The sequence below is a fragment of the Mytilus californianus genome, unplaced genomic scaffold (genome assembly GCF_021869535.1).
Source record: "Mytilus californianus isolate M0D057914Y unplaced genomic scaffold, xbMytCali1.0.p SCAF_8, whole genome shotgun sequence".
Lineage (NCBI taxonomy): Eukaryota > Metazoa > Mollusca > Bivalvia > Mytilida > Mytilidae > Mytilus > Mytilus californianus.
Genome location: NW_026262734.1, coordinates 5,322,305 through 5,444,200, shown reverse-complemented (window position 1 = coordinate 5,444,200; position 121,896 = coordinate 5,322,305). Strand labels below are relative to the sequence as shown.

Genomic DNA, 121,896 nt, shown 5'->3' with positions numbered 1-121,896 from the left:
TGGACACAGGATTTGTATTTTAATCAGATTAAAAGGTATTATTATATAATAATACAATGTATTATTTACATGTGTAGATACTCACCCATTCACATTATTGCATTAATAAAAATCTTGCTATCGTTTCTGAATGTACAGTACCTAAAATTTCCATCATGATAGACCTGGACAAAGATTAGTGTGAACTAAAAGTTGTGGGTCGAACATTAATATCAATGCAATAAAACAGGATCACCGAAATCAGAGTGAGACATTCATATGCCATCTTCAAAGTAGACATTAGAATTTTTAATGCTCTTGTAGCTTTAACGTGTATTAAGACTTGTATGTACTAGGCATTGATGCATTGAGCATTCAATAGAGTAAATAATGAATGCTATGTTTGAAAAATACCATTATAAATGTTACTTTCTTCAGCAGCAGCATATCTGGGTTGAACTATTTTTTTCAACTTTAGTTTTCCTTGGGAAAAGTTGTTTTAAAAGAAATCCATATTGACAATTGAAACAGGATAATTATAGGTTACTGTTTTAGCTTTCAACAATTAGCAAACTAATATTCCAAGTATAAAGGACCTGGTAAAGCAGCATGTGATAAAAATTTTAAATCCAGAACTATAAATGGTAAAATAATTACGGAAGAAAAACAAATTTGATGAATGGCCACAAAACTGGATAAGATACAGTTTCTTCCACTTTTTCAAAAAAAATCTTTAAGAACATGTACACTCTTTGAAAACTCAATGACAGATATTTGTTCCCACATTCTTGATTAAAGCAATTCTTTTTCAAGAGTTTAACATGCCCCAGGGCCCAGCCACACAAAAAAATGAATGGATTAATAGTGTACAACAGGCAGGCACATTCACATGATTGAGTGTTTGCTTCCTACTAGCTTAGTACAGTGTTGTTTATACAACAAGAAAAAAGACTAAAAATCAAGTGAAAATAATTGACTCATCAGATTTCAGGTCACAGTTGTTGATTGATACTTTTAATATTTTTTAAAATTGACAAGTTGACACATTTCAGGTAAATATTTACAGAAACAAAGAATGACTGTGATCATGTGGCTAAACAATGGTTTTAAACAGAGATAAGCTGAGTGTTTACACTTTGCATTTGTACAAAACTTTCATTCAGACATTATTTTATTGCCCAACTGAAGTTTTTTGAAAGTGGGAAAAAAGGGGGACACTTTTAGACAACTGAAGTCATTTATATGAACAAATTCATTCATAGACTAAACAAGTTTCAATGTACTACATAAATCTGTTACACACTGCAGTATACTTAAATAACTGCAGAAAATTATTGATACGAGGAGTCTGAGCAACATGGAAAAGATCAACAAATGACGGAGTAAAGCCGATCTGTCAACATTTTTATATGAAATATATTTAAAATTCAGAAAACATCGCCACACTTCATTGTCTGATTCAATTTCGTGGTTGAAAACTGGAAAATTTGACATCATATGCTCCATTTTGCAATGATATAACTCCAAAAACGAAAAACAAAATGTTGAATTTTGACCTCCGGTTGAAGTGTTTATTATGTAAACAAGACAAGGAGTGACGGGAAATTTTTCACATAGTCATGTGCCCATATGTTTCTGGGTCACATTTATTTATATCTCAACCAATGAAAAGCTTTAGGATGATATGCAATTGTGTCTGTCATTTTCAGACGGGGTATTACCCGCGGTTTTTGTGAAGTCAACGGAGTCTTTTGATCTATCATATTTCAAAAACTAAGCAATTATTTTAATATATTTTTGGCAGTCGTGTGACAAAATCTATTCGAATAAAAATTAAACTCAAATACTGTTGAATAATAAAATGTTTTGATAGATTTATAGTCTGAAGCACAAGCTACGTTTTTGTTTACACGCTGATTGCAGCGCCACTACGAAATTTTTCGATTAAGTCCCCTTTCCCGCGTGACCGATAAAAGGAACTTTTAAATGTCACTGGTTTTCCCACTGATACAGCAACAAACGACAACCACTGAAATACAGACTTCTGACTTGGGACAGGCACATATAGAATGATGTGGGGTTAAACTAGTTTGAAGGCGCCAACCCTCTCTAACCTGGGACAGTGGTGAAACAGTACAACATAAGAACAAACTATAAAAATCAGTTGAAAAGGGCTTAACTAATCAGATCGATACAGAGCATTGAACTTGAATAATGAAAGGTTTGATAAACAGTTAATTACGAATGTGATAAATACAACACGGTTTTACAAAACCATTGTGACACAGTAATGACCGTAGATAGCGTATATTAGGGTTGCTATTGCATCAGAAAGAAATACAAGTGTAGCTGTAAAAAAGTAAGTACGTAATGACTTTATTTTAGAGGGTATCACAGTTAGCTAACAGCTAATCTAACCTGATGTCGACTGACAAAATGAAGCAAAATACAATATATGCAAATGTGATAATGAAATATAAATTACAGTTTATTTATAATACGCAGAGTTCGGGTAGATTGTATCGTCAAGTGGTTATCCAAATAAAGAAATGCTTTTCTATACTGTTTGATTTTGTCGAGGCATAATCATATTTTTATATTAATTATTACTTAAAAGTAGAAAATAAACTGACAACGCCTTGGCTAAAAAAAGAAAAGGACTAACCGACAAACAACAGTACACAAAACACAACACAGAAAACTAAAAACTAAAAACTGAGCAACACGAACCCCATCAAAAACTGGGGGGTGATCTCAGTTGTTCCAGAAGAGTAAGCGGATTCTGCTTAAAATGTGACACCCGTTGTGTTGCTCAAGTTAGTACAAACCCGGTAATAAGTCTTATTAAGTAGGTCACATTCGTGGAAAGAGGGACCGGATTGTAGTTACTCTTGGTTTAATAGCTTCCTTGTAAGCAGCAACTCTCTATCAAGGAAATCAGGATAGGGAATACAAGCCCTGGAATATCGTATCAACTGGACGATATATACTCCGTATATAGGCGCTGCTGGAATGTTGCTACATAGAAATTTAAAGTTCACAATTGGGAAGCTGAAACCAATCCTTCAGTCGTAAAGTTTTGTTTTATATCACTTATCACATGAAACATTGTTCAAATGTTAAAACCATATTTTCACCTCAGTCTATGATATTTACTTTTTTTCATAGAAAGCCAACAAAATTATTTAAACATCTCAACAGATTAAGCGTTTTATTTTGCATTAAAAACAATGTTAGTAGCTCATTTTTCCGACGGATTTTCCCTCAATATTAAAATATATTATTTTATAAAAATATACAAAATATACCCATTATAATATCTCATATTGCAAATAATATCTTAATCGACACACTTAACCAGTTCTGGAGGGAACCATTGGGGCCTTGCTTTTATTTGAAATGACCATTTCATTAAAGTAAATGTAAAAAAAAGCAACGGATATGTTCTTCTGTACTTATATTATCGAATTGCAACACCCGGATCATGATCAGGATAAAGGCTCTACATTGTATGTTGACATGAAAGTGTCGTTTGGTTTCTCATTTCGTTAGATTGCTTCCTCACTGACGTTAACCCCTACGTTTTTTTTTTATTGTATATTCGCAACATATTGTCGACATAAAGCAATACATTTTTAATATCTCACTATGAAGTATGCAATATACAAATATTTATAGTGAATAGTTTACTACGTTTTAATTTCTTTACGGTTTTTGTATATTGATTCACCTCAGTTGTTTCAAAATTTGTAATGATGTCAAACTCAATGATTATATATCAAAATGTTCCTTGTTATAAGTCAAATGCTGGATTGATTAATTGGTGTTTGTATTAGATTATAAAGAATTGAAATTTTCCGTTGTGGCTTCCTCTTCTGGACATGGCTACAAGTAAAATAAAGAGACATATTAATTTTGTAACTGAAAACTGCAACATTAAAATCATTTAGATAAAACTTGCAGGAAAATTAGATGTTTAATTCAAATTATCTCCACCAGCTGAGCAATAAAGAACTATCTTTCTTCTCATCTGTTTTACGACCTTATCGAGATTATTGAATTCCAAAACAAATCACTTACAGAGCTTCGTATTTTTGCGACTGTTGCAAGTAAGAAATATTTCGTCTGGTATTACCTTGTTTTATTCTATTCCTTTTCGAAATTTATAGGTCATCCTGTTATATTTCTAACAGTGTTAGACTTTTCACGGCAAGTTAGAGCTTATCATGTGTTGTATTCTATTAATGAATGGTATATTGATCTATAACTACGTGTGTGCTAGATGCTGTCACATGGAAGTTTCCCTTGAAACAATTTTATCCATTTCTACTTTAAAAATATTCACTAGGGTATTATATGTTATTCGAGATCTTCTCAGGGGATATGGGATCATATTCTCTGTCAGTGTTTTAGAAGCCCATATCTTCTGTGAAGACCGAATAACAATTATATTATACTGGAGTCTCCTGATTTTAACATTATTTACCATTCTTATCTTCGGTTTTGTTCATAAGGGATATGAGCTCATATTCAATGAAATAGCATGATTAGCCGGGAAACGGTACTTCAGTATAATATTACATATCATAATTGATTTTATTCAAATCCTTAAAATGAAAAAAGAAAATTAATCGATGTATAAAGTATATCAAAATCATTTTTTTCTTTATTTTGAAAATATATTCTTTTACAGTCAACAGAGCTGTGATCCACTATTCATGATATTAAGGAAAAATCGTGTGTCTGTTTTTGAGCATCCCATCTGTGCATGTTGAAAAATACGTTTTTGGTTTAAAATTACAGCAGAGTATATTAAACTTGAAATTTTAAGATTAAACTATCAAAAAATCTAATTGTTGTTCAGTGTTCTTAAAATTTTCAGACATAATTCTTTGAAAAACAAGGGCAGATAATTATATTAATTTTGATAGGACAATTCGTGTTTTTTTTTTTTTTTTTTTTTTTTTTAGAAAATACGGCCCGTGATCCCCTATTTTTATTTGATATTTTAGAAGTATTTATGAAAAACAATTGTCTCATTGAATTTTAACCAATTCTTTCGTCTTATAGTTGATGTTTTTTCATCGGTGTTACCCGGATTTGTTTTTACTTAATCGAATTACGACTATTGGTGGTATACTACTATTGCCTTTATTTAATGTTTCATCAACAAGGAAAAAATAAGTTTACCCTATAAAACCCATATACAATAACTATGATTTCGTTAATTTCAAGATATTGTAACGAAATAACAAGGTCCGCAACCCCCAGGTTTTAAATTGAAACTTAAAAGTACTTTGACCCAGCAATCTTTTACAGAAGTTTACGAAAAATCTATCGTCGGACATTAAGACACCCTAAGCTACTTTAATACATTTTGGTGCAACTACTAACCATTCCGCAGCACCTTAAATTACCGTTTACCAGGGTAATTAAGTCGATTCTTGATTAGTGTAATGAAAAATGTTTCAACGTCTGATTGCCCCTCGATATTCTGTTATCTTTTTCAAACGAACTATTATACCTGACATTAAGTTTCACAACTTTTAACAACAGATCATTTGAATTATGCAATAAAAATAAGGTGTATTATACATACATCAGAATGTGTGTCTAGGCTTGGAATGGACATAACCCTCTTTTCTCTGAATGCTTTTATCTTCTGCGATGGCGTTAATGCGATATCAGAACTGTCTTGATTTTCTGCATAGTAGACTGCTGTTTTTCGCTTTAACTTTTGAGAGTGTTGGGGTAAAGCTTCAGAGATTGTTTTCCTAAGAGGTTCATGCTCATGATGCCTAACTTGTTCTCCACTCTGGAATACATCCATAAGCCATTTATCAATATGTATTCCAATAAAACATTTGATATAAGGTAGACATGATTCTATCGATTAAAATCTAATCAGAGAACTAAAGGAGCCTGAATTTTGTTTTTTATCATGGGGTCATATGGCGGTTGACAAATTTTCGATAGTCCATATTGAATATACTGATTACTTTTTAAGACTCAGGGCGATTAAGTGCTTGGTATGTTGCATAGACAACTTTCCATTGTTGGATTTATTTTGACCTACTGGTCATACTGTATTGGTTATATATGTTGTTTTATTGTTTGTTTTATTAATGCATACTCAGATCTCATTTTACTCATATAATAAATCAACTGCAACGTCTAATTAAAATTCTGGGTAAAAAGAAAATGACAAGCATCTTATAATTTAGAAATACCTTTGAAATTGCAACAAAACAATCAATTATAAAAATTCAAAATATGGAAAAAAACAAACAAATGAGTGTAGAGTCATTTGAACCTTAACTGTGTTAATGTAACTTGTATTCTGACTAGTAATTTTCTTGTAAAAAGCAACAGACGAATCATTGATAAACGTTGTATTCATCTTTATCGTGTTGGTTTAGTTTGTTGTTAGTTTGATGCTGATAATGGATCTTTTAAATGAAATGGAACAGTCCTTTATTCATCAACTTTATGAACTTCTAAAGAGTGTTTGACACTATCAATCGGGAAACTTTAAGAATGATCATTGCAAATTATAGAATTCAAGGTAAAACTATCAGGATAGTGCAGTTTAACATAAGGGTAAACATGCGGAATGGTTCCACATTAAATTTTGAGTCAGGCAAGGTATGTTATGTCAGGTTTCGTTTTTTCTTACTTGTAATAGACTGGACAATTAAAGAAACAACACAGAAAAGGCGTGGCATTTACTAGGGAAGATTAAGGGTTGGAAGACCTTTATTTTGCAGATGAAATAGCTCTCTTGTCAACAACAAAGACACAATTACAAACCAAAACAAATAGTATACAAAGTTTAGCTGCAACAACTTGATTAAAAATAAACAAGAAGAAAAGTAAAATATTGCGTGAAAAGGTCAACAACATTCAGCCTATTTCATTGGACAGCGAAGAAAAAGAGTTGGTGGACAGTTTCACATACCTATATGTTATAGATATCAGAGACAAAATACAACAGTCTATATAACAAATAGAGTAAAATAAAAAAGCAAGAGCAGCGTACTGCACGCTAAGAAACATATGGGAATCAAACCAGCAGGAACACCAAAAATGAAAATTTATAACAGCAATGTAATATCAGGGTAGTTATATGTGGCAGAATGTAAGAAGATAAGCAAAAGAGATGGAGGAAAACTTATCACCTTCAACACCAAAAACTTGTGTTGAATCTTCAGGATATTTTGGCCAGCTACGATTTCAAGTACAGAATTACTACAAAAAGCCATCATTTGCAGCATCAAAAACACCAATAAGACCAGGAGAAAGGACTTGGATAGGTCACATACTGATGGACCCATGGAACGATTGTCGAATCGCCTTGACGAGGACATCACCAGGACAGACAAATGTAGGATTACCAAAGGAAAGTTGGAGACAAATGGTCGACAAAGAAAGAACAGACATTGGATGGAGGACATGGGAAGAAATTCAACAACAAGCAGCAGACAGACTCAGATTGAAGACTTCCGTTCGCGCCATTTGCGACACATGGTGCTAATGGGAGTTTTAAGTTGTAAATAATGGATCTTTTGAAGTCTATTAAGGTCTGAATTGTGTTTACAAAATAAAAATAATGGGTCAAAATATAAAGAATAAAGAAAATTAAGGGCAAACAACTAAGAATACAGAATAAGGGGGTGCTTTAATATATTAAATAAAGAATAATGGGCAACATAAATGAAGAATTGAGAAAAATAGAATTACAAATTTAAAAAAAAAAATGAAAAGCCCCCCCACCCACCCAATTTAGACAACGTCTATGGTTCACTTATCCATCCTTGACACAAAATCAGTATATGCACAGCATAAAACACAAAAGGCAAATGAACATCGCTTTTATTGATGTTCTTTCATCTCAAAGTCACAGTGAAACCTTCAACACATAGCAAAACACACATTGGTGGACACATTGATATAGACATGTAAGACTTGTCTAGGTTTTGAGCTTAGTAGAGAATGACCTATTGGTATACGAATGTAAGACCTGCTTAGAACCTGGGTTTTGTAGAGGTCAACACGTTGGTATAGATATGTGATACCTTTCTAGATTCCGGATTACGAATTTTGTGATACATTTTTTTAGACCTTGTCCACTTTATGCATATTTTGTATTTATTTTTCTGGCTTCTTTTCTCTCTAACTTTTTCAATGTTTCATTTTATTTTCATTGAAATATAATTATAGAATAGATAAATGCCCATATACATCCATATTGTCTCCAGGAATAGTGTCGTAATCATATAATAAAATTATAAAAGATTTTATTAAGTAAAACTGGTTCTACAGTGAATGTGATTATTGAATTACCCAAATATAGGACAAATTTATATTACGCATCGCTTGACCCTAATTTATATTGTATTGTTTTGTTACAAAGTCATTCAAAATAAATAATATAGTGTAGGTTTTTCCCTAAATATTCCTTCATTTACATGATTTATGCTTCTCGAATGATTTTACAAGAAAATGAATTTAAGTCCTAAACTATGGTTATGATATTAACATCATCTGAAAAGTCTGAAACTTGTTTTTAATCCACATGAGATAACCATCTACCAGAGACAAAAGGGTGTGTATGAGGCAGCAATAGATCACCTTGTGGCCTTCAACAATACTATGCTTTACTTGAATATATTTTTTGAATGTCATTCTCCGTACCTTTGATTTTATTGGTTTTTAGAGAATAAAGCATTGTTATTTACATTAACAATAAGTAAAACTAATATCCTAGTATAGTAAGCTTTAAGACTTTTAGACAGCTGCACCATGACAAAATGTGAAATAAGAAAAAAATGAACACAAGCGGCCGAATTCATACTAAAACAATATACGAAAAATAAATATGACAGCCAGTAGCAAACGACTTTAAATGAATGACAGGTACCTAACTTTGGTTAGGTACATTAAGCCTGCAATGGGGTTAAAAATCTTTGTCAGTTCTATACCCTCCCCTTACCCAGAAAAGTGTTGCACTTGACTCGTCAGATCGCAACGAAACACTCGTCAATTATTGAGAACCGTAAGCATGTCAATATAGATGTTATTATTGAGAACGGAGTGAGTCAATGGGGTTGATATTATTGCGAATCGTAAGTGTGTCATTGTGGTTGTTATTATTGACGTATATCAATATGTATTCCAATAAAACATTTGATATAAGGTAGACATGATTCTATCGATTAAAATCTAATCAGAGAACTAAAGGAGCCTGAATTTTGTTTTTTATCATGGGGTCATATGGCGGTTGACAAATTTTCGATAGTCCATATTGAATATACTGATTACTTTTTAAGACTCAGGGCGATTAAGTGCTTGGTATGTTGCATAGACAACTTTCCATTGTTGGATTTATTTTGACCTACTGGTCATACTGTATTGGTTATATATGTTGTTTTATTGTTTGTTTTATTAATGCATACTCAGATCTCATTTTACTCATATAATAAATCAACTGCAACGTCTAATTAAAATTCTGGGTAAAAAGAAAATGACAAGCATCTTATAATTTAGAAATACCTTTGAAATTGCAACAAAACAATCAATTATAAAAATTCAAAATATGGAAAAAACAAACAAATGAGTGTAGAGTCATTTGAACCTTAACTGTGTTAATGTAACTTGTATTCTGACTAGTAATTTTCTTGTAAAAAGCAACAGACGAATCATTGATAAACGTTGTATTCATCTTTATCGTGTTGGTTTAGTTTGTTGTTAGTTTGATGCTGATAATGGATCTTTTAAATGAAATGGAACAGTCCTTTATTCATCAACTTTATGAACTTCTAAAGAGTGTTTGACACTATCAATCGGGAAACTTTAAGAATGATCATTGCAAATTATAGAATTCAAGGTAAAACTATCAGGATAGTGCAGTTTAACATAAGGGTAAACATGCGGAATGGTTCCACATTAAATTTTGAGTCAGGCAAGGTATGTTATGTCAGGTTTCGTTTTTTCTTACTTGTAATAGACTGGACAATTAAAGAAACAACACAGAAAAGGCGTGGCATTTACTAGGGAAGATTAAGGGTTGGAAGACCTTTATTTTGCAGATGAAATAGCTCTCTTGTCAACAACAAAGACACAATTACAAACCAAAACAAATAGTATACAAAGTTTAGCTGCAACAACTTGATTAAAAATAAACAAGAAGAAAAGTAAAATATTGCGTGAAAAGGTCAACAACATTCAGCCTATTTCATTGGACAGCGAAGAAAAAGAGTTGGTGGACAGTTTCACATACCTATATGTTATAGATATCAGAGACAAAATACAACAGTCTATATAACAAATAGAGTAAAATAAAAAAGCAAGAGCAGCGTACTGCACGCTAAGAAACATATGGGAATCAAACCAGCAGGAACACCAAAAATGAAAATTTATAACAGCAATGTAATATCAGGGTAGTTATATGTGGCAGAATGTAAGAAGATAAGCAAAAGAGATGGAGGAAAACTTATCACCTTCAACACCAAAAACTTGTGTTGAATCTTCAGGATATTTTGGCCAGCTACGATTTCAAGTACAGAATTACTACAAAAAGCCATCATTTGCAGCATCAAAAACACCAATAAGACCAGGAGAAAGGACTTGGATAGGTCACATACTGATGGACCCATGGAACGATTGTCGAATCGCCTTGACGAGGACATCACCAGGACAGACAAATGTAGGATTACCAAAGGAAAGTTGGAGACAAATGGTCGACAAAGAAAGAACAGACATTGGATGGAGGACATGGGAAGAAATTCAACAACAAGCAGCAGACAGACTCAGATTGAAGACTTCCGTTCGAGCCATTTGCGACACATGGTGCTAATGGGAGTTTTAAGTTGTAAATAATGGATCTTTTGAAGTCTATTAAGGTCTGAATTGTGTTTACAAAATAAAAATAATGGGTCAAAATATAAAGAATAAAGAAAATTAAGGGCAAACAACTAAGAATACAGAATAAGGGGGTGCTTTAATATATATTAAATAAATTAATGGGCAACATAAATGAAGAATTGAGAAAAATAGAATTACAAATTTAAAAAAAAAAATGAAAAGCCCCCCCACCCACCCAATTTAGACAACGTCTATGGTTCACTTATCCATCCTTGACACAAAATCAGTATATGCACAGCATAAAACACAAAAGGCAAATGAACATCGCTTTATTGATGTTCTTTCATCTCAAAGTCACAGTGAAACCTTCAACACATAGCAAAACACACATTGGTGGACACATTGATATAGACATGTAAGACTTGTCTAGGTTTTGAGCTTAGTAGAGAATGACCTATTGGTATACGAATGTAAGACCTGCTTAGAACCTGGGTTTTGTAGAGGTCAACACGTTGGTATAGATATGTGATACCTTTCTAGATTCCGGACTACGAATTTTGTGATACATTTTTTTAGACCTTGTCCACTTTATGCATATTTTGTATTTATTTTTCTGGCTTCTTTTCTCTCTAACTTTTTCAATGTTTCATTTTATTTTCATTGAAATATAATTATAGAATAGATAAATGCCCATATACATCCATATTGTCTCCAGGAATAGTGTCGTAATCATATAATAAAATTATAAAAGATTTTATTAAGTAAAACTGGTTCTACAATGAATGTGATTATTGAATTACCCAAATATAGGACAAATTTATATTACGCATCGCTTGACCCTAATTGATATTGTATTGTTTTGTTACAAAGTCATTCAAAATAAATAATATAGTGTAGGTTTTTCCCTAAATGTTCCTTCATTTACATGATTTATGCTTCTCGAATGATTTTACAAGAAAATGAATTTAAGTCCTAAACTATGGTTATGATATTAACATCATCTGAAAAGTCTGAAACTTGTTTTTAATCCACATGAGATAACCATCTACCAGAGACAAAAGGGTGTGTATGAGGCAGCAATAGATCACCTTGTGGCCTTCAACAATACTATGCTTTACTTGAATATATTTTTTGAATGTCATTCTCCGTACCTTTGATTTTATTGGTTTTTAGAGAATAAAGCATTGTTATTTATATTAACAATAAGTAAAACTAATATCCTAGTATAGTAAGCTTTAAGACTTTTAGACAGCTGCACCATGACAAAATGTGAAATAAGAAAAAAATGAACACAAGCGGCCGAATTCATACTAAAACAATATACGAAAAAAAAATATAAAAGCCAGTAGCAAACGACTTTAAATGAATTACAGGTACCTAACTTTGGTTAGGTACATTAAACCTGCAATGGGGTTAAAAATCTTTGTCAGTTCTATACCCTCCCCTTACCCAGAAAAGTGTTGCACTTGACTCGTCAGATCGCAACGAAACACTCGTCAATTATTGAGAACCGTAAGCATGTCAATATAGATGTTATTATTGAGAACTGAAAGTGAGTCAATGGGGTTGATATTATTGCGAATCGTACAGTGTGCCATTGTGGTTGTTATTATTGACGTATATCTCTCATATTCTATTCATATCGTTGATTTGGCATCATAATACTACTGATAGTTTAAACAATGTCGGTTGGTTCGTATTCAATCTTTATGATGATTTTCAAATATAAACATTTCCCTCTAACATGAATTGTCCGATTAAAACAATGTCTCTTTATTTCCGGAATATATTTATCCTCTCAAAATACTTACAGATTCTGGGATTTTGGAATCGGCTCCACCCAATAGCTCAAAAGCACCTGCATGATGCTTTTGAACTGCTGTAGACGACAAGGCATGCCTAGTACTTAGTTTTCGAACAGGCGATAAAACATTTCCCGGAGTAGTTATCACAGCATACTCCGACTTCACAAAGAACGATGGTCCTGGATTATCAGTAATCTCCCACCAATCACCCACTTGTTTTATCAAGGAGTAAATCTGATCTTTCTTCATCATGGCAACTTGTTGTTTATCAACAGTATGAGTATAATTGGTTATGGCTTTTATTTTGACAAAAGGAAATTCCGCATATAAAATTTCCGTTTCGTCTACTTTTTCATAAAAAGTTCGCTGAAATTATTAAAATCTAATTACAACTGATTTATATCAACATAGTTTTCAATCCAGCTTATGATAATGATAACTATAACAATACTTGAAATACTAATATTAATAATAATAATAGAGTGTTATTAAATGGGTGTTTTCATATTAATCCTGTGTTATGTATTATTGGGACAATGTTAGCCGAGGGTCAATACAGCTAACCGAGACCCAATACGACTGTACGAGGACATAATACAGGATTAATATGAAAAACTGCATTTTATGACACATTTATTAACCAATGACATTAAATAACCACCAAAAGCTGACTGATGATACACATAGCTGTAGGAAGACTCATACTGGATTAATATGAACTATATGTATTTCTATTTGGATTCATCTGATGATTTCAGCCTTTTTCAAGTGATTTTTATAATTTGTTCTTATGTTTTACTGTTACATCACTGTCCCAGGTTAGGAGTAGGGTTGGCGCCATCAAATTTGTTTAACCCCGCCACATTCTGTATGTGCCTGTCCTAAGTCAGATCCCTGTAATTCAATGGTTGTCGTTTGTTGCTGTGTAACATATTTGTTTTCGTTCATTATTTTGTACATGAATTAGGCCGATAGTTTTCTCGTTTGAATTGTTTTACATATGTCATTTCGGGGCCTTTTATAGCTGACTATGCGGTATTGGCTTTGCTCAATGTTTAAAGGCCGTATGGTGGCATATAGTTGTTAATTTCTATGTCATTTGGTCTCCTGTGGAGAGTTGTCTCATTGGCAATAATACCACATCTTCTTATTTCTATATTATGGTTAATTATCATTTTAAGGAATGTCGAATAATCCTGAAAATTAATAATGTGCGATGAATTACCCTTTTATTCACCGGTAGAAAACCATTTGATCCTCTCGATTTTTCACTAGTTTTCTTCCATCAAAATGAGGCACTGAAGTTAATAAAATGGCAACGTCCAGGTTAGAAGTCCCTTGAATGAAGTGACGAAGAAACAAGTATTTAAAATCCATCTGGTGCCAAGAATAGCTTTCACAAACGGCCCTTTTCTGGGCCACAAATATTTTACAGAAAGAATCTTCATTTGTTGTACATATGAGGCATTTTAAGTCACTAAAATAGTTCTCTGACGCAAGTGTTTTGACATGGATTTCTATGGTTCGAAGGGCCCTTTGGTACGATTAAACAAATATGGCCCATTCGGAATGGTGCATGCCCAAGATAGTCTACCCTACAAATTTCCCTCACTTTTGACTGCCCCTTCAGAAACAATCATTTACGGTTGACAATTCTTGATATTGACCTTTTGTACGGTCCATAATTGTATACACTCAAAGAAAAACAAGGTATGACATATAGAAAATAACAACAACTCTAACATCAAATTAGTTCGCGTAATTCATTCATTTTTGACACCTTTTTGAACCTACAAACGGGAGGTAAAATCATGTATTAAGACCAGTTAGATTTCTATATTAACCAGTTTTTCCGTATAAGACCTGTGTTAACGACCGGTTTGGACACACGAAATTGTATTAATTGGACAATTTATACTGTATTTTAAGATATTGGTTAATAATAACAAATATTATTATTATTATAATTGTTATTATAATCATTTTAATAATAACATAATAGCCACAATGATAATAATGATAATTATAATTATTATTATTATTGAAATGATGGTACAATAATACAAGTGAACGCAATTTTGAAACTTAGTTTAATTTAATTTCTTGTCTTAATATTTGTGTTTGCAAAATGTATTATAGTACTATCATTTCGATAATGATAATGATTAAATCAAATGTATAAATTGTCCAATTAATACAATTCCGTGTGTCCGAGAACCGGTAGTTAACACGTGTCTTATAATATAACACAGGTCTTATAACAAAAATATCAAGATTTTCAGGAAGGAAAAAATCAATTATTCAAAATTGGTAATGTTTCCAAAAAGAATAACTATTAAAGGTGCAATTCGTATTCAAAATACAAAAGTTCAGATACGAAATGAAAGTTACTCTTATAGACTTAGAGCGTCTGAAGCGCTTTTCTGGATTGACATCATCGAGAACGCCCAAACCTAAATATTTGAAAGCCTAGGATATATAGATACGTAGAAACGCTAGGAGCTCTATAACCAAAAATGAACCTCAAAATAATAGCCAACCTTATCAAAGATAAACGTTGACTGAGGTAGTTGAAACATTAGTTTCTTAATAATTTATTAATTCATCAATTGGGATTTTTAGAAAAGTATGTTATAAATCATTTCAGTATCGAAGCATTAAATACTGAGCTTATATCACACATTGGAGTTGATTAATGTCAATTAAAAGACCAAGTGCATTGGCATGGATGACAACACTTATACGTCATCCCGAAATACTTAACAGGCGTCATATCACTTAAAACTGAAACTTATGTTTTTCTGTTCTGTTTTTGACTTTTTGGTTTTAAATTCACAACCCTAGGATGTATGCGAAATGTCAACATAATAGTATTCATATATTTAAATCTTATCTACGAACATCAATTAAACTAAAGTGAACATGTATATATACATATAAACATATAAATTCAATTAATACCAAGACGAAAAATATGAATGTATGTATGATTTTGATTTCAAAGATGATATTTTTAATTACACAATATTGACAGATTTTCAGTACTTCAGAACCCTGTAATAAAACCTAAACACTTATTTATGCAGTTGTTCTGTAATTGAAGTTTGAAAACACGAACAAATTTACTATGATGTAACCTGTGGTTATATTAACGTAAGTATTTTGTTGTGTTGCTCGTTAAGACCGTTGGACAACGTTTTTTGTTACAGTATTTGTTCTTTTTTATGCCTCTCGATGCAGATATGTAGTAGCTGTGCATCCATTAAGTCTTGGTTTTTTTTCTAGCATAACATTTCGTTCGAACCGATGCCACGTGATGTCTTGAACTTTTATTGAGCTGTGAGCTTTATTTCCACGTTAAAGGTTCCTGTGATAAAACACAGCAATAACATCACTGTACTTTTATTATTTCCTTATTAGTGTGGTGTGTAGTGATTTTTAGCCATTATAAACGTTATACACCATAACATATGTTTTTATACGACACCTTGAATGACAAAGGAGATGTTAGCTAAAAATAGTTATTTTTAGGGAAATCAATATTTAGAGATAATATTCATCACCAGATCAATATGAACAAGACCCTTTTATGACGTTGCTGTATTAATGTACTCAAGGGTTCATCAGGCTGTATTTCAATGTAAGAGGCATGCGTTCATTTCATCAAGTTAAGAACTTTTAGGTTGCTTTCAAATACAGTTATCATTCAGTAATATGGTTTTAATAATTTTTAGTTTGATTGAACTAGTACTTTTCCTTTGTATAAGACCAGTTTCAGATAATTTATCAAGTTAATAAACTCGTCATAACTACCATGATTAAAATTTTGTTCGCAAGGCGCGCGTTTCGTCTTCAAAAGACTCATCAGTGCCGCTTGAATAACAAAAAAATAAAAAGCCAAAATAAGGTACGAAGTTGAAGAGCATTAGGGACTCAAAGTTCCGAAAGGTTTTTCCAAATACAGCTAAGGTTATCTATTCTAGAGGTAGAAAATCCTTAGTATTTCGAAAAATTCAATCTCAACTGAATTTTATTTTACATTCTGCTGTAAACTTTTGTTCGAGAAATAAATTCAAAAGGGAAACGATTAACATGATTAAGTGGCTGTCCCCATTCTTCAACGGTTGATTTTGTCATTTCGTAATGATTATTGTTTCCTCTTTTTCTTGACTAACTGGAAATTAGTTGTTGAGTTCAATAATACATGTTAAATTCTCGAGAAGCAGCGATTAAATGCTCTTCCTATTCGTATTAACATTTGTTTGATGTTGAAGACCGTAGTTGATGTTTGTTTGTACATGTATTGCTTTGTTTTATATTTCGTTTTTTCGTTGAGTTGCTGTTATTATTTTTAAGTTAATATTCAGTAAAATTACATTTTGTATCCAAAGTTATGATCAATTTTAAGTTAATGAAACATATCTTAGTTTAATAAACATATTATATACAACAAAAAATCAAACTCTTACGTTTCCAAATGAATCAACTTTTAAAGACATCATGGATTCCTTTACAGCCGATGGATTTGAAAACATCTTCACATACGCTGTAAAGAAATTATTGTATTGGAAAGACAAATGCTCAGGAAAACAAAACAAATCAAAGCAAAAGAAGATATTGATAATTTTATCTGTGTGTTTTCTACTCTTTGATAACTTGGTTACAAGTATATCATACGGTTTGAAATAGAGTTTACAAAACTGAACATAAACTTTTCAAATTTCAACAAAAGAATGATAGTACATATTAGACGAATTTCGATATAAATATTTGTAAATCTGATATAAACTGTCCTGATAAGTATAGTGTGCTTTTAGATTTGCTGAGGGAATTCTATAAAATTGAGAATGGAAATGGGGAATGTTTCAAAGAGACAACAACCCGACCATAGAACAGACAACAGGAGAAGGTCACCAACAGGTCTTCAATGCAGCGAGAAATTTCAGCACCCGGAGGCGTCCTTCAGCTGGCCCCTAAACAAATATATTATATGTCATACTAAACTCCAAATTGTACACAAGAAACTAAAATTAAAAATAATACAAGACTAACAAAGGCTAGAGGCTATGTTTGTAATAGCATTGTTAAATTAAACGTACTTTATGACAAATGAATAAATCAGAATGAGACGTTTTGCAGTATTTTAAGAAATATTTTTGCTATGTATCTGTGTATTATTTGTCAAAAGATTGATGCTTTAATTAAACAATTTTGTCGAATGTTGCAGCCCAAACTTTCTGTTACTTCGAATACGAAAAGGAGAAATCAGAAAACAATACCAATATAGACATATACTAGGTCTTTTTTATTAGAGCAAAACCTTTGATTGATATTTTTTTGTCGTAATTACAAAGAGGTTTCATAAAAAGATCTGTGATTTGTTCCCTTGCAAAAAGTAAAATAACAAAAATACCGAATACCCAGGAAATTTCAAAACTGGAAGTTCTTTATCAAAATGGCAAAATCAAAAGCTTAAACACATCAAACGAATGTAAAACAACTGTCATATTCCTGACTTGGTACAGGAATTTCCTTATGTAGAAAATGGTGGATAAAACCTGGTTTTATAGCTAGCTAAACCTCTCACTTGTATGACAGGTGCATAAAATTCCATTCTATTGACAACAATGTGCGAGAAAAACTAAAAGACGTAATAGGCAAATTTACTGCTAACATGTGTTTTCATATTCAGTAGTCTTTGTTATTAAATTTTATTGGGTGAAGTAGAAACTTGGGTATTATATGTCTCTGGATTGAGTTATCATTGCATTACCCGTTGACCCGTTTACTCGTTGAAATTTTACATGGGTGTTTTATGTCAGAACGTTAATGTATCATGAATTATTTAGGGCAGATATCGCCATTCTGAAGTTAAAATGATTCCAGGTGGTATGGGAGTCTTCTACCATCTTGGATTGTAAAATGGCAGAAAACAAAGAAGTAAATTACAGGCTCCTGTATACTACATTATGGCACAGTATGAAAAATTGTAATATGTTTCATTTTTACTTTCATACTACCTACATAATTAATAAAATTATATTTGTTAGTCGATTAGAAAACATATATAATTCATGTCGTGACATTTTATAGCTCACTTTACGCATGTAGTTTACTCATTACGTTGTGCTACATTTACATCAACGTCATTTTGACCCTAGTGGACCCTTGTTTCATTGACGATCATACAAATTCTCCTTATTTTCATTTCGTTATTATATGCCTTTTCCGTCTTTCTTCTGTACTAAATGTACAGGTTTTAGAAATCATATCAATCTACAATAGAGTTAATCAAGTATGATAACAACAAAGTTCGTATACTTAATTTGTCCTAATTTAACTGTAGTTAAAGCTCCTAATCTGAAAAATTTAGCCTTTAAAAAGTACATAAAAAGTGTATTATCTAACAAAACTTGTACAAGAATTTATAAAACCTCAAGCTAGGCCACTAGAGGAGTGAATGTTATTTTTAACAATAGAACAAATGATAAGAAGAATTCGATTTGCCAGACCCTACTTTTCACAAAATATTTGTAATGGCTAGATTATTTACAATATTAGAATAGAGCATTCCTCAGAAATTTGTTCAACAAAAGTAGCATTTTTCAGATTTATGTTGTTATTATTCCAATTAAGCTCAAACGAAAGCAGTACTAGCAGAAAAATGATGTCAAAATATGACCGATCTTCCTTTTCTGAACATAAAAAGTCGATTTGATAGTTTAAAAGTCAGAATATGTCCATAGTACACGGATGCCGCACTCGCACTATCATTTTCTATGTTCAGTGGACCATGAAATTGGGGTCAAAACTCTAATTTGGCATTACAATTAGAAAGATCATATCATAGGAAACATGTGTACTAAGTTTCAAGTTGATTGCACTTCAACTTCATCAAAAAACTACCTTGACCAAAAACTTTAACCTGAAAAACTTTTACCTGAAAAACTTTAACCTGAAGCGGGACAGACGGACGAACGGACGCACAGAGCGAAAAACATAATTCCCCTAGGTGGGGCATAAAAAACCGAACTCAAAGGCAAATTCTAAAAGGGAAACAAGTGAAAAACAGCTGCTATATTCCTGACTTGACATTTTCCGAAGAAAATGATGGATTAAACCTAGTTTTATAGCTAGCTAAACCTCCCACTTGTATAACAAATGTTTAAAGTTCCCTTATATTGACAAAACTGTGTGAGCAACCAAAGCATCTACATATTAACAAAATCTTGTCAGACACTCCATATAAAAATAAAAGATGTGGTATGATCGCAAATGATACAACTCTTTGCCATAGAACAAATGACTTACAAGTTAACAACTATGGGTCATCGTCCGGTTTCAACAATAAGGAAACCTTTACCGCATAGTCAGCTATAAAAGGCCCCGAAATGACAAAACAATCCAAATGAGAAAACGTACGGCCTTATTTTTGTACAAAACAATGAGCGAAAAACAAATATGATATAGAGCAACAAACGACGACCACTGACTGGTTTCTATTTGAACTTATACTTACCACTCTCAGTTTTTACCAACTGGATTTCCGAATCATTTGTCTGTGTAGATATTTCGTGACTTTTCATGACTTTAGTAAATGGGGTCGGAATTTCATATCCTACTTTGTTAATCGATAATTTAGTACCTTCAATAATTTAATCTGCATAGTTAAGTTATACATAAATGTAAAAGTATATCAATAAGAAATGTAACTAAAAACTCTTCTATTTACATTTAAAAAACACATATGGTTTTGAAAAAAAGACAAATGTCTAAACAATATATGAAACTTAAAAATTGAATCAAGAATAGATAGATAGATGATATAAGCAATCAAAACTTTTTTAAAAAAATCAAAAAAATCATGCTATGACATAGGAAATCTAAAACAGTTATGAAATCTTCCAAATTTAACAAACAAATCTTGTTTAATCCCATCAGTCCAGAGGAGTAAGTTCAGTAAGGACCGTATTTTGCCCAGCAGATATGGTCCTTCGATTAGTATTTTGCTAAAAAGACACGTAAGAAGAAAGTGCTATGGAACTATGTTATAGCAGTTTTCCTTATAAAGCGTTAATATCTTCAATTCAAATTGGCCAAAAGTAGAGATTTTGACAAAATATTCTTGATTTTCAACAGAATGGTATGTGTCCTGCCTAGTCATTATTGTACGTATAATTCGTTGTTAGATTTTGCAATTAAGCCTTATTTGAAATTCAAGGTACGAGAAAAAGGCCATTGTATCCTACGCAAACCTACTGCTTTGTGTAAACAACAAACATACCTGGTAAGGAATATCTTAATTGATGTTGATTTTCTTAAGTTGTTAAAATGAGGTATTCATTCCTGGGGTATATTGGTTCATGTGAACTCCTTCAGTCCTTCAGTTTTATTCTTTTGGATTGTATATTTCTCAAAATTGTTAAGTAGTTTTTTTTTCTATGCATACATCATTCGTTCAAAGTAATCTTATCTCAATTTCCTAAATGTCTATGTTGGTTTTGTATTTTACAATGATTGTAAAAGGCATATTCTTACAGTCTCTATAACTTTATCAGTTATCTAAAAATGTAATATTCATAAAATAACTAATCCAATAATTTAGGTAAAAATATTCCATGAATCACAGAATAACACAACATTTCACAAATGGGCGAATCGCATGAGTTTATTACCAGTGTTGTTCGGTCACGAGTTTTATATGTTTCGACATCTGAATTCCTTAATTAGTTTTTCTTTACATTGACAATGGACTATTAAATGGAAATTGATTAAAATAAAAAAGAATATCCTTTTCTTATCATTTTCAATTTTTTTGTATGCAATGCACCGACAATGTTTTGATAACACCCATTGTTGTATGACGACAGAGGAGTGAAATTATCGGATTTATATCACATATAAAATCATCGGTTTACACAGTAATCATTAAATTTCTTTGCAATTCATCCCCAATGTAATATTATCCAATGTTTATGCAAGTCGTTACTATAGGACGAGTGAACTTTTTTATTTAAAAATGTGACCTATTCAAGGCACCTTATTTCTTCTTTCCCATTAAAACTAAAGACTCCAAATAGCTCGCCGGTCAAATATAACCGTAATTGCTCAGAAAAGATAAACTATACATTTGTTTACATCTTATTCCATGGGTTTTGTTTTCAAATATTTGGTAAACTACTTTCATAGGAGGAAAGTAGTTTGGAAAATTGGCAAATGAGAATCATAGACAGACGGTTGCTATTCTTCAATTCGATCGGAACAAGCTATAGTGCATTTGAATAAACACATTTCATAAATCATTCCTGCTTAGTTTTATTAAAATAGATTAGTGTTTTTACCGAAAAAGATGAAAAGGTAATGTTTCAAAGGTTTTCATTTAGAGGTATCTGCCACTAAGTCCGTTTTTTTGCAACCCGGTCATGCAATTTTAGAATCATTTGTCAAAGGTTTTTTAATCTTGAATCTTTTAAGTTTCTACACAGTTCGCCTTGTAGTGTCAGGGAGAGGATTCCATAAAGTTTCAAAATATTTGACACTGACGTTGTAATTTAAAACGGCCAATCAGAACAGAGATTGTCTCTTGCGATATTTTTTTTCGTTTGATCAAAACCAAACGAGGGTCACGTGTAGAAAATCGAACAATTAACAGTCCTCCAATATTTTATTTTTTACGGACGACAATAGACACAAAGTGATGACGAAAGCTCCACAGGCCTAAAAATAAATAAATCCAAAATTAATAAGCGAACCCATGAACATGTTTTGTTCATATAGAATGTTTACTACAGCTTACATTCTGACGATGGCTTCAAAGTAACATCAACTTCTACAACGTGTTCAAATTTAGTGTTAAAATTACACTTGTTGATTATCATCCGTATAAACCGTCGAACTGTTTGAATAAATATATCTGAGTTTTCTACAACATTGGCGGAAATCAACGTTCCAATTACGATTGAACCAACGCGAACAAATTTTATCTTAACATTTTCATCGATCACTCTTTCTTGCTCTATATATTTGGCTATTCTCTCCAGTTCCTCTTTGTCTGTGTCGTCGGATGTTTTTATTTTCCATTCAACGAAGTAATCTTTATGCTCTGAAAAAAATACTGTAATTTGACGAAAACAGCTGAATGAGTAAGTGAGCATACAGTTCAACTCGTTTTTCCCCATTGCTGTTATATATTTAGACTTATCTTTCTTTTTGCGAAAGTCTGTACAATTACTGTTACAGTATTGAATTTTGATTTTGATTTGATACCGCAATGTATTACGACATGTTAATAATAGAAACTTATATAATTTGGCATTATCAGACCTTTTTTCATGCGTTGATTTCGAGTATTGCAAAGTGAAATTGAAATACTATCCAGACATGTATATTAGAATTCAGCAATTAAGGACAATATTATTAAAAGTTCACGTAAACAAATTTGAAACATAAGTGCCATGTGTGTAGTAATACGACATAAATGTCGAAATGCCAAAACTACTCATGTAAAATAACACGGGCGTATGGCAGACGGAACACTATACGTCAGTAAAGCGTCCGTTTCACGGAAAAACTCTTTTACAGACGTTTGTAATACATCTGTTTTACGGACTTTTCTCAAACATTCGCATTTCGGCTGTAAAATTACAAGTTTTATTTTCATTACAAAAATATTTTATAATATTGGCCTGATAAAATTTCTTTCTTTATGACATTAACAAACTAATACGTCAAAGTGTGAAAAATGGTTTAAAAGATAATAAGATGATTTGCCTAATAATAAAAGTTTAAATTTTTGACACCCCTAGCTCATGAATTACGGGTTATACTGCCCTGCAAATTAAGCATGTACTTGTCTTTTGGGTTTTTGTGATACTGGATTGCTGTCTAGTAGTAAAAGTCCCATGCCTGATAAATCTAAGAAGATCAATACAAGTAAATGGCATATAAATACAAGTAAAAGAGGAAGATATAGAGGAAAGAGATGACATCTGTTACTGTCAATTTGTCCTTGCAGCCCCAAAATTTTCAGAAATTAATTCAGGATGCGTGTTGATAAATATAAGTTTTGTTTAAATCCAAGCACTATGTATTTTGGTAGCCATTGTTACATTTTCGTAAATGGTGGGTAACCTAAAATTGTTGACACGGAATCATTTCGGAGTAGCAAATCATACCTGAGTGTATAACAATTTTTATTGAAATACTAGCAAAAACAGAAAAAACATTTCTCAAATCTTATCATCTATAAACAAAAAATGAGTTTATACCACAATTCTGACAGTAAGGAACTATTTGTAATGCTGTTTTATCTAAATATCAATGTTTGTAGAAATACAAACGCAAAGAGATGTTGTTTTTTTTATCAAATGTAAGAAAAAAAAATTCGAGTATTTCAAATTTAAGATATTTTTCCCCGAAAACCAACCATTTACCCCATTATTGACATGCAATTTGTCATGAAATGTATTTAATGACTATTTTAAAATTTTTGTTGAAATCATAACATAAACACATGTTTCTTAGAATTTGTGATATTTTAACAACAAGGTACTTATAGAAATTTTTGGCACCTTCGATCCCTTTAAAATAACTTATTCAATATATCAATTTTAGTTGCAATCTAGCATAAGAAAACATTTCTCTAAATTTGTGATTTTTAACAAAAACTGAATTTTCTCAAAATGAAATTGTTTCCACTTCTTTTAATAAAAACAAAAACGAAACATTTTTGACACCTGGAAACAATCTTAAATATCATTTTATATATAAAAGAAATCCTAACACAAAAATATAAATTTCCAAAATATAAATGATTTTGTAACAGAAATTAATAACGCTTTAGCACTTATTTTAGTTCCAAACTATCACAGAAAAATATTTGTTTTCATTGTAAATTAATTTTGAATCGTAAGGCTTTCATTGAATTTTATTCTCTTCTTAAAAAAAAAAAAAGCATTGAAAATTGTTCATAGCATATCAATTATATATCATTTTTTAATTATTAAATTCTAGCAAGAGAAGATGTTTACCAATATTTGTGAATGTTTTTACCACAAATTTTGTGTAATTTCACAAAAAAATAAAGTAAATAAGGACTCTCCTTTAATAGATATTACCACTGTGCATATATATTTTTAAGATCGGTTGAGACAATCTTGATCCGCTTACTAGTAGATGGGCCCTTACAATCTTTGGTGTATTGAAAGATCTTAAGAATATATATGTTTTAGTTGTTTAAGAATTACACAAATTAAAATAGCATGAATATATCATATTTGTTTTTAATTCAGAATGGCTGTACTGAGCTATGTCACTTTTATTCAATACGGACGTTTTACGTCCGTAGCTATTTTACCTGTGTAGTTATCAATAAAAAGTAGTTGGTACCTTTTGTTTTACACGAACTTGATCTTGCCCCTTGGCCTGTATCCATACCATTATTGTGTCTATCAGTTAGAAATGTTTTATCTGAAGATGATATGCAATTAATGTGAAACTAGTTACAAACGTTAGTCTGTCTTGTACTTTTGTTTTAAGTACAACGCCTTGGTCTTCTGTAAACAATTTAATCGGCGAAACTAGCAGAGTCGTTTCTGTTTATCACCAAATAGTATTCATTGTCATTCAAGATTTTTTTTATTTACCCAGTTTTACTTTGATTACATTATTTTTACATTTGACATTATATAGATAACACGTCTTTTTGTATGCATAGTAATAAATTTTTTGTTGGTTTCAAATCAAAAGAAAGATTGAAAGTCTCTAAGTATTAGATATTGAAAATAATACTTTATCAATGTTGTACGTCCGAAGCTGTTTTTGTGATTTACCTCCATCAGGATAGCTCAATCCAAACATATTAAAACCAAGAAGAAAAATTGCATATTGAAGCTTAAGATGAGGATAATTGTTATGTATTAATGCTTGTATTTGTATTTGTTTTTGAAACACGTACCTTCTGTCTCTGTCACTTGTTTGAAATATGTAACCACACACATCTGTTCAATTTTCTCTAGCTGAACTCCTTGAATAAAAAAATGTAAAAAAACCATGTAATCATAAGAGTTCTTTATTTTAAGTATTCAAATGGTATGAAATTGAAAGACTGGATACATTTTATTAGCAATTGTCCCGTCAATAAATCGTACCTAAGTAGTGCAACTACCTAAAGCAAAGTTCAAATTAGAGGAGTTCGGTTGTGCTTAATTCCATGATCATGCAGCACAAGAACAAATTAACAATTAATACAAATGGTAAGTTTTGAAAGATAGGTCGACCGGGATGAAGAACGTGAAACTTCGACTGCATTTTGGAAATAGAGGTATACGGGGAAAGAAAAAAATTTTGGCATAGCCACAGACCACTTAAAAAGTACTCACAGACCACTTAAAAATTACTCAGAGAACTTTTCCTTAAGTTCTGAAATTTTCTCCCTCAGTAGTGCTCCGGATTTAAAGTGTTTCCATTCCTATAGGACGTTGATTCGTATTTATACATCGAGCGCGGCAAAACGGACGCCCCATTATAGCGAGTAATTTACTGCCGGACAAGAGAAGAAGACCAGGACTTCCTGGTCAACCCTAGGGATATATATTTAGAACTGGTCTGAGGTACAACCACATTTTTTTTGAAGGAATATAAACATAAACTGTAAGAATAGACAGAAGATACCGAGGGGGCACTCAAAAGTCATAACACCATGACCAAAAAATCGACAAAACAATAAACAACATTAAAAATGACTACACAGAAATCTAAAGAAAGACTTCGCCAAACACTCGGTCGAACGCAGATGCTCTGAAAGGGTAAGCACTAGTGCACCCGTCCTGTTAAAATATGTGACCCGTTGCATTTTGTAATTTAGTAATTACAGAGGAAAACAGGATCGGATTGTGATTACTATTCGTTCAACATACTCGTGATCATCTGTGACATAAATATCCAATTACTGTCACCAAAATCATGATAAAATCCGTATACAATAGCTTCCTTGAAAGCAGTAACTCACTATTAAGGAAATCATGATAGGAAACGCAAACCCTGTAAATCATATTCCCTAGGATATGTATACTCTATATGCAGGTGCTGCTTAAAGAAATGAAAAGTTTTCATTGGGAAAATTTAAATCATTTGTTTTGTCGTAGAGTTTAGTTCTCAATCGACACTCATTGTTAATTTCCAGCTGTAATTCAAGAGATGGGCATCTTAACTTTATCTGTGTTAGTCCTTATTTCAAGTAAGATAAATTCAGTCAACACAGTCACCATTAAAGTTTGACATTGCAGTAAAAGCTAACACAGTAATTTGTCCTGAAAAGTCTTGGTCAAGGTTTGTTACAGGGAATAATTGTCTACGTCACATGAGGACGGCTTGGTGATTGGCATACCGTATCAAAGGTTTTTTTAATTTGGCAAAAATTGTAGTTATTGTATACGATCATAATCTTATTTGTCTGTTCTCGGGAGAGGTACAATATCTGTACTTTTTTGCCATGACAGATATGCATCTTCTTTCGACATGACCTATCTTCTTGCGCTGATAAGTCGTAAAATAAATTCAAATAAAACATTGACAATTAGACAATGTCTACTTAAATTTTTATATGTTAAATACTTTGATGTTGAAAAGCAAAGCAGAGAGTACAAAACAGTTTTTCCTGAATATTGTCTAATATGAAATCCGATATAGATTTTTGTTGAAATGCATGCAGGACAACCAAAATTTAGGTTCAGCATAATAGGCTCGGACATATACTTTTATTAGCATAGAAAGCCCGGTTACTTGTTTGGCGATTGTTGCGTGATAATTCAAGGGTTCGAGGACCATTTACCGTCACAAAAATATTGAACATCTAGATGATACAGATGGGTGCAGTCCTAACCTGTACCTCAAGTTAACTTGATAACCAGTCATTTGGACTGGTCAAAGTTAACCTGTGACAGGATTTAGGACTGCTCTGACCAGTCCTAGGACCACAATCTAGTTAACTTGAAAAGCGGACTTGGTCCTAGGACTGTTTTTATGTCTGCCGCAAAAGTTAACTTGGAAACAGGTCCGCTATTGATATAAGTTAACTTCGAAACCAGTTCTGCCATAAGTTAACACAAGTTAACTTTGATTTTGACAACACAACTCCGATCGAACCAGACCTGATCTCAAGTTAACTTTTGGCCTGGTCTGCTCAACACTAAGTTAACTTGTAACCAGGACCGCTCGATCTACATCGGTTTTTTAAAATATTTTTTAATGTCTTTGTTTCTTGGTATAAACATAGAAAAAATAAAGTCAATTTAATACTTCCGTGATATAAACATGATTAAATACATGTAACTCCGTGTTGAAGACCGTACGTTGACCTATAATGGTTTACTTTTATAAATTTTGACTTGGATAGAGAGTTAATTTGTCTCATTGGCACTCATACCACATCTTCTTATATCTATTTGTAAATAAAGTACGCATAAAACTTTGCTTGCTTATATACAAATTTATCCGTGATCTGCCTTTCTATATATTAAAAAAAACGAGTTATCTGGTCATCAATTTTGTCCAAGGTTATGGTTGTCTTTCTGATTTTGTTTTACATCTAAACCCCTTGTTTTATTAATTTTGTATTTACATGTGTCATAGATCAAATTATTTCGTTCAGTGTATGTTCACTTGTTTTTATTAATATGTCTTTTAATTGAGTTAACCATTTCAATTGATATTTTAAAGTGTGTCTTTCTACGTTGTGATGTTACACTATTGTTTCAGGTAGGATGAAGGTTGGCGTCTAATAAAACGTTTAAACCCGCTGCATTTGTTTGCACACGTCCTAAGTCAGGAACCTGATGTTCAGTGGCTGTCGTTTGTTGATGTGGTTCATAAGTGTTTCTCGTTTCTCGTTTTTTTTATATATAGATTAGACCGTTGGTTTTCCTGTTTGAATGGTTTTACACTAGTCATTTTTAGGGCCCTTTATAGCTTGCTGTTCGGTGTGAGCCAAGGCTCCGTGTTGAAGGCCGTACTTTGACCTATAATTGTTTACCTTGAGCAATTGTGACTTGGATGGAGAGTTGTCTCATTGGCACTCATACCACATCTTCTTATATCTAATAAATGTCATATTCTGACTATTGGGTTGCAAGAAAATAATAAAAAGGTGTGTCAAATGAACCAAACAGATTGTCATTCCGGCCAATAATTCGGTAGTTGTTCTGGTTTTTTTTTCTAAATCTGAACTCCTCATGAAATTAATGAATAAAATAAGGTGATGGTAACTGGTAACTGACAGTGAACTGGTTTTCGACCTATATAACAATTTCCCATAAATATATATATATAAAGAAAAAAACGAAATATGCACAAAAACAAACATAAAATAAGATAAGAGGAAAGGGTGGGAGGGGGGGGGGGGGTAATTTCTCAATGGAAGTTTACACCATGTTTGTGGATGGAACACGGGTTCATTTTTTAGACTGTCAAGTTCACATGAATGAATCGGTAAATTAGTCTGCAGGATGACTCTTTTAAAATACAATAATAAAACGTTCTTTTTTTCTTACGAGAAGTCCGTTAGCATCATCAATAGCTATAGTTATTGATAATTGCGTTCTAACAAATTGACTTTGGCACCTAGACATCACATGCATAAAATTTGGATATTTGGGGTTGACGCCAACAGGACTGAAACCAAAGGACACTTAATATAAAAAGACATCAATAAAGGTCAACAAACGGTCCTCAATGTGTTTTATTTCATTTAAAACATTTTTTGGTGGTTTGCAGAGGTTAAACACATGTGAAATTATGACGGAAAACTCTCGACATAGACATATAAGGTATCAGATGCACAACTGTTTAGCAAGACGTTTACCAAAACCTTGTCTTTGTTTGGTGAATTTGGTTGACATGAACAATTAAAGCAGGATATAAAATATCATAAGCGATTAAACTCAGCAATGTTATTGTTATCAAAAAAACAGACGTACAATTAAGCAATAAATAACAGGAATTGAACTAGTCTTTAACCATGAAAACGTCGACAACTATGTCTTGCGTCTTTAGACGTTGATCTTGGAATTGACACACTTTCTTCCAGTCAAAGTTTTAGGCCTATTCTTCGAAATACCTTTTTGATCTAGTACGGTGACCCTATGTTTTCATATTTTCATTTTGTTTAACAAATAAAAGTTAATATTCTATTGACTTCTCATCGTAAAACATTGGTCAAACTGCTTTTTAAATACTGAATTATATATAGATATTTCACTGTAAAAAAGGCGGGTAAATGTGTAAAGCAATATATCGTTATCCTAGGTCCTTCAGAATATGATTATACCAATAAAATAATTTCTACAAGCAATACGGTTATCAAAACAAAAACGTGTATGTGACTTGGGATTTTAATTAAATATCACCCTGTTAAACACTACCAGTCTCGATTTTAAAATCATGTGATAAAGATGGCGTTATAAATCGAAAGCGGGATTCATGACTCCATTTTTAAAGCTTTTAATTGAAGTAAAGTGACCATAGCATTTTAAGAAGATACTAATGGAAGATCTGAATAGAGAGTCTAAGAGTTTAAGGTATTTAAATGATCAATAATGTATTACAAATAAACTCAGCAAAAAGAAGCTAACCCATATCTATAAAATCTACATAAGTTTAAAGGAAAAATTCCTCATAAGACAACAGCAATATGCAAGAACAAATGTAATGTTTTTAAGTGGTGCAAGTTACTAAATGAAATAAAACCATACATCCTCTCCTTTATTTTTACCATGTAACACCATTATCGTGGTCCCTGTCTGGTGTTTAGAAATTGCTGTACTTCACAAATAAACAAATTAAAGGGTGTAGCCATTATTTGATAGACTTACGCTGATGACCGTCCATCAATTCTTTAATTTCTTGTTTGACATCCGGATCCAAAATGCTGTTTATTACGTTATTATATCCGATAACTAAATGACCAGTTTGCACATTGACGACCGTTGCTTTCTGTTTATTATTATTTAAAGTCTCGTCCATTTCAGTATCATGTTTAATAACTGGCGCAGGCAAAGTACTGTAAAGGTGAGGTCTTAACTAAAAAAATAGAAAACACTACTATTTGAGTATACGAGCAAATATCTGCAAAACATCATTTACAAGACAAACAATTCACAGTTATTAAGAATATTGCTAAGGAAACAATTTTTCATTATTTTACAATTGTATATTCTACATATAATACTAAAATGTCGATCTTTAATTTTCGTACTAATTAGAAAGCTTTAGTGACAAGCGAAGGTAACACTAATCCAAGTGAAATTCTGATTTTTATATTTGATAAGGGACTTTCCATTTTGAATTTTCTTTGGAGTTCGGTAGTTTTATTATTCTATTTTTTCCTTTTTTGATGATTGAATCTTGTGTTGTGGTTAGAACCTCTGTCGTACGCTGCAAAAATTTCTAAACAGCATCCAACTTTAACTGTATGGCTGCACATCCCTGATGAAGTTTATTTGTTTAGCGAAATATTGCGAGAATGTATGAAATATAACAACTATAGGTATAACACTATAAAACAAATCGTTATGATTATAAAGCATCGTACACTAATACTACAGGTAACATCATGTTCCCCTGAAAACGCTGATAGTAGACATTCAATGTTTAACCTTTTTCTAATATAAAAGTAAGAATATTTGGTATAATTTCCATTAGACAACTTTCCACCAGAGTACAAATGGTGTTGATGTAGGCAACTATTAGTCTTTATAAGTTTTGTTCACTTCAATTGACATAAAAACGCACGTAGAACACATACGAATAAGAAATCTATTGACGGAATGTTAAGGTATTGGATGATATGCATGAATTGTTATTAAATGCAATAGATTGAAATATATTCTTACTTCTACATTGAACTCTTCTTGCATCATACACCAATATGCCGCATTTCCACAGAAATCTGGACCAGTCACTTTCAAAAGTGATAACTGCTTTACAACAGCTTTTTCATACTGTCGGTTTTTTAACAATCGTAGGATGTTTAGAATTATTTCTCTTGTTTCAATCCATATACTATTAAAATTGTCATCACTGATAGTGTCAAAATAAACAGAAACATCTTGCCTTTTTTCGTATAACTTCCGGATCCATTGATGTTGTTCAGGCTCTAAGTTGTCAGCTAATAACAAATACTGCACAGTCCATATATCTAGACTGTTTAATTTAACTTCCTTCAAAGAAGCGTTGTAAATGTCGGAAACTGAAAATGCTTCAGGAAATGTAAACAAACATTGAAATAATTTTTTGGTACTTTTTGCGCAGCTATTATGATTGTTAGATGCAGTTCAGGTGTGACAGCAGGAATATTTCAAATGATGATAAAGTTGATCTTTGTGATCCGTCACATATTTTGCTAATTTGTCATCTGATGGATCACCGTTTAAACAGTTGAATTTGAAGAATTCTTCCAAACTGTCTTTACACAAATCGTATAACAGGTACAGCAGCTGTAAAATCTTTCTATCTGCCATATTTCTAAACATTTGTTAAAATAAGTATATTCTCATTTTAATATTAATTTGATTCTAAATGCTTCTTGTTAACACTTGATCATAATATAACAAAGAGAAGTTGAAAGCATGTTAATAATAAGATAACATGATAAGTGGAACAATAATTATTGTATATAATATAAAACAGAAAAACCGAAATCTTAGTATTTTTTGCCCAAAATTTATTCCGAATATTTGATCACCAAACATATTTATATATTTATTGTACATGTATTGTACATATTTTTGAACCCTCATTCCACAAAATACCCGAAATACTGTAGTCTGATAGACACATATTTCTCAAACTATTGTTTTCTATCTATGACAAAATAACCTTTTACGTAAGTCTTGGAACCGATATTATGTTGAATACCTATTTTGACTATCACATGTTTGTTTTTCGTCGATGGATACGATTTTAAATTGAACTTCTTGGTGTTTACTCATCATTTTTTAAATATCACACATCAGCATATTTATGATGTTCTGATGACTAACCTTTTAAAAAGGTAACGGTATTGTTGTTATTCTTTCTGTTCTTGTTTGCAAGCTTTTTCGACGTTATTTTGTATTTGTTTTGCGAATATTTAAAAGTTACGTATTCTATTTTCAAAATACAGAACCAGCAAGTAACTATGTGAAATTGTGATTTGATATACTGTTGATTATAATAACATTATAACAAAAGTAAAAATATTGATAATTAATTGTAACGAAAAAATATGTTGATGAGGCAACATATCATCTTTCGTAATGCAGCAAAATACATTTTGTCAGCATGATACTGGGTAGTTTAAATCACATGCAATTTAAATGCGTGAAATCGTCTTGCAATTTCTTCCTACATTTTCAATTATTGCATCTGCCTATTTGATTACTTATAAATGGTTACTTTTTAAAGTAATAAAAATAATTTTGTTGGAATTATTCTTATTCTATTATAGTTCTTCTATCATCGAAATATCATTTAAACACACCATATGTTGACCGTATTGCAACTTATTATTTTTCTACTAGTCTTGTGATTTAACCTTGGAGTTCGGTTAATTTGTTAATAAAGTTTTGGCTAATTCTAGTATCTAGAACCAGTCAATGTAGTTTTTTTTTCGATTGTCCCCTTCATATTTTCTGTCTATTTTTGTATAATTTAAAAAAATTGTTAAAGCAAATAAAATTGACTCGTTAACATTCGTAAACTCTTTAATTAATGACCAGAGGCTTAAATGTTTTCACTTGAGTAGACTATTTTCCTTTTGACCCTGTTAATGTAATTACAAACCTGTTCGTGCATTTTTCATTGTTATTCAATGCAAAATAATTATCTAAGATACCTGGGACGATCTCATTTCTTAAAGAATCTCTTTTGTTTACTTATTGTACATCAAACTTATTAACCCGGTGTTAAAATATAGCAAAGTGCTCTCGACCAATGAAATTGTAGGATTTGATGTCTCTTAATTGTGAAGAATGAATGTAAATCATGTTCTTACGGAGTATATATCTCCCAATTGATACGATATTCCCGGGCTTGTGTTTCCTATCATGATTTCCTTGATAGATGATTGCTGCTCACAAGGAAGCTATTAAACCAAGAGTTCCAAATGGTGAAGTTGAAGTCATCCCTTCGTAAATTTTACGGACGCCATCACGAGTTGGTTGACCGTTATGGAATAACCGTTTCACAGATGATATCGGATATGTTCCTTATGTCGTAACTACAATACCCTCCATTTTCACGAATGTGACTTACCGAATTAGACTATTTACCGGATTTGTAATAACATAAGCAACACGACGGGTGCCACATGTGGAGCATGGTCTGCTTTCCCTTCCGGAGCACCTGAGATCACCCCCAGTTTTTGGTGGGGTTCGTGTTGCTTAGACTTTGGTTTTCTATGTTGTGTCATCTGTTCTCTTATTTGTCTATTTGTCTTTTTATTTTTGGCCATGGCGTTGTCAGTTTGTTTTCGATCTATGAGTTTGACTGTCCCTCTGGTATCTTTCGTCCCTCTTTTCTTAGTAAAGGATTATCCTATTATTTGGGTCTATCTACAGTTCAAAACAAAGAGTTTCCATAAATGAGCTACAACTGCCCCGAAGCAAATTTATCAGATTGAAAGGATTTATAACAGTGATTGAACTGACTAAAGGTTGAATTGTAAAACAAACAAAAAAATCAAAATAGGTTGAAGTTTACTGGTGCAGTAAAATTTATACCTTTAATGTTATTTTGAAAATATTAATAACTTTAAATTACTAAAAAATTAAACTAAGCAAAAAAAAAAGAAAAAAAAAGTTTTAAAATAGAAAATAACCTATATCTTTCGCTTTCCAAAACTCTGATTACTGGACCAGCGGTTGGGAAGAATAGTTATTTCCAATATTCCGATAAAATAGAAAAAATTGGGAATTTGATTTAAGTTTTGAAAATATTTAATACTTTTAAAGGCATTTTATTTGAACATTTCCCTGGCATAATGAAATAGTTTTTAATTTAAAAAGCCGGATCAAAATATTGGCTGTGAAATAAAATTAGTTGTAACTCAAATGTATGTATTAATTTAAACTGTATATAAAGAAGGGTTAATTCCTCACTAAAATATTACATGATTTACATTCATACTCACAATTAGGAAACATATGCAAGTCCTACCTTTTCTTTGTACTCTTGTGTCACCTAATGTCTATAACACATATTTTTTTAATGTTACAATTTCAGAAAATCCAAGTGCTTTTGGTTGATTTTCTCCGATCAATAATCAGACGGTACTTGAGTGGAAATACAAACCTGTCCGAAACCGGGAAGTGTTTATTTATTTATTTAATTTTTTCTATCGATTATTGTTCATTTTACTTTTTATTCAATCAATTATATCAATTACCTTAAGGTAAAAATAAATTATTAAATGCCAAAAAAAAGGCGTAAGCTAGGGCCGATCGTGCAAGAACCTCATGGGTAGTCAAGGTCGTTTAAAACCACCCTCATCATCATCTTATAGTGGCCGTTATTAATTGTAAATCATGTCGTTTTGTTTTTGACATTCCTCTAATGTGGAGAAAAAAAGAAGGGGGGGAGGAGAGTAAGAGCTTAATTTAAGATTTTGATCATGGTTAATTTTTATTCTAGTACGTTATACGTTTTACATCTAGCCAACGCTCTATCTTATTAAAGTGTTGCTCTAAAATTGTTATCATTTGCCTCAGGTCTATCCACTTTGCATCTCGTCGTGAATATGCATGACATATTTGCCACTTGAAATTAAGGGAGCAATCAATTAATCAGCTACATTTAGTGATGTATAATCATTATTCTTTAGTTGATAATTGTCTCAAATTGTTTTCCAATTTTTATATATTTGATATTTATTTATATTTGATTTTACGTGTGAATTTGATCATTTCTCTCCTCATTTTACTCTTTGCATTTGTTTATTTTTCTAACATTAAATAACATAATTGACAATTTCCATATCAGGGGTTTCATTGTATCCTATCCAGCCAAACTAGGAGGAAGGGAGTAGAACAGAAAAAAATCTTCATTGAGTGGCAATAACTCATATCTTGTAGCGTACAACGACGGCAGTCTCGTCTAGGTGTCAAAATTTGCTTTGTCGAGTTTTTTTTAATATCTTGTATAATTGTCATTAAAGCAAAAATGGATAAAAAAATGTTGGCAACAATTAATAGAAGGATTCAACTTATTTTGGCCGTTTTATTTGTTCTTAAGATATTGTCTTACTGGTCGGTTTTGTTATTTTTGATTATTTTGTTTTCATCTACAATTGTCCGTGCAAAAGGCGCAAACAATGTGTTAAGATCAGCCATGCGATTATTTGAAGATTTAGTTGACTTTTGTTGTTGTTTAGAGATTTCAATCATATAACTTGTACGTAGATCGTATTTCCCCCTCAAAGAGTTATTTAAATGGGTCTTTAACGTATAGATAGCGTGAAACTCACTACACCATGCATCGGATATACGACATTCCTATTTCGACCGGATAAATTTGCGTATTTATACATCCGAACAGTCAAACGGACGAATCCCTGTAGCAAGGGTGAATATTTCTATACCCAAGTCAATCCATTGGTTTTGAATAAAAGGAAATAAAGGTATTCATTAATACGACACGCACAAAAACCCAACGACACAGACAAATCAAAACATTAAGAGTCAATATACAGTCTTTTGTAATAGAAAGATGCCTATACAGATTAATAAGCTCAAAACCGCCCCATGACTAAAAATACGGAGTTAACTTAGTAATATTTGCCGTCAAAGATATCCCAACAGGCACAAGTATTTGGTTGAAAAATATCACCTACCCTTTTTTTAATTTCCATCGGTGGAAATTAAAGGAGTAATATAAACCAGTATAGAAGAAAACATTAAAAAATTAAATGCATATTCTGGGCGAAAACATTTAAATGTAATATGAATATTAATCCTGCTTTATACAAGACGACACGCTGAGCCGGTCTTCTTTTAACGTAAAAGTTCACAAGCTAACAGTTCACAGGAAGAAAAGTCACCCTTCCCGGACACATTTCTAACTCCGATCCGACCAGTCTGTGCTCTTACTCGTAAATGCCACGGGTTTAGCATTGAAAGAACAAATACCAATTTTAACGTCTTTGTTTGACCCTATGTGGATTCGAACCAACGACCTCCCGCTCTCGAAGCGATCACACTCCCACGAAACCAACGAGGCGAGCGGTAGTATAGAATATCAAACCAAAATTTCAAGAACAATATACAATACAGTTACTAAAGCATGTAAAGCGAGCTAAAAGTATCTAACCTAAATTAGATGCCACAAATGATATTGGAAACTACACGTAAATACCGCTGGCCGATGTCAGAGTAGATTTCATTGATCAGCGCTCTCTGCAAATTAAAAACTCTTGTACCAATTATTTGAGGGGTTCGGATGTGGCCTAAATTCTGTCCTTATTCAATTTATCCTCATTTTCCAGTGATATTCCAAGTTTCACGTCCAACCTCACTGTCGACCTCCTATTGCAAGACCTACTTATTGTATTTGAAATTTATGTGTTCTTGTCATGAACATGCATGGACTATTTGCCACTGGACTAAAGCACACAACAATCAATCAACTTCATAAATTATTCCATGTACATAGTACACGAAGACAAGAGCTTGTAAAATACTATAATGTAAAAATTCCATTTATAGGCGAGTGACAATTTTCAAAAAGACGCTTTATTAACGACTTTAATGCACCCACCTAACAAACGGCTATATTATATATCATTCGAAAGCTTATTACCTGTACTTTCATTTTTGCCCGGTCGTCAATAATTCGTACGGTGCAATTTTCGTTAAATCAAGGTCAAAGGTCTAAACTGAGCATTCCAAATGTTTGCTATAATTACACAAAATGTCATTTTCAGGTACTTGTATAGCATTTTATTCCCTAAAATTGATCAAAACCTTATAAAACAAATAACCATGATTTCAAATCAAGTGCAAACTTAAATGTTGATTGCGCTATATTAACAAAACAATGCATTTCTTGAAAAAACTTCCAAAAATGATAAAATTGCAATAAAATCTAAATGTTTTCTGAAATTTGAATATTTGTATGTCAAAAATTGAATAGATTTATTGATTTTATGGACCGAGGGATTTTTTTCATCATTTTAAACAGCAATTAATATGATGTACATGTAGGTCCAGATGCAGCCTTCTAATGAAGCTTTTGTAGTTGCCCAAACAAAACACCATCTGCAAATGGGGATCATTTAGCTTTTTTTTTCCTAGATAATATTGCTAATATCGGCAGATAATGATCAACCATATTTAAAAAAGGATTATGGAAGAACTTTAAGGAACAAAAGAAGTATATTTGGTAAAAATTAGTTTCCCGATGTGGAAAGACATGTTACGAAGATTATGCTCGTTCAATGTTCGAAAGAAAACTGTCTGTACCATGCGCTTTTCAATGTCAAATTCGGCGAATTCCTTTTAATGTTTACCCATTATAATATACTTTGTTAGTTGTTTTATTAAATATGACTGAAAATAAATAATTGAGATTAATTAAGATTGAATAACCTTCATGAACAACTGTAATCACGATACTGGTTTATGTATTGTTCACACAATTCGGTATAGTGTTATAAGAAGATTTGTTTGTCTGTCTTACTTTTTCGCCATGGTCATGCTGTCATCTGTTTTTCTTTGACCATGGTTTGAGACTGCCTTCATATTATTTTATCACTTCTTTCAATCATAGAAAAGAATACCATATATTTCAAAGCTGAGCAAAAAAAGACAACAGAACTTAAAACTCAGATATTGATGCAAAACATAAGTTAGTAAAACAACATAAATTACCTAACTCCAAGTGAAATTTCAAAACAGAAAGTCTCTTATCACATATCAAAACTAAAAGCTGAAACACATCAAACGATTGGAAAACAGTTGTGATAGACCTCGTAGTTCTCTCCCCATCTCTATCTATCTTTATATGATATAGCGGAAATGTAGGAATCATCTTGTCCTTACGTCTTTTTTTCTATTGTTCTTTCCTTCACATATCCATATGTGAGTCTCAAAATTGTAATGAGCAATATTCCTTCGACATTGCATAGCAGAATTATAGAAGTTCAAAGTGCACATATGGAGGTTATACGTGAAGGGATTTGTTTCATAATAGACATATTCAAATAGCGCTAAAACAGTAATCGCTTTAAATTTACCAGACATACCTGCCTTCAAGATATCTCATTAAGTTAACCCTAATTTTATTAAAATGTAGTTCTCTGATTTCGTTATTCTCATGCAATATATGAGCAGGCGAGTCGTGATTGATCTTAATTTTAGTCAGATTGTTTTAACCCATCATTTTGTACGGGTTTTTTTTCATGTCAACTTATATCACTTATTATTGTTGTGAGATCTTTGCACCATTAGAAACTTGAACCGAAAAATATGAAAATAAAGTGAGAAAATCGCAAAAAGTCGCTGTCAGATCAATAACAGAGGGCTCAGTGCACAATAAATATCCACGAACATACTTTAAGATCAGATGACATAAAACCAATTAAAAAACTGGATACGTTCAACCACAATTTTTTCATTTCTCACAATTGTATAGATATTTTAGAATAAAATAACCTCATTTTAACCATATGTATTCTTAAAATACATGTACTATCTTTAATATGCCAATGATCAACCAATGCTTAATAGATGATCTATTAAAATAGTAGATCGTGCTTTTTTTAAATGCCTAAAATGAAAATATTATGTGGCAAATCTACATTGAAATTTTAATGCAAAAAACCATGGCCAATTAAATTTGAAATAAAAGTGGTTCAAATGCATTTATATTTTTGTTTCTATTAAGAAACTTTACTTGTAACATTTAGCTGAAGTAAACATCAACATTACACTGCTGTGTTTGGTTAGAGGTTGCCTACTTTTACAAAAGGTGATCAATGCTGATTGGTATATTTGTGTTGTGACACCTACACAGTAACCTCGTCCTTGAATCTAATAGCTATAACTAATGTATTGTTGATGGGGATTGCCAGTTTTCCTTCCGAAGGTCGGTGGTTCCTTGGGCATTCCATGGACCTAACCCATTTAAAACTGATCGCCGCAAAATACTTTAGAAGCCAAAAGTGCTAAACCGAAAATTGCGTCAAACACCAACAATCAATCAATCATCTTTGTATTAAAATGTATTTATATGTAAACTATTCAGGGAGTAAATTTGATTAATGGAAATGTATGTATTGTTATTGCGAATTGCTAGATTTCCAAATTCAAAAATTAATGTAAGTAAATATAATTGCGAGAGTCTCAATTTATTTACAAGAAATTACGTAGTTGGATAGGATTAAATATATTGGCCAGGCATGAAGAACATTTCAGTGGCTAGCTTATAATAGCTGTTTTCACTTCCTCATTCAATGCAAGATGCAGTGTAAGCAACCAAGTTTGGTTATATATTGAAATATTGAATTATCAAAGTTTCGCTCCCAAAATTTTCCCTAAATGCACGAATTTTCTGTTTATTCTATCCTTTAACATTTTTTGTACTTTTAAAATTTGTGTTTTTCAACATAATATCGACTACAGACAAATTTTTTTAACAAAGAACAGCTAAAAAAGCTATTTTCTTGCAGATGGCGGTATTTTGGGCAACAACATGGTTTTTATAATTGGCTGTTTAATGAACAAGAAGCGTAATTGCAGTAATTTAATGATGTCAAAAACATCCTTAGCACTAAATAAAATATGTTATTTGGTTTTATGGTGAATAACAGTTCAGTCACAGACATAAAATTTGATTTTCATGCATTTTTGTCATTTTCAATGGAATTTCTGGAAAACAGCGCTATTTATTAAAAATCCGACATTAATATTTCAAAGGGCTTTTGATAAGTTACTATTAACATCTATTCTAACAGATTTCCATATAAAATATCATTATTCAGAAGACAGAATATGCAAAAAAAAATGCTGACTTCTTGTAAAATTAGAAGTTGTCCGTCCTTGACCTTTCGTTGTGATTCGACAGAAACTGCACTATACGAATTTTTGACGACCGGGCAAAAAAGGTAGTGTAGATGATGTGCTTTCGAATGGTATATGATTTAGCCGTATGTTAAGTGGGTGCATTAAAAATAAAATTTTATGATTAATGTCACTCGTCTATTAAATCACTCAATAATAGTGCAAAGTTTTTTATGTTTTTTTTTTTTGTTTTCCAATTTTTGCAATTTACTGCAATTTACTACATAACTGAACACTTATATATTTTTTTTTTCAATATTTCTTTACTATGGTTCTTATCTGTTTAATTACGATATATTTGGTCACGTGTTTCCCAATATATCTTTTGTATTTTTTCACTATTTTGATATATTGACTCGACGTTACTTTTTTTTAAATGATATTGATCACATGTTACTGAGAAATGTAACATCGACTCAATATGATTTCAAAAAAAATAACATCGAGTCAATATCATTTTCAAACTTACACTATTTATATATGTAATATATAAATTAAGAACTTTCACTCAGTCAATACGTTATATATGGACCAGTTAGATAATTTTGAATCTCAGACTTCATCCTCGGTCAATATACTCTGACCAAGTCCATATATAACGTATCGACCTCGTCAAAAGCCAATAATTGATAATTATAGTATATGATTATGTCAGGCGATTATTGAACTAAGCAAGGTAAAAGTTTTTTTTCGGGGTGTTTATGCTTCATTTAGACGTGAAAATGATGGACGAGTAAAAAAAAGTATTTGTTTTGATATAATACATTGTATTTCAAATTAAGAATGATGATCAACCTTGCGATAATATGTCTCATCTATACACGTTGTGATCGAACCTCTCAAGCCTACATAACTTGACGCTAAAGATGTTACATTCAGGCTATTTAATACGATTTTGTTTCATTGAAGTTTACAGATATAGTTTTGTTATAAAAAAAACCCAAACAAAACAAAATTTATTAATTAATTGGAATGAACAGACAAAATAAATTATTTTTCATTTGCATGTACCGTAGAGTAGGAAAATTACAGAATCAAAACCAAAATGGACATTTACCTGAATATTGTGAAGGACCTTATGCATCTAGGTCTGTTCGATTATGAGTTTTGAAACAAGCTATTAAGATAACTAATTGTTGGAAGAGTTTACTAACTGTTTTCATATGGTCTGGTTTTTACGAATCTATTTCATGATTACTGACAGATCAAAAACATCAAATATATATAACAAGATGTTTTTGTACAGAACATGCATTTGTCAGTTACAAATGAGGCCTGTATAGGTCTTCGATTTACTCATTTATAAAATAAAAATCGTTATTTTAAAAAGTTGGAATTCAAAAATATAAACTAACCCCTTAATTTTATAAAACTACCTATAGCAGTATTTTGTTGCTAAATTTGTTGTTTAACTATTATTTAAGTTGAATATACTAAACACGTCCAATTCAGGGTAGTTAGGCTTCTGTACGTGTTTTTATGTACTTTTCTTATGTTTTTGATGTTTTGTAAGTCAGTAAAAGTTCAATTATTAAGTTAATATTGACATTAAAAGACCTTCTTACAAAAAGGGCTGTTCAAATCCCTATTTGTTTGAAGGTCTTTTAATGTCAATATTAACTTATCATTGAACGTTTACTGTTATTTAAACACATTTTATAGTACACGCACATTTACTTGAAATAAGTGGAGGTATATCTAGAGAAGCCGTTTGGGCGCACAAAGTTAATACAGTCTATATTTCATTTACTTGTGTGAAATTGAAAAATTGAATCAAAATATTTGGTGATTAAAACATTTTGCGGCTAGTGTAAATTCTGTCCATGTTTGGCTAATATGTATTAGTTACTTAGTTATTTGTAAACGTGTTTTATTAAGTTTGCATGCGTAAAAAGAGTTCTTCAGCTTACATTTCATAATTATGAAATATTACAAAAAATATTCAACTCTTTCGAGGCATCTTCGTGCCTATTATATGCTAGTTCCTGTAATGATGTGTAAAACAATGGCTTATACAACTGGTATAAGATATCAAAATAGTTTACAATTGACTTATTTATTGAACCTGGACTTAAAATGTTTCAAGAAATGGCAACTAACGATTTGGCCCTATTATGGGATTCCTGAAAAAAAAAACAAATAGAAAACAAACTATTTATTTCCCTGACTTGGATACCAGAATAGTTATTTTACACATCGTGTCCTATATTTGATTCTGACAATTTTACTGAAAAAATAGAATAGCAAAAATACCTAGTGTGGATTGGCATCTCGTCAGATGCATTTATAGTTGGAAACACTTAACCTGTCGACGAACTTTCTCTCGCTCCTTTCTGATTTCATGCCATTCTCAAATTTTTGTTTGTTACCTAAAATTGTCTTTTTTATCGATGTATGATATATGAACACCGGCATACTGCAGTTATATTATTTTAGGACAGAAACATCACATTCAACGTGAGTTGGGATTTTGTTTTTAGATTTAAACATAGAGTCAGTATAGAGTCAGTATTATCTTTCATAGTATTTACAAAACATCGTATACGTCGAATGTCGCAGTTTCAAATATCATGACATTTTGAAATTTCCACACGAGGAAGTTAGTCAGACTCTATTTAATTTAAATATGAACATAAATTTTGTCATTCGGAATTTTGAAAAATAAAAAAACAAAATACAATAATTACTTTTTTAGCTTTCAGATTGTTCTAATCTGCGCATTCTACTTTATCGTGCATGTAAGTACATATATCCCAACGTCAATTTTATTATAAATAAAAATGACAAAATGAACAATTTCGAAATTCTTTACTTTCTAAAAAATATATTCACTTTCCTAATATTAAACAAAATTGTGTTGCCTTCGAAATGAGGAAATTTTTTTTCTTACCGTTTTGTCATTTTACTTCATAATAAAACACCGGACATACATGAAAGGGTATCATATAACAACTTAAACAAGATCCATTTCCTTACTTCCTTCCCTGTGAAACATAAACACAGTGCAAACCAGTTAAATGATTATGCTAAATGTATGCATGATTGCAGTTAAAAGCTTTAAATTTAAAGTTCAGTTATGTATTTTATTATATAATAAAAATTATAAAATACGTGATAGAATAAGGAGTAATAAGCTGAATTGTAGAAGCAATATCTGTTTGTCAATTTTAGTCCTGATATCGTCATAGAATGGTACTCTTTGCAAACAATGTGTATTGTTTTGCCAGGCTTTACGGCATGCTATATGATAGTTAATTTTTATTTTAAACTGTGTTTGTCAATTTTTGTTAAATCCAAAAACACTTATGTTTATAATAATCTTGAAGGATTTTGCAGTATTGATTCAAAATGTTTCTACAAATTCAGTAAAAAAAAATATGATGTGGGTTTAATGCTATTGGTGTAGCAAATTATTGACGCAATAACAAAAAGAAGAAATAATAATTTTTATCAGAAAAAAGTTATTAAAAACAATTTCCTAGTTTTAAACTATGAACCATTATTTGTATTGATCCTTATAATATAGAACGCACTGATTCAATAAAAACTCCATGTATTACCTTTAAATAATCTGTTAGAGTACACACAATCTTTCATCTTGCAATGGAATTAAAACATTTGACTTTTCTACACTTTACACGAGAATTCCCCATGCCAAACTTTAAGACAAATTACTTTGTGTCATAAAAAAAGAATGGCCAACATAGATACAAGTATCTTGTCCTAGGGATGGATACATGGTACTTTGTAAAAATTCACTCTGATTCTAACAAAAAAATCTCTGAAACTGACATTATCAAGATGCTTGATTTCTTCATTGACAACGTACTTGTTACTTTTGGAGGACGTGTTTTTCAACAAACAATCGGCTTCCCGTGGGAAACAATTGTGTACGACTTCTTGCCGACGTGTTCCTTTGTTCATACGAGGCCAACTTCAAACTGGAGCTTCTAAGGAAGAATGTAAAGAAGCTAGCATTATCCTTTAACTTCACTTTCCGCTATATACATGATATCATCTCAGTAAATATTTCAAAGTTTGTGACTATGTTGAACGTATGATGAACGCATTTATCCAATTAAACTTGAAATAAAAGATGCAACAGTTAGTTTGCCTAATATCTTGACTTAAATCTAGAAATTGACAATTAGGGTCGGTTGGGAACAAAACTTTACGAAAAAGATGATCGCAGCTTCCCAATTGTAAATTTTCCATTTCTATGTAGCAACATTCCAGCAGCGCCTGAATATGGAGTATATATCTTCTAGTTGAATCGATACTCTAGGGCTTGAGTTCCTATCATGAATTCCGTGATAGAGGGTTGCTGCTCATCATGAAACCATCAAATCAAAAGTTCCAAGTGATGAAGTTGAAACCATTCCTTAGAGTTTTTTACGGACGTCATCACGAGTTTTCTGAACTTTATGGAATATTTGATTCACAGATGACGACGAATTTGTTCCAATCATTGAAACTGAAATCCAGCTCCCATTTTCCCAAAATGTGACCTACCGAAGTATACTTATCTCCGGGGTTTACCCATCCGGAGCACCTGAGATCACACCAGGTTTTGGTGGGGTTTGTGTTGCTCAGTCTTTAGTTTACTATGTTGTGTTTTGTATACTGTATGTACGTCGTTTGGTCTTTTTCTTTTTTTGCCATGTCGTTGACAGTTTATTTTCGACTTACGAGTTTGAATTTCCCTTTGGTATCTTTCACCTATACATATAATTTTGCTTATTTTGATCCCAATTCATATCAATTAGATAAAATGCATTGTATATCATGTTCACAAAACAAATTCGTCATGCAAACATCCACCCGCCAAAATTATGAAAAATTAAGACAATACTAAGAATTAATATGAATTATTTGTGGAAGAAGGATCGATATCAGCATTACAAAAAGGAAAATAAAAAATAGCCTATTGTTAGAAAGTTAAATCAAACTTTAACAGCCATCATCTTAAGTCTAAATCTAAAAACATTAGCTGTATGTGAATTGTTTGAACAGAACTGATTATAATGCAGTTGATACGTACACAATTTACTGCAAGACTGACCATGGCTTGATAATAGTTTGGTCAATCTTTTCTGTTCAATCTGTTTTACTTCAATGAATCGGGGATGAACTTATCTGCTTTTGGAAGCGGCCAGTCAATGTCATTGTGCAACTTATCTTGTTTTCCGGAAAACTATGACTTGTGCTGTTACCATTAAACACTTTTTTTTTTTTTTTTTTTTAGTTTGGAGTAGTAATCTCTCACAGAAAATCCTGTCAAGAAACAAATGCGTTGAAAATCGTTTAATTTTTTTTTAAATTTTATAGTCAAGTCCCTCGATGTCGATTTGAAGATTATGATTACGAATGTATGTAGCAGACGTAGATGTGTTTATGGAATCCTTTATTTCGTAATCAAAGAGAGAGAACAGAGTCAACATTTTCACAAAATTTTGAAATATTCAGTGGAGATATTATAGTAATAGCGGAATAAAAAGTGAAAGAGTATTGCAAACATATTTTTCTAATTTGAGAAGTCCGTTTATGAATATAACGAAATTTGGATATGTTCACAAAACAAATTCGTCATGCAAACATCCACCCGCCAAAATTATGAAAAATTAAGACAATACTAAGAATTAATATGAATTATTTGTGGAAGAAGGATCGATATCAGCATTACAAAAAGGAAAATAAAAAATAGCCTATTGTTAGAAAGTTAAATCAAACTTTAACAGCCATCATCTTAAGTCTAAATCTAAAAACATTAGCTGTATGTGAATTGTTTGAACAGAACTGATTATAATGCAGTTGATACGTACACAATTTACTGCAAGACTGACCATGGCTTGATAATAGTTTGGTCAATCTTTTCTGTTCAATCTGTTTTACTTCAATGAATCGGGGATGAACTTATCTGCTTTTGGAAGCGGCCAGTCAATGTCATTGTGCAACTTATCTTGTTTTCCGGAAAACTATGACTTGTGCTGTTACCATTAAACACTTTTTTTTTTTTTTTTTTTTAGTTTGGAGTAGTAATCTCTCACAGAAAATCCTGTCAAGAAACAAATGCGTTGAAAATCGTTTAATTTTTTTTTAAATTTTATAGTCAAGTCCCTCGATGTCGATTTGAAGATTATGATTACGAATGTATGTAGCAGACGTAGATGTGTTTATGGAATCCTTTATTTCGTAATCAAAGAGAGAGAACAGAGTCAACATTTTCACAAAATTTTGAAATATTCAGTGGAGATATTATAGTAATAGCGGAATAAAAAGTGAAAGAGTATTGCAAACATATTTTTCTAATTTGAGAAGTCCGTTTATGAATATAACGAAATTTGGCTCAACAGAAAAAAAGAAACAAACATCCTCACAGAGTAGCGTTGATAGGTCACTCAGAAATACCGATTGTTTGTCATAAAGCAGAATATCCACTATATATACCAATTATTTCGTCCTTTTAAATCTAGATTTATTATTATGTTAGTTTATTATCTTACTTATTGATATTTTTTTGTTTTAATCATATTTTTATTTCTAAAAGTATAAACTATATCAATCGACGTCGGCAGTTAATGTTAAGCTGCCACATTAATATAAATGATATACAGATAACTTGTTGAAAGGATAAATGTGTAATATTATAATTATAATCCATTAGTTTTTTCACAACGCTATTACAGTAGGAATAGTAACTTCGGGTCTGATAACTGTTGAAATAAATTATAACTTTTCTATATTTAGAAAATGATTCCGTTGAGCATTGGCCGACCGATAATATAATATTTAACATTAGGTGAAATACATAATATACAGGGACCTAGAAGAATGATAAGAAGGTCCCAAATTCTTACTCGTAACTTCGAAATTGCAAAAGAACATAACCAGACATTTCGCTGTCTGGTATTCGCTCTTTGTAAAAAACATGTTGTGTTTCAAGGAATTGTTTTCGATGTTAAAACCATATTTGTCATTGGAAAAAAAAGATGTCATTTAATATATATATATAGTGCAGTGGAGACTCATAATACAATTATGTTTTTAAGTTCTTATTCAAATGAACGACTCTCGATTCACGAATTTAGATATAATATTTACATCTTCCATGACTTTGTCTTGCTTATAGCTATTACCATGCATAACCAGTGTCCCTAGTTATTTGAATTTAAAACATATATTTCCAATGTTGGGAATCCCACTTAAACTCTGGTAAAAATAAGTAACTGGTCGAGGAAAATTCAAGCAATAAAAATATTCAAATGACAACTGAAAATAGAATATGTGCATGTGGTCGTTCAGAAAAAAATATCTAACAAAAGTATTGAACTCCAAGGCAAATTTTTAAAAAAATCTGCCAATATCAAACACTATCAATCAATGAAACAAGTGAAAAACTACTGCCATATTCCTGACTTGGTACATTAGTTTTCCGAAGAAGTTTCTTGAATACGAATTTTAGCTACGAAATTGATCTTGTCTGTAAATTGTCCGTTCAGATATTGTACTAAAATAACAGAGTGATTTATGAATTAAGGCCTTTGAAATCTGGACCATTTGGTACTTCATACGTAGGTATAATTTAAAAGGTCAACAAACGCTAATTTCCTGATTATGGTGTAAGTAAACATTTTTGGGGTTTTTTTTCGGACGCAAAACTGATTTGGTTGTTTTTAAGATATATGCCACTGAAAATTTGCCAGGAAATGATTCTCTCTAGATTGTTCATTCATTAAATATTGGCACCTTTTTCTTTCAAAAACTATGATAAAATAACAAGGATTTTATAAGATTTTCATTAATGGCTTTTAATATTATATGTAATAATATTTTGAAAAGCAAAGCAGGGTTTGGTTGGCAAATGTATCTGCTGCAACTGGGTCAAGACGCGCAATTCATTTCCCATAGGCAACAATTGAAGCCTTTTCTTCCATTCCTCTGTCCATATCGTAAACTTTGATAAGAATGATGGCTCGTGTCGAAGCTTAGACATTTTCAGACATATGGTTAAATTTTCGGGGTACAATGAGGGATTACAATTTTCACAATTTGGGTCAAGATGTGCAATTCATTTTCGATTGGCGACAATGGTAGCCTTTTCTTCCATTCCTCTGTCCATATCGTAAACTTGGATATGTATGATGGCTCGTTTCGAAGCTTAGACATTTTCCCACATTTGTTTAAATTTTCGGGGTACAAATTGAGATTAAATTTTTCACAAATTGGGCAAACCCGAAAGGCATCATGATGCCGCTTCAGCAAGTGAAAAGTCCTTATTTTTACACTCTCTTTTAATTCGGTTCTGTACACACTCCAAAGTTTTTACATCTTTATTGTACAGTCTTCTGCTCTTCAAAAAAGCACAAATGGTTAAGCTCAGTCAATTACTTAAATTAGCATCATGTCCAATTTCATTGCATACAGATTATTTTATTTCTATTTATAATTGAGTTCCTCACTCTGAGACGCATTAGGGATATTGACCCAATTCATATAAAGCCTTTTTCTCCAATGGAAAAGGTAGATATGCTAGATATACTTACTAGATGTGTGATGAGATGATTAAAGCTGAAAATTTCTCCATGACAACTTTTATGTACGTTTCGGAAATAAAGTTTATTCACAAATTGTAGGTATTCATATGGGCACCAGTTGTTTTCCTTTAGTAGCAGACTTGTTCCTACACTGTTATGGATCACAGTTAATGGCCAAATTAGTATTAACCCGGCTAAATTCCTTTTAATTGATAAATTCAACAACACTTATCTTTATCTTGATGATATTTGTTCGTTGAATAATCAATATAGTGCCAAACTTTACCCAAAGGAACTTACTTTAAATAAATCATATATTAACAGCAATAACTGTCCTTTCCTAGATTTAGATATTTCAGCTTTACACAAGAATCACTACACAAAAATGTACGACAACAGGGACGATTTCTCTTTCCCTATTGTTAATTATCCTTTTGTAGATGGTGATGTTGCTTTTGCACCGTCTTACGGTGTTTATATATCACAACTCTTTGGCTATGCCCGTGTCTGTATTGACGTTGTTGATTTCAATGAGCGTTATCTATGCATTACTGGTAAATTATTAAGTCAGGGATTTCGTTACCACAGATTTCTTAAATACAAATCTTTATTGATACAAAAGTTTGGCTGTACCTGTAGAAAACTGATTTCAGACTTAATAGCACATCCTAATTTTTACAGAGTAAAATTATGAATATATTAAACAAACTTGTTCTAAAAAGTTAACAATTCAAGACAGCAATTAGATATTTGAATATTAGTTTTTATTGGTATAAATATTGATTTTGTTATCAGTAAGTTAAAACCATAATAAATATTTTTATTATACATATTTGCCCATTAACGGTACTACCATCTGTCGATACCTATATTTTGGCATTGCATAAGATCATGTTTGTCTCTGACTGTTGATGACATCTTTACGCTTAATCCATTGGATGTAGGATGTGTACTAATTGATATTTCAGTCTTAGAAACATGATTTTTTTTATTAGTTATTAGCTTTTAACTAGCTGTCGGTAATTGCGAGTACTCTCACATATGTACTGTGTGTCTGTTTTGTTGTGAGGAATGTATAAATTACCTGCCACGTCCAGTCTGTGTTTTCGTAAGATGTATTTCTGCTTGGTATCGATTTGATAAGTTAAGCTCTTTTCAACTATTTTTTTTTATAGTTTGTTCTTATGTTGTACTGTTACAACAATGTTACAGGTTAGGGGAGGGTTGGCGCCTCCTTGTGTCTCATTGCTAATCATACCACATTTCCTTATTTCTATATCAGCTACTGACAAATGATTAATAAATCGTATTCAGGTATTCTCTATATCATCAGACGTATCCCTTGCAGGATTTTCAAACACATCGCTTGTAGACATTTAAGATCTCTTCAGTTCTCGTTATTTACCTGTGCAAACAAGTAAATACCTGAATGGTCTGAAAAACTACTGAACACTCCTGAATTTACAATACGAAAATATTTGAAATTAATAAAAAAAATTCGTGACATGACTTGACGTTTTTATGCTAAGATTTGCTTAGATTAGATTGGCCGTTTAAAATTCATTTGATAGTGTGTCTGACACACTTTAGGCAACATGATTGATAATGTCTTTGCCGGTTCCAAATGTCAACTCTTGTGACGTGGTGCTGAAGTAGCTTATGGTGAAAGGGACAATAAAAATTGGTAAAACCATACCAATACAAATCAGAGTCTGTCACACCCAATTGTAGAAACTAACGATTAACCTCAATCACCACGTCAAATAATCAGAGTAGCTTCGAGCACCTCGGAAATAATTAGGAGCAATCCAGACATCTGAAAGAATAAATGGAGCAACTGTAAGCAAGTAAATAGTAGCTTTGAGCATCTCTAAAAAATTGGAACAGGCTGCAGCAATTCAAAAAATTAGGAGTAGCTTGAAGCTATTTCTTCAATCGGTATGCCAAATGAAGCAACCAAGAAGAAGCTCAGAGAACTAGTGTGGAGAGTCATGAAGCCGACAAATGCAGTAGTAAAATACGCCACAAAGTTAAATTATATCAGTTATTCGAATTATCTTGAATAAAATAGATCTCTCACAAAACATGCCATTGTCTATATCTGATAACGTGCCAATTTCTACGAAATGACAAAGATAAGAGGATGACAAGAGTCTCTATATATTACGATATTGGCAGAGGCCCCTATCAAAACCAATACGCAAACCTTCTCAAACGCAAGGAAAATCAACACCAGAGAAAGTTAGTAAAGCATGGGGTGTTAAGCTTGTATGAATATCCAGGAGATAAAAATAAAAACAACATGTTGCCAGAAAACGAAAACATCATAAGCGGTATTCGTTAACACGGGAGTTTCTACTAGATAATTCTTGATATTCACCTTGAGTGAATTATATAAGAGGCTTCTTGTAAACAATATTAAGAAAGAGAACTTTGATATGAAGATAAGAAGATGTGGTATGATTACCAATGAGACAATCGTGTGTACGGAGACCTAAACATCAACCGGTACATATCCAACTGAATAATTATTAGGAATAGATTTACCGTCTGCCAAGAATACCCGAGGTTATCCATCCTGTTTTGTCTGAGTTTTATTATAAAGTAATATAATTATATAATATCTTTCAGACCATTATAAACACGAATTATGAGTGCTGCCCTTTAAATGTCTTTTGAAGTTTTATGTATGTATGATGCATCGACACTTGTTGTATGGTAAGTGTATCGTTCGTTATTTTCATATTTGAAGTGAAACAATCAATATACGTTGCTCTTATCAATAAAAATGAATATTAAATTCACAATACTCATGATACTGTTTGTGAAATTATCCCCGATTTTTACTTTTTCTGGTTATTCTACAAAGGATTCTCTTAAAATATTTACAAATATGTATTAATATTAATTAAAACAAATATCTGTCAGAGTTTTTCCTTCAATAGTTTAATAAGTTATCATGATTTGACAACGTCCATTTTAATCAATCTTTATCTTGTGGTCGTGCCTGAAAGTAGAATATCAAAACAAATATGTTTAAAGTGAAAATCTGCAACATAATATTGATCATTATAACAAATATTTATTTGTTAGGAACATAACATCTTTATTTCAGATAAGACGACAAGATAATCAATAGTGGAGGGGCAAGCTAAGATAATGTTGACTGTTTCATTACTTATACCGCTTAATATACAATTTTTTACGTTTTTGCGGCTGTTCAAAGAAAAAATATTTTAACAAAATCAATATAGCTATATTCATGATATTGTTAGTTTGAACAATTAAAGGTTATTTCTTAAGTCAATTTCTTTCTTGAACTGCTAATATCTCAGAAACACCTTGATTCACTGGTTTTTTGTTTTTTTCTTTTGTTGGGTTTTTTTGGTTGGTTTATGTTTTTGAGAACGTTAATTAAATGTACAATATCTTATTTTTTTTCATTTTCGCCGAGATTGTTACCTTTTTTTTTCTCTCTCTCTCTCTCTTTAATTCTTATTGCATCTCGGTTTTTTATTATCTGTTTTGTAAGAACTAAATTGTGACACATCCGGTCTCGCAACTTTTAGAGTTTTAGATTCCCTCGGTTTGTGTTTGATTTAGGAGATTTGAATATCGATAAACTACTGTCGCCTTTAATTATATAGCCTCATTCTAAATTTCTTATTAAGGCAATTACTACATGTGATCGACTGAGAAATGTTTAGATGTTCGAAACAATGTTAAGGTTTATATACATCAGTATCTGGTGTTGAGTCTGGATACGACATTGGTGTCTTTGGTATGAATGTTATGGCCCTCTCTGGTAGTGCATTCCATTTCATCGGTAATATACGTTCATAATGCTGCACGTGTTCAAAAACCTGGAAAGCATTTAAACAGCCTTTGAAGAACAGTAGTGTTTTGAAATGACTTATCAAATATGTGCTTTTCTTCGAAAAGGAAATTTCAGGTGTGACTCTTATTATTATTGAAGTCTTCACATGTTAATACATCGGAACTTAATATAATAATTGACAGATATCATCATGCCTCGTACGAAATATGTAGTAAGATTATTACTAGATTATAGTAAGAATCTGCCTAGAATGATCATGGAATCTAAGATTCCTGCTACTTTTTAGGTGTACTAGGAAAATTTTAATTTTTTACAGTTGGATTTTCCTATTACAAATTCCTGCTATTAGGTTGAACAGTATTAATTTATTCCTACCAGAAAAATTTTCTACCAGGAATCTTTCTTAGTGTAGCAGAATAATTATCTAAACTGGTATTTTCGCTTAATCGATTTATGAATGTTGAACAGCGGTATGCTACTGTTGCTTTTATTGAATTGTATTTAATTATCATAAACTGGATTCCAGTTTGCTAAACCCTAATTTTGCTGTAATATAAGCAACCAAGTTACAGGTCACAATTCAAATTTTGGAGGGCAAAAGATTGTTGGGAGCACAATCCTGCATGGGTCAAATTTGCCTGATATATTTAGTAATTAATCAATTCAAGTTCAATCATATTGTGTTTGTAGAAATTATTTAAGGCCACATGTTTTCATATCTAGATTTATACCAAGTTATTTTGTTGCAGCTTCCACTAGTAGCAAGATTTCAGTCTGAAACGGTCATTTTGGTCTGATCAAGTCTGAATCAACTGAATTTACCGCTAGGGAAAAACGTTAAGACTTTTTAAGACTTTCAGACGCTGTTCAGATATGTCGTGTTCAGTCCGTTCATTCATGTCAAGATAAACAAGACAGAAGGCTCTAGCTGTTAAACAAGATATGTTAAGACGGTTTTAGACGAATTCAGACCAAACATAAAAAGTAATGTTCAAAATTTTCAGATCGGGTTAAGATCCGTTTAGTGTGTCAGAATGATATTAGGAGTTACGCCCCTTCATGTGGATGATACATTTTAATTATAAAAAAATTACAATATAAATGCTAGAATGAAAAACGTATATTTTTAATAATTAAACATAAAATCATTGGTTGACTTTTTATTTCTGTTGGTCTTTTTTTAAGAGATTAGTGATTTTGTTTTGTTGAGGAAATAACTTATTCGCCTATAACTGTTTATGATTTTATTTTATTTTTTATTTTCTGATGTTAATTTATGTATTTATCTACTTATTCTTTGAAAAGAAGTAATTGCAAATTTTAAACATAACATTATCAAAAGAGTGAAAACACCTTATAAATTTCATGCGTCTGAAGCACGTTTCTTGATTTAACTTCATCGGGAACGATCAACGTAAATACAAATATGTTTTATGTCAGATAATTTATATCCTTAATTTCGTTATCTTTCGATACTTTCCTCTAAAACTTAATAATTACTTCGTGGCATTTAGTAATCATTCCCCGTACGTGTTATTCTTTTTATATTTGGACAACCGTCTTTTTTTCTTTTTTTTTTGCTTTTATTTCGTAGTGATGCGTAGTCACCAAGGCCGCATCAGGGAACCATGTCTCCGAGTGCAGTTAATATTCTGAAAACTGCACTTAGACCGTGACGAGACAATAAAACTATAAATAACATACCATCGGAAAGAAGAAGATGTTGATGGGAGGGGGCGGGGAGGAGGTTACAGAATAGAGAATGAGTGGCAATAAATATAAAGAATAGAGAAAATGGATAAAAAAAATAAAGAATAGAGAATAATAAGGTGCTTGAATATAAAGAATTGATAATAATAGACAAAAAGTTTAAAGAATAGAGAAAATCGGCATAAAAAATTAAAGAATACAGAAATAAAGGACCCCCTCCAGATCCTCATAGAAGTTTTCGTTAAAACAATACAACCTAATTTAAGTTCAGCATCGAGTATATATCCTTGTAAATGCGTTAATCCTTTCTTTCATTTTAATAACAATTTTATTTAATATAAAATAATTATGTATTTATTTGTTTATTCAAGTTGCACTATAGCAAATAATTCTTCTTCGTTTTTTTCTTCCTATAATAGTAATAAATGTATTCGTTATTTAATATTTTCTGTCAATAAAGATTGAATTCGATGGCACGTGCCACTAATCAAAAATGATCCTTAAACTATCAAAAACTTGGCAATTACAATGGCTATTTCACAATTACATCATATGTACACCTGTCATGGTATCATAGCTCCGTTCATGTATGTGTAATTTAAGGTTCTGACACATTTTATAATAGCTTCTTTCTGAACACTATTGACGACATTGTTAAAACTGCACGAACATATCACAAAACCGCAAATTTAGTGGTTAAAAAATAAACGATTAGGAAAAAAAAATAATTAAAAACTAAAAACAAAACAAAATTCTTTTGGAAGTAGCATATATTTACATGTATAAATTGTCTAGTGCTTTTATTACAGCGGTATACTTGTTTTATACACAGACCATATTCTGATCATATTCTATGCTAAGATATTGACAAGACAGAAGTAAATATGTTAAAAGTCGTTTTAAATCAATTCATTTCACAGCTGAGGCAAATGTTCCTTCCCATTGTTGAATGGAGGTTAAATAAATGTGAACAATAAAAAAGATGTATATTTCTTAGGCATGGAGCTAGGCATTTCTGAAGTATCTTTGATAGCATTTTTTTCCTATCAAAAATGTATGCTGGTATATATGTAACTCTAGGTGTTTACCTAAAATGTTATGTATATGTAAAAGTTTAAGATTTTTTTTTTAATATTTGCCAAAAAAAAAACATTATCCGGAAAACCATATAATGGCGTTTTGTCCTTTAATTCTTTTTTTGTGATTTTCTAACCTACCTTCTAATTGATACGTTAATCCAAACAGTGCAAGTGTGTAATGCAAACATACAAAATTCGGCTTTGGTGTATCATGTTAAAACAATACCCATAAATTATGATAATTTTCAATAATTTTAGATAAGATTATGCAAGGAAATGTGTTATTGTTTTCTATTTATCTAGCAAAATTGTATCTTTTTTTACACAAAGATGTCGATAAATAAAACTTGATACCCTGCATTTTTCATGCATTTCAATAGCATATTGTCAAATTGTTAAAAGATCTCCTCCTTAACAGGGAATCCGTTAGTATTGAAAGTCCCTGTCCTAAATTATTGAATTTGTCATTCTGCATTGACAATATTCAATTTATCTTGGTGTAAGTAATACGCGCTCATTCGGGCTAACGCCCTTAATGTGTATCTAAGACATATTATTTTCTCCCTCGTTTCACCCCTCCGATAATAAAGTTTTTTCTTAACTAGATATCGTAGAAAAACCAAACACAGTATAGGGTTGTGCGTTCGCTACAAGATCGCCTTGAATTTAACATGTTCAACATAAATATATACAATCAGCCATGCAAAAAGGCTTAACATTTGTGTCAACTAATTCTGCCTCTTTAAAGGTCAAATGAAAGTTAGTCATTTCACTCTACTATGGAATGAAATGAACGAGAGAACTTTTGACGTGGTATAGTTATAATATAACTGTTCTTTATACTTATACTTAGTTTGTACTGCAAGCCGAAAAATCCACTTTGCTCTCTGGATGTCTCTTGGTTTTTGTTTTTGTTTTTGGTTTGTTTGCTATATAATTGACGTAAATAAAACCGACAACTCCTTTTATTCAGATACATAATTTGAGTTCTGTAAATTTCTAGACGTACGTAAGAATGAAAGACGAAAATGCAGGTTTCATAAGTGGTCATCAAAGAGCGACACAATTAAAAACAAATAAAAATATAGTTATTACAGCTACAGTCATTTTTTTTTCTCTATTAAAACATATTTGATACTTTTTGCGCTATTGTCATATATCAAAAAAAATCTAACATTTCCATAAGCTTTCTGTGATTTCCCCGATTCACCATTATGATGTCATGCCACTTGCTATATGGATTCAGAAAACAAATTTACGAAATCTATAACCACACAATTGTAACTGTTCCTATCTTTATTAACAAAATTTAGCGTAAATATTTACAACTATAAAAATTAGTAACAGTGGTGGTCTATTCTGCCCGGAAAACAATGCGGACTAAATCTGTGTACAGTGCACGTGGCGGATCCAGTCTTTTTAAATGGGGGTTCCCAACCAAGGATAAAGGGAGGGGATCCAACCGTATGTCCTTATTAACAAAAGGGGGTCCAAAATCCGCCGCCCCCCCCCCCCCCCCATCCGCCACTGTGTGTACCACTGACATTAAATTTTACAAATATGCAAATCGATACTTGTTCTGTTAGATAGAGGAATTGTTTACCCCCGATCAAGAATCTCATTAAATTGTACAGATGTGCATACGTATTAGTCTAAAATATAATCTTTCATCTTATCAAATTTGAATCTCATGATTTTTGTAAAAAGGCGGAATTACATTTCCAAAGTGATATTCAAACTTATTATTCAAAGACAAACTGACAACGCCATGGCAAAATAAAAAAAAGTCAAAATGACAAACTGTACAGATATGCTAACTTAGAATATATAGAACATACTTTATGACTTCATAACCATAGAAAGACAACGAAAGATCATATCATAAACAAAATTGTATTGAAAGGTCAATGATGAGAAAATTTTAACATTTGTTATACCTAGTACTTCATAATCTTTTTCTGAAAAGTTTTGTCGTCCTGAATATGCATGAAATGTTTGCCACTGGACGTTAAGCAACCAACAATCAATTAATCTTTTGCTCTAAAAAATTAATTAAACAATATAAGCCACAATTGTATCCATCACTTGGTGTCTGTTTAGGAGCCAGCTGAAGCACGCCTCCGGGTGCGGGATTTTCTCGCTGTGTTGAAGACCCATTGGTGGCCTTCGGCTGTTTTCTGCTCTGTGGTCGGGTTGATGTCACTTTGACACATGCATTCCCCATTTCCATTCTCAATTTTGAATAGTATAAAAAGTTGTTTTATTTAAAAGAGACTTTGAATAATAACTTTAAAACACAGTTATGTTATAATTGAACGAGTTCATAAAAACTAGAAATAAAGGACTATATATATACTGGAGTAAAACCAACAGTTTGTTCCGACACTAGACTTGTAGGCAACGGCTCAGATATACTTATTTATACTGGATAACCTATATGTGTGGTCATAAAAATTACAGACTAATTTCCTCTATGTAAACACAAGGAGATGTGGTATATTAAGAATTGCTTCTGAAACAACTCAGTTCCAGGTTTGTGAGATTTGTTCCTTACCTGGTGAAATAAGTTCCTTGTCTGTGAAATATGTTCCACTGGTTATACAAGTTATCTTATATACTGAGCATTGTTATCAGTGAGCTTAAAGTTATAATTCAAGTACATTATAAAAACATGTATTATATTGATAATGTAATAAATAAAAGGTGTAAACATCCAATATGGATTCTGTGGAGTATAGCAAAATGTTTAATTACATTATCCATACAAAAATATCCAAATGACAATAATTTAATGAGGCAGATAAGCGAAGAATAAGAAAAATCCGTCAGAAATTTTTTATAGATCAATCATTTATTTATGAATATTGCAATTCAACATATGTTACTTCATATCAGAATTTGTAGATAAACTGTTATCACAGAAATATGTCTCATCCTTTTGTAATTTTGATTATGCAAACGTTGAAATTAAAATAGCAATACTTTAACATGTTTCATAAGTTATGCAAATATTCAAAGTCAATGAACCATGACTGAGGTACATGGCTAAACAATTTCCATGTAAATGAGATGTGCCAAAGCTAATACAACTGCATACCAAATACCATTGAATTATTATAAGTCGTTCCCTTTAAACAAACCTAAACACAAACATTAACTTATAAACTATGTAAAAGTTTCAAAGTCAATAAACCATGAAGAGGGGGTGAGGCTATATAATATCCATGGAAACGATATTTGCAAATGCCAATAAATTTGCATACCAAATATCGTTTACTTAACATTAGCAGTTCATCTTAAACTGATCTAATCACAAACTAATACATGTAAACTAAGCAAAAGTTTCTAAGTCGATAGACAATGACTGAGGGGGCGGGGCCAAATATTCTCCATGGTAATGAGATGTGCTAATGCTTATACAACTGAATACCAATTAACATTTGCCTACCCTAAATGGTTCCCCTTGAACTGACCTAATCACAAACTAATACATGTTAACTTAGCAAAATTCTCAAAGTCAATAGACCATGACTAAGGGAGCCAAATAATCTCCATGGAAATAAGATGTACCAATGCTAATACAACTGCATACCAAATATGATTGACCTACCACTTGTGGTTCGCCATAAACTAGACCTAATCACAAACTAATACATTGTTGACGACGCCGCCGCCGCCGACGCCGGAAACAGCATACCTATGTCTCGCTTTTTGACTCCGTCAAGGCGAGACAAAAAATGAAATAGTGTGTTTTAAATATTTATCGCAGTTGTTAATCATAGTTGTGCATTTGTTTTTTAATCATATTATCTACGTACAATATATATGCTGACTTAATTTGAATTTCTCAAAGATTTACCTTATTTTGAACGTTGTCGTGTTGTTTAAAGACTTCAATGTTGAATATTAAACTTGTCAGGTACAACTATAGAATGTTTTGCTTGATATAAAGTTAATGCATCATGTTAATCTATAACACCCGGAACTTATTTAACATTTAGTAAAAAAATTAGTTCCGGAACAAATTTTACAGTGCTGGAACATATTTTCTTAAAATATATATTCCGGGTAAAAATTTTCTGTGATATAAATTCCGGTAGAACATATTTCCTATGAAATAAGTTCCAGCGGAACAAATGTCACGCCGGAACATTTTTTTTGTTACAAAAAATAATCTTAATAGCAAAAAATAATTCAGATATTACTTGGAACTATGAGCAGGGTCAGGAACAAACTTCTAATGTTTGTTTTGAGGTTTATTGACTATTTATACTAGACATGCTAAATGAGAGAAAGAGAAATAAAAGAAAATTATAAATTTAAAAGACGAAAATACTGTTGGCACTTTAAAAGATTATTCTTAATTGTATGTTTTCTACAAGAATTGTAAAAACAAGTATAAACATACATATACTATGATCATAAAACAAAAAGACATTTATATGTCAACATACGAACGGTCTCCCACAAAAGATTATGTCAATCCAGTATGTCAAGCTTTTAAGGGTAAGTATGATAAGGGCCTTATTCGTCATCCAACATTAAATGGTATAGTAAATAAATATGAAGATATGTACAAGTAAAACAATAACAAAAGATACAGTATCAAGCTGTATGCTTGATTAAGTTTTGGTCAAATTTGTTGATTCTCTTATGTTGATGGCCTCATAGTGAACTTAAAGTAGCTTTGCAGAACTTATCACCTTCTTTATAACCAACGACGTCTATTATGATTTGAAAAAAAAATGGCGGCGAAACTACTTTGTTTTCAGGCGCTTACAATAGGTCTTATATAACAAATTATCCGTCTCACGACTCTGAGTATTTTTCATCAAAAAATAAAATCAAGAAGTCCAATAAAACCAAATAATCTGAAAAAAAGAAACATTTAATTGTTAAGGATACTCATTATTCAAATATAGAAAAAGAGGCGTGGGGCATTCCACATTGCAGTCCAACTACAATGAATAGACAAAATCTTCATCGACAACAAAAATAACCATACATATATGTGAAGCTTTACATTTTAAGGATCATTTTTGAAAAGATGTGAGATACCGTTGGAAATATATTAATTGTGTTCTTATATGTTTAAATTTACTACGTTTCACATTTACCAGGCATGGGGCGAATTACATTGCAATGTTATGCATTATATTACAATTACTTTGACCAAACCATGCATTATATTACAATTACAATTACATGCATTTATCAAAGTAATGCATTATATTACAATTACTTTTGCAAAGTAATGCCTTGAATTACACATTACATTTGAAAATTTTATTAGTGAATAGAAAAATTAAACATTTTGAAAAACAACTACAAGTCACAAAAGATTCTAGCATATGCAGTAACTGTTCCATGAATTGAATATAAGTATACATGTAAAAAGTCTATTTAATTTGACTTTGACAATTTTTAATTATTTTAACTTAATGTTGACTTTACTTTTATAAATATATTTTTTGTTGTTTTTCTTTAAATTTTAAACGAAATATTTAATTACTGTGAATTACTTCCCTAATTATAAAATAAACATAGACCTTAATTAAAATTAACATATACTTTATTAATCAAGAAATCTTAAATTTGGTTTAGTTAAAACTCCAACAATATGTTAAAGATGTAGTATGTGAAAAAAGTAATGACATGTAATGCCATGTAATGCATGAAATTACACAACTTTTTGCTAAAGTAATGCATTATATTACAATTACTAGTACATGTAATGCACAAATTGCTGCATTACACATTACATGCAATTACTTGGAAAAATGTAATGCATTACCATGCATTACAATTACAAATTTGCATTACCCCATGCCTGCTCTCTACACTTTTCGATGCCTATTATGAACGAAAAACTTTCAGGTGGAAGCGGCCATACTTTTCTAACACAAATAAACAAGCAAACAACCAAAGAAAAAGCCAACGAACAACTCCGATATCTGTTTGAAAAAAAATAATCGATAAAAAGACATTACCCCCAATTTCCAGTTTTAATACTTTCCCCCAAAAAAAATTGGTAAATCTAAAAAAAGGTATAAGCCTTTTATAATTTTTGTTATCTACTTCAATTTACATACAACTTTGAACGAATTGAACTACAAAGAGAAAACATTTTCCACTTTCATCATCTATGAGACGGCTAGCTTTTTAGAAAAGCATAATTGAAAGGGTTATTTGCATGAGTATAGATCAATTGCTTTTCTTTCACCCAAGCCATGCATATACTCAGAGGACAAAAAGGATAAAAAACTTGAACACAAGTACAGTATAAGTAATTTTTTTGAAAATAAAATAGTTCCCTACTTTACCATCTTACTATTTTATGACGTATTAGGACCTAAATTAAATAAAATTTTTTGCAAAGTTTTAAAATATCCAGTTACCTTTAAAGAATAATGATAAGATCCGAAATAAGGTAACTTTAAACTGTGAAGGAAAACATGTATATATGATGAATCGTTCTAAACCCCAACCCTTTTACATAAGTCTTATAAAATAACCTTCTCATTATAAATTCTGATGTACGTATAGCACCTTTAACTAACAATTATAAGAAAGTTTAATTTAAGACCACTTAAATTCTAAATTCTTATTTGTAAATATATCCAGTTCTTACTTAACTTATTCTTACACTTCAGCACATTATGAATATTATTTTTTAAAATTTTATGATGACAATCCTATGAATTAGTTATAATATTAATTATTTAGTAATTATTATTGCCTAAATTCAGTCATCTGTACATAATTAAATGTTTCCTTATGTTCTAAGGTGTATATAGTTGCTACAATTATACCCTATGGGTAGTGCTCCACAATTAATGGAGGAATATACAAGAAACTGAACTGAACTGATTAATCGTAGAGAGATGTACCTAAATTTATGGTACATAGTTAACAGAAAAAAGTTTCATTCTCAGTCTTATTTCAACTGTATTAATTTTAAAGACATGTCACATCCAAACGAAGTCTACGTATATGTACATGTATACGTCTTGTCTTGTCTATAGTCGGGAAATTTTCAATTCAATTCATTTCATTTGAAAACGTTAAAAATAATATAGATCTTATTCATTGCAAAACGTGACGTCCTTTTTGGATAAAACCCCTGTTTCATCTACGAGGAAAGTCCTATAATATAAGAATGCATATATAGGTGTGGTTGAACATTGATAGTAAAAAAAAAGGAAAATCTGGCATCAATAGAGCGCATAATAAATTAAAAAATAATTCCCGAAATAAATGTATATAAAATATGTATGTGACTATTGAAAGTGTATCCACATATTTACAAGACACTGTCGCTTTTTTCACTCGTTCTTGTCCAGTAACACCGTGTATCATCGGTACAGCGGATATAGGTACTAACCAAGCGGACGTGATCGATTTTTCTTCTGACACGGTAAGAAAGTCTTTGTTGTGTTTACATAATATCAATGTGTACCTCAATCTAAACATAATTGTTGTTTTAAGAAATGATTTGGTCGTAGGTTGATGATTAGAGAAGTCTCATTATTTTCCTAAAACAAGAACACTTACTAAAACATTCGCAAATACTTGTCAAAGAAGTTGGCGCTCGTCTCATCCGATATGATTCTATATTCAATATTGCAACTCTTTTTCTGATAGAAGGCCATGCACTGTGTGTACGTAATAAGTATAGCTGTTTCAATAATTGGCATTGAAATCTTTCATACATATGTTATTTTTCGATATTTTATTCCGAAAAGAAGCGTTGTGTACAGTGTATAGCTGACCACATAAATCCTTCTGTACAGTGCATAGTTAAATGAATGTACGGTATATAGCTTTTCACCCTTCGAAGTACCTATTAAGCTGTATCCGCTGTACCGATGAGTGAGTAATAAATTCCTCAAACGAGTTTGAATAGGGAAATAGAATCTGAAGAAGGAATTTGTCATCAACATTTTAATAAGGCAATATTTGGTTTTGAATGAAGCCCGTTCTTATCTGTATTTGTTGCCGTACTTATCAAAATACGATTTTCAAATAATCAAACTCAAACAGTAAAGTTTTGTTTCTCCTTAAAATCGTTCTTCTCCAGTATTACCATGATTACAAGCCTGAACGAATTTCAATGAGAAAATAAATTCTGAATAATGAATTTGACTCCATTTTTCTGTCAGTTTTCTGTCCCAATCAAGACCGACCCCCCCCCCCCCCCCCTTTTCACAAACGGGCTAAAATAATGCGTACATTGAACTCCCGTCATTTATCATATTTGGTTTTTTTTCTTAACATTTTCAGGTAGTAAGATTTGGTTTTAAATCGAGCTCATGAGAAATTATGAACTTTTTGGTCTTACAGAAAACATGTTATTTCATATCAATTTAATATTGTTTTGCAAGACTCATAATCAAGAACAGCGAGAAAGACTATTTCGCAGACTGTTGAAAGATACTCAGTCCGTTCTTACAACGAATAAGTCCTTATGCACAGATGTTAAATAAAAATAAAACAAAAACTTGCCCATAAGCCAAACCAAAGAAAGAAACCAATAAAAGCACGTACTCTACCAAGATATTAGACTTATCAAAACAAAACAAAAAACACTTTGTATGTTTATATTAAATAAAATATGATATTCGTTTATTTAATTGATGTTGGAAAGGAGAAAAAATTCACGAAGAAAAACAAAAACGAACTGATAATAGACAAACTATAAAACAATATCAATTGTTATTTCTTTTACTTTAGAACTGCAGAACGTATAATAACAAAATTAATTAAGCTGACTCATTACACATAAACTGTATAAAAATACATTAAATGGGACTTTTGAGGTTTTTTTCTCCATTATCGTTAAAGTCAATACACAAAGTATTTAATTACATAAATCAATTTCGAAAAAACTTTAAAATTTCGCATTATTAAATTTTAATAAAAAACACTGTTTTAATAACATAATATTCATAAGATAGATTAATAAAATATTGAATCTGAATATTCATAAGCAATAAGGATAATCCAATCAATTTTGTTGATTGGATTATTCACGGCTGAGTAGTTGTGAATCAGTGACACGTGCCCTCATTATTTTATAAAAATATTGAATATCTATTTAAGTTCGTTTTCAAAATATTCCAAAAGTTTCCACTAAAATAGACAACGTGAAAAGAATGTAAACATTTTTCCTGTGTGCATATACGATGACTTTAAAAGAGTCCTGGGTGCAATTTGTATGTCCTGAGTGCACTCAGGAGGTCCTGGGCAGTGTTTAGACGTACCCGTTGATTTGCAACTGTATTTTTTCTGTTTTGGCACATACTTATATATGAACCTCATTAAATTCGATCTCAAAATAGCGAATATAAAGGAACAGATATTTTAAAGTCTTAATAAATTCCATTGAGCACAAAACTAATCCAAATTCGATTTCAATTATTTCGTGATTCTAAAATACGTTTTTTTGTGGCAGAAATTGCAATTATGTTTTTTATCTGATATGACTTTGAAACACTGATTTAAGATTTATATTGTCCACAAAATATCATAAAATATAAGGGATAAAAAAGACGCTTTTCTATTATTTTTTTTACAAGGTTGTTAATTGTTTAATTATGTCGTAATTTGCTTGGTCAGTGGCGGATTCAGGAGCCGACATATCGCTTCCCCTTTGATTGGATAATATATCATTTTTAGCATAATTAAAATCATCATTTTTTTTATCCTGGCTACACTGTTGTCCAATCAAATGCCAGCAGAAACCTGTCAATAAAAAGGTTATTGCAAGCGTGGATAAGTTAGAGATTTGATTGTGTATTCGATATTTGAACAAAAAGTTAGATAATCACTATTCGTTTAGAATTAAATTGCGAAGAAAGTGTTCGTGTAACAACCCTCCCCTTTTCCCGTTTTCGCCTTCTTATTTTTACACTTTCTTTTTTAACAGAAAGTATTAAATATGAGCGTACTGCAAGTTTCTGAATTTTACAAGCATTCTATATAGCGACTTGTGATTTCCGGGAACGTCATATTTTCAAGATTTCACAGACCTCTGAAAAAGTTAGAACATACAAGTTTCATCTACCATTTGCAGAAAAAACAATACCAAATTATATTTGTAAATTGGAAGAGATTAAGAATTATAGTTTAATATCCGTACTAAAAATCGTCTGAAATATAACAAAACATATTTCTCTCTGCCTCAATGCAATCGAAAGCAAATTTTCATTTTATTCTTCATCTATTTGCAAAAGACGAAGAATTCTCCTTAAAACTGTAAATTATTAAACAGGCATACTAACTTTAAAGGATAAAATACAAGTTTGTACTACCATCCAAGGAAATAAGTGTTCCATAAAGTAACTAATCCTTAATTCACAACCGTCAAAACTCAGGACTCATTTTTGATATTTACCTGAGAGATCATAAAGGACATACATCTACCAAGAACTTATTCTAACCAAAATGGCAAAAATGAAACAATATCTATTTTTTTTTTTGGTAGGCGAGTAGAAAATTGAATAAGGAAATGTTATTGAAAGAGAATTAAGATATATGATAATTTTTCCAAGCAAAGTGGCAAAAACATGCATATATAGAGTTATGTAGGTGCAAAACAAAACTATATATTAATAGTCAATTTCGACTATTTAATAAAGGATTATAGGTCGAACACGACACACGATTCTTGATTTCCAATGTACATGATTTAAAACCGTGTTTTTTCTTCTACAGATTGCATTTTGAAGAACACATGCTTGGCCATGATCGTTGAATGTTCAGCGTACAATATTACATAATATTCAGGATGATTTCAACGAAAAGCAAACGAAAAAGATTTATTTTTTTAAATCCGAGCATTCCTTAAATTCAACATTTAAAACCGTTTTGTTTTACGCAAAACATATAAAATTGAGAATGACTGATGTACTTTTTATTCTCTCTAACACTTAGGATTGGTAGTCCCGACAGCTTTCTCTCCATTAGTAAGGGAGGTCCTGGGTAAGGGAGGTCCTATTCTTAACAGTAAGCAAACACTGAAAAGTCACAGGACAAAAAGTCACAGGACAGGAAGTGACAATTGTTTAAGTATGTAAGAGAAATATCTTGAAAAATTACTTTGTATTACATATATTCTTTTTACAGTTTATGAAATTGTTCATTAGCCTTGGTAAATGAAGATTTATTAAATTTTAATCATGCAAATGATATAATATTTCTTAGCACCATGAAGCTGTTTAGGTACCAATCCACTTTGATAGTTTGTTTACTAAACAATTATTTGTTCATTTAATACATTTGTATACAGAGTTGGTTTATATATACAATAGTTCAAGATACATACAAAATATATTTTTTTAAATAAGTATTTTCTCTTTTTCAAAGAAAATAGTCTCAGAAACTGAATTGTGACCTTTCGTCTGTGACCTTTTGTCCACAAGCACGCATTATTTATGAGTAAAGTTGGAACAAAGGTCAATTTGGCTCTGATTCACAACAATTGTTCTCTTGTAAACATGACCTTTTTTGTCGACACGCGCTCGCCGTATCAGGCTAGAACAAACCAATGCATATCAATGTCACATGTGTCTTTTCCTCGACTGAATGTTATTAGCAATATTAATATTGGATACAATTGTAACGTAATGAATTGCATTTGATCCTAGTCCTAAGTTTAATTTTTGGTTGAATCAGTTGAACATCTAAGTGATCATCGATGTGTAATATTTGACACTGGACATTATTTTAGGAGCGATGCAATACAAATAATGTATTTCTATCAATCATTTACTTCAGTTAAAGACTTTTGAATGTAACAATATGGTACAAATCGATTTGATTTACTGAATTGCATATTTCTTTTTATCGAAATGAAAATATTATAAACTGCTCCCGGTTAATATAAACATAGATGTATGTGTGCCAAATAATCATCTCCATCCAAGTTACAAAGTATAAAACAATTATAGATTAAAAATACGGCCTCAACACGGAGCTTTGTCTCACACCGAACAGCAAGCTATAAGGGTCCCCAAAATGACTAGTGTAAAACAATTCAAAATGGAAAAACAAAGGTATAATCTATAAGTACAGTCATTTCGCTACGTTATTCTATAGCTTTTTGGTCAATTTCGAAAAAGCAAGTAAGCATCTCACTGTTTTTTAAATGAGAAGTAACGCTGGTGTTATAAAAAAAATCTGATACGAAACAGAAATATAAACCGTACACAAGATTTTATCAATCGTTGTTTGATATTTTTCTATAAGATTTATTCTTGTATTAGTTCTTGCTAAAAAAACTTGATGATAAAAAAAAATCAAGAGAGGTATCGAAATCGGTCTTTATAGGTACCTAATGGTAAATATAAACTGTCAACTAAATTCTTAAAATATTCTTTATTCTTGTTGCATTTTTTTTGAAAAAATAATGTTTTATTTGTCAATGTAATAATTTTACCCGGTAAATCCTTATATAAGATAAAACATGGAACTTTATTCATTTTACGTCCATAGATAAAACATCATAAGCGTTGCATGGGTAATTATTTAGATAGTTTATGACAACCCGTTTCGGTTGACTGCTTAGATAATCCGTTTATTGAAATGTAAATAACTTTCACCAAGCAACTGTCATCTGTATAATATTTAGAAATTTAAAGTAAATTAGATACTTAGAATATATTTTTCTTGACAAATTGTATATGAATCAGAACTATTATTTAACATTAGAAACAAAAAATGTTTAAGAAAATTTCAGAACATCTTTGGGATATATTACTTATCATTATATCTTTACGGGCGGAATGAATAAATACAGGACTACTTTATGTCAGAAAGCACGACTGCAAAGTTTTAATGACAAACACATTTCCCGGTTAAGACAACTAATCTTTTCTTATATAACCAATTAAATGTTAAAAATTCTATCGGGAAAAAATGAATTGTACGTTTGCATACGTTATTTAATGAAATAGATATACAGTATTACATTAAAAGACCACAAAAGAATATCCTCCTAGCTATGCCGATTTTATTCATAAAGGGGAGTAACCCCTGATAAACACAGATAAAGTGTCGCTCGTTTTATTTAAAATATTTAAAATCTTAACACGACTGAACACGATCTTACAGCAACTAAACAGATTTTTTACCTTTGGTCTTATTTTATCTGAACGTGATCTAATCAAGTCTTATTTGAACGCTAGAAGAATCTGTCTTGTTTATCTTGACCCGACTGATATGACTGAACACGATATATCGGAACAGAGTCTGAAAGTCTAAACCGGTCTTAACGTTTTTCCCTAGCAGTAAATCAAGGCGATTAAGACTTGATCAGACCAAAATGACCGTTTCAGACTTAAATCTTGCTACTAGTGTTCTTCAGCAAATTCAATAGTAAAATTTTGCAGCAAGAAGTTAATTATTTCATGTATTTCCTTTGTTTTTTGTTGTTGAGATTCAAACTTATGATTGACCCAGTTGTGTATATGTGTATACATTAGTCTTTGTATAGTTTTAGATTCCTGTTAGAAAAACAATTTCTAGAAGGAATTATAAAAAATTCCTGCCAGGTTGTCTGGTCAGAAGTTTATTTTCCTGCTAATTGAATATTCATGGTAGAAATCACAAAATTCCTACTAAAAATTCCTGCTAATTTAAATTTTTCGGCTATTTTCCAGGCTGATTCCTACTACATTCTGGTTAGAATATGAACACTTTCCTAGTAGGAATTCTAACATAATTCCTGCTAGATTCTGTGCTAATTTTAAGCGGAATATTTTGTACAGGTGCTGCCACTTACTCTAACATGTTTAAGAAAAACAATTCAAATGTGTCATTGAACAGTTATAATGAATGGATAGAACCAATTGAATACACCCAGACAATATGTTTAAACATTCGATAGAGTGATCAATTATACCAGTACTAGTTATCGAAAGCAAAACTGGAGGTATGAAATTTTATGAAATTGACCGTTTGAATATTGTTACAAAACATATTTAGAACTGCAAATCACTCAGCAGTTTTTGTAGGTTTATTTTTCGATAACGGTTCTTACTGTAAAATTTGTTGTTGACTTTTATTTGATTGCTTTTTCGTTCTTGCCGTGATGTAGAATGTCGATTACCAGTCGGTATTTTCATTTTTTTTTATGAGATAGCAATTTTTGACTACCGGGTAAATTACATAGCCTTATGCTAAACATGATATAACAGCAGTTACTACAATAATTCATATTCAATTGAGTGTGAAGTTTGCAGTTTTGAAATAATGTTGATATACCTCAATAGCTGATGTTGATTCTGGATTCGACATAGGTCTTTTTGGTCTGAATGTTATAAACTTTTGTTGTGCGGCTAATGGGGCATTTCCTTTCCTTGGAAGTTCATGCTCATAATCAAGCTTTTGTTTACCAACCTGGAAAGCAGCAAAATAACCTCAAAAATATTGATAATGCATATATTATCAACGTTCATAGTTATATAAAATATACAAAATTCAACGAACTCAAATTAAACTAGAAAACTTATATTTCAGTAAGGGGCCCGCTTGGCATTACAGAAAACAAATAATTAGATAGTGCGTAAACCTGAAAAGGACAGAGGTGTTTTGAAACCTGTCTAAAAGTTTTTGATTCAAGACAGGAATTAGATTTGCTTAAGTTCATTTATTTTAGTGTATTTGTACTATGGACACTTAATATCAGATTTTCTGGGTTCTCTACAACATATAAAACGACATTTAAAACATGTCTTTAAAAATGTATAAAGGAGAGGCAGAAGATACAAAAGGGACATTGAAACGCATAAGTCGAAGACAGGCAAAGTAAAACGCCACGGCAAAAAAAAGAAAAACGACCTAAAATTCAGTCTTCAAAACAGAACATAGAAAACTATTAAATGATATAGCAACACGAACCCCACCAACATCCAAAGATGATCTCAGTTGCGCTGGGAGAGTAAGCAGATTCCGCTCCTTTGGTACATTTTCGGTTTTTGCCATGGCGTTGTCTGTGCGGTCATCGACGTATGAGTTTGAATATACATATGGTATCTAAATTCTATCTTTTAAAAGCAGATCTGACATCCATAGCTCCTATGATAGCATTTAAGCGACCAAACCAACAACGAATTGCTAGCTTAAGCGATCATCATATCGCCAAATTAGCTATATCCTTCAACCCCTCAAGTTCGTCCAACCCGCAAGTTCGTCCGCCTTCATTGTTTACATTTATCGCGCATGCGGAAGACTCGTGACGTCACTTTCCAGCTGAGCGGCGTTCTATATATAGTAAAAAACAATGTGAAAAAGCAAAACCAAAACATGAGGTTGAAACAGGTAAATAGTCATAAAATTAGAAAAATCTTTGTCAAAATTGCCATTTTATTAAGTCCCTTTTCTATCTATCTTTAAATCGACTTTATGATTGTAAAACACGGGGGAAATCCCTTCGAAGCCCAGTTGCCGGTTTATTTACATTCCAGTGATTACGACCCGTGACCTACAAAAGTATGACAGGCCAAGCAAACATTAAAATTGTAAGTAACAAATATGGAAATTTTCAGGAATTTTTTGCACAGATTATGAAAAATTCGGGAAAAATGATAAATTATCGCCATAAAATGGCTCTACTGCCATATGTATTTTTCCCCACAACATCATGGTTGCAAAAAAGGGTATGACTTTGTTAATTCCTGACCAATATTAACGATAGAGTGCTCAAAATTAAGTTGAGAATTTTCTCTTTACATACACTGATATACATATATACATATACACAATGTTAAAACAAAAAATACAGCAATAAAACAGAAAGACATCACATTACATTTCAGGCTAAACCTACTTTCCTCAGGCATGATAAAAAGTACAGGCTGTACAGTCCTACGGCTTTGACTAATGCATGCATATCAGTACGGAATAAAGAAATGTCCCAAAGAAAAGCAGCTCTACAATTTAATGACCCTAGGCAAACTCTGCGTGATAGAATCACTCGAAAAATAAGTCCAGATTGTGTCACCACTAGGAGGGCACCTGTCTTTTCACTTGAAGAGGAGGCACGGATTGTGGAACATGTAAAGTCCATGGCTTCATATGGATATGGGTACACTAGACAAGAAGTTACAGATCTGGCTACTGATTTTGCCCACACAATCAATATTAAACCAAGAAATGAAGAATTTACCTTGAGATGGTTTGAGGGTTTCATAAAAAGATGGCCAGAACTTAGAGAAATTAAACCTAGAAGTTTGGAGATTCAACGTGCAAAATGTGGTTCTGTTGCTACAGCCCTTGGATGGTGTAAACTTCCCAAAAAAACGTGTATGGTGTAATGGTGTATGGCATATGGTGCAATGGTAGAAGGTGTATGGTGCTATGGTGTATGGTGTAAGGGGAATGGTGTAATGGTGTAACATGCGATCGGAAATGGTGTGAATGAATGGTGTACGACATTTAAATCTATGCAAAATATTGATAAGAACTGATTTTTATTTTTATACATTAATTTACAATATTGTGATCAAAATTCGTTATTTAAAATGAATAAATAATTTTGTAGTCGCACGCTTTCTTTGAAATTAAATTGCATTATGGTGTAATGTGTAAGGTGTATGGTGCAAAGGTGTGACGTGTATGGTGTAATGGCACAGGGTGTATGGTGTAATGGTGTATGGTGAATGGTGTAATGGTGTATGGTGTTAGTGGGAAGTTTACACCATCCAAGGACTGTAATGTTGAAAAGTACTTTGTAAGCTTAGAGCAAGTTGTTCACAAATATAATCTTCAGGATAAACCACATCTCATATTTAATATTGATGAGAAGGGTATAACACTGAATCATAAACCACCTAATGCTGTATCTGGAATTGAAGGTAACACATCATCAGTAACATCTGGAAGGTCTAGTACTACGACCATACTTGGCTTTGGAAGTGCCTCAGGATTTGCTGTACCTCCATATTTTGTATTTGAAGGGAAAAGAATGATGAATGAATTGATGAATGGCGCAACACCTGGTGCTGTTGGTGCAGTATCAGACTCAGGATAGTCCAATACCAACATATTCAGACAAAATTTGACTGACCATTTTCTTAAATATATCCCTGGCAGAAACAATGACAACATACTTCTACTCCTTGATGGGCATAAGTCACATGTTGCAGTTGATATAATTGAATGGGCACAGCAACACCACATCATCATTCACATCTTACCAGCTCATACCTCACACATATTACAACCTTTGGATGTTGGATGTTATGGGCCGTTGCAACGTATTTATGATAATGAATGTCACAAAACCATGCGTCAGAACTCCTCAGTCATAACCAGATACAACATATGTGAACTAGCCTGCAAAGCAAACCAGAAAGCACTATCCTCAGAAAACCTTCAGTCAGCATTTAGGAAGACTGGAATTTACCCCCTGGATACAAATGTCATCAACAAAGATCAACTGAAACCATCAGAGGTATTTACAACAAATGATAAATGCAAAGAAACTACGGATGAACCAAAAACAGATGATATACAAGTAGTTAAAATTGATACGAACGGAGAAGTAACGGAAGTTGTTGAAAGTGCTGTGACTGATATTTTAGTTGTTGAAGATTTGCAAGATCATGATGTTACTTTTCCACACTTTTTTGCCGAAAGAATAAACAAACTAAAGAAAATTAAGTCCGAAAATGACAAGAAAGAAAGAAAAACCCTTGGAAAGATTGTATCCGGTATGCCCATAACTGAAACTGAGGTAGCAGAAAAGGTAAAACAGCATGTTGAAAAACCAAGGAAAAAATAAATCAACCAACCAGAGTAGTAAGAAAACTGGGAAACAAAATAAAAAGAAACCGTCCACTTCTGCTTCACCACTTACACTTGGACCTAGCCACACTAAACTTAGACCTATCCGCACATCAACTAAACCAGGACCTAGCAACACTTCTCCTAAACCAGGACCTAGCCACATATATATAGATGATTCCATGGACTTCATCGATACAGACAATGAAGAAATTCCAGAAATTGAATTATGCTGTGTATGTAAACAGTTCACCCCAAATCAAATTAGACTTGGAGTTGGTGTTGAATTTACCAAATGGGTGCAGTGTGACAATTTTAGGTGCAAGCACTGGACACATCTCAAATATTGTACAGAGCTGAGGGCTGTGAGGAGGAATACCAAGTTTTACTGCATACATTGCAAGGACATGGACTAGACAATTTTGCACAATTTGTTTGTTATTGTTACTTGTTGAATATTTTATCGTTAAATTTTATTTTTTGTTACTTTTTTTCAATACTTACCTTTTTAGATTAACTTTGAACAAAAAATGCGAAAATGCAATGTGCTTGGCCTAATCTGTGTGACGTCACAAGGTTGTACATCCGGTGGACGAACTTGAGGAGCGAAAGTAGAACAGGCATTGATTTCAAGTAAGTGTTCACTGTTGCTTTTTCGTTATACTACGGTCTTTTGTTGATTATTTTGCATATCAAAGTTTAGATTTTTATTGAATCTTTATGCCTGCAAAGCGGTTCTAATAAAAATGGCTAGTGAAGTGAAGGTCAATGACAACGTTACGTTCATCTTTGACGACTTTTCATAGTGCAGAGAAAGCTAGTCCGAGGAAAATCTGATTAAAATCAGATCTTTCACTTTTCTCGAGCTCTATTTGATTTGCTTGTTAACAACGTTGCTCGTGTAAGATCTAAAAGAATTTCTAGCGATAAAGCTTTATTTGATATTGTCCTATATATTATTTAAACAAACTACCTATAAAACTTAAGTCAAGTTCAAATTTATCTTTTACTGTTTGTAAAGACTCTATTGATCTTGATTTCTCGAGGTAGTTGTTTATGATTTATGAGTTAAATTGTATATAAAGTTTGTGTTGTTGTTTTTATTTTACTTACACTTTTTGAATATTGGTGGTATTGAAACAAATCAGGGCAATCAATTGTAAACGCTACTATTTTGATCTAGTTTCGAATTTGAATCTACACGAGCTGAGTCCATTTACAAGTATTTGAATTCAACGTGTGCAACCAATACTAGATAGCACTGGAGTCAATGTTTGAAGACAGTGTTATAATTGTGGTAACAGTATCTTTGTTAACGTCGAATATACCCCACAACCTATTAACTAAGAGCGGCAAAAAATACTAATGGGATAATCAAACTCATTAGTCAAAAACTGACTGACAATCCCATGGCAAAAAACCAAAAACGACGAAATGATAAACATCAGTATACAAAACACAACACAGAAAACCAAAGAATGACCAAATCCAGAGGTCACCTCATGATCTCCGATATTAGCCATATCCTAATTAGAGGGCATGTAGTATGATGGGATTGGGTATTCATGGTGTTTGTACACATAAACATCCCAAGTAAGAGATAAAGGATTAATGAAATCCTTATCCTAGAATGCATGCTTTCTCACTGATGTACTTTAAGTAATATTAAACGCTTATTACAAGATTATTGGTAAATATTGTAGAAAATGATTATCAAATCGGCATAATTGTTATTACATCATCGTTAATATTAACATTTTTTTTGTATATAATGTTCTGAACAAATAAAACTTACATCCGTTTTCCGTAGTGGATTCTGTTTGCCTGTGACATCAAGTTTGTCGTCAGGAATTGTGTCGTAATCCTGTAACAGGGATATGTATTTTATTTTTCCTATTTAATATTGTTTTACTATAATTGCTTACATCTTTCTTCTTTCACCAATGTTTCAAAATAACTATAAGAAGGTTTAAGTTCTATTGGTAGTTCATTAACATTTTGGGTACTTGATTAAATTGAATCATTACCTACTTTGATATATTACATCATTTTCTTGGTAACAAGAAATATCTATAGAGTACTAATTTACTTGAGGAGGCTCATGCGTGCATAACATTTCTTTGTAACATAATAAGATGACTGAAATTTGATTATGCAAATTTATACAGTCGAAAGAGTCCTCGTGATACATTGTATCAAACTTCTTCATAAAAAAGCTAAATACAGGACAACTAGCTCTTTTGAGGCTGCAAAAAGTATTTCTCAAATAAAACGCAACACAATTTTGCTCTGTCATGTGCATAACATGTTACAATAGAAATTTATCAAGTAAGTTAACATTTAATAGGATGATATGAAGATATGATACAAGGTATAAGATATTAACAAAAGTGTACACTTTTTTCTCAAATGTAAATACATTCATGCATTCACATTATAAATAAAGGCAACAGTAGTATACCGCTATTCGAAATTCATAAAATCGATTGAGAAAAAAAACAAATCCGGGTTACAAACTAAAACTGAGGGAAATACATCAAATATCAAACAACGAAACAACAGAAACACAACACTAAAATGCAACACACACAGAAACGAACTATAATATAACAATGGCCATTTTCCTGACTTGGTAGAGGACATTTTAAGAAAAAATGGTGGGTTGAACCTGGTTTTTTGGCTAGCCAAACCTCCCGCTTTTATGGCAATGTTAAATATAACATTAAAATGACAAGATTACATGACAGGACTACAATACAAATAAATGGGAGAACATACAGAACAGAGACACACACAAATAATAGCTATCAAAAGGTACCAGGCTTATAATTTAATACGCCAGACGCGCGTTTCGTCTACATAAGACACATCAGTGACAAGTACAAAGTTGACGAGCATTGAGGACCAAAAGTTCCAAAAAGTTGTGCCAAATACGGCTACGGTTATATGCCTGGGATAAGAAAATCCATAGTATTTAGAATAATTCATACTTTTGCAAACAGTAAATTTATAAAAATGACTATATAATAGATATACATGTTAGCACCGATGTGGTGACTAACAACAGAATAAAACGAATACGTAAAACAACCTAAATCATCACATAAAAAAGGCACAGCGGAACAACGTATTATATTTTAGCCGAAGAGATCGACGCACAATGTGAAATAAAATATGAAAACTTTATTATTCGGCTATAAAGTACATGATCTTTTGTATCATGATATAAATCTTTTTTTAACTATCTTGATCTATTCAATTCATAAATGTACTTATATATCTTACTATAAACAAAATGGTATAGATGCTTATGCAGGTTTCAGAAATGAACTTTTGACCACATACGAAATTATCAAATTGATTAAAGCTAAAACAGCAAATTTTTAAATGATATAAAAAGATACATATGATCAATAATTAATATCTACTAATTTTAGAAATACGATAATTTTGTAAAATTGCATCATGTATGCATTAAATGGATATGTGCACGTGGTTGAAAAACGGGATGCTTACTGGAAACGAATGTACAGTAGTTGTCTCCAAACTCATTAGCGTATTATCATATGACAGCTCAACCAGAATGTTTTAACAAACTTATTAAGATTCTTAGACTTACCACTGACAATATTTAATGAAGTCAATGATCATTAACTGTACATTTCCCGTAAGCATGTTACTTCATCTATTCCAAAAACGTTTGTATTAACTATGATTGGTTAAACAAACTACTTATAAATATGAATTCACTGGGTAATTTCCCTGGTTATTCAGTGACTAATTCACAGGGATACTCGGCCAACTGCTGTAAGTCGTAAAATTTGTCATAACAGCAAAGGAAAGTGCAATAAAGATGTTGTAGATGATTTTTTTTTATGAAAACCAAAAGTTTACGTTTCTGAGTAATTTTTTTTCAAATTGTACAAACAATATAGTCACTTGAAAAAAATTCACTTGAAAAATGTCACGTGAAGTAAAATTCACATGAAATTTATGTGAAATTAAGGTGGAGTAATGTGAAATTCAAGTCAGCAAAGTTTGCCTGTGTAAGCTTTAGTGCTCTGTATTGGTGCATTTATTTTCTTGATACTGCATATACTGTTGAGATCATGTATGTAATTGTTTTGTCCTATTCCATGAAATTTTACTTCCATCCACGGATGGATGCGTAGTACACATGCTATAATATTTTGCATGTATAATTTTATACATGGAGTAAAAGAACTCTCAAAAATTAACATAAGACAATTACTGTCATTTCATACAATTTCAGTGTCTTCATTAAATAGTAATGACAATTTCCGTTTATGTAATATTCATGATATTGTTATCCCCCTCCCCTCTTTCCCATTAAGAGCGGTTTCTTCTGGAATGAACTTCAGATTCGTAAAGTGTACCCTCGTGTCTCTCGCATACAACTTACATGATGTGTGCCTTTAGATACGTGTTCTCTAAATAGTGAGTTAGCATCTAAAGGTTGCTTTATAGCTGCTTTAGATAACAAAGGCGAGTCAATTCTGGTACGTTGTTTCTGAACAGTGGGTACACCATATTTCGGGGTATTCATTACACCATATTCAGACTTCACAAAGAACGATGGTCCTGGAATATCAGTTATCTCCCACCATTCTCCCACTTGTTTAATCAGGTAGTAAACCTGGCCTTTTTTCATAAAAGCAACTTGTTGATTGTCGACAACATGAGTGTAGTTGGATAGTGCTTCAATTTTGACATGAGGAAAGTCCGCATACCTAACTTCGTTAAGATCTATTTTCTCATAAGTAGTTCGCTAAAATTATTACAAACCTGATTATAGTAGACGTTCATTTACATAACTTATAGTTTAAAATACGCCTTTTTCATTTCAAATTAGATCACAGACAGCTTATAATGATAAAAGGTATTTTAAGAAGGTATTTTTTTAGACCTAAAAAGTACAGAAAAAAAAAGTTAAACAACAAATCTTAAATACAATGTCATATGACATTTAACATTGAATATACTACTCAGCTGCCATGACAAGAGCCGACCCAGATTACAGTATTTCTTATTATTGTGTTTGTAAGAAACTTTCGGTTTTCATGTTCCTAAACTTTTTTTGTGTAAAAATTGCAACGATAAACCTCTGTTGAGGTTAACGGTGTCCACTTATTCTCATAATTAATATTTTTACATATTCATTGATATTTCTGTCAGTCTCACAAGGAAACGTTTGACAGTAGCCATAATGTCGTTGTTGTTATAATTATTTGAATGATCAATTTTCAACGACAGTAGACAGTTGATAGATCCTTCACTTACATGATGGTGAAATGTCTTTATGTGATTCCGTTTTATAATTTGGACGTCATATATTTTAGGGGGCCAAATCAACAGTTTATCTACCAGATTGATCCACGAAAACAGTGATGATATTTATTTTTATACAAACACTCATTTGATAGTCATAATTTAAAAGTTGTATAAATATAGGAATAACCATGATATAGATAACAGGAAATATAGGTTATATAAAACATCAACCTAAAAATAAAGAAACCAAAGAGGCATCTTAGAATCTCTTACGATTTTTAACAAATAGAAGTTATTAATTCAATTTATAATAATTCCCGTTAAAATGCAAGATTGTTATTGGGTAATACGAGGCAGGCATTTTACTCTATTCTATGGCTTCATTGGCGATATTTTTTAAATGGAATCCTCTTGTGCATACCAATTATAAATTGATAAATAAAAGAAAATGCTCAAGATCTACGTTTCATCCTCAGACCTTTTTCATAGACTGTCAACAAAAATAATTACGTCTTGCCTTACCGTTGTTGCTTATCTAATAACTGTAACGTATTTATGTTCATGACGTCATAGTTATATCTTTTAATTTACAACTTAAAAGACAATGATTAAAGACCATTCCGTAAAATAAATTAAATAACTTATTAAGTAACCTCTCATGAAATCGTGTTTAACCTTGGCTAAGCCTCGGCTAACAATGTTTTCTCGGGTTAACAATCTCTAAATATGTTTATCTGTGGGTCTGCACTAAATACAGATATATCAAGAATTGTATCCAACTGGTGCTTATAAAGCAAAAACAGCACGTAATATTATAAGCAAAGACAAGAGCTACTAATAATAGTAAAGTTTCTATTTGTATCGCAATTTAACTTGCCATTAACAAGGGGTCGCAATAGGAGCGGTATCTGCTTTTCATACCGGAGCACATTAGCTCACCCTCAGTTTTTATTTGGGTTGGTGTTGTTCAGATAGTTTTCTGTATGGTTCATTGTGAACTGTTTGTTTCCCGTTCTTCTCGTATCTTTTGGAAATTGTGCTTTTTGCGCGACGAATGGTTTTTGATTACCCCTTTGCAACGACATATCGCCGCGTTCGCTTGAACAATGCTGTTCTTCGTCTCAAAAGTCACAAATAAAGCCTTCAACACGGTGCAAAAATTATCTGAAGTCACTGCAAGTTTAAGATGGCCCTAGCACCGAATTGAGCGGATTTCTGTCCTGTTGTCTATTAAACTTGCGTAATAGAGTTAAGTACTTCCATACTACATACTGTAAACACCGTTCATTTTTCAACTGGTCGAGATTAAATGTTTAAGTTAAGATCTCAAATACTACGTACATTAAGATTCTAAAATGTGCTTATGCTTGCTCGCAGTCAGTTGTTCTTAAGGTCTTTTGATCGTTAGGCTTGTCGTTTTTGTATAGTTAGTGGTTTATGGTTGCAGGGTATATTTAGACCTGTGAATGTCTTGGAATTTTGTATCTTTGCTTTGCTGTCTAGTTGATGCTTTTCTCGTTGTTCACATTAAGAATATTAACGCTTCTCGTTTTCTTTGTTTTGAATCACTTGCACAGATTTAAGTAAGACTGCATGTACAATAATATATTAACCAAACGTTCAATGACTTACATTTTCAAATGTATCAAACTTTAATGGCATTACAGATCTAGAGCTCTTTGCAATCAATGGATTTATCTGTGCATATGCTGTTAAGAAATTGAAAATAAAACAAATAATCGAAACATAACAAGTCAAAACAAAATACGTTTGCTCAAAATCACGGCGGAAAGTTTGATATAGTGAATTTTTTACCACCTGATCAATATCTTCCCTAATGGCCGACAAGCTATAAAATGAAAACGTCACTTTCATTTGCTCATTGGATCAATGTAGGAATTTTACTAATGGATACAGAAATTACACTACAACATCAGTCTTCAAACTTAATTGCATACAAAATAGCGAAGGTAGCGAGTAATCCTAACACTCTTCCTAATTCTAACCATAAGGCATTTATAAATTGATAAAGAATTTGCTCAAAAAGACAGTGCAAAATTATTTGCTTGAATATGAATGAAAGACCTACCAAAACCCCTAGTCCCTCTTAATATAAAAAAGGAGATGCAGTGTGATTGCAAATAAAACAACAATCCATAGTCAGCTATAAAAGGACCCGACATGACAAAAAGTTAAATGTTTGAAACCAGAAAACTAACAACCTTATTTATAAAAAAAATAAAATACAAAAACAAAACTAGCATACATAATCCAACTACAACCGCTGAGGAGTTACAGGATCCTGACCGGTGACAGATACATAAAGAATGTGGCGGTGTAAACATATTTGTGGGTGCTCAACCCTCCTCATTACCTGAGACAATGGTGAACATGTAACATGTCATCAAACTGTACAAACTGTTCACTGTGTGGATGTCTTACCTCAATTGATTGGTCGGAAGTATCCAAAGAACTAACACAAAACAATTGATACGAAGCACCGATAAAAGAGTACGGTCTCGCACTTACTGAAAGGTAGTTCAAAGCCAATAACAAGTTATACATTAAAAATGTTCCCCAGAATTAATCATTACACACCCAACAGATTAACTGTAAGAGTGTGAAAACATTTGAGAAACGTATGACCTTGCGCAATGCCAAAATGTAAGTAAACAGTATCGAGAGAATGTATCATCATATCTATTCATAATTGTTTAGGAATATTTAGATTAAGTCTTAAATTGATAACATTTAAGAATAAGTTTGATAGGTTTTTTTAGAGATCAACTAGTTTACATAAATCGTATCTAAATTTGTGGACTCTATAAACAACATTATCGTAACAAATAGGATGTGATATCACGTTTTTAGTAAAAAGTCTACAGATAATAATTCAAATATGTGTATCTTTCAAAAAAAATAGTAAAAGCTAATACAAATAAATTTTTGGTAACAAAATTGCCGACCTATTCGTTTCTCGTTAAACATAGATAAGGTTTATTATAATTTTAAAGGTCACTACAAACACGAGCATAACGAACAATTTGAGGAATATACAAACGGTAAAGAGAGGCCACAGAACCATCGCCATCCAAAAAATACACAAAAATCGTCTCTTAGGATTATTTTTTTTTCGTTCTTTATCGGTCGTTGAACGTCAAAATCCTAAGGTAAAAAAAAAGAGAAAATGAATGTTCTTTTTCTTGCATTCATACAATCGCAACGAAATATACACATGTAACATGTAGAAAATACTGGAAAATTAACAAAAAATGGTGAATGATTATAAAAATGTAAAAGAAACCATGTACTATGGAATTTAAACTTTGTTCGAAATCCTCTATGCGAAGTGGATAATGATTTACAATATGGTTTTGATCTCCCATGAGGCAAAATTTTCAAGAAACTTAGCTTCAAATACACTCAATCAAAGTTAACATTAGAAAACTTGCTATACTTGTTAGGTTCCTTTTGGCTATATAGCTCCTCAGCACTTTAACATAATTAGCTTTCAATTATTACTTTTGACCGTTTCTATCTGACAAGAAAAGCGTTTTGGATAAATCGAATCAATAAAGTTTTGTTTTTATTTATTTTTTATTTATTTTTTTAATTGATAATGCAAAATACAACCTATTAGAAAAACATTGTGGTATATTATGCAACATGGTATTAATTTCAGTTTAAACCATACATACAATTTTCCGTGTCTCCCAAAGTTTCGTCCATATCATTGGTCTGTGTGGATTTCTCTTCTTTGAACTTGACGCCAGTAGATTCACTCTGCATATCTTGTTTGCTACTCAACATATCAGTACCTGTAATTGTTTTGTTATTATTCTTAACGTTATATAAATATACACTAGGCTATGTGGAGTGAATGTCAGTGAAACAATTATACATCATAGACTAAATGACGCATATGTAAGAAAACTCTATGTCATCGTTCGGGCATCAACAATGAGAAAAGCTATTGATAAACAACACAACATACGAAACACAAATATAACTAGGTTTGCCATTGCGAGCAATAGCGGGTGTCACCCGGTCCGCCAATTGCAACTAAACTGCTGCCATTTTGAAATTCTAAACTGTGAATGCACATATATGCTTGATGTGGTTCATAAGTGTTTCTCGTTTCTCGTTTTTTATATAGATTAGACCGTTGGTTTTCCCGTTTGAATGGTTTTACACTAGTAATTTTTTGGGGCCCTTTATAGCTTACTGTTCGGTGTGAGCCAAGGCTCCGTGTTGAAGACCGTACTGTGACCTATAATGGTTTACTTTTATAAATTTTTACTTGGATGGAGAGTTGTCTCATTGGCACTCATACCACATCTTCTTATATCTATTGACGACACATATTTCTGTATAGTTACTGAAATTTTGAAGCAATTTTTTTCCACATTTTTCCTGTTCCCCTTGTACCAACAGTCATTTTGAAAATTCAATAGTCAAACGGCAACTCTACACATGCCATATACCATTTCTGGAATGTTTCATTAAGTTTCGAACACTTTCCTATCTTCACATTTGTGATGTTTCCATGGCAATGTCAGCCATCTTGAAAATGCCATACCCCAATTGCACATCTGTACATGATGGGTATTATCTTTGTATAGTTCTATCAACTTTGATCCATTCAATTCATAGAGCTAGACTGGACGAGAAGTGTGGATGAAAATTGTAATAAAAAATAGAAAAAGAAAAAGAAACGTTGAATAACACCGTTCGCAATGACAACATAAAAAGCTATAATATAGGGTATAGATAGATATTTCTTTTAATTCCGTGTTATGAACAAAATGATGTGCGTGATAATAGTCGCAGAAATAACATCCCAACGATACATACAGTACAAATACATTTAGAGGTAAACACAAGCAGAAAGAAGAGCTGATTTAATCCTAACTACGGACAGGAATACGCACATGCGGTGGGGGCAAACTAAAAAAGATATCTTTCAAACCAACCATTATAATTCATCTACTAGTACTTTAAAAAAAATATCAACAGCAAATACCATGCATATAAAACTGAACTGTGTATTTACGTCACAAGTACATATATTTTGATCATAGATTGTGATGTCATGGAACGGAAACTACTCGTTTGTACTTTTGAACTAGGTGAACTTTAAGACAGAAAAACATGGAAACCTTAGATAAGAAGTGCTTATTTAAGTACATAATTACGCTAGATTCACCACAACATGTGTCTTTAAGAGCACCAGCCAGATATATATTTTTTTTTATTACGTAATTTTTGCCATTTTTTTAGAAACATTTGAATTTCACTATCTTTCGACGGTGACATGTAAAAAGCTTAAATTGCCTAGCATATTGTTATTGACGTCTATAGATATATCAAGTACTTCCGCTAAGGAACAGCCTTTTTGTCAATTGTAAGCTTTTACTCCGTTTTTCAGACCTCACTAGAACTTTTATGATAAACAGATCTATGGTCTACTTATAGTTAAATTCCTTTACATATTGGTTTTGTAAAGTGTTTTGCAACGTCCATTAAAATTATTTTTTCCACTTAAAAAAGTAAATACAAATTAGACCCCCCTCTTAAAATGAATCATTACAATAAAACTTAAACAAAATACACGTGTTTTGTGCATCTGCACTTCAATCTCAATGCAACTTACTTTCTTGCGATGGCTTGAAAGTAACATCAACTTCCAAAATGCGTTCATCTTTAGTGTTCATATTACACTTATCGATGATCATCTTTATAAACCGTCGAACTGTTTTATTAAACATATCTGATTTTTCAACAGCATAGGGCGAAACCAACGTTCCAATTACAATTGAACCAATGCGAATAAATTTAATGGTTATATTCCCATCGAAAGTTCTCTCTAGCTCTATAGATTTTGCTATTTTCTCCAGCTCTGCTTTATTTGTGTTATCATCTGTTTTAATTTTCCATTCAACAAAGTAATATTTATGTTCTGAAAAAGAAATTCTGGTTTATATGGATTTATAAGATAATAAAATTTGTATTACAAAGTGACAGAACAAACAGTGTAAAGCGTAGTATAAAATGTCAAAATTTCTATATATCCGAATTTGATTTTTGTGCTTATTCATCCTTACTACTTTCTTTACTTTTGAATAATGATCTTAGAATTATATTATCTTTTATTGTTTATCTAATGTATACTGATCGTTAACCTTATAAATTTTGTTACTGGTAATTGATCTGCATTTAACTGTTTTGGTAGTAAATGAGCATTCCGTCTTTTTAGTAGCTAAGTTACTGCAGATAATAGGTCTAGTTCTTTACTCAAATTAGTTAACTCTGATGCACAAAAAAAATTGGTTGGAGGTTTTTTTAATATATTTAAATTTTGTAACGAGTTTGTCTTATGTTCATAGTCAAGATTTATTTATCAAATCCAAAACAAAATAAATAAATATTTTTCATTTAAGAAGAGATAACTCAGACAAACCAATTGTATCATTGAATATACTATCAGTTTGTCTATATTTCTTGTACGGAAAAAAACATGTAATAGCCTGAGAGCATTCTTTAATAGCTATAGTCTCATATTTTATTGCTCAAATATATCAATTGATTTTCTTTCTATTACTTTCATTGTAAAATCCTGGCAAGGAATTAGAATTGTTCCCAACCCTTAGCTTAACAAATTAGCTAAGTTGCCTATATTTTTACAAATATCACGGAATAAGTACCCTTAGGCAAACTATATGAACATTTTTACATTTTTGTTAACACTCCTAAACCAATTCAATCTATAATTCTGAGTATAAATTAATAGTATATATTTATGCTCAAATATGTACTTTTTAGTAGCGCTTTATTCATCTTGCTAAAAATTGTGTTGTACAAATGACAAGAAACTATAAGGAATGTACGTTAACCATAGCCCTCCCCCAAAAGATAATAACATAAGCGGTACAAATTCCAATGCACCAAATGCTCATTTCGACAATTAAAGTCTCCGCAGTGATGCTCTAAGTCAACATTTAAAAAAAGAAAAAACAAGTTGAAGAGCCGATAAAAAGCAAGCTGGACATAAATTAAAGCTAAACCTAGACATGCAGTCAGAGTACAGCACGAGGGAGTTACATTCCTTCACCTAAAATGATTTCTAAAATTTAATAACATCAGTTTTCAATAAAAACAATATCCATATTTTGAATATGACTTCGCATGGCGGTTTGGGCTTGCACAGCAGGTGACCTTTGCTATGTCAATGCAACAGGTCTTGCTCCTTTTGCAGTGCATGTGATTCCCTCAGTTTTTTGTGTTACCTTAATGGGTATCATCTTAATCGATTTATGTGATTTTTAACATCGGTAAACGACATTGCCTTAATTTTTCATGCCAGTTTAAAGTATTGCTTCTTTGCTTGTTATACTCAAGGGAGGCTAACAGTCTACCAGCAGAAAAATGATGGTTTGTTTAAGAGGTAAGACAAACTTAAAAACAATTTTACAATAAAATCAGATAAAATTGCAATTAATAAATTTGGTGCGTCCGAATTGCTTTTTTGGGTCATCATGAATGCTCAAACCTGAAAATATTGAGAGCCAAGTACTAGAATTCTTGAGATGTTTTATGAGCAAAATGGACCTTTAAAGCAAACATCCATCTACGTTCGATTGTGTTTGAGGGAGTTGGTACCTAAGTTGCAAAAAGGCAAGTAATTGTATTGTGAGTACCATTTGTCGAACATGCAGTTGATGCTAATCCTTGACATTCATCTATTCCATTATCTGAGTCATCTGTCTTGATCTTTTTACCTAAAATAGATGTTCAGCTATCGTTTAATTATTTGCTTAAATCTATATGTTCTGCATTTCTATGGGTACGATGTTATGATATATTATGAGGATGTCAATTACATGGCGGAAGTCATAAGTGGAGCAGTAGCTATCTACCAATACGGACCACATAATTCAATTCTACTTTTTAACAGGGATTTTATTTGTTTAGTTTTCAGTTTTCACCTCCATATGTACCAAGTGTTAGATTAGTTTTATTGATATTAAAGAAATTTCTTGGTATTCCTTAACGGAAGATTTTATACACACAGAAGAAGAAGTATACTTAACAACAAAATTATTTTCATTTACCTGTGTATAATATGACGCAGGTTTCTTCAAAAGTGATGATTTTCTAAAAATTGTTTGACATTTTACAGTGATATCATACTTTAACTTTGTTTAAACCTGTTTATTTACTTTTGACTTTAATTATTTATCCCTTGTAATTTTTTACTAACTGTGTATTTGCATTCAGGTGTCACAGGTCAAATTAATTCGTTCTTTGTGTGTTAATTTACATTTTTTGATTGAGTTAAGCCTTCCAATTGATATTTTATAGTGTGTTTTTCTATGTTGTGATGTTATACTATTGTTTCAGAAAAGGGAGAAGGTTTGGTACCATTACAACGTTTAATCCCGCTGCAAATGTTTGCACCTGTCCTAAGTCAGGAATCTGATTACAGTAGTTGTCGTCTGTTTATATAGTCCATACGTGTTTCTCGTTTCTCGTTTTTATATAGATTAGACCGTTGGTTTTTCCGTTTGAATGGTTTTACACTAGTAATTTTTTGGGGCCCTTTATAGCTTGCTGTTCGGTGTGAGCCAATGCTCCGTGTTGAAGGCCATACCTTGACCTATAATGGTTTACTTTTATAAATTGTAACTTGGATGGAGAGTTGTCTCATTGGCACTCATACCACATCTTCCTATATCTATTCTATGTAATTTTTTTGTGAGTTAATATTTTACTCTAATGAATTTACTTAAATTTAATAACACGACACAAGTTTTGTGTAAATAACTTTTGTTTTGTGTAGTAAACTCCTTAAAGTGGTCAAAGCATGGTATCTGATGTAATGATACAAATATTTCCATTATGCAATTATCATTGATATCAATAAAAACATGATCAAGTGTTTAAAAAAATAATACACAAGATGATGAAACCAGAAGAATTACATTTTACTATAGGAGTGTTTCGGGAAAGTTGTTTTGATATGGTCGTATCATGTTACATTGTTCTATGCATTTTCCCAGTTTTTACACAGGCGATTTTAGCAAACAGCGTGATTTTAATAAGTTTTCACCTAAAATATTCGACTACAACTTTCTCTTTTGATCCCTTCACCTGACGAAAACCTTAAATTGATGTGACATTACAGAACAGTTTATATAATTTTTTATACAGACAAAGCTGTGTTAATCACAATACTTCATCGATATCTGACGTTATCACGTGACTGCTGTGTGTAAAATTGGTTGGACAGGGAAACAGCTTTTATCAGAACAAAATTTTTGAATACCGTCTATCATTGGCATATCCTTGACGTTTGCAATCACAAGCAACTGTTCAAACTTCTCCAACATAACTTCTGAAATAAGGTAATCTTAAATCATATTTAACAACAAAAGAATTCTTCTTTTTATATTTCAAATTACGTATTGGAATGATTAACATTGTGATTGTAAATTTATAGTTCATTAATTATATAATTGCACTTAATTTTGTTTATAAACTCTCAGCGGTTAATTAACCTAAGACGTGTGAGTATGTTCTGTTTATGTCCTTTTTTTTTGTTATGCTTTAAACGATTTATATTGTGGTTTTATTAGTGCAATACATTAAATAATAGTATTTTGCTATTGACCAGTTCTAAATTTACTGCAAGTACAATAATTTACAGATACTGAAATAAGTGCATCTAATTAATAATACAAAATCTTAGCAAGACTACACATTAATACATGTATACAGACATATGAAATGCTCAAAATTGACATTTAACAGTGGTTTTATTTTACTGTCTTCGACGTATAAACAATAATTTAATGTTTTGGCTAGAAAGAAATTTACCCTTTTCCCCGCATTCTATATCAGTATTTGTTGACTATTTTTGAAATTGGATGTTACACTGCCTCTCTGTTTATAACATAATTACTAAAGATAAGAATTAAAGATTCAAACTTTCAAACTTACGATGATTCTGATTTCTCTCTAAACTTTCACGTTCTTGTCTTTCTATAACTTCTTGAATCTTTCGTTTAAAAACGTCATCAGAAATACTGTTTATGACGTTGTTATTATTTCCGAAAATAATATTTTCAGTTTGTACATTGACAACTGCTACTTCCTGTGTATTGTTATTTCTGTTTTCGTCTGTTTCAGTATCATGCTTAAAACCAGGTGCGGATACAGTTGTCTCAGAATGAAGCCTTGACTGAAATACAGATTCACATAGTATTATTTATGAACAAATGAACTGAAAAACAAATAAAAAAGTCTGCAATTCAGTATGAATGTGATAAGTGCTTTTTAATTTTGAGGTCTGATGTATTGTTAAAAAAATCTATAATACATGTTTATAAGCTTAACATACGCCATTTAAAGCTTATTTAAATTAAGATTATATATACACTCCATTTCCTTTTATTTTCTATACAAAAAAACAAATTTCTGTAGAAAAAAAGGTGTTTTATCATGACGTCTGTAAAACGTTCAAAGTAATAACTTCAATTTTACAATTAGAATCCTTGGTTTAATGGTTTCATTGTAAGCAGCAACACTCATGACATTCTTGTCATTGAATTTAGCTACCTTCATTGTCATTTTTGGCTTGTGTTTCCTTTCATGATTTCCTTGATAGAGGGTTACTGCTCACAAGGAAGCTATTTCACCAAGAGTTGAAAGTGGTGAAGTTGAAATCATCCCTTCGTAAATTTTACTGACGCCATTACGAGTTGGTTGACCTTTATGGAATATCTGTTTCACAGAAGACGACGGATATGTTCCAGTTGTCGTAACTACAATCTCGTCCCCTTCCCCCGAATGTGACCTACCGAATTAGACATATCACCGGGCTCGTACTTACATGATCAATACGACAGTGCCACATGTGGAGCAGGATCTGCTTACCCTTCCGGAGCACCTGAGATAACCCCCAGTTTTTGGTGGGGTTCGTGTTGCTCAGTCTTTGGTTTTCTATGTTGTTTTGTGTACTGTTGTTTGTTTGTCTTTTTCTTTTTTAGCCATGGCGTTGTCAGTTTATTTTCGACTTATGAGTTTGAATGTCCCTTTGGTATCCTTCGCCTCTTTTTTAGTTAAAACAAAACATGATGCGAAACATTTACGGTATGTATGGTATCCTTTTTTTAGTTTCATTGGATAGATTCGATCACCATATACATCAAACTGAATTATTCAATAGAGAAGCTTCATCTAGATAGCGGAACAGTAAATTGATAAATAATGCTAAATTCTTTTCTATATTCTTGAAAAGCTCCTGTATGAAATCTGCCGTATACAAGTCAAGAACCAAGTCGACAAAAGAGAGGCGAAAGATACCAAAGGGATATTCAAACTCATAAGTCGAATACAAACTGACAATGCTTTAGCAAAAAACGAAAACGACGAAAAGACTAACATTACACAACACAGAAAACTAAAGACTGATCAACACGTAGCCCATCAAAATCCGGGGGTGATCTCATGTGCTCCCGAAGGGATAGCAGATCCTGCTCCACATGTGGCACCCGTCGTGTTGCTCATGGAAATAGAAGTCGCGTGGAAGAATTGCATTTCATAGGAAAATAAAACATAAAGACTTTGTTTTATTAGCAATGCAATCATCTTGATCCTTTATATTTGAGCTTGTATACCCCAAACAAATACACCATATAACTAACGGTACTCACACGTAAGCGCCCCTCCATACACAAAAGATAGCCTATTTGTTCGGAAACTGGGAACTGTGAAACTTTGTCATGGTTGTATTCAGAAATTTATGGTTTAGATATTCTATAAAATTCCTTCTGCAATAATTGGGTAGCATATTTGCAACTCTGATTCACGGTATGGACCAACAGAAGGAGTTAAGTAAACATCACACCCGCACGAAATTATATCACTAACCCTTCAACAACTGGAGTCGTCTTGAACATTATGTTTTAAAAAACCTTGTTACAATTTCAGGTCTAATCATTACAAAGTAGCAATATAAATAACTTGACATTAGATATGCTATCGTAACAAAAAAATCTTTTTCACATCAAAATCTCATTTTAGAAATTGGCGCCTTTGAACTAGGATCTACGACAAACATGAAGATTGGAGCTTTCTCATTTCAACCTCAAAATTATCAATAGTTAAATCTCCTCTGCCTCATCGATTGACGTGTTTAAATTGCAATTAATATATTACGCACGTTCATGTTTACATTATACGGACTTGCTAAACAGAAATGTGCAAAATTGAACACTATCCTTGGTCATTTATGATTGCGATTTCAAGAAATTGTTCATAATATAATGCTATCAAAAATTAGAAAGCGAGTTTTTATGTTTTCGAAACATATTTCTTCGCAATTTTCGCAATTACAAAAATATCCCAAAAATCTCTGAAATAAAAATTCAATGAAACGGCGCGTTGTATCATGGAAGATAACTACTTACTTCCACACTGAACTCCTCTTGCATCATATCCCAATATACCTCAATGTCACACCATTCTGGAGAGGCCATTCTTAAAATTGATAAGCGTTTGACAAATTCCTTTTCATTCTTCCGGCTTTTTAATACTCGTAAAAAGTTTAAAATGATTTCTCTTGTGTCAATCCATATGCGGTTAAACTGTTGATCACTTATATTCTTAAAGCAATTATGAGACACTTCTTGTCTTTTTTCATAAAGGATCCGAATCCACTTATGTTGTTCATGCTCTAAATTGTCTGCTAACAACAAATACTGCACAGTCCATATATCTAAATCATCTAAATAAATTTTCTTAAAAGCAACACTGGTAATTTCAGACATTGAAAATTCCTCAGGAAATGTAAATAGCGATTGAAATAATTGTTTGCTCCCTTGAACACAGCTATTTTGACTATTTGAATCTGAACACATGTGACAACTGAAATATTTCAAATGATGATAAAGTTGAACTTTGTGATCCGTCACAAATTTTGCTAATTTTTCATTTGTAGGATCATCGTCTAAACAGTTGTATATGAAGAATTCTTCCAAACTGTCTTTGCATAAATCGTATAACAGATACAGCAGCTGTAAAATTTTTCTATCTGCCATTTTTCTAAAATTAATGAGGTGAATAGTGTTATTATTATAAAGACAACTTTCAAGTTCATGCACGCTCCCATTCGTTTCCTATGTCACAATGCTTATGGTATTACGTTACAGTCAGAACCGATTTGTCATTTACATCGTGTGACCTCAGGTTTTACTAATTCATCAGAAACAACTCGAAATGGGCCTATAAGTAGCTTATGATTCTCAATATAAATCAATAATACTTATTCCTACTTTCCAAATTAACAAAATGGAATAAATATACCCTTATTTCTGGTATATATGATTATGCAAAATTCCCTGTAGTCGAAAACACAATTATGTTATAGAAAATACATCTCAACGACCGAAATTTCTCCATTTAATTTGGCAATATTTTTCATAAAAGATCTGTTCCGACACATGGTCACATTTATGTTAAAGACCCGATCTACCTGATTTGGAACCAAAATATGTTTTCTATTCTGGGGTTGAGATTGTAACATTTCAACTACTGAGCACGCGATATTTTAGGACTTTAACAGTACTTACAAATAATTCTAGACACTTACAAATAAAATTCCGAATTTGAAATGGTAATAGATGTTGCAAAGTATATTAAAGACATTTGTGAGGAAAAAATGTTTTGAGTTCTCGTTGGGACTGTATGTATTGAATCAATTTGGAAACGAAGATGAATTGTTGTACAAGAAATTGGATTTGAATCCAATTAAGCACACCAAATTTGGACATCTCCGAGGAACAAATAGTTTGAGTTCCCTCGGGCCTTGATGCTATCGAATTAACTTCGAAACGAATATATCATGTATATTGAAATGATATGGAATATTTCATATCCTGGGGAAATTGAATATTATTGTGATACAACATGAGTTGGAATTAAACACATTTGTTACCGAGTGTAATCCTCTACCTATTGTTTTAAAGAGAATTAAAGACATTCTTTTCGTATGAGGTATTTAAAATCCTGTTTAAATCACATATCTTTGTTCCCTAACGAATGCTATTTTTGTATGAAACTCTGATCCACACAAAAAAAATGTTCTGAAACTGACATCTTGTGTGTCCCTGTCCGAGGTTAGGAAGCTGTAATTCAGTGGTTATCGTTTTGGTGCTGTATATATATCATTATATTTGTTTTTCGTTTATTATTTTATACATAAATCAGGTCGTTAGCTTTCTTTTTAAATTGTTTTATATTTGTCATTTTGGGGCCATTTATATCTGGCTATGCCGTATTGAGTTTGCTCATTGTTAAAGGCCGAACGATGACCTATAGCTGCTAACTTTTACTTCTTTTAGTCTCTGGTGGAGAATGGTCTCATTGGCAATCATACCACATCTTCTTATTTTTATATTATATAGATGCTTGATTTCTTGTTTTGTAACATATTTGCTATGCTTGAATGACGTGTTTTTCAACTAACAATCGGCTTTTCCATAGGAACCAAATGTGTTTCTCTTTTTGCCGACTTTTCCTTTTAGTCATATGAGGCATATTTCATGCAGAAGCGTCTTTGAAAAAATAAATAGAGGCTAGCATTATCCTTTAAATTCATGTTTTGCTGTAAAGATGATTTCCTCTCACTTTTTACTAGTAATTCAATGTTTGGTGACTATGTTAAAGGCATCTAATCCATCGAACATGAAATAAAGGATACTCCAGATACAGTTAAGTCTTCCTCATATCTTGACTTACATTTAGAAATTGACATTGAGGGTCGGTTGTGAACAAAACTTTACGACAAACATTACAAAAGAGATGACTTTAGCTTCCCAGTTGTAACCTTTCCGATTTTTTTATCAACATTCCAGCAGCGCCTACATATGGAGTACATATCTCCGAGAAACGGTTTTAAGAGCTTGGAGTTCCTATAAATATTTCCTTGATAAAGGGTTTTACAGGGAATCTGCTTGACCAAACGTTCCAAGTACTGAAATTGGAATAATCATTTCCAAAAATTTTACAAAAGCCATCACGAGTTTGAGACCGTTATGGAATAAAAGAGGGACGAACGATACCAGAGGGACAGTCAAACTCATGGATCGAAAACAAACTGACAACGCCATGGCCAAAAATAAAAAGACAAACAGACAAATAATAGAAGGGAATAACTGTTTCACATATGACAGCGGATATGCTCTAATTGTCGTTACCCCAATCCCGTCCTCTTTCCTCAAAAGTGACCGTATGAAATTTATCAACGACTAACTTACATCATCATCACGACGGGTGACATATGTGAAGCATAATCTGATTTCTATTCTTGAGTACATGAGATAACCCCTTTTTTGGTACAGTTTTCACATCCTCTAACATTAGAAAGTGCTATAGCAATAGCAATCGAATACGAGGCTTTTGAAGGGTCAACTAGCATGACTTGTGAAATAAAGAAACCTAAAGAACCCCAGAGAGATATTGGCGTTAATGCCGATAAAAAAGTAGAAAATAGGGTACATAAGGAAGAAAATAAAGATTTGACAGAGTTATGAACTGTTTTCAAGAATTGAATAAAAGAATTGATGAATTAAGTAAAAACAATCCCTGAAAAATGCACTAGATGCTCAAGATTTGCCCATAACAGCACAGAATGTAAAACTCCTTTCTGTAACATATGTAAATCAATGGGTCATTTTACAGCAAATTGTAGGTCAAATAAGGATAAGACTGAACTAAACAGACAAAATAAAGACAATCAAAACAGTAATGATTTAAACCAAAAGGGGCAGGACTCGGGGCCGCGATTCTAGCCCAAAATACTGAAACCAGGCCCACTATAAAGATAAATGAAATTAAACAGTGTGGTCTGTTTGCAAAGGATTTTTTTGAAAATCAGAAATTTGACTTTTTAGTAGATACAGGGTCAGCTGTCAAATGTATTTCTAAGTCCTCTTATGATAAACTTAAACTTAAAATAAAGTATGAACCCATCTCTACTACTTTAGAAGCAGCTAGTGGAGAAAATCTTAAAGTTTATGGCAAAGTTAAATTATCTTTTAAAATAGATGGTGTTTCATTTGAACATGACTTTATTGTTGTAGAACTAGATAACATGTCAGGAATATTAGGCATAGACTTGGTAAATACATCTGAAGCTCAATTAAACATTTCAAAAGCCTTACTCATTATGCCAGATGAAACTGTGATAAAATTAAAGAAAATACAAAGCAACAGTTGCGCTTTAATTAGATTAAAAGAAAGAATGTTAGTACCCGCTAATACTGAAACAGCTTTTAAAATTACAGTTCCAAATCATATGAGGGAAAATAACATGTTATTAGAACCTAATGCACATCTAGCAAAGCAAGGAATTTTAATATCCAATGCATTAATAAATGCCAAAGATAATAAAGTTGTCATTTCTGCCCTTAATTGCACAGATAGAGATATAACACTGAAGAAACTAAAAGTTGTAGGAAATATTCACTCTGTTAGTAAAATTTCTGAGTCTTTAGGGTTTGACCAATCAGATACTGAGGAGTTACCTGAACATTTTAAATGTATGCTTGAAAAAGTGTCCTCTAAACTTTCAAAAGAACAAAAAGAGAAAATAAAAAGGCTTATTTTTAACTTTCAGGATATTTTCTTGGGACCCGAAGGAAAATTAGGTCGCACTGACATTGTTAAACATACTATAGATACTGGTGATGCTAGGCCCATTAGAATTCCTCCGAGGAGAGTTGCTCTTGCTCAGAAAGACATAATTAGTCAAGAAATTGACAAAATGTTGAAAGATGACATAATAGAGCCCAGTAATAGTCCCTGGAGTTCCCTAGTCTTACTCTGTAGGAAAAAGGACCAGACATGGAGATTCTTTATTGGTTATAGAGGCCTTAACATTTTGACCCGCAAAGATGTCTACCCTTTACCCCGTATTGACACTTCTTTAGATTCGTTAGGAGGGAATAAATGGTTTAGCACGATCGGCCTAGCTTTCGGTTATTGGCAATGTTTAGTTGATGAAAAAGATAGAGCAGAAACAACCTTTTCTTGTCATCGTGGATTATTTCAATTTAAAGTAATGCCTTTTGGCCTAGGCTTGTGCAATGCACCTAGCTGTTTTGGGAGACTTATGGAAATTGTATTACAAGGCTATCAGTGGGAAAGATGTCTATGTTATTTAGACGATGTTATCATTTTTGGACCTACTTATAAAAAAGCACTTGAAAATGTAGAATTTGTTTTTGAAGGATTTAGGCAAGCAAATTTAAAATTAAAACCCCAAAAGTGTTCTTTATTTCAACATCAGGTTTTATTTTTGGGACATTTAATTACGGATGAAGGCATTGCTTGTGATCCCTTAAAAATTGAAGTTGTACGTGATTGGCCTACCCCTAAAAATATCAATGAGGTTCGTAGTTTCCTAGGATTAGCAGGATATTACAGACGTTTTATTCCTGAATTTTCTGACATTGCCTCTACTCTCACTCATTTAACTAAAAAGGGGATACGTTTTGAATGGACCAACCCGTGTCAAGAGTCTTTTGAATGTCTTAAAAGCAAATTAATGTCTGCTCCTATTTTAAATTACCCCTCAGAAACTGGTCATTTTATTTTAGATACTGACGCCAGTGGACATGCCATTGGTGCAGTTCTTTCACAAATTCAAGATGGTGAAGCAAAAGTTCTTGCCTACGCCAGTAAAATGTTAAGCAACACCCAGAGAAATTATTGTACTACTTACAGGGAACTTTTGGCAGTATTAACCTTTGTGAAACATTTTAGATATTATCTGATAGGTCAAAATTTTAAAATAAGGAGTGATCATGCTTCCTTAAGATGGCTTACGAATTTTAAAAATCCAGAGGGGATGGTGGCCCGTTGGATATCGGTTTTAGATAAAAGTTAACCCTTTAATGGCTGAAAATGATCAAGATTTAGACAATAAAATTCCGTATGCGGACGATATAGAACATAATGAAACAATAACCCATACTGAGGACTCTGAGGCCCTGATAATATAAATGAAAGTCTAGATTTTTCAAATTGGTTAAAAATATGGTCTAATGAAGAAATTAAATCATGGCAAGAAAATGATTCAGATTTAATTAAAATAATTCAATTAAAAACTCAGTCTGATGCAAAACCTAGTCGTGAACAAGTGTATTGTTCTTCATATGAAGTTTGGAAATTATGGAGTGACTGGGAATTACTAGAAATAGTAAATGGAATTTTGTATAAACAATATGAAAAATTTAGTAAAAATAGTCTGGTTTTAGTAGTCCCTAAAGAATTAAGTGTTAAAATCATGAGGGAACTTCATAACAATAGAATAGCTGGTCATTTAGGTAGAGACAAAACTTTAGAGTCCATTAGGCGAAGGTTTTATTGGCCTGTTTTGTCTTCGGATGTAGGCTCATGGGTGAAGGATTGTTCTATTTGTGCCCGAACAAAGCGAGGTCCTGGGTTAGGTCGTAATCCTCTTCAACAATCTCAAGTTGGATTTCCTCTTGATAGAATAGGCATTGCTATTGTTGGTCCTTGTCCTATAACAGAAAATTGAAATGAATATATAATAGTTTTTTCTGATTATTTTACTAAATGGTGTGAAGCATATGCCGTACCTAACCATCTCGCACTTACGGTTTCAGATAAACTAATCCCTGAATTCTTCACTAGGTTTGGGATGCCAAAACAAATACATTCTGATCAGGGGAGATAATTTGAATCTCTATTATTTCAAGCTGTTTGTCAAATTGTAGGTATTGAGAAAACCAGAACAACCCCCTATAGACCCCAAAGTGATGGTTTAGTTGAGAGATTTAATAAAACTCTACAAATCATGTTATCCTCCTTTGTTAATAAAAACAGAATGATTGGGATGACCATTTACCTTATCTTCTCATGGCGTATAGAGCAAGTGAGCATGATAGCACAGGGGTTACCCCTTTATAAAATGATGTTTGCACGGGAAATGACCTACCCTTTAGATATTTTAGCTGGAAATCCAAAGTTTCAAGAAAATTTATGTCCCAATGAGTATGTTAGTTGGCTTAAACATAGTTTTGAAATAACTTTTAATTTTGCAAAAGATAATTTGTCAAAAGCTGCCACTAGACAGAAAAATACTTATGATAGGGGCATTAAACCTAGAAACTATGAACTAGGAGATTTTGTGTTGAGATGTTATCCTCCTACTGCTCACATTAAATTGGGTTTAGGATGGATCGGGCCGTATAAAGTCCTTCATTAATATTCTGAAGTTACTTATAAAATAAAAGAGAGCCCAAACAGTAGGGAAATGATAGTTGACGTAGCTCACCTATAACCTTATCTAGGGACAGTTCCTTTAGCTTGGTCATTAATAAGGGAATCAGAATCGGAATCGGAAGGGGAAGAAAATTATATTACCCCAGAACCTAGCTTGGATGACTTAGAACAAGATGAAGGTCCCGTAGATAATCCCGTAGATAATACTATTTTTAAAACCCCAATACCTCCTAGACAATCCAGGTGTGGTCGAGCCATTAAGAAGCCATTGCGGTACTCCCCAGATGTAATATAGTGTAAATAGTTTATGTTTTTAATCATAATACACAGTATATTTTATTATGATGAAATTTGGTTCCTTTTCAATTGAATGGAGATAATAAGAATGTAAGTTCTTGTCCATGTTTCCGGTATGTATTTCATTAATTTTTATCATGTTTATCTTAATTATAATTTATTAAGGAAAAAGAACAAATATTTATGATTTAATGCACATACTGAGTCACTATGTTTACAATATATATATATAAGTTACAATTATACATGTATGTGTCATGAATTAATATTCGTCAGCAGCTGTATTTGCATTGTAAGAATTGAGAATTTAAAAAATCTCTACGTATACACTTCTTTAGCCTAGAAAAAAGACTATCATTATTTTAAAATATTGATTGAGGAATATATGAATTTGATTTTCATTTGACCCATATAAAAGGGCTGTTCTACATTTATAACAGAACTCAAAATAAAAGTCGAGACAAGTCTTTAAACTGATTAAACAGTTATTTCTTAACATATGTAATTGCTTGTTGCGAGAAATATGCGAATTGTTCATATAGAAAACACAAATTATCATTTTTATTTTTATGTAATTAAATGTATACCTACTGTAACTTGGTGACTTAAGTTGCTGTTATTTTACAGTTGGAATCTCTACAGGTGCTCAATACCGAAAGGGTTCATCCCATCTTCTATGAAGACTACATTTGCCCCGTGATAAGTTGTGATAGTAGGATATTTACAAAGTTCCACCAATATATGAGACATTGGCGAAAATTCCATACACGTACGTCATCTGGTTTGCCATGTTCAGGCTGTGTTCACTTCAGCAAGACAAGAATTGAAGACAAGAGTCTACTAAAGAGACTTACAAGGTAGGTGCATTCTAATTAATGTAGCCCATACTGTTTTTAAACAGTCTACTGCTCTAGATGTAAGGGAGATAATTTGAACCATTTACTTAATTTTTACCTTTTTGGCTTCGCCACAGCTCGGAAATAAAAACTTGTTCATTTAAAATGTAGGATTTATTATTAAGATAGAAATAGGATTAAAATTTACAATTAAAAAAGGGTTAAGTGTAAGATTTTGCAAAATATAACATAGGGGAATTTATTTAAGGAAATGATTTATTATTGAAATATGTATGTTGTCTTGTGTAAATATACTTGCATAAATATATATGTTTTAGTGTGAATTAAAATTTGAAAACTTTATCGTCTCACTGATTTAAGAAACAGAGACTCAGGTCCTAGAACCCGGAAGTAGTTGTTGTATGTGGTCTTGGTATCTTTCATAGTTTAATAACTTGGTTTGACTTCGAATCTGAACTATTCTATTGGTATATTGTCTTTATTTTAAATATATGGGCATTGCTTAGGCATCGTCGTTCAAAGAATCAATCGACATAAACAAATACCAAACATAACAATCTAGTTCATATATTGAAACACAGATTGAAACCAGCAACTATGACTGCCTCCGGTTACATTTTTGGTGGCCAATGTGGGGACCTGTTGTGAAACTTCTGTCCTTAAATCAAATAAAGGTGTTAGTTTAAGTTTTACTAAGTCTTAAAATTTAATATTTGAAGTGTATAAACAATAAATTACAATTTAATTAGACTTTGAATTATTTTTAAGAATTTTATAGAGAAATAAAAATAGTTTAAGCTTAATAGTATCTAAAACAAATATGGCTGATAAACTTCCTCCTGATGATTTACCTTACTATAAGAGCCAGTAAGATGACATTTATGAGCAGTGTAGAACAAAACTTGATAGCTTACATGTAAATACGACAGATCAACCTTATATTCCGTCAGATCCCTTGTTGTTTAGCCCTATATGTAGTACTCATGAAATTGAATTGTATGAGCCTAGAGCTTTTTCACAGGCATCTGATAGGTCGACAATAAGGGGGGACTACTGCTTATATGATAGACGCGAAATAGGTTGGCCCTTCACGTGAACATAAGCGAAATATAACGGAAGACAGATGCTTACACAGCAAATCTTCTCTCCCCGGAGTGTCTGAAGGAGCAGCTGATTATAGCAGTAGTAAATTCAGAACTCAACCACGTACGCTGTCCTTTCTTACTGTAGACAAAAACGCAACTGCAACTCCTAGTTACAGAAAACACTCTACATCAATTCTAGCACAAGGTAACACTGGTTCAATTAATAGGAACCTTGTGTTACCTCCGAAGGTATCTGTCAGAATGTCTGACGATAGCAGCAAAGAAATCAGATCTCCTATTTATTTGAATTTACCAAAAAGAGAGTTAAATATTGCAAGTAAGCCAGCAATAACAAATTTAAGTACGGCTCCTCTCAAGCAAGTTTCTTTCCGTAAACCAAATTCAATCATGCGTAGGGAAAAAGAGCCAGATCAGTTTGATGGGAAAAATGTAGACTGGCAAGATTACATTGTTCATTTTGAACAAACGGCTCGTTGGAATCAGTGGAGTGAAGACGACATGGCTCAACAATTGTGCATTAGTCTTCGCGGCACAGCTCAAAAGTTGTTAGGTGATGCTAGACATGAAACATTACAAAGTTATTCTTTGATAACAGAAATGTTAAGTGGCGTTTTGCACCAAAAGAAAGAATAACCGCATATCGAGTTGAATTTAATTCTCGTGTACGTAGGAAAAATGAAAGTCTTTCTGATTATGGCTATGCATTAAGAAGGCTGGTGAGATTAGCTTACCCAGGCCATGATAAAACTGAAGATTTGGCAATTGATCTATTCATTAAAGGTCTTGAGAATTTTGAGCTCCAAAAGCGAGTACAGTTTTCACATCCTCTAACATTAGAAAGTGCTATAGCAATAGCAATCGAATACGAGGCTTTTGTAGGGTCAACTAGCATGACTTGTGAAATAAAGAAACCTAAAGAACCCCAGAGAGATATTGGCGTTAATGCCGATAAAAAAGTAGAAAATAGGGTACATAAGGAAGAAAATAAAGATTTGACAGAGTTCACTAAATCAGTTATGAACTGTTTTCAAGAATTGAATAAAAGAATTGATGAATTAAGTAAAACAATCCCTGAAAAATGCACTAGATGCTCAAGATTTGCCCATAACAGCACAGAATGTAAAACTCCTTTCTGTAACAAATGTAAATCAGTGGGTGATTTTACAGCAAATTGTAGGTCAAATAAGGGTAAGACCGAACCAAACAGACAAAATAAAGACAATCAAAACAGTAATGATTTAAACCCAAAGGGGCAGGACACGGGGCCGGGATCCTAGCCCAAAATACTGAAACCAGGCCCAGTTGCGCTTTAATTAGATTAAAAGAAAGAATGTTAGTACCCGATAATACTGAAACAGCTTTTAAAATTACAGTTCTAAATCATATGAGGGAAAATAATATGTTAATAGAACCTAATGCACATCTAGCAAAGCAAGGAATTTTAATATCCAATGCATTAGTAAATGCCAAAGATAATAAAGTTGTCATTTCTGCCCTTAATTGTACAGATAGAGATATAACACTGAAGAAACTAAAAGTTGTGGAAATATTCAGTATGTTAGTAAAATTTCTGAGTCTTTAGGGTTTGACAAAACAGATACTGATGAGTTACCTGAACATTTAGACTGTATGCTTGAAAAAGTGTCCTCTAAACTTTCAAAAGAACAAAAAGAGAAAATAAAAAGGCTTATTTTTAACTTTCAAGATATTTTCTTGGGACCCGAAGGAAAATTAGGTCGCACTGACATTGTTAAACATACTATAGATACTGGTGATGCTAGGCCCATTATAATTCCTCCGAGGAGAGTTGCTCTTGCTCAGAAAGACATAATTAGTAAAGTAATTTACAAAATGTTGAAAGATGACATAATAGAGCCCAGTAATAGTCCCTGGAGTTCCCCAGTCTTACTCTGTAGGAAAAAGGACCAGACATGGAGATTCTGTATTGATTATAGAGGCCTTAACATTTTGACCCGCAAAGATGTCTACCCTTTACCCCGTATTGACACTTCTTTAGATTCGTTAGGAGGGAATAAATGGTTTAGCACGATCGACCTAGCTTCCGGTTATTGGCAATGTTTAGTTGATGAAAAAGATCGACCAAAAACAGCCTTTTCTTGTCATCGTGGATTATTTCAATTTAAAGTAATGCCTTTTGGCCTGTGCAATGCACCTAGTTGTTTTGAGAGACTTGTGGAAATTGTATTACAAGGCTATCAGTGGGAAAGATGTCTATGTTATTTAGACGATGTTATCATTTTTGGACCTACTTTTGAAAAAGCACTTGAAAATGTAGAATTTGTTTTTGAAAGATTTTGGCAAGCAAATTTAAAATGAAAACCCAAAAAGTGTTCTTTATTTCAACGTCAGGTTTTATTTTTGGGACGTTTAATTACGGATGAAGGCATTGCTTGTGATCCCTTAAAAATTGAAGCTGTACGTGATTGGCCTACCCCTAAAAATATTAATGAGGTTCGTAGTTTCCTAGGATTAGCAAGATATTACAGACGTTTTATTCCTGAATTTTCTGAAAATGCCTCTACTTTCACCCATTTAACTAAAAAGGGGATACGTTTTGAATGGACCACCCCGTGTCAAGAGTCTTTTGAATGTCTTAAAAGCAAATTAATATCTGCTCCTATTTTAAATTACCCCCTTAGAAACTGGTCAGTTTATTTTAGATACTGACGCCAGTGGACATGCCATTGGTGCAGTTCTTTCAAAAATTCAAGATGGTGAAGAAAAAGTTCTTGCCTACGCCAGTAAAATGATAAGCGACACCCAGAGAAATTATTGTACTACTTACAGGGAACTTTTGGCAGTATTAACCTTTGTGAAACATTTTAGTCATTATCTGATAGGTCAAAAGTTTAAAATAAGGAGTCATCATGCTTCCTTAAGATGGCTTACGAATTTTAAAAATCCAGAGGGGATGGTGGCCCGTTGGATATCGGTTTTAGAATCCTACAATTTTGTTATAAAACACAGAAAAGGCAGTCAACACACAAATGCTGATGCCTAATCTAGAAAACCATATCGACTTTGTAAAAGGGATGATTGTCCCGGGTGTGATAAAGATAAAAGTTGTGTAAAAGTTAACCCTTTAATGGCTGAAAATGACCAAGATTTAGACAATACAATTCCGTATGCGGACGATATAGAACATAATGAAACAATACCCCATACTGAGGACTCTGAGGTCTCTGATAATATAAATGAAAGTCTAGATTTTTCAAATTGGTTAAGAATATGGTCTAATGAAGAAATTAAATCATGGCAAGAAAATGATTCAAATTTAATTAAAATAATTCAATTAAAAACTCAGTCTGATGAAAAACCTAATCGTGAACAGGTGTCTGGTTCTTCATATGAAGTTAGGAAATTATGGAGTGACTGGGAATTACTAGACATAGTAAATGGAATATTGTATAAACAATATGAAAAATCTAGTAAAAATAGTCTGGTTTTAGTAGTCCCCAAAGAATTAAGAGTTAAAATCATGAGGGAACTTCATAACAATAGAATAGCTGGTCATTTGGGTAGAGACAAAACTTTAGAGTCCATTAGGCGAAGGTTCTATTGTCCTGGTATGTCTTCGGATATAGCCTCATGGGTGAAGGAGTGTTCTATTTGTGCCCGAGCAAAGCGAGGTCCTGGGTTAGGTCGTAATCCTCTTCAACAATCTCAAGTTGGATTTCCTCTTGATAAAATAGGCATCGATATTGTTGGTCCTTGTCCTATAACAAAAAATGGAAATGAATATATAATAGTTGTTTCTGATTATTTTACTAAATGGTGTGAAGCATATGCCGTACCTAACCATCACGCACTTACGGTTGCAGATAAACTAGTCCTTGAATTTTTCACTAGGTTTGGGATGCCTAAACAAATACATTCTGATCAGGGGAGATATTTTGAATCTCTATTATTTCAAGCTGTTTGTCAACTTTCAGGTATTGAGAAAACCATAACAACCCCCTATACACCCCAAAGTGATGGTTTAGTTGAGAGATTTAATAATACACTACAAATCATGTTATCCTCCTTCGTTAATAAAAACAGAATGATTGGGATGACCATTTACCCTATCTTCTCATGGCGTATAGAGCAAGTGAGCATGATAGCACAGGGGTTACCCCTTATAAAATGATATTTGCACGGGAAATGACCAACCCTTTAGATATTTTAGCTGGAAAATTTATGTCCTATTGAGTATGTTAGTTGGCTCGAACATAGTTTTGAAATAACTTTTAATTTTGCAAAAGATAATTTGTCAAAAGCTACCATTAGACAGAAAAATACTTATGATAGGGGCATTAAACCTAGAAACTATGAAATAGGAGATTTTGTGTGGAGATGGTATCCTCCTACTGCTCACATTAAATTGGGTTTAGGATGGATCGGGCCGTATAAAGTCCTTCATAACTATTCTGAAGTTACTTATAAAATAAAAGAGAGCCCAAACAGTAGGGAAATAATAGTTCACGTAGATCACCTATAACCTTATCTAGGGACAGTTCCTTTAGCTTGGTCATCAATAAGGGAATCAGAATCGGAATCGGAAGGGGAAGAAAATTATATTACCCCAGAACCTAGCTTTGATGACTTAGAACAAGATGAAGGTCCCGTAGATAATCCCGTAGATAATACTATTTTTAAAACCCCAATACCTCCTAGACAATCCAGGTGTGGTCGAGCCATTAAGAAGCCATTGCGGTACTCCCCAGATGTAATATAGTGTAAATAGTTATTTTTTTAATCATAATACACAGTATATTTTATTATGATGAAATTTGGTTCCTTTACAATTGAATGGAGATAATAAGAATGTAAGTTCTTGTCCATGTTTCCGGTATGTATTTCATTAATTTTTATCATGTTTATCTTAATAATAATTTATTAAGGAAAGAGAACAAATATTTATGATTTAATGCACATACTGAGTCACTATGTTTACAATATATATATATAAGTTACAATTATACATGTATGTGTCATGAATTAATATTCGTCAGCAGCTGTATTTGCATTGTAAGAATTGAGAGTTTAAAAAATATCTACATATACACTTCTTTAGCCTAGAAAAAAGACTATCATTATTTTAAAATATTGATTGAGGAATATATGAATTTGATGTTCATTTGACCCATATAAAAGGGCTGTTCTACATTTATAACAGAACTCAAAATAAAAGTCGAGACAAGTCTTTAAACTGATTAAACAGTTATTTCTTAACATATGTAATTGCTTGTTGCGAGAAATATGCGAATTGTTCATATAGAAAACACAAATTATCATTTTTATTTTTATGTAATTAAAATGTATACTTACTGTAACTTGGTGACTTAAGTTGCTGTTATTTTACAGTTGGAATCTCTACAGGTGCTCAATACCGAAAGGGTTCATCCCATCTTCTATGAAGACTACATTTGCCCCGTGATAAGTTGTGATAGTAGGATATTTACAAAGTTCCACCAATATATGAGACATTGGCGAAAATTCCATACACGTACGTCATCTGTTTTGCCATGTTCAGGCTGTGTTCACTTCAACAAGACAAGAATGGAACTACGGGAGCATCTATGCAACAATCATAATTATACCTCTCTCACTGCAAAAAGAATTGCTGATGGTACGACAAGAAGAACCCTTGAAAATCATAAATATAGGTCACCTGGACCGAATATACCACCAATTAGAGAAGAAATTATTATTACAGAAGAAACAGTAGGCATCGTAGAAGTTGGCGATAACATTCCAAGAGACATGGACACAGAAATGGTAGAGCAGGATGGAAAACTTGTGTTGATTGTTAAGAAGAACCAAAATTTAAGTAGATGAACAGTTAATTGTGACATTTGTTTAATTTGATATATTTTATATTTATGTTAAATATTGTTAATTTGTTTAATTCATTCCTTGATTTCTTAATATATGTATTTGGTATAAACCAATAAATATATTATATTGGTTTAGGTGGGGGGGGAATGTAGGGGAGACGCATATTTTTATAATTATTCTGACGTATTTGCCGGGAATTTCAAACCAAATATTTATCAAAATAGACCCGAGTTCACTTACTCTGTGTCCTGACAATTTCCCATTTCACATTTATGAAAATTATTTTACCCGGACATTGATTGTTCCTTTGTTATACTCTTAAAAAAATTATTTAGCCTTAATTTGCTGTATTTTCATGTAATTATTTAGAAATTCTTCTCGTGTGTAAAGGGCTGCTATTTAGAGAGGTTCCGAGTGTCGTATCTCGGAATTTTACATAGGCTTTGCTTGATTCTACTTTTAGGAGTACGCCATTTTACTTTTTAATAACAAATAAGTAAAGGTAAATTTAATTGGTGTTGATTTCTAAACTTAAATCCTATTGGATACTATTTTGTTACTAAATTTAGGTGCTCTGGCAATATATATACAAATGTTTTGCCCATTATCATTGCTCAATCATTAAGAGAGCCACAGTCTACTAAAGAGACTTACAAGGTAGGTGCATTTTAATTAATGTAACCCATACTGTTTTTAAACAGTCTACTGCTCTAGATGTAAGGGAGATAATTTGAACCATTTAATTAATTTTTACCTTTTTGGCTTCGCCACACCTCGGAATAAAAACTTGTTCATTTAAAATGTAGGATTTATTATTAAGATAGAAATAGGATTAAAATTTACAATTAAATAAGGGTTAAGTGTAAGATTTTGCAAAATATAACAATGGGGAATTTATTTAAGGAAATGATTTATTGTTGAATATTGTATGTTTGTCTTGTGTAAATATACTTGCATAAATATATATATGTTTTAGTGTGAATTAAAATATGAAAACTTTATCGTCTCACTGATTTAAGAAACAGAGACTCAGGTCCTAGAACCCGGAAGTAGTTGTTGTATGTGGTCTTGGTATCTTTCATAGTTTAATAACTTGGTTTGACTTCGAATCTGAACTATTCTATTAGTATATTGTCTTTATTTTAAATATATTGGCATTGCTTAGGCATCGTCGTTCAAAGAATCAGTCGACATAAACAAATATCAAATATAGAAATCTAGTTCATATATTGAAACACAGATTGAAACCAGCAACTATGACTGCCTCCGGTTACAATATGATGAAGACATAATTTTTCAAATCAGTTTAATTGAGGTCTGGAGCTGGCATGTCAGTAACTGCTAGTAGTCCTTTGTTAATTTTTGTAATGTATCATTGTCATTTTGCTTAGTTTCTTTTGTTACCTATTCTGACATCGGACTCGGACTTCTTTTAAACAGAGTTTTACTTTGCGTATTGCTGTGTGTGTTTTTTTTTCTACATTTGCTAGAGGTATGGGGGGAGGGGGTGATCTCACAAAACATGGTTAACCTTGCCGCACTTTTGCGCCTGTCCCAAGTCAGGAGCCTCTGGGCTTTGTTAGGTTTGTATGATTTTTAATTTTAGTTCATTTATATGTTTTGGAGTTAAGTATGACATCCATTATCACTGAACTAGAACACATTTTTGTTAAGAGACCACCTGAAGCACGCCTCCGGTTGCGGGATTTTCTCGCTGTGTTGAAGACCCATTAGTGGCCTTCGGCTGTTTTCTGCTCTTTTGTCGTGTTGTTGTCTCTTTGACACATTCCCCATTTCCATTCTCAATTTTATTTTAAAATGTTTTGATTTGTCAATAGAAAAATAGATAGTGCTTCTATTCTCACCTTTTTGTCATGTTTCGTCATAATCCAGCACTGAAAATCAAGGTATCAAGTCCACAAACATTAAAACATAGTCCAATGTGTTATTACCTTACCTGTGAACGTTACTAGAGTTACAAAGTATTAAGTGATGAATGGAATTCATGCATGGCTGCAGATAAAAACTAAACAAATGTTTAAACCACCTCTTCATTGAACTTTATAGCATGTGTGGAAGAATCAGGAAGTAAAAAGTAATATCATTATATGAATTTAAAAAAATCCTAACTGCTTTTTAGTAAAAGACTACATGACAGTGATTTCAGTCTAAATTTATGCATGCTAAAAACACTGATTATATTGTCAATGAGTATCATTTGCAGTCATTTGCAGTCACTATGACTTGACTACACGTGTTGCTATCCACCTTTTGCAGTTCAATCAAAATTCTGACCAAATTGTAATTTGTTTTATTAAACTAAACTGGTCAACTGGTAAGCATCTTTCACCAACTGCTGTAGAAAACCGGTCAATTCACCAAAGTGCAAGATATTAAAAAAAAAATACATACAATCATATTAGCATGTTTTATTTCATCACCTTACAACACTTACAGTTAACTCACAGTAAATATATCAAAAGCTGATTTCAGTTTTACCATGATTCGAATATAACCAAAATGAAATGGTGGAACACCATTATTATAGCTCGTAATTACCGATGTAGTAAGAGTTTTTCAGTTGATTTTAAGGAACTTCGATTTTATACATTGTCCAAACCATTATCCTCCTTTTTCGTGATTTCTATTTGGGTTTTTATGTCTAAACAGTTTGTAGGATAGCTTTGACAAATATATTTCTATTTTTATTAACATTGTCAGTATGGGATATATAATTTCGAAACAGCAATCCATCGACACAAAAAAGACATTTATTTCATGTCAACGATAGATAAAAGTAAATTAAATGTGCCAAGCTCTAAATCGCTTGTCCTTTCCCGAGCTTAAAAGTGTTGTGAATGAATTAAAACGAGACTAACACAGATCGGTCATCTACACTACTCTTAATGACAAAAACGTTATGATAAAAAAAAACTACCGACGAGGTTCCTGACTTTGGGCATGGATATCTGACAGGGTTAAACTTATTTACTACATTGGTTGCAATGAAATACCGTGATTTCTCAGTAAAACACTATCCGATTATTTCACATGTGATATTAATCCGATAATTTCAATCATCTGACGTCATACAACGCTGGTTTTTGTTAGGATATTTGCAATGTCGCTACATTAAAACGAATTGGGAATGCACAGAAAAGATATATTTCCTTGTATATTCTACTTAATTCTTATTAAAAATAATTCATGGTCAATGTGATAAAAAGAATACCTAATCCAAAATTCAAATATTCAAAAATATTCAACTCGTGACCAAACAACACTGATAATGTACTCATGCGCTACGTGAATTAATGTGTTTTGTTCAATCCAATCGTTGAATATTTTTTCTATATTCGAATTCTGGGATTATTTGTTCTATAACTATTATGTCCGAACCCTCTGCTATATCAGTGGAATCACATAGGTTACATTAAAGAATGTACAATACAAGTCAGTACAAAACATCCTATAAATGTAATAATAAAAGTACAAGAGATTACAATAATGTTTAGTACAGGCAAAGTAACGTTAAGCAATAATGATCAAATAATAAATGCAGTTACGGAAAGCAAGCACAAAATCCTTAACCTTCTTATAAGAAATTATGAGGACTTAAGCAATAATACCGTCACGGGTTAACTAAAGATACATTAATGTCAAACTAAGTAGAGGACGACCAAACTTATGAAATACCCGGATGGATTCGGACAGAATTTTAATGGAGGAAAATTAAATTGAATATCTAGTTTTGTTTCAAGCTTTCAATCATTGAATTGGTTTTTATTCCAAAAATACTACATGCAATAAATTGACAACAGTATAAAACTAACATTTATCAACAAAACTATGAGTGTTTGTTGTAAAAACAAAAGGGCGGACGATACCAAAATGACACAACAAATCGTAAGTGGGAGAAACACCGACTACAACACCACAAAAAAAAAGATAAAATGACGAAAAGAAAAAAGACAGTTTACAAAACACTACACAAAAAATACTAAAGGCTCAGCATCAAGAAACCCACACAATAATAGGGTTGATATCAGGTGTTTCTAAAGGTTTAACAGATTCACTCCACATGTGGCGCCCGTTGTGTTATTCGTGGAAAATACAAATTTGAAGGGGCTGTCACAATCGAGGCAAAGAGGACGGGATTGTGCCTTCTGTGACAAAGATTTTCAATAACAGTCAATCAAAGTATGATGGTGTCCGTAAAACTGTGGAAGCGATATATGGCACAAGAGACCATTTGTTCAATAAATTACATGTAAAGAGCAACCATATATCAAATAGGAATCATTATAGGAAACGCATGCTCTTGTATATCGTGTAAACTGGGGAATATATACTCTTTGTGCTGGCATTGTTGGATTGTTGCTACAAAGAAATTGAAATTTCACAATAGGAAAGTTGCAATAATCTCTTTTAAAAGATTTTGTTTGCAACCGACCCTAATTGTCGATTTCTAGATGTAAGTCAAGATATGAGACATATTCAACTGTATCAGATGTATGCTATATTTCAGATTCAGTGGGATATATGTGTTCAACATGGTCACCAATATTTGAATTACTTATGAGGAAGACAACATGTATATAGCAGGACGTTCATTCAAATGACTATGCTATTCTCTTTTCATTCATTTCTCGGAAAATCCTGTATGAGGTCTGTTTCATATTGATAAAGCAGCAAGTCAGCAGTTGGAATTCGGATAGGAATATCGATTGTCTGATGAAAAACACGTACTCTAAATAAATATGTTCTCAATAAAAAAGAAAAATCAAGCATTTTGATATTTCATTTCATGAAAACTAGTGCAGATGTTAGAGAAGTAAAATGTGTTTATCCTATGATGAAATGTTAACAAATACTCTAGTACTCGAGTATCGCCCAGGTGTGCCAACTATCGAAAACCCAAAATGATATTCAAGTAATCGGTTTCCTAAGTGAACTTAACACATGTGGCCCTATGATCATTTAAAGTAAAGGGCAACACATAAGAACAGCTTTCCTATGCTTGTAGCTACTAATAATCGTATCTTAGTTTTTCCCGTCACAAGACTGTAAGGTACACAGTCTCGAATCCGGCCCCCCCTGGAATAGTTGACAATATGAAATTTCTTTATTTCAGAATAAAACTGTTGTTTTATCTCGTCTGACTTTGTAATCATTGATATTATTATTTACTAAATTAGTTCATGTAGTAAATGTGCTATTTATTATGATATATAATCTATATATATATATATATATATAACTATTTAGTCTACGATAATGATGCAGGGGAGTTAACGTCTATTAGAAAGTTTGGGACCAATCATCCAAATGTGTTATAATAACAAAATCTTCCGTTTTTTATTATTTTTATTTTAGCGAAGACATTTGAAATGTAGATTAGGATTAATTCAGATCAAAGTGATGTCCTTGCAAACAAAAGTTACCTTAACTTTGGCATTATATCGTACCTTTATTGAAATTTAATAAAAGTAATAATTAAAAGAATACAATGTAGAACAGTTTTTAACAGAACGATTTTCATTTTGGAAAATATTTTCTAAATTTAGTCAAATATTTTAGTCTTATTTTCATTCAGAGATAGGCCCTTGAAATATCAAGCATACGTTCAATACACCCTGAGATGAATTGTTTCTAATAAATAAAGAACATGTGTTATAATGCCAAGACGACATCTTTCAAAGAAAGATAGATAACAGCATGAACGAAAGAAATGGATAAAAGAAAACAACAGTTTATGACACACTTTACAGAAAACTAAATTTGACCAACACGAACCCAATCAAGAATCGCAGTGAACCCATGTGCATTCCTGTTCCACTGGTTAAACTTTCGGAAAGATAACATTACTTTTTATAACTCTTGGTTCAGCATCTTCTTTTTACACAGAAACCCTTTTTCATGGAAATTATGATACAAAACTAAATTTCTGCAATATCATATCAATAGGGAGATATATTATCCATATACAGGTACTGTCGGAATGTGGCCACATAAAAATGGAAAGTCTGAAATGGGTAAATTGAAGTCATGTTTCAAAATCTTAAACCGACTCTTTTAGAATTCCAAAGTTATATTTCAAATGTATGGATCAAGACTTGTTATATTTCGGCCCCTTGGCTAATATATGTTTATTTAGAAGTATAAGTGACCATATTAAGGTCAACAAACTAGGTCTTTCCGATAAAAAATTAATCTGGAAAAAAGTTAAATCACAAAAATACTGAACTCCGAGGAAAATTCAAATATGAAAGTCCCTAATCAAATGGCAAAATCAAAAGCTCAAACACATCGAACGAATGGATAACAACTGTCATATTCCTGACTTGGTACAGGCATTTTCTTATGTAGAAAATGGTGGATTGAACCTGGTTTTATAGCTAGCTAAACCTCTCACTTGTATGACAGTCGCATCAAATTCCATTATATTGACAACGATGCGTGAACAAAACAAACAGACACAATAGGTAAAAATGTCAAAAATAGGGGTACAGCAGTCAATATTGTGTTATCATCTTAATCACTATAAAAACAAAAAAACATATCGAAGAAGCACAAAAAAGCATACATCAAATTTATTGATTTATTGAAACCAAAGATAGATATAAGAATTGGAGACCATTAACTGTACTTAATTGTGACTATAAAATAATAGCTAAAATCTTATCATTCAGATTAAAAGATTTATTACCCAAATTAATACATCCAGACCAAAAAGGTTTCGTAAAGGGTAGAAATATCAGTGAAGCAAACAGATTAATCCAAGATATAATACCCTTCATTGATGTAGAAGACGAAGAGGGGGTTTTGGTTTTTTAGATCAGCAAAAATCTTTCGATCGAATAGAATGGGGATGGGTCCTAGCTTGTTTGCAAAAATTCAATTTTGGACCGAAATTTTGTATGTGGATAAACATGTTATTAAAAGATTCAAAAACATGCATTAAAACAAATGGATTTGTTTCTAAATATGTTCCAATTTCACGATCAGCACGGCAAGGCTGTCCAATAGCACCTCTGATTTATGTTATTCAAGCTGAGCCAATGGCTTGCGCAATAAGGGCTAATAAAGACATTGAAGGCATTTAGTTACCTGCTAATACATATACTCATGAAACAAAATCAGTCTTTTTGCAGATGACACTCAATTATTGAATAAAAACGAAAAATCAGTTGAGAAGTCATTTGAAATTTTAACAATATACGAATTTGCTTCTGGGGCTAGAATTAACTACGATAAAACAAAAGGTCTGTTAATGGGGAGGTTAAAAGGAAAAAAACCTAGGTTTACTAAAATTAAATGGGTGAAAAACAATGTTAAAACTTTAGGGGTCCATCATGGATATGAAATAGACGATAATATGATTTGGAGTGATAAAATCAATAAAATAAAAAGTTGTCTGGAGGTCTGGAAAACCAGAAATCTGTCCTTCACCGGCAAAACTCTCATTGTAAAAAGTATGATCTTGTCCTTAATAGGGTTTGAAATTGACAGTCGTGGGATTCCAAACCAATATTTAAACGAAATAAACAAACTCATTTGGGGGTTTATTTGGAATGATAAGGTTAACCAAATAGATAGGAATGTTTGTTGCTTAGACACTAAAAGGGGGGGGGGGGGGGGGGGGGGGGGGTATGATTAACATTTTTTCTTTTGTAAAAAGTAGACAAATAAAATGTTTTTACAAGATCATTCACTCAGATGAAGAAACTTGGAATATTTTGGGTAAAAACTGGTTAAAAAAATTTGATGTAACAATTGAAGAAGAGTATTTATTATGTAGATGCACAGATCTATCTAATTTTAGTCTATCATCAATTCCACCGTTCTATATTAATACCATTAACTCTTTATCAGAACTAAGAAATATATATAAACCTTATACGAAGGAAGAAATACTGAAAACTCGACTTTTTTGTAACTATGATATTAAATTTAAAAGAAAATCTCTATATTTTAAATCGTTCATCAAGAGTAAAATAACAACTATAAGTAACAAATGGAATCTTGAAACGAATACTTTCCAAAACTGTAATTCTATATATAATCGACTTATTGATTAAAGAAATTGCATAGCCGAATATTCAAAAATTAAAAATGCTATACCTAAAATGTACATAGATATACTAAGGGGTATAAACATTTTACCGAGCCAGCAGGTCAATTTGTTAATTAAATTAGACAACTTAGATCTGTACACAATTTCAGGTATTAAAATAACTCCCAAAAATTTAAAACCGAAAGATATTCAACACGTACTTAATCAAAATACCTTACCTAAGGCACAATTAAAATGGGAAACTGAGTTTGCTGTAAGTATCGACTGGAAATCAGTTTGGGGTAATTTAAGAAATCTCTGTATAAAAAGTAAAATTAGTGAATTCCATTGGAAGTCCATTCATAACATTATTTACACCGAATCTAGACTACATCGATTTCAGCATTCTTTGGTTCAAGGTAACTGCCATTTTTGCAAAAATCACATTGAAACACAAAATCATCTTTTCTATAATTGTAAAAAGATCTACCTATTAATATTAGAATTAAAAACTATATTCTCAAAAGTTCACTTGACACATGAATTAGTTTTACAAGAGATAAATATGATCCTAGGTATTTATGACAGGCCTATAAAGGAAATTATATTTGGCAATATTCTAATATGCATAGCCAAATGGACAATATGGAAACTTCGAAATCTAATAAAGTTTGAAAACATCACTTGCAATAATAATAGAATTATTAGACAATTTTATTGTGAACTAAAAGAAAATATCGTTTTACGTTTAAATCATTTACAAATTAAAGAACCAGATATCAATAATGATCTGGTACACTTATTAGATCAGATATGTAATAATTAGGTCAAGTGTGTACTTTTACTTTTTTAAGATAACGTATCGATACATTCCATTAGAAAAAAAGGTGATTTTGTTTACCTTCTTATTACATTTCCATTGTTTATAAAAAAAAAAATAGAGCAATGTATATAACCTGATTAAAAACTTACCTTGTTGTAGACAGGTATCACTGTTTATAGATCTGGTGTGATCAATTTAATGCATTATGTTGGGTGTGTTTGACTTGGTTTTAATTTGATATAAGAAAACTACAATATGTAATTTCATCAGTAAAGTGGACATTCATCTCGCCTGTTTTCTCTGGACAGGAGTGAGAATGTAACACAGGGACCCTAAGTATGTTCTCCTGGGCTACTAAGGTAATTGTAACAGGATATTGGAAATAAATTGTATTTGAATTTAAAAAAAAAATAAATAAAAAAAGATAGATATAAGAAGATGTGGTATGAGTGCCAATGAGACAACTCTCCATCCAAGTAAAAAATTATAAAAGTAAACCATTATAGGTCAAAGTACGGTTTTTATCACGGAGCCTTGGCTCACACCGAACAACAAGCTATAAAGGGCCCCAAAAATTACTAGTGTAAAACCATTCAAACGGGAAAACCAACGATCTAATCTATATAAAAACGAGAAACGAGAAACACTTATGAACCACATCAACAAACGACAACTACTGAACATCAGATTCCATTCATTCATTCATGCGTGTCTTTATTTCCTCATAATTAAGATATAATGAATTTATAACATTAATTACATATCACACAATAAAAGGAATAAACGAAATGAAAAAAGGAAAAAAAAGAGCTTTATACATATACAGACAAATAAATAGTTAAGTCACTCGGCATAAAGTCCCTATGCAATCGTTAATGATGACATATCATGGTATGATATCATTTTTGAATGGTTACTTTGGAACTGAGTTACAAACTCCTCTGATCCAGGACGGTGCTATGTCTTTTGGATAGCCTGCAATAACCCGTCGTTTTCTTGGATCCATTTTAATATACCTGAAAATGTATTTGGCTTGATTTAATTAATGATAGATGTGACATAATTTATATTTCAATATCATTTTAAGTTGTCACATCCGTTGCTCATCGTCTTCCTATTGAACAAATGATTATAGCAGGGATGTTATTTGCAAGCAATAGCTGTTCAACCTGTTCAATTCAATATTTAAGAACGAGAATACAATGGAGGCGATATAAAACGATAGTCGAAGAAAGGCAGACAACACAATTGGTCAAAAGAAAAAAGATGAACAGAAAAAAAACATTCCACAAAACATTATACAGAAACTAAACATTAAGCAAAACGATCCCAGTTAAAAACTCGGGATGAACTCAGACGCTCTTGAAATAATGATTGAACATTGCCTTTGAACTTCTAAAATGTATGTAACTGACAAAATACTTTTATAGTAATTTATTGTGGATTGTGACATGTGCACGGTAACATTATCTTTTCTCTATGCTTTGAAAACAAATAACAGAATTCAGTATGATGGTTTCATTTACACAAGAAATGCATGCGATTCCTATACAAATTTCTCTATAGAAATAAATCATGTACTTACTTTGATCCTTTAAATAAATAAATATAATTGTCGGTCCATTGAATCCCAGCATCAGGTGAATTGGGTACACCTATCCAATAAGATGAAATTGGCAACTTATATCTTGGCAACACATCATCCATATATTTATTGAATTCCCAGAAATATGTATCCTATAAGTATGCACATGTACGTCCATTATTCAATATACAAACATTAATAAATGCTAAACACTATAAAAGCCAGTTTACAATAGTCGGCTAACGTTAAAGTCAAATCTAATTTGGCCATTAAGAAAGATTAGAAAAAAGAAAATACCAATTCAAAGGGTGTCAGAAGTAGAAAAGGTCACGGTCAAACGAAAAATAATATACCGCCACGTGAATGCTAAGATGGTTATTTAGCTCTGTACTTTAAGGTGTCAGACACAAATCGTTACTGTATATGTACGATCAACTACAAAAAAACTTTTTGTTGAGGTCTTTGTCATATTTATTTCTATGTTTGTTTGAAAATTTTAGTCAGTTGTGTTGTATATCTGTGATGTATGTTTACACAGTTTTGACTGCTGGATCCCAATAATTGTCACATTAACCTATTATGTTTGTTTGGGTTGCTCACCCAATTGTGTACATATAACGGAACTAAATACAACTGTCATACACGTGGGATGATCAGCTAGCTATAAAACCAGGTCTAACCCACAATTTTGTTCGGAAAATGCCTGTACCAGGACAGTTGTTTTCCATTCGTTTCGATGATTGATATAGTCCAATGTTTGATTTTATCAGGTTTTACGGACTTTCCCTTTTTGAATTTACCTTGTGTTCGATATTGGTGTTAATATGTTTTTGGTTATTAAACTCAAACTAGTCTCAGTTCCCAGTTATATAACCAGCCCAGTAGCCAGTACTTGGTACTGGCATGAACATACGGATATTGTTTTATTGAAATATGCAGTAATATTGCTGCATCAAGCATTACTGAAAAGCAATTAATTGTCGAAATTCACATATGGTGCACTTAAATTGATGCCGTTAATATTATCATTTCTAGAAATAGATATACTTACACCAAAAAGGTAAATCTGTTCGTCTCTCCAGTGGTTTTTATATGTGAATGCAAAGTTAATACGTTGACGTGAAGGCATGTTTCTCATTTCTTTTGGGTATTGATCATCCAACTTGAAATTAGTATACCTCCATAGACGTCTTCCTATAAATATAACTTTTTAATTCACTCATGTAAGATTGATTTATTACATAAAATCGTAAAACAAAACCCACAACATAACGATCATTTCAATTTAAGAATGTCAACTTATTTCCTATCTCCATTAAAATTGAACTATATAATAATGATTGAATAAATGTTCTTGTGTTCTGCAATGATTTATAAGCTTGAAACAATTAAAACTATAACTATATATAGGTAATAACATTCCTATCCAATTGCTCTTTTTGCGTAGCTATATCATTTCAAAAACGCCTTGTGCGGAATTTAGAATTTAACTGAATGCAGTATGTGAATAACAAAAAAAGAACAATGAAAACGTATAACGAAAAACGATTAGCTACGATATAACATACGAACATATTTATCTCAATTTTACCTTTAATTATGTAGACATGATTCAGAGCATGAAAAGCAGCTGAAGGATTTTGTGGTGCTTTAGGAAATACATCATACGATTTCTTAGGATATCTTTGCGCCATTCCAGCATTGCCTAGTTTATAAACTTCCATGTTTCTAAAGGCATAAGTATTACCATCCAGACCTGAAAAGTGGAATATATTACAGCAAATTGTACATCTACTCATATCTTCTTTATTTTTTTCTAATGCAAGCAAACGAATAAAATTAGTATAAAATCCCTCTTTTACTATTGCATTTTTTTTTTATTCCTGTGCTTTAAGTAGCGCCCAATTGATATTCGTTTTTACCATAATCACAGTAAGGTGTTCTTGATCATGATGCATATAATATAACAAAAGTAGGGAAAAAACATTAAATTAAACAAACCTAACGTAATCGCATCAAACGTAAGATTACAATTTCCACCAGGTAAATTGGGTTTGGTAGTGGTGTCAGGGAAATTAGAGATTATTTGTGTTGTCCTTCTTGTGACTGATCGGTTTGTTGTCATACTTTGTGTTGTAGGTCTCCGCCGGGGCGTTTGCCTCACTGATGGAACTGTCATTGATGGCGTCGACGTTTCTGAGGGTGAACCTGAAAAAAATTAGATTATTTGGTAAATTTAAAAGAAAACACAAATTTCCTACAACAAGTATACAGTTCTCTAAAAGTAACAACATGCCCTTCATGCACTAGGCTATATTCTACATTATCATATCATTACAAGGGTTCATTGTATTATGGTTTTCATGACTGGTAAATGGAGAAAATGTAATTGTATACATAAAAACGTAATAAAGTATCACCGTATAACGACTGTATTCCTACAATATCGTCATAGTGAAGTTTCCATCCCTGACTCTGAAACCTATAGGCTGGGTACATCAAGGAATCTGGATTATTAGAATGCCCAAGACCTAAGGCATGACCGAATTCATGAGCAGCGACTACCTCCAGATCTATACCGTCATTGGCGTTACCCCTAAATACCCACATTTCATCCTCGTCGAAATGTGTACCACCATCCGTTGGATAGTATGCATGTGCTAAGACTCTCCCTGAAATAGTAAGTTGATAAAAGTTTAGTATTAGATTTAAATAAGATTGAATAAAATATTTCATAAATTCATTAAACAATAATGTTTGTTGTTTGTTGTTTGCTTTTTGTTATGGCTTTGTAAGTCTGCCGTCTTCGACTTACGAGCTAGAATATTCATTTTGTGTCTTCCGCCTCTCTTGGTCAAGTGGCATCTCTCAAAAAGTCACGTGAATTGCGAGGAAAATGTAATAAAAAATAGGAAATTCAGGGGGGAAGTGAAGTAGAGACATATTGTTGTCAACAATGGATATTGTTTTGGTCGAAATTCAATCCCTAAAACAAGTATCTGTAAACATTATGTTAATTCGAACTCTAATAAGAATTTCAAAGGAACATTAACTGAAATAGCAATTATAATTTGGTTTAGTGGTTTAGTGGTGCACCCGGGTAACAATAGGGCAACGAAAGAAAACCGCAGTGAGGGACAGACATTCATAAAAAACATAAATTCCCCTAAACTAAAATTGCTCAATATGTGTTCAGTCGTCTTTTTGAAACGTTGTTGATTAGTGTAAAGTATATTTGTCACTGTTAAAAAAACATTCCTTTTTGTGCAAAAGTTTTCTTTTTTTACTTTTACTTGTTTTCATGTATAATTTATCTTTTTGACAATTTATATCATAACGCTACATACCAGGACCATCAAAACTATTTCCAACACCGTCACCATGGTTACCTCTTGCAAAGTATATTTCTATATCTGGATCTCCGTTTGTATACTCAAATTGTAATGGCGTCACATCCGACCATTTCTTAAATGAATTCTCAAAGGCAAATCTTCATTAATGAATGAAAGAAAGGAAAATTAGGTGTAACCTATCCATAAAACTGTTTTTACACCGCATTAAAGTAAATTTATAGGCTTTCCAAATTGCCTTCTGCTTAATTACTTAGCAGCTGCCATTTCAATCATATTTAGATACCTCTTATATGATCGGTTATTGTATGGACCCCTTAATTGATATACATAGATACTTAACAGAACATCGCTTATTGTCAGAGTAAATATGGTAATCTCTGGTTGGCTTCTCCTGTTCAGACAGTAGGCATATGCTAGAATAGGGCTTCCGTTTGACTGATCGGGATGCATAAATCCGATGCGTCTTTTAATAAAAAGTGTCACGTACTTTGCACTTTAGATAACCTACATTAGCTATCTGAGGGTCCGTAGATAGCCTTTTGCAAGGCTACATTTCTACCCTTTTCCAACATTCATTCTTCATTTCAAATGGCAATCTGAGTTGCCTGCCTTCGTCCCGGTTACCCTACCTTGCAGAACTTTCCCGTTGTGTTTTTATTATTTGTTCTCGTCTTGAATATGCTTGAAATGATTGCCACTGGACGTTTAGTATGCAACAATCAGTTATTCAGGTTTGAGGTAATGGTGATAAATTATTAATATGATCACTAATGGTTAATCTAAAAACAGAAGAGTTACCGACATAAACATCACCGAAAACAAAACAAAAAGTCAAATCTTTCTATGTCCATTTTGGCAACAAAGCAAACTTTTAACTACATGCAATATCTTGCTTCTTAATTTTAAACTGTGACTCCAAACATGTCTGGGATATCACTTCAAACATGTCTGGGGATATTACTTCAAACATAACTATATCGTTAGTGAATATCACGTATGTAATGGATAAACCTTGCAATTTTTGGATCTGAGTTGATTGTCTGCCATGTTGACAAATTTATTGAAGAAGTATGACTTAGACTGGTTTCGACCCTTGTCTAGAGTTGAAGACTGCATGCTTGTTAATCGCTGTCACATTGATCATAGCTATTCTACATTTACCATGCATACGTCTTACACGCTAGTATTTAGAAAATGTCGGCGGCAAAATAAACTGACTTTTATATCACAGATGCGTTTTTCTATACTAAAGTTTCGTCAATTTTGTTAATTTTTACTTCAAAAACTTTACGTAAAATACTTACGCTAAAAAAAGAACCAGCTTATTTTTTATTTCCCTGGGAAACTTTTCTTGAATACCAGTTGAATCTGTATAGTTTCCCAAGGAAATAAAAAGTAAGATCATGGTATTATTTTACGCGTAGGTATTTTCAATATTTTGCACCAGATAGCTTGTTTTCCTAGTGATTTATTTCTTATATGGTTTCCCTGGGAAATAAATTGACGACAAATGTAGTCAGCTGCGATAAGCAGTGATGATAATATCAGATTATTACATGGCATTTTTCATATCAGATGTATTATTAGCCCAAGGTTCAATATCAGCCCAGGAGCCGAAGGCTCGAGGGCTGATATTGACCGAGGGCTGATAATTCATATGATATGAAAAATGACATGTTATGATCATTTTAT

At 32.1% G+C, this 121,896-nt stretch overlaps 3 protein-coding genes across 3 annotated transcripts in view; all 3 read right to left on the bottom strand.

Moving 5' to 3' along the window:
- Positions 1 to 3,155: 3,155 nt before the first annotated feature.
- Positions 3,156 to 43,732, bottom strand: LOC127711169 (uncharacterized). The gene is made up of 11 exons (XM_052217121.1): positions 43,626 to 43,732; positions 31,535 to 32,165; positions 30,515 to 30,722; positions 25,603 to 25,671; positions 25,035 to 25,115; positions 22,444 to 22,749; positions 20,167 to 20,292; positions 17,117 to 17,193; positions 12,654 to 13,013; positions 5,579 to 5,794; positions 3,156 to 3,864 (listed from the first exon to the last, which is right to left on the bottom strand). The coding sequence occupies exons 2-11, from the start codon at positions 31,559 to 31,561 to the stop codon at positions 3,817 to 3,819; spliced, it is 1,518 nt and encodes a 505-aa protein (XP_052073081.1). The 5' UTR covers positions 31,562 to 32,165; positions 43,626 to 43,732; the 3' UTR covers positions 3,156 to 3,816.
- An 8,113-nt stretch (positions 43,733 to 51,845) lies between these two features.
- On the bottom strand, positions 51,846 to 108,357 carry LOC127710435 (uncharacterized). The gene is made up of 13 exons (XM_052216264.1): positions 108,253 to 108,357; positions 91,446 to 92,079; positions 88,975 to 89,215; positions 88,301 to 88,369; positions 86,673 to 86,753; positions 84,629 to 84,934; positions 82,674 to 82,793; positions 80,608 to 80,684; positions 78,107 to 78,472; positions 75,479 to 75,547; positions 70,162 to 70,296; positions 53,007 to 53,132; positions 51,846 to 52,276 (listed from the first exon to the last, which is right to left on the bottom strand). The coding sequence occupies exons 1-13, from the start codon at positions 108,261 to 108,263 to the stop codon at positions 52,253 to 52,255; spliced, it is 2,259 nt and encodes a 752-aa protein (XP_052072224.1). The 5' UTR covers positions 108,264 to 108,357; the 3' UTR covers positions 51,846 to 52,252.
- A 7,610-nt stretch (positions 108,358 to 115,967) lies between these two features.
- Positions 115,968 to 121,896, bottom strand: part of LOC127711849 (matrix metalloproteinase-19-like) — a 10,866-nt gene continuing 4,937 nt past the window's right edge. The window contains exons 5-11 of the mRNA XM_052218013.1: positions 120,199 to 120,341; positions 119,272 to 119,523; positions 118,853 to 119,059; positions 118,443 to 118,607; positions 117,903 to 118,045; positions 116,852 to 117,003; positions 115,968 to 116,282 (exon numbers count right to left, since the gene is read on the bottom strand). Of these exons, the coding sequence (XP_052073973.1) occupies positions 116,180 to 116,282; positions 116,852 to 117,003; positions 117,903 to 118,045; positions 118,443 to 118,607; positions 118,853 to 119,059; positions 119,272 to 119,523; positions 120,199 to 120,341 (1,165 nt within the window). The 3' untranslated portion in view covers positions 115,968 to 116,179. The remainder of the gene's footprint in view (positions 116,283 to 116,851; positions 117,004 to 117,902; positions 118,046 to 118,442; positions 118,608 to 118,852; positions 119,060 to 119,271; positions 119,524 to 120,198; positions 120,342 to 121,896) is intronic.

Excerpts from the sequence above, each read along its gene's own strand:
- LOC127710435 (XM_052216264.1), bottom strand. Across the intron at positions 75,548-78,106 it reads TATCTAAAGGCACACATCAT|GATTACGACACAATTCCTGA; the intron begins GTAAGTTGTATG and ends TCCCTGTTACAG. Across the intron at positions 53,133-70,161 it reads AATCAACATCAGCTATTGAG|GTTTTTGAACACGTGCAGCA; the intron begins GTATATCAACAT and ends AATGCTTTCCAG.
- LOC127711169 (XM_052217121.1), bottom strand. The coding sequence starts at position 31,561 with ATGATGCAAGAAGAGTTCAATGTAGAA. Across the intron at positions 30,723-31,534 it reads AAGAAGAGTTCAATGTAGAA|TTAAGACCTCACCTTTACAG; the intron begins GTAAGAATATAT and ends CTATTTTTTTAG. Across the intron at positions 3,865-5,578 it reads GCCTAGACACACATTCTGAT|CCATGTCCAGAAGAGGAAGC; the intron begins GTATGTATAATA and ends TTTTACTTGTAG.